Source organism: Choloepus didactylus, chromosome 2 (genome assembly GCF_015220235.1).
Source record: "Choloepus didactylus isolate mChoDid1 chromosome 2, mChoDid1.pri, whole genome shotgun sequence".
Classification (NCBI taxonomy): Eukaryota; Metazoa; Chordata; class Mammalia; order Pilosa; family Megalonychidae; genus Choloepus; species Choloepus didactylus.
Window position 1 is genome coordinate 117,451,087 of NC_051308.1, and position 119,548 is coordinate 117,570,634.

A 119,548-nucleotide genomic window follows, 5' to 3' on the forward strand; every position below is an offset into this window, starting at 1 on the left:
TGTGACCTTGAACTCTGCCGCAGGGATTATCTCCTTGCTTGCTAGTTGATGGAATTGCTGATATTCCTGCTACTTGGGCTGAAGCAGGTTCTCAGAAACAACTGGCTGGATGCCTGAGGTATCTTTAGCCTGCCTGGGCTGACAATAAGGTGGGGAAATCCAGCGGATGGAATGAGTTCAGCAAAACTGGACACGCTCTGACCTTGGTTCTCAGAACCATTTGAACACTGTCAGGTGGATCAATTTCAGCCCCACTGTGTGAGAGTTAGAAGGGTTCTAGTGGACATCTAATCCAAATTTGCATTTCACCCATGAGGAAATTGAGGTTTGGACACAACACGCTTTTCTCAAGGGCACAAAACTATAGAATGGCGAAACTAGGACCATAAATGAGTGCTTTGCCCAGTTGAGGCAGCAGCCCTTCCCCTTGGCTTGCTTCTTAACAAGCTTACCTACAAAACACCTTTCCTTCCTTTCAAAGTTTAACAGCAATAAAAATGAATTGAGGCGGGGCAAGATGGCAGACTGGTGAGCTGTATGTTTTAGTTACTCCTCCAGGAAAGTAGGTAAAAAGCCAGGAACTGCGTGGACTGGACACCACAGAGCAATCTGTCTTTGGGCATACTTCATACAACACTCATGAAAACGTGGAACTGCTGAGATCAGCGAAATCTGTAAGTTTTTGCGGCCAGGGGACCCGCGCCCCTCCCTGCCAGGCTCAGTCCCGGGGGAGGAGGGGCTGTCAGCTCCAGGAAGGAGAAGGGAGAATTGCAGTGGCTGCTCTCATCGGAAACTCATTCTACTGATTCAAACTCCAACCATAGATAGACTGAGGCCAGACACCAGAGACTCTGAGAGCAGCCAGCCCAGCAGAGAGGAGACAGGCATAGAAGGAAAACAACACGAGAAGCTCCAAAGTAAAAGCAGAGGATTTTTGGAGTTCTGGTGAACACAGAAAGGGGAAGGGCGGAGATCAGGCCTTGAGGCGCATATGCAAATCCCGAAGCAAGGCTGATCTCTCTGCCCAGGGCACCTTTCCTTAATGGCCCTGGTTGCTTTGTCTATTAGCATTTCAATAACCCATTAGATCTCTGAGGAGGGCCGTTTTTTTTTTTGTTTTTTTTTTTGTTTTTTTTTTTAAATCCTTTTTGCTTTTTCTAAAACAATTACTCTAAGAAGCTCAATACAGAAAGCTTCAAAGAATTGAAATTTGGGCACGTCAAGTCAAGAGTCAAGAGCAGAAATAAGAGAGCTCTGAGACAAAAGGCAATAATCCAGTGGCTGAGAAAATTCACTAAACAACACAACTTCCCAAGAAAAGGGGGGTGTCCGCTCACAGCCACCATCCTGGTGGACAGGAAACACTCCTGCCCATCGCCAGCCCCATAGCCCAGAGCTGCCCCAGACAACCCAGTGTGACGGAAGTGCTTCAAATAACAGGCACACACCACAAAACTGGGCGTGGACATTAGCCTTCCCTGCAACCTCAGCTGAATGTCCCAGAGCTGGGAAGGGGGAGCAGTGTGAATTAACAGAGCCCCATTCAGCCATCATTTGAGCAGACTGGGAGCCTCCCAACACAGCCCAGCAGCCCAGAACTGCCCTGGGGGGACGGCACTCACCTGTGACATAGCACAGTCATCCCTCAACAGAGGACCCGGGGTGCACAGCCTGGAAGAGGGGCCCACTTGCAAGTCTCAGGAGCCATACGCCAATACCAAAGACTTGTGGGTCAGTGGCAGAGACAAACTGTGGCAGGACTGAACTGAAGGATTAGACTATTGCAGTAGCTTTAAAACTCTAGGATCATCAGGGAGATTTGATTGTTAGGGCCACCCCCCCTCCCCGACTGCCCAGAAACACGCCCCACATACAGGGCAGGCAACACCAACTACACACGCAAGCTTGGGACACCAATTGGGCCCCACAAGACTCACTCCCCCACTCACCAAAAAGGCTAAGCAGGGGAGATCTGGCTTGTGGAGAACAGGTGGCTCGTGGACGCCACCTGCTGGTTAGTTAGAGAAAGTGTACTCCACGAAGCTGTAGATCTGATAAATTAGAGATAAGGACTTCAACTGGTCTACAAACCCTAAAAGAACCCTATCAAGGACAGCAAATGCCACGAGGCCAAAAACAACAGAAAATTATAAAGCATATGAAAAAACCAGACGATATGGATAACCCAAGCCCAAGCACCCAAATCAAAAGACCAGAAGAGACACACCTAGAGCAGCTACTCAAAGAACTAAAGATGAACAATGAGACCCTAGTACGGGATATGAAGGAAATCAAGAAGACCCTAGAAGAGCATAAAGAAGACATTGCAAGACTAAATAAAAAAATGGATGATCTTATGGAAATTAAAGAAACTGTTGACCAAATTAAAAAGATTCTGGACACTCATAGTACAAGACTAGAGGAAGTTGAACAACGAATCAGTGACCTGGAAGATGACAGAATGGAAAATGAAAGCATAAAAGAAAGAATGGGGAAAAAAATTGAAAAACTCGAAATGGACCTCAGGGATATGATAGATAATATGAAGCGTCCGAATATAAGACTCATTGGTGTCCCAGAAGGGGAAGAAAAGGGTAAAGGTCTAGGAAGAGTATTCAAAGAAATTGTTGGGGAAAACTTCCCAAATCTTCTAAACAACATAAATACACAAATCATAAATGCTCAGCGAACTCCAAATAGAATAAATCCAAAAAAACCCACTCCGAGACATATACTGATCACACTGTCAAACATAGAAGAGAAGGAGCAAGTTCTGAAAGCAGCAAGAGAAAAGCAATTCACCACATACAAAGGAAACAGCATAAGACTAAGTAGTGACTACTCAGCAGCCACCATGGAGGCGAGAAGGCAATGGCACGATATATTTAAAATTCTGAGAGAGAGGAATTTCCAGCCAAGAATACTTTATCCAGCAAAGCTCTCCTTCAAATTTGAGGGAGACCTTAAATTTTTCACAGACAAACAAATGCTGAGAGAATTTGCTAACAAGAGACCTGCCCTACTGGAGATACTAAAGGGAGCCCTACAGACAGAGAAACAAAGACAGGACAGAGAGACTTGGAGAAAGGTTCAGTACTAAAGAGATTCGGTATGGGTACAATAAAGGATATTAATAGAGAGAGGGAAAAATATGGCAAACATAATCCAAAGGATAAGATGGCCGATTCAAGAAATGCCTTCACGGTTTTAACGTTGAATGTAAATGGATTAAACTCCCCAATTAAAAGATATAGATTCGCAGAATGGATCAAAAAAAATGAACCATCAATATGTTGCATACAAGAGACTCATCTTAGACACAGGGACACAAAGAAATTGAAAGTGAAAGGATGGAAAAAAATATTTCATGCAAGCTACAGCCAAAAGAAAGCAGGTGTAGCAATATTAATCTCAGATAAAATAGACTTCAAATGCAGGGATGTTTTGAGAGACAAAGAAGGCCACTACATACTAATAAAAGGGGCAATTCAGCAAGAAGAAATAACAATCGTAAATGTCTATGCACCCAATCAAGGTGCCACAAAATACATGAGAGAAACATTGGCAAAACTAAAGGAAGCAATTGATGTTTCCACAATAATTGTGGGAGACTTCAACACATCACTCTCTCCTATAGATAGATCAACCAGACAGAAGACCAATAAGGAAATTGAAAACCTAAACAATCTGATAAATGAATTAGATTTAACAGACATCTACAGGACATTACATCCCAAATCACCAGGATACACATACTTTTCTAGTGCTCACGGAACTTTCTCCAGAATAGATCATATGCTGGGACATAAAACAAGCCTCAATAAATTTAAAAAGATTGAAATTATTCAAAGCACATTCTCTGACCACAATGGAATACAATTAGAAGTCAATAACCATCAGAGACTTAGAAAATTCACAAATACCTGGAGGTTAAACAACACACTCCTAAACAATCAGTGGGTTAAAGAAGAAATAGCAAGAGAAATTGCTAAATATATAGAGACGAATGAAAATGAGAACACAACATACCAAAACCTATGGGATGCAGCAAAAGCAGTGCTAAGGGGGAAATTTATAGCACTAAACGCATATATTAAAAAGGAAGAAAGAGCCAAAATCAAAGAACTAATGGATCAACTGAAGAAGCTAGAAAATGAACAGCAAACCAATCCTAAACCAAGTAGAAGAAAAGAAATAACAAGGATTAAAGCAGAAATAAATGACATAGAGAACAAAAAAACAATAGAAAGGATAAATATCACCAAAAGTTGGTTCTTTGAGAAGATCAACAAGATTGACAAGCCCCTAGCTAGACTGACAAAATCAAAAAGAGAGAAGACCCATATAAACAAAATAATGAATGAAAAAGGTGACATAACTGCAGATCCTGAAGAAATTAAAAAAATTATAAGAGGATATTATGAACAACTGTATGGCAACAAACTGGATAATGTAGAAGAAATGGACAATTTCCTGGAAACATATGAACAACCTAGACTGACCAGAGAAGAAATAGAAGACCTCAACCAACCCATCACAAGCAAAGAGATCCAATCAGTCATCAAAAATCTTCCCACAAATAAATGCCCAGGGCCAGATGGCTTCACAGGGGAATTCTACCAAACTTTCCAGAAAGAACTGACACCAATCTTACTCAAACTCTTTCAAAACATTGAAAAAAATGGAACACTACCTAACTCATTTTATGAAGCTAACATCAATCTAATACCAAAACCAGGCAAAGATGCTACAAAAAAGGAAAACTACCGGCCAATCTCCCTAATGAATATAGATGCAAAAATCCTCAACAAAATACTTGCAAATCGAATCCAAAGACACATTAAAAAAATCATACACCATGACCAAGTGGGGTTCATTCCAGGCATGCAAGGATGGTTCAACATCAGAAAAACAATCAATGTATTACAACACATTAAAAACTCGAAAGGGAAAAATCAATTGATCATCTCAATAGATGCTGAAAAAGCATTTGACAAAATCCAACATCCCTTTTTGATAAAAACACTTCAAAAGGTAGGAATTGAAGGAAACTTCCTCAACATGATAAAGAGCATATATGAAAAACCCACAGCCAGCATAGTACTCAATGGTGAGAGACTGAAAGCCTTCCCTCTAAGATCAGGAACAAGACAAGGATGCCCGCTGTCACCACTGTTATTCAACATTGTGCTGGAAGTGCTAGCCAGGGCAATCCGGCAAGACAAAGAAATAAAAGGCATCCAAATTGGAAAAGAAGAAGTAAAACTGTCATTGTTTGCAGATGATATGATCTTATATCTAGAAAACCCTGAGAAATCAACGATACACCTACTAGAGCTAATAAACAAATTTAGCAAAGTAGCGGGATACAAGATTAATGCACATAAGTCAGTAATGTTTCTATATGCTAGAAATGAACAAACTGAAGAGACACTCAAGAAAAAGATACCATTTTCAATAGCAACTAAAAAAATCAAGTACCTAGGAATCAACTTAACCAAAGATGTAAAAGACCTATACAAAGAAAACTACATAACTCTACTAAAAGAAATAGAAGGGGACCTTAAAAGATGGAAAAATATTCCATGTTCATGGATAGGAAGGCTAAATGTCATTAAGATGTCAATTCTACCCAAACTCATCTACAGATTCAATGCAATCCCAATCAAAATTCCAACAACCTACTTTGCAGACTTGGAAAAGCTAGTTATCAAATTTATTTGGAAAGGGAAGATGCCTCGAATTGCTAAAGACACTCTAAAAAAGAAAAACGAAGTGGGAGGACTTACACTCCCTGACTTTGAAGCTTATTATAAAGCCACAGTTGCCAAGACAGCATGGTACTGGCACAAAGATAGACATATAGATCAATGGAATCGAATTGAGAATTCAGAGATAGACCCTCAGATCTATGGCCGACTGATCTTTGATAAGGCCCCCAAAGTCACCGAACTGAGCCATAATGGTCTTTTCAACAAATGGGGCTGGGAGAGTTGGATATCCATATCCAAAAGAATGAAAGAGGACCCCTACCTCACCCCCTACACAAAAATTAACTCAAAATGGACCAAAGATCTCAATATAAAAGAAAGTACCATAAAACTCCTAGAAGATAATGTAGGAAAACATCTTCAAGACCTTGTATTAGGCGGCCACTTCCTAGACTTTACACCCAAAGCACAAGCAACAAAAGAGAAAATAGATAAATGGGAACTCCTCAAGCTTAGAAGTTTCTGCACCTCAAAGGAATTTCTCAAAAAGGTAAAGAGGCAGCCAACTCAATGGGAAAAAATTTTTGGAAACCATGTATCTGACAAAAGACTGATATCTTGCATATACAAAGAAATCCTACAACTCAATGACAATAGTACAGACAGCCCAATTATAAAATGGGCAAAAGATATGAAAAGACAGTTCTCTGAAGAGGAAATACAAATGGCCAAGAAACACATGAAAAAATGTTCAGCTTCACTAGCTATTAGAGAGATGCAAATTAAGACCACAATGAGATACCATCTAACACCGGTTAGAATGGCTGCCATTAAACAAACAGGAAACTACAAATGCTGGAGGGGATGTGGAGAAATTGGAACTCTTATTCATTGTTGGTGGGACTGTATAATGGTTCAGCCACTCTGGAAGTCAGTCTGGCAGTTCCTTAGAAAACTAGATATAGAGCTACCATTCGATCCAGCGATTGCACTCCTCGGTATATACCCGGAAGATCGGAAAGCAGTGACACGAACAGATATCTGCACGCCAATGTTCATAGCAGCATTATTCACAATTGCCAAGAGATGGAAACAACCCAAATGTCCTTCAACAGATGAGTGGATAAATAAAATGTGGTATATACACACGATGGAATACTACGCGGCAGTAAGAAGGAACGATCTGGTGAAACATATGACAACATGGATGAACCTTGAAGACATAATGCTGAGCGAAATAAGCCAGGCACAAAAAGAGAAATATTATATGCTACCACTAATGTGAACTTTGAAAAATGTAAAACAAATGGTTTATAATGTAGAATGTAGGGGAACTAGCAGTAGAGAGCAATTAAGGAAGGGGGAACAATAATCCAGGAAGAACAGATAAGCTATTTAACGTTCTGGGGATGCCCAGAAATGACTATGGTCTGTTAATTTCTGATGGTTGTAGTAGGAACAAGTTCACTGAAATGTTGCTATATTATGTAACTTTCTTGGGGTAAAGTAGGAACATGTTGGAAGTTAAGCAGTTATCTTAGGTTAGTTGTCTTTTTCTTACTCCCTTGCTATGGTCTCTTTGAAATGCTCTTTTATTGTATGTTTGTTTTCTTTTTAACTTTTTTTTTCATACAGGTGATTTGAAAAAAGAAGGGAAAGTTAAAAAAAAAAAAAAAAAAAAAAAAAAAAAAAAGACAAAAAAGGGAAAAAAAAAAAAAAAAAAAAAAGATGTAGTGCCCCCTTGAGGAGCCTGTGGAGAATGCAGGGGTATTCGCCTACCCCACCTCCATGGTTGCTAACATGACCACAGACATAGGGGACTGGTGGTTTGATGGGTTGAGCCCTCTGCCATAAGTTTTACCCTTGGGAAGACGGTTGCTGCAAAGGAGAGGCTAGGCCTCCCTGTATTTGTGCCTAAGAGTCTCCTCCTGAATGCCTCTTTGTTGCTCAGATGTGGCCCTCTCTCTCTGGCTAAGCCAACTTGAAAGGTGAAATCACTGCCCTCCCCCCTACGTGGGATCAGACACCCAGGGAAGTGAATCTCCCTGGCAACGTGGAATATGACTCCCAGGGAGGAATGTAGACCTGGCACCGTGGGACGGAGAACATCTTCTTGACCAAAAGGGGGATGTGAAAGGAAATGAAATAAGCTTCAGTGGCAGAGAGATTCCAAAAGGAGCCGAGAGGTCACTCTGGTGGGCACTCTTATGCACACTTTAGACAACCCTTTTTAGGTTCTAAAGAATTGGGGTAGCTGGTGGTGGATACCTGAAACTATCAAACTACAACCCAGAACCCATGAATCTCGAAGACAGTTGTATAAAAATGTAGCTTATGAGGGGTGACAATGGGATTGGGAAAGCCATAAGGACCAAACACCACTTTGTCTAGTTTATGGATGGATGTGTAGAAAAGTAGGGGAAGGAAACAAACAGACAAAGGTACCCAGTGTTCTTTTTTACTTCAATTGCTCTTTTTCACTCTAATTATTATTCTTGTTATTTTTGTGTGTGTGCTAATGAAGGTGTCAGGGATTGATTTAGGTGATGAATGTACAACTATGTAATGGTACTGTAAACAATCGAAAGTACAATTTGTTTTGTATGACTGCGTGGTATGTGAATATATCTCAATAAAATGATGATTAAAAAAAAAAAAAAAAACTAAAGGACAAATGGGGTGGGATGGGGGGATGATTTGGGAGTTTTTTTTCACTTTTATTTTTTATTCTTGTTCTGGTTCTTTCTGATGTAAGGAAAATGTTCAGAGATAAGATTGTGGTGATGAACGCATAACTATGTTATCATACTGTGGACAGTGGATTGTATATAATGGATGATCGTATGGTGTGTGAATGTATTTCAATAAAACTGAATTTAATTAAAAAAAAAAAAAAAAAAAAAAAAAAAAAATGAATTGAGGCATAAATAAAAATTGTCTTTTCCTCCCTAGCTGCCCAATCACAGTATCCACCTGAATTCTGACCTTCCTATTTTCTTTGGATTCCACTCCCAACTGCATGTTGCAACCCAGTCTCCCATACATTTCTCCTTCAATCTACTTGATTCCCTGTACCTCAGTTCATAGACCCCACTCTTCCCAAATTTCCTGGCCAAGGTGGGAGGGGACCAGGAGACTAGGAATGGAACACAGGTAGAGAAGGATAGGATTATTGGGAGAGAACCTACCCTGCCTGGGGTTGGTACAGTCCAGGCTGTGGACATGGGAGTGATCTTTTTCACATAAGCAGGCCCTTGCAGGCACGTAGCACAGCCGTTTGCATTCAGGGCCTCAACCTCTAACCTCTCAAGTGGTCTTTCAGAGGTTTACTGCACCTTGGATCTCAGCCTCAACCTGCCCAGTAAAATCTATGGAAAGTGGGGGAGAGGTCAACGGAAACAGTTGAGCTTATGCCTGGAGCTGCTCAGGAATGTAGGGAAGCTGCTGGGTCCTGTTGCTCTGGCTTTGTTCAGCAAGGTCACCTGCCAGGAGAGGCAGGGGGCCAAACCTTGCAGAGTCCAAAAATAGCCTGATCTTTCTAATACTTTGTCTTTGAAGCAGGACAACAGATTCTAAGTGGTCACTCCAACCTTTGTCCTCCTTTTCCCAGTTTCTTGGGAAATGGATATGTACATATGGAGGGAGAGGCCAATGGTTCTACCTCTCCTCTACTGTCTCTTAACCAAGATCTTTGTTTCCACTCTTTTAAATTCTCAGATCTGTAGTAGGTGGGACTTAGAGGGTGGCTGTGCCCCCATCATAGACACAGATATAGTTGACAGGGTTAGGACTGGTATGTGTGTATGTTGTGGGGAAGGAGGGCAAAGGGAGACTTTTCAGTGTCTTTACTTTTTGTTTCTTGCTGGTTTCTTTCTGGCTACAGTCACAGGCTGAAGCATGATACGGGAAACCCCAGTGACATGTCCCCTGGTCCCTCCCCCTACTCCACTCACACAACACCTTAGAGAGCTAGAAAAGGAAACACATCAGTCATCACTAATTGCTCAATAATTCTGGAATGTTCTGTTTCTATTCCTGTTTCCTTCTCTGTTCTCTTGGCTGCTTCTATCTTAACATCTACTACCACGCTCCAACCAGGCTTTCAGGATATTTTTCATCAATGGAGTCGCGGCCTCTCTTCATTTCTTACAAGGGAGTCAAAAATATCTAACCTTAGATTGCTAGTCTCTGTCACTTGATGCCGGAGGGAATTCAGTCTTCCTGCCGGAATGAGGTTGGGAAATTTCTTGAAAGGTTCTCTCTCTGCATTCCATCTTAGGGCTTTCAAGTGCTCAGTAGGGTCACTATGACAGCATCCCAGATATCTGTGCCTGCCTTCTCCTTCAGTCCCTATTCTGGACACGCAGCTTGCCCGTGACAGTCGCGTGTCAAGTGGCTGGAACCAATCAGCTCATTTGGGGCTTCCTCAAAAGCCAATCAGAGTTTAGGGAAGTGACTTCACCCAAGGGAGAGCTGTGTGGGAGAGAAAGCATCTCTCAGAGCTGTGAGTGTCCCTAAGTCACTCCCCTCCTCCCCACCCTCTTACTTCCTGTAGAGCAACACCACCCACCCCGCTCCCCACTCCCCACCCCCCAAGAAGAGAGTGAGAAAGGCTAACTAAATTCCACACAGGGCAAAACCAAAAGAGAAACTGCAAATTAGCCACACACTGGCTCTGCTCGTGTAAGGGGTTGCCTCTGCCCAGACATACCTGTCAAAGTGGGGTCTCCAGAACCTGGAAGAGGAGAGACTGTCAGCACCTCCTCCATACTCCTTCCCCACACCTGACTTCCCAGACTCTCTCCACAAAAATAGCTGTAATTATTCCTTGTAAACAAGGACAAGTTCAAGGTCAAGTGTGGGAAAGAGAGGGACTGTGTCCTTGTGAATGTGTGTAAACAGAGACAATCGGCCAGCCTGGGGGACCAGGGGCTCAGAAGCCAGCAGGATATGGGCTATTCTCCTTTTCTACTACTCACTCTTCACAGCCCTGCAGGTTAGTTCCTGCATATTCCGTAGCAAGGCCAGATTGGGAGTATGCGTCCCCACAAGGGGCGTGTGTAAGTAAAGGATGGGAAGAATGTAAGCCCCCAGTGTGTCTTACTGGACTCTGACAGGTAAGGGAAGAAGAATGGTTCAGCGAGGCAGCCCCTTCATTCCTCCAGCCCTCTCCCACCAGGCCCTCATCCTGGACAGAGAGTCGGATAAAAACATTTTATTAAAAAATATAAAACTGGCCTTATTCCTCTTAACTGCTCCTACTCAAAATTATCCTCATTAAAAGCGGTAAAAATGGGTAGGGGTGTGTATACAGCTCTCCCAGCTAACAACCCAGGTCTTTCTTCTTTCAACTCTCAATTAAGACACTGGTCCTTGGCCATTTCCCCAAGATATCGGAGGTGGAGGGAGTGGAATGGTAGAAAAGAGAGCTGTCTGTCACTGTTCTCCACTCCCACCTCCAGGGACCAAAAAGGTTATCTGAACTCTGAGTAAAGTCAGAGGAATAATTTGCTTGCCCACAAACCAAATAATGGGGATTATAACTCTCTATATCCCAAATCAAGGAAAATAGGAGGGTCCAGTATACTGTTCAGGGCCCTTTTTCAGTATATAGCTTCATCCATGTTGTCGTCACTGTCACCCCCAAAGTCCTCTCCATTGTCAAAATATGACATGATGTAATCAGTTTCCTAAAGTTGGGGGAAAAAAAGGTAAAAGTCAGGCATCCTTTTGGCATTCTCTTTCCTCCCTACATACCAGCCCCCTTCCTACCTCCCATCACACCAATTAAAGCCCTGGGACTCCCCTTCCCACAGCAGCTAGCCTTGGAGAAGAGCCTGGGGACATCTGACCTTCTGAAGAGAACATCCCTGGTGGAAAGAGAGTTGAGATCCCCAGAGCTTATAAGGGGAAGGAAAGGGGGTTCAGGGTGCAGGAAGTCCCCTTCACCTCTTCATGTTCTTCTTCATCATACTCCTCTTCTTCTTCCTCTTCTTTCTCCTCTTCTTCTTTCTCCTCGTCTTCCTCTGAAGTCACTTCTTCCTCCTTCTTCTCCAGGGTCTTACATGACGATAAATAATAACAGAAAATCAGACCCGGCTCCCAGAAGAGCAAAACTGAGGCAAATATTTTTAGGCCAAGTGGTAGGGAACGTATCTAGAGTCTAGGAGGCCTCTATGCACACTTCCTCTCACCTCTAGTTTCTGAATTGTTTCCTCCTTATCTTCTGGGGTCTTAGGGGGCCTCTTGGGGAGTAGGATGGTGGTCCCTGGGGAGGGAGAGGTCAAAAGGTGAACTTATCACTGGGCAAACTTCCTTGCCAGCCTTCTATACCACCCTCCTGCAGAGGCCACGTCACTCTGCTGCCCTCATGTGGTCACCAAGGCATCCAGCAACAACACGGGCTGGGTAGGAATGGGGGGCAGGCAATACCACCAGCAGCCTCCACCCTCCAGCTGATGAAGGAAACCTCTCTTCTCCCTCCTTTTTCCAGCTTCACTCACGCTCCTTCTGCAGTTTCCGCACCCGGATCTTTAGCTCCCGTGGTAGACGTCGCCAATCTGGGAATAGGGGGAATATAGGTGTCTGTAGGACCTTGCCTGGGGTCTCCTATAAATGATGGCTGGTTTTAAAGGGGAGGGGAGGATGGGGGTAAGGGTGGGAAAGGAAGGGGTTGGGTCAAAGTTGCTCTGAACAAAACTGTGGTTTGGATGCCTCCAGCGGAGTGGAGGCTATAGAATAGGTTTTTCAGGGAGAGTTTGGGAACACATCTAAGGCTTTGGTTGCAGACACTGTGTGCAGAGGGAGAGGAGGGTTGAGTGGGAGCGACTTGTGGCTTGAGGTGTCCTCAAGCATTTGTAAGAAGGCTAGTCAATGAAAAGGCCCATCACCAGGATTCCAGTCGATGGCATTGTCAATCGGTCCTGACATCTGATATTTGTCCGAGTACCGCTCGACATCTGGGGGGTCAGAGGCCAAAGGTCAAAGTTTCGTACCTTCAAAGCCCTAGACAAGGTTGTTCCTGAGCGCCCTGCCCTCTCAATTTTCAGGAATTATCTGTCCCGTCAACCCAAGCCCGGAGCCCAGGGGGTCAGCTACAATGAGAACTTTCTACACTCTTTTAATCTGCCCCTTTGCCAACCAAAATAACAATTTCTTTTTCTTCCTTAGCCCAAAGACATGGCTATATTGAGAGGTGGTGTGGCGCAGTGGAAAGTATACTAGAGAGCAAAAAAACAGGGTTTCAGTCTTCCCTTTACTCCTTTTTAACAGAGCAAACTTAGGAAGTCTTTCATCTCTCTCAGCCCCACCTTCCAGTGCTTCAGTGGGAAAGTAATGGTTGTTAAAATTCTGAAAATTCTAAAATTCTGAAATAGTCCCTTCTAGTTCTCCTCCACTTCCCTACAATCCACTAACCAAAGAGTTAATACTGTATGTAGCAGGAGTTCTCAAAGATTCAGCACCAGCCTCCATTCTGATTGGTCAGTGACCCTGGTATATGGGTTGTTAATATGTGAAATGGGCAATATAATTTGTAACTTCTCACTCTTCCAAGACTGTTGTTAGACTTAAACCATGAATAATGTAATGCATTTCAAATGCAGGTGTAATTATCATGATTTTCCTGTGCTGCTTCTGGCCTCTCTGGTCCTCAGTAGCGCTAAGTACAGGACACTGCCCATAGAAAGCTTTTAGAACATGGTACCAGCATTCCAACCGACCTCTCTTGGGGACAGCTGGCCGGATGAAGTAGGGGAGCTGCCTCATGGCCCCTCGTAGCTCCTGCTTCAGTGCCAGGACATATTCTCCTTCCTCTCCTGAGGGTAGAGGGACTGGGCGGAATTCCAAGGGCTAAGGAGGCATGGGGTAGTGGTCAGTTCAGGGAAAAATGCCAAATGCCAGTCCGGGAGGGTCTCTCACCACTGAACACAAGGTCAAAAGAGAACTAGAGGATGGACAGAACATTCTCGAAGCTAGGGAGCTGGAAATGTGAGAAGTAATGGTGGACACCTTCTCATCCCATGTGAATTGGGAGTACGGAAACAGGGAGGGGTTAGATGAGGATGGTATTATGATGGCCCAGGAGGAAGCCAGGATCACATAGTCAGCCAGGGGCACATGGGAATCTTGGGAAGAGAGAAAAAACACTCACAGGGAAGAGTGGAGAAGGTTGCAGGGTGGGTGGGGGCAAAGCATCTCCCTTCCCAATGCCCACGGCCTCCATGTTGAAGGTCAACTGGCCTCGGCCACGACCCCGGCCCCCACCCCGGCTGGCCATGGTGGAGGGGGCCTGGGTATTCAGAGGTGCAATGAGAGAAACCTGATAAAGATAAAAACAAAGACAAAAAGAAGTACAATTGAATGCATAGGAAGCCAAGGAGGTACAAAACACTTAGTCTTCTCTCCTTGGGACATGAAAAACCAGGATCATTCGACAGATTTTGACTGAGAAGGCACAGTGCCAGGCAGGGCATTAGTTGCTAGCAATATAAACATGGATGAGACATGGTACCAAAGGATAGGTAACTGCAAGACAATATAACTGCGGCACATGGAAGACAGTGATTAGCCCCTTGGATAAAAATTTCCCTACATCTCTAAGATAATATGATGTTTATCACCATCTGCATTTCCACATACGACCTTTGATTTGTTTCTCTCCTTGGCCTTCCAAACCCAATCAGGGTCCAATTCAATCCAATGCAACACATTTCAGCAAAACATTTATTAAGCATCTGCCATGAAAAATGTAGATGCTAGGCACTGTGGGGCCACAGGGATGAGTCTCACTGTCAACCAGTGGGGGAAAGTGACATTATTACAGCCAAAGTGATCTTTTCAAACACCACTTAGAAGCACAGAATCTTAGAATTGGAAGGACCTTAGAATGTTAGAGGTCATCTAGTCCCAACCTCCTCCTAATGCAAGACTCCACTCCACAGTTGTTAGTCCTTCAGCTTCTGTTGGCATTTTCCTAAAGACAGGGTACCCATTCTCCCCTAAGACAGCCCATTCCACTGGGGTCAACCCTGAAGACTGGAAAGCCTCCTTGTACTGAACTGAATTCTGCCTCTTGTCACCAATCCTGATGGGCCAATCAGAGGTAGTTAGAATGGCACTAAAGTCACCAAAGGGAAATGAAATTTGAAAGAAACACCCCAGTATCAATGAGCACACTAGTGTCCAAATCTTGGTTTTTAATATCATTCTCTAATAAAAGGAACCAAGGCTCCTTGGAGAAATGGCTGACTTTAGGACTGAGATAAGAATTATACAAAATGAGCTGGCCTAACTTCTAGTGCCAGAAAGTAAGGAAGTGCTAAAAAAAATAAAATAAAAATCCACCTAACATTGATAGGGGTCTGTGGTATGTCAAAGGAGCACACGAGCCAGCTGAAAGAGCTCTCAAGTCTGAGAAGCTCAGCCAAGAGGTACCTAAGGAAACATTACAAGTAAATGTAATACGGGATCCTGGATGGGATCGTGGAACAGGAAAAGGGCATTAGATAAAAACTAAGGAAAACTGAACCAAGTACATAGGGTACTTAATAATGTATCAATATTGGTTCCTTAACTATAACAAATGTAACATTCTAATATAAAATGTTAATAATAGGGGAAACTTTGTGCTACGTGTATATGGGAACTCTGTACTATCTGCTCAATTTTTCTGTACATCTAAAACTGTTCTAAGAGATAGTCTATTAATTTTTTTAAAATGAAACTTTAATAGCAACTTGATGTGGGCAGCCAATTCAGCACCCAGCAGTCAGCCTAGTGGCACGGTCCCTGGGCCTTCAGTACATGTCGCGGTGACCGTTCCGCAAGGCGGAGCGTCGAGTGGTGCTTATGACTCCTGCCTAAAAGGAATTTGTTTCTTATGCTGTTTCTTATATTCTTACTGCCTCTTTTTCTCATTTGGTGTCTTTTGGGCTCTGTGGTGGTGGAATGCTCCCACACCTAGCTACATTAATGAGCCAGCGGCTTACCCTGCATTAGCGTCAGCGTAGTGAAAATGCCTGCTCCTTTCTTAGAAGACAGTAGGTCACCCTTTCTGCTCAAAACCCCCCTTCCCAAGCTTTGAAAGAGTTAGCTAGAAGAAATAAAAAGGTAATTATTAACAGACTCTAAAACATGAACACAAAAAATAGTTACAGGTTGCTTGGTACTAAATAATAGGAACTGTCATGCCTGTGCCCGAACACTGTGTCTTGCTACGCTTCAAGGAATCTGTCCCTGCAAACCCATTGATCACTGTGTAAGAATAAACAATGTCTGAAATTTAGCCAAACTATTCTAGTATTGTATGCCTAAATGCTAGTGCGTATGTTACAGGAAATTATAAAAATAAAGCTCTGATGCTCTGCTTGGTCGGAGATTCCATCTTCGTACCCGGACACGACAAGGTGTCTGTCTCGTTTTTTCGCCGACTCCAGCACCCCTATCAGGACCCTGACCGTTGCTGGGGGTTAGGCCAGCCCTCGGCAACTTGAAGTTCACAAAACATTAGTTTGTGAAAAAAAGATTAAAAATCAATATAAGGCAATCTATTTTGTCAAACAACACACACACAAACACACACATATATGCTTAAATATGAATAAAAGTGTTTTCTTGAAGGATATACACCAAAAATTAACATTGGTTAATTTGAGACAGAATTTTTATTTTACTTTTGTTGTTTGCTTATGTGTATTTTAAGGTGGTTCTTTTTCCAACACTGAATGGATACTGCTCTTGTAGTAAGAAAAAAACAGTAATTTTAATTTTAAAAATACAGGAATGGAATAGTGGATGAGATAGTAATAATCTGTAGCAGGAAGGAGAGGGTAGAAAAATGTCTCTCTGAGGAATTTGAAAAGCTTGAAATTCAGCCGCAATGAAAAATGTGAGGAAAAAATGACTATTAGTTAACAGATTAAATTGTGATCTGTTTGAAAAGGACATATTAGAAAAGGAAGGCTGTCTCACTGAGACTAGCGAAAGAGTAAGAATTTGTCACCATGCCTTCAGCCCCTTTCAAGATAAAGAACACTCTAGCCAGCTGGCTTACGTGTTTTTCTACTTGACACAGTTCTAGCTGTGGAAATTGGGAGTTTTGTTTTTTTTCCTATTTTTAAAATTATTTATTTATTTAAACAGCTTTATTCACACACCATACAATTCATTCCTAGTGTACAATCAATGGCTCTTGGTATAATCACATTGTTATTCATTCATCACCACAATCAATTTGAGAACATTCTCATTGCTATTATGTCTCTTTTTATACTTACAAATTCTTCCTTGTGATCACACATGTCTTCTTAATGTCCTTTATCTCTTTATGCATGGGGGAGTTGTTTTGATTGTATAGCAGTGAGGAGTCAAGAAAAGGCCATGAGTTTTGAGAGGATACAAATCTAATTTCATCTCCACTTACTAACCAAGTGACCCCCAAGGAGGCAGAGCCAAAAAAAAAGACAAAAATTTATTTTATCAGTCAGTGGTTGAGAACTATAAATGACTTCTACTCCAAACAGGTAAGGAACCTACAATGAGTCTCTGCTATTTAAGATTGTGACTGGGTCTAAATTATTGAGGATATTTAAGGTCTCCCATAATCTGGTCCCAATTTCCTGCTCCTTCACACCAGCTGCCCCCGGTGTGCAACCCTGCACTAGCTCTTTCCCCCCCAAATAACACCACCATCTTATACACGTTATACTCATTCCCAATTACGCATACCTGTGTATCGTGATGTAATTTGAAAAGTTATCTCAAATTTAAGGAAGGTAGTACAGTCTAGTGGTTAAGAACATGGATTTGAATCCCAGTTCCATCATTCCCTTTCTATGTGACCTTTGGCAAGTTTTTAAATATCTCTAAACCGATTGCCTCACCTGTAAAATGGGAATAATAATAATAATACCACCTTAATTCATTCGACAAATGTGTATTAAATGTGTTAAATGTGTACCAGGCACTGTTCTAGGTGCTAGAGATACCAATGAGCAAAACAGGTTAAAAAACAAAAAAAAACAAAAACAAAAAAAAACTACTGCACCCATGTAGTTTAAAAGGAGTTTAGAGTCTAGTGGAGTCATCAGTACACAAATGAGATTTCAAGCCATGAGACTAGATGAGCTCCCCAAAGGAGTGAATGTGGACAAGAAAAGAAGAGATCTAAGAACTGAGCCTTGGGGCACTCTGATGTTTAGAGTTTGCATATTTGTAATAAATAAGGCACAAGAGTTAACACTGATAATATTAGGAACTCTTGGAGATCCAAATGAAAAAAAAACACCACAATAGAAAAAAAAAATGGGCAAGACATGAACAGGCAGTTAACAAGGGAATGGCCAATAAAACCATTCTTGACCTATTAAATTGACAAAGATTTAAATAATAATCATGCTATCATGAGTTTTTTGAGATGAGCACTCTCATACCTCACTAGAAAGACTACAATCAGATATAATCTTGCAGGGGAGTAATTTGACAACTTGACTCAATAACCTTTTAAATGTTTATATTTTTAATCCAGTGATGCTACCTTAAAAATCTAAAGAAACCATCAGATATATAGTCAGAGTTATAGGTACAAGGATGTTCATCAAAGAGTTATTGATGGTAACAAAAATTCTGAAACCTAAATGGTCCAATGATGAAAGAATGATTAAAAAAATCAAATATCCATTGTAGACTATTATGTAGCCATAAAATCATGACTTCAAAAAAGGGGAGAAAATGGTGTAAAATTGTATTACAGAATGACCCCACATCTAATGTATTATTCATCTACACATACAGAGAAAAGAAACTGAAACGAAATACATTAAAATATTAGTCACAGTTATCACTACACACAGTCATGGAATTACAGGTATTTTTCTTTACGCCTTTATGCATTTCCAAATTTTCTACATAAATGTATATTACATCTATAATCAGAAAACAAAAAGCATTGTTTTTAAGAATGCCATCATTAGGACATATCTCCTTCTTTTCCAGTGGAAATGTGTAATGCATTTCATTGAGTGATATTTTTCTTGTTCAGAATATTTGTTGGATATTGACTGAAGAACAAATACCCAAAAATGTTATCACCTACAAAATTAGGGAATTTTCTTACTAAGGATGTTTAAATAGAGGCTAGATAATTTACAAAATATGATGTATTGGAGAAAGGATTCATGCTTAGAATAGAGGATTCACTATGATGGCCACTGTCTACCAGCATATCTGACATATACTGGGTGCTCAATAAATATTTGGTTGGGTGAAAGAATGAATATACATGATTTCTTAGGGTCCTTCTAAACTTGAGATCTTGTGATTCATAAGGCATGCTCTCACTATTCCAGACCTCTTTGGTCTCTCCCATCTCTTGATTATGGGAGCAATTATATCATGAACCACTAATTTAAGGGCACTTGATTATATTCTATATGGTCTTTTATTGTTCCCTAATTACATTATTACTTTAAAACCTCCTCCCTAACAAGAGTGCTAGTTCCAGGAATTCAATTCCATTCAGTAACCCTTATTGGGCACTAGGTATTACAGACTAGTACACGCCCTCCAAAACTTTATAGTCCAGGGATAGAAATACTAAGAGAGAGAGTGCGCGCACTGTCTCCTAACAGAGATATGCATGTTGTGCTATCAGAAGTCACACGGGGAGGGGAACAATTAATTCTGCAAGAAGGGGAGTCTAAAAAAGCTATAGGCAGGGGGTAGTACTTCAGCTGAGCCTGGCTAGATAAACAGGAGTTTGTGAGACTCTGAGAAAGGGATATAACATTAATAGTTCGGGAGAAGGTTAACGCCATGGCAGAATAGCCAGAGGTGCAAGAGTGAACCTTTAGCACTTTCTCGTTTAATATCTCTTCCCTTGCGGGAAAGAAAGTACGGTCCACTGGCATATAATCAATATGGCAGTGGGAGCCTAGGGGACGAAGGGAAGGGAGCCGAAGGGGACGGATCCAACAGGCTGCCGGAAAGGTTCCCTGTTTCGCAGCCCAGCCGGGGTCGGAGAAGTGTGGGACGCGGTCAGAGCCTTACCTGCCGCCCCCCCCCCCCCCCCCACACACACACACACACACGGAGCCCACGCCGAGGCCAACCTGAAATTCGCTTGTCGTCCTCGGGCCCACGCAGGTCTAGGCCCGCCTCCCAGTTCTCCCCATTGGTGGGTTCTCCCGGCCAATCTCAGAGAAGTCGAAGAGGGATGCCCGCCCACTTGAAGCCTGGGAGGGGAAGCAGCGAGGGAGCAACTACCCGGAACCCAGCTAGCCCGAACCGAAACGCAGGAAGAGAGAGATGGGGTCGCAGAATCAACCAGGGGTCAGTTGTTTCCGATCTCACCCCAGATGAAGGAGCCCTGGCTAACGAGAATTCACAGAGGGACTCCTAGACGAGGTCGCACAGAGAGGTCAAACGATGAGAGCCCCTACAGAGAAATGAACTTCTATGAAGCCTGCTCCTTCGGGATCAGTCTTTTTGTGACTATCCTCACAGCTTGGCCTCTCCTGCATTACTCCAACCTTCCCTTCAAATCCTACACTGCCCCCTCTAGCACCACCAATGGCTACTTCTTTCCTAAAAATATTCTTCTGTGGTTTGCTGCCTGTGTGTTAGAACAAGGATTGGGGAGGAAGGACAGGACCCCGGTATTTTCCGCATTTTGCCCTGCTTTCCTGCTCCTCTCAGTCCTAGATGAAGGTGGGCAGCATAGGACGGGGAGCCCTACTTTCACAGAGCACAGAACCAGAGGGAAGTAGTTCACAAGGAAGATAAAATCTAGGAAGATAAAATCTGTTTAGTCAAGAAGAATTTCCCAGATGTCAGAGGAAACAGCCCTGGGAGTGAAGTCTCTGGACTAGCAAGATGTAGGTTCAGTGCTAAGTGCCAGTCTTTGGAAAGGAATAGAAACATAGCTATAAGGCTTTGGAGAACTTGTGTCACCTTACTAAGTCTTAGTTTCCTCATCTGTAACAAGAAACTAATAATTCCTACCTTAAAGAATAGTTGTGAGAATTGGAGATAATATATGTAAAGCACTTGGCACATAGTTTGTGTTCAGTAAATGATAACTAGTAAATGGGTAGTTTTTCTGCAAATATTTCTCTCTCTCCCCCTTCCCCAGGCACATTATTTTAGTATCTTGTGTCCAGTGGCCTCCAGCCTCTGAAATATCTCCGTATCTCAGATGAGCTTTCCAAATCCTTAGGATTTTTTCCCTCATCCCTGAATTCTCCTGGTGCCTCAAGCTGGACACAAACTCATTCCTAAAATGTGCAGATGGAAGCTATGGTAACCATGGAGATAGGGCAGGTGGCAAGGAGAGGCAGAGACAGACAGTGAGAGATACTGATAAAGACATAGGAAGAGAGAAGACAGAGAAGGAGTGATTCAGACTGAGACCTTCTAGCAAGACGGGAAAAATGAGTCTAAGCTAACAAGGTTAGCTCTTCTCTCAGCCCCTTTTCTATATCCACCCCTCATCTCCCACCACCACCATCCCCCCCCCCACCAGGATACGAAATCAGACATCTGGGAATGACCCTTGTTCTATCTAAAAATTACTCCAGATATTCGCCCTTCCCATACTAAGAGTTGTTCTCAAGGGAACTGGGGCCCAAGATTATCTGTGATGTGTGTTCCGTTGGGGGTGGGGGGCGGGTGTTGGAAATGTACTACTGTGTCTTGCACCTGGCTGGACCGTGCTCTCCCTGACATTTAAGTTAGAAGAAGGCAGCCAGATGTTTTGCTCCTCTCTGCACAGTATGGACGCCGGCTATGGACCCCAGTCGGCTCTTTCCAAACCTCTGCGCTGTATGCTATGTGCAGTGTACGGCAGGTCAGGTCTGGCGCACAGGCGCGCATAAACACACCAACGCGGAGAATGGAGATCTGCTGAAGCTCAGCGAGGAATCGGGATGGTGGGTCCGGGTCTGGGTTCGCAGAGGAGTCCTTTAAGGAACACCTAGGTTTGTTGGGGCTGAGAGGAGGGCGACTGGAAAAGGGAAGTCAGGATTAGAGCCTCTAGGTTTTGAGGGTTTATGGGTGCACCGGTAAGGGAACGGCTTGGTGCCGGACGCCCCCACCCGCAGAGACGATGCTATAAATAGCAAGGCAGAGCTCCGCCCCCCTCCCCCCAGCTTCTCTTCTCCCGAGCCGGCGCTGTGCCCGGGGCGCACAGGGAGGAGGGACCAGGAGCCGGCGCCGGGGCAGATACTGACACCAAGGGAATCCGGGTACCCCCCTCCACGCCATGTGGGCCCCCGAGAACCCGGCTCCCCCACCCCTGCTGCCCTGTGGCCCCGGCCTCAGTCCTAGCCTGGCGGAGATTCTGCGGACATTCAGGTATCTATTTGGGCGCACAGCCTGGGAGGGAAATGAGCAAGGAGTGATGGGGAACATACCAGCAGGGGCAAAAGAAACCCCCTATTCTCCCCCACCCGTTTTAGGTCCCAAACGCAAGCTGTTTCCTTCCCCCCACTCAATATCTGGGGCTGTGGCCACCTAAAAGAGGTTAGGAATGTGTGAATGTATGGGTGCATGTGTGTGGGTGGGTGGCGTTCAGCATCCTAGAAAGGGGGATTCCAAGTGCGGATAAGAAAAGGGGGATGCTGGAAAGGTCTGATAAGCCTTGGGGTGAGGGTGGGGGTGCGGATATCCCCGCGCGTGCACGTACGCAATTACACGCGTGCTCGTCCTTCAGTGCGGGTGCACCCTTCCCACCTCCTCAGGCATGCGCTAGCGGGGAAGGGGCGGCTCAGAGGCATGAGTTAGAGGAAGGACAGTATGGCTGTGGAGATCTCCCCCGCCCCACGCCCGGGTCCTTGCATCTGTACCTCAGTTTCCCTGCCTGAATCCATCAATAAGGTCTCTCTTTCTCGCAGGGATCGGCTTCACCGCTGAACCCTCGGGCCTCTGCCAGCCATCACCCTCTTGTCCCTACCCATCCTCGGCAGATCCCAGTCCCGGCTCCATCGGTACCCTCGCCTCAGCCGCAGCTATGCTGCATACCGAGGGCCACGCTCTTCTTCGGGCCGTGGGTCAGGGTAAGCTACGCTTAGCCCGTTTGCTTCTGGAGGGGGGCGCCTATGTGAATGAGGGTGATGCCCAGGGAGAGACTGCGCTAATGGCTGCCTGTCGGGCCCGCTACGACGACCCCCAGAACAAGGCGCGTATGGTACGCTACCTCTTGGAGCAAGGCGCGGACCCCAACATTGCAGACCGCCTGGGGCGCACCGCGCTCATGCACGCTTGCGCCGGGGGTGGGGGCGCCGCCGTTGCCTCGCTGCTCCTGGCCCATGGCGCAGACCCCTCCGTCCGAGATCACGCTGGCGCCTCGGCACTTGTCCACGCCCTGGACCGCGGGGACCGCGAGACCCTTGCCACGCTGCTGGACGCCTGTAAGGCCAAGGGTACGGAGGTCATCATTATCACCACCGACACCTCGCCCTCGGGTACCAAGAAGACCCGGCAATATCTGAATTCCCCACCGTCTCCAGGGGTGGAGGACCCCGCCCCCGCTCCCCCAAGCCCAGGGGTCTGCACATCGCCTTCGGAAATCCAACTGCAGACTGCAGCAGGAGGGCGGGGGGTGTTATCCCCTCGTACCCAGGAGGAGGAGGAGAAGCGGGACGTATTTGAATTCCCTCTTCCCAAGCCCCCCGATGACCCCTCCCCTTCTGAGCCACTCCCCAAACCACCCCGTCACCCCCCAAAACCACTCAAAAGGCTCAACTCCGAGCCTTGGGGCCTAGTGGCCCCTCCTCAACCGGTCCCTCCAGCCGAGGGGCGGCCGGGGACCGAGCGCCTGACAGCAGAATTCAACGGCCTGACCCTGACTGGTCGACCCCGTCTTTCCCGACGTCACAGCACAGAAGGCCCAGAGGACCCGCCTCCGTGGGCGGAGAAAGTGACGGGCGTAGGGCCCCTCTCTCGTCGAAACACTGCTCCCGAGGCTCAGGAATCTGGCCCCCCTTCAGGGCTGAGGCAAAAACTGAGCCGCATGGAGCCGGTGGAGCTCGACAGCCCCGGACATCTTTGCCCTGACTCGCCAGAGTCCAGCCGCCTGTCCCTGGAGCGTCGCAGATACAGCGCCTCCCCGCTGACCCTCCCTCCAGCCGGCTCCGCTCCCTCCCCGCGCCAGTCCCAGGAGAGTCTGCCTGGAGCTGTATCTCCCCTGAGTGGACGGAGGCGAAATCCTGGGCTGCTGGAGCGGAGGGGCTCGGGGACGTTGCTTTTGGACCACATTGCGCAAACTCGGCCTGGCTTCCTACCCCCGCTCAACGTTAGCCCCCACCCTCCCATTCCCGACATTCGTCCCCAAGCCGGCGGTCGGGCGCCTTCGCTGCCCGCTCCACCCCAAGCAGGGGTGCCAGGCTCTCCCAGGACCAAACGCAAATTGGTGAGGCGCCACTCTATGCAAACTGAGCAGATCCGCCTGCTAGGGGGCTTCCAGAGTCTAGGTGGGCCAGGGGAGCCAGGGCGCTGAGAGAAGTGAGAGGAGCCAGGAGGGTGGGGATCAGCGCCTTGATGAGGCAGATGGGGGAACCAGCTTACAAACATATCATAGACATAGGGGTCACTTGCATGTGCTCATGGGCACGGTGCACGCACACATGGGTAAACATGTGTCCAAAAGCACAGTACTCTTATTTGTAGGGAAGAGTAAGTACTCTATTTACTGGTCATATAGATCCATGCATTCATGCCCTGGTCACTTCACACACATATGGGATTACTTGTGTGCCCAGAGGCATGGCACACCAATAAACACACAGGGCCACTTGTGCTAGGGCTCCAAAGGGGCCCCAAACTCACTTGCATTTGTCAGAAACAGTAGGGAACCCCCGCTAATGGGTAGTCCCTGATCTCTTTGCCCTCCTACTGAAAATTTCCCCTAAATGGCAATCCCTTGCTTTCCACATGTGCCCTGTAACACAGACTCCATCATGATTTTGCACATGCTATCTTCTTCTTGATTGTCCCACCCTGTTCTGCAGGCCTTGCTTTTCCAGGCTGGGCTCTGTGTTCATACACTGCTTCCAGCCCATCGACTTTTCAGGATATCTTCTTCACTCTTCTTGGGGGTTTCCTGCATTAACTCCCAGCTTCAGTTCTGCTGCAGCTCTTCCTGCTCTCAGCTTCCTTTCTCAACTTCACGCTTTTTATTCCCACCCTGTTCCCCCAACTAATACATTACAGCAGGTTGTCTCATTTTCCCAAAGGGCAGGTCATGGGCCCTAAGCTGCTCTTCTATTTTGTCTGAGCTTATGAACACCCCTACAGGTAGAAGTGGGGAGTAATCCTAAATCAATCCTCTCTCCACTTGACATATCAAATAAAAGTGTTCAGAAGTCTCTGTTTTGTCACTCTTCTGCCTGGGGTTGGGAGTATGGGGAAAGAGAAATGGTGGGGAGGGAGGGTGATGCTGAGAAAAGCTGTAATGATCCAGGAGATACTTAGAGATTCCAGGCACCTTCTTTCCAGGAGACCAATCAAACAACTGTGGTTGTAGAAGAAAAGGTAAGTGTTCTGAAGGTTTTAAGGCATTTGACTTTCCCCCCAGTCTCCCCTATGTCCATCCTCAAACTCTTAGATTCCTACATATCTGCCCTCAATAGATTTTTCCCAATAGATTAAATGTTCCTCTTCCAAGTTTCCTATTTCTTGATCATTCAGTGTTTTTCCTTGGGGTATATCTCATTCATTTTCTTCTACTTCTGGCCTCTATTTCTCCATCTTTGTAGGGCACAGAGAGAAAGAGAATGGGGCGGGGGACAAGGAGAGTAGTAGTTAGCATAATCTCACCTATGTAATCATGGCATGGTCAATTGACAAGGGGTGTGTAGTGTGTGTATAAGAGTAATCAGAAGGAACCCAGCCTGCCGGGTTCTCTGAACAGTGACTTTCCTAATCTACCCCCTGGACCTCTCAGTTTGCTGGGTTTTCACATAAATTCTAATTCTTCTTCACTCTAATGGGAGGTAAAGGGAGTTGCCCATTCTACTCTTTCTTACTCCCTCCTCCAATTTAGAATAGGTTATATGAGAAAGTTACCCAACAGTGCGATATAGTGAAAAGATCAAAATACTGGGGGTCAGAAGACCTATGTTTGAACCCCCCTTTGCCATTTCCTAGCTATTTAATTTTGGGTAATATATCTAGCCTCTCTGAACCTCAGTTTCCTTATCCATAAATTAAAATTTCGTGATCGTGATTATTAAATAAAACAATGCAGTAAAGCACATTGCATAATGCCTGACATAGAATAAGTATATGCTCATTAAGTGTCAGTATCTTTCCTTGCTTTGACTCTACCATAAATTGCATGGGATACTAGACATCATTTATCTGAGCCACAGTTCTTCATCTACATCTACAAAATGAAGTGGTCGGACAAATAATCTTTAAGAATCCTCTCACTCTGTCTACAATTCTCCCCAGCCTTACTGTATCGAGTCCTATTTTTTCTCTAAGCTCCGCCCCAGGGATCTGGCCCGTTTTCTTGTACTCACCACAGGATTCCCGAAGACGCGCCCAAGCTATGCTTCTCCCTTATAGAGGATACTGCTTTTTCTCTTTGCAATTGGTTGCGCAGAACCTCCGCCTTCCTCAATAATTTGCCTATGGCGGAGCTCGAGCCCGCCAGCTCCCGCCCCCTCTCTGATGATTGGCATAGGACCTGACTTGTCCCTGCTTCCGCTTGACTGACTGCTGGGCCCGGCACCGCCCTCAGTTCCCGGGCGCTAGCTAGCGGGGGTGGCTGGGACCGTTAGATCGCCAGGCTGGCAGACTCCGGGCCGCTACTCCATCGGTGGCCGGGATGGAGACGATGCGAGCCCAACGCCTGCAGCCTGGAGTGGGCGCGGGAGGGAGGGGCACTCTGCGAGCTCTGCGGCCTGGAGTGACGGGGGCCGCGGCTGCCGCCGCCACACCCCCAGCAGGCCCCCCACCGGCCCCACCGCCCCCCGCCCCGCCCCCTCCGCCGCTGCTTCTGTCGGGGGCCTCCGGGCTGCCCCTGCCCCCCGGCGCCGCCGGCAGCCCGGTGGTGCTGCGGGAGGCTGTAGAGGCCGTGGTGAGGAGCTTCGCCAAGCACACTCAGGGCTATGGCCGAGGTGAGTCTGCGGGTCTGGCCTCTTGCGGGACGCCCTCTGTAAAAGAGCCTCGCTCCCCCAGTCCGTCAGTTCGCTTTTCCTGGCGCGGAGCCCTCACTTGCATTTCCTTTGAGGGAGTTTCTTTCTGGGCTACAAGCACAGATTCATACACACGTTAAGCCTTCCACCACCACCACTTTACTGAGTTACTACTATATTTTCCAGAGACCCCTGTATTCAGACACAACCATCTTTTCTTCCCTACCTTTTCTCCATCAGAAGTGGAATTTCTTCTGTAAGTTAATGTCTTAACATCTCTCTACCTTTGAGAACCGGTTCGCATTGTTGTGGGTCCTTAACCTTTATTTTAGATCCAAGACCTTTCTCAGTCTGCCGTCTCAATCAGTCGTCTGTAAGCTCAGCAATTCCCCGGGGTTCCCCTGTTCATTTAACCTTGTCTCCTTAACCTTGACTTTTTGATTCTTTTCTTACTTCACTCTGAAATTTCCAATACAACTTCAGTTTTGCTGGAGAATTAGATAACCGTTGCGTCTCCACAAATCACAATAATTGCACCTTTAAATCTGCCATTGAGCCCACACTAGCTTCCTGCGACTTGGTACCTCACTTCAGTGTCTTTTGTAGTATGGAGACTCACGACCCTGGTCTGGCTGGCTGGCTCTGTGTTCCTGGCTCTTGCCCAGGAACTGAGGATAAATCCCAAGCCTTGGTTCTCTGAATGTTAAATTCTGTGGAAATGAGCCAGGCAGAAACCCTTTTTCCATTAGAAATCTTCGTCTTAAAGATGCCTAATTTCTAGGGTTTCTGGGAAGGGGGGTGTGAGGATATTCTTTGTTGTTTTTGTTTAGCCAGTGTAGAATTTCCTTCTGAGTTCAAGTTCCAGATTTAGTTTAACAAGGAATATATAGTGAGGGGTGTTGAAGGCAGAATGTAGGTCTGGAATTTTGAAACATCACTTCTGTCTACTTGGCCAGGAAATGACAATATCTTTAACTTTCTAGTTTAACAATAATACAGAGAGAGATTGCAGGGCTTTCCTTAGATGGTAATCACTTGTTTTGTTTGAGAAAGTGCAGTGAAAAGAGCACACACAGGTTTTGGAGTCAGACAGGTCTGGATTAAATCCCAGATGAAATCATTGTCACTTGCTATATTCCTGGTGAAGTGACTTAATTTTACTGAGCTACATTTTCTTTAACGGTTATGATTTAGATTAAATGACACATAATGGGTACTTACTAAATGATAACTGTTATTAGTATCTCAAAAGTATTGGTTTATATATTCTTGGGAAGAACATATCTCATTTTCTCCCACTCTAAATCCTGACAGTGGTAAACTCAAAAATTTCTATGAAAACAGATTTTTTAGATCCATTTTGCTATTTGTGTATCCAATGGTTCATTTATGATCAGTTTCCCTTCATTCTTCATGTATTCTGAATTCCTACGATGAGGCAGACACACAGCTAGGTTCTGGGGATGCAAATGAATGTGATTTCAAAACTCATTATGAGGGGATATAGTTATTTTTCCATTTTAATTCCTAGGTTTAACAGGGCTATGTGATGGAACTGCCATCCACTATTGTCCTTTAGCTCTAGAGTTAGAGACCATAGGAAGGTCTTTGCCTCTGGGCACTGGCATGGCCAGGACTGGCAATCCTTAAATCTGACAACCTCCTCTGGGAAAGTTACAGGAGTTGATTAAAATTCCAGAATGTATCTTTTCTTGTTTGTGTTACCTGGAAAGCTTCTAATCTGGACTCCTGTGAAAACTTTTTTCATTTCCCTAGAAAGGATAGGGAACAAGGGAAGTGTGCTGACAAAGAGCAATCAGACAGACTTTAGACCCTGTGGTGATTCTCTCGTCCAACCTCCCCACCTCCCACCACAGGCCTTCTCATAATTCTTGAGTTTCTCATTTCCAGTCTGGATATCCAGCCAGTACTTTGGGAGAGTTTGGCAGATAGTTCAATTTCAGGCAAGCAGAATCTATGCTGATTTGGCTCAGAAGTCCTTCACCACATGGAATCACTTATTCTGCTTCGATTAATAGGCAAAGCTGCCTTTGGCATGTACCCACATACCCATGTGACTGATGGCATATGGCATTTGGCATTTGGGGGCTGGCTCTGTTCTGAATACAACTTACTTTGGCCATTGCCCAGACCATTTCCTGGACCAGCAATGCTTTCCGTCACCATCTTCAATGCATATCCTTCATCTTCTCCACAGCTGCTTCAAATTCACCCTTTCTAGTTATGGTCTTTAGATTTACTGTCATTTGTCTAGGATCTCAGCATTTATACAGAAACTCTTCTGGTATTTCAACTGTTTGCCCTTTTATTACCTACCCACCTTCCAAGACACACACACAGCTCAGTGTGCTATAGGATCTTGATCAACAATGGCTGTGTGATCTTGCTTAATCTCTTAAGATCCCATTGTTTCATTCATCTATTCATTTAACAAATATTTATTGATCATCAGATGCAGTGGTGAACAAGACAGATAATCAGTCTCTATTCTCATGTAGCTCATGGTCCACTTTGCAAAGCAAGTGTGAGGATTAATGGTGCAGTGAAGCAGGAGAGTGCAATAGAAAGAGGGTTAACTTTGAAGCCAGACAAACACTGATTTAAACCCTTGTTCTGCCACTGTGGCCTTATTCTTGTTTACTTTTCTATAAAATGGGCATTGTAATACCTGCCTTGATAGTTTTGTGTGGATTAAATGAGATAGTGAATATAAAGGACACAGTTCATAGTCGGTACTCAATGAATGGTTGTTATTATGCATCTGGAAGTGCTTTAAAGATTGTGCATATGATAGGTATTGTTAACATTATATTTCCTTTGCCTCCCTTTTCCACATGACATAAACCCCCTTCTTCTAATGTTTGACAGCTAGCAATCCCTTAACTAGCATAATTGACTGAATGGCCAAGCCACTTTCCTTGCTCTGTAACTGCTGCATTTCTCTCTTCAAACTTGTTTTTTTTTTATTGCTCTCCCTTTGCATTATAGTATGGCTTTATGATTGGAGATTGTGCCCAGCTACTTCTCTAGGTTGAACAAATGGCACTTGAATAGTATTTTCTGTTTCGTTGTTCTTTTTCCTCAGAATTACAGGCAGCTTTTCCTATAAGTGACTGTGGAGTTAAAGTGATTGGTCTGAATATTTCCAATTTTGGGAAATGTGTTATTTCCTGTAATAGTTTCCCATAGCAAATTGTCACAAACGGTGGCTTAAAACAACAGAAATTTATTCTCTCATAGTTTGGGAGGTCAGAAGTTTGAAATCAGTATTCAAGGGCTGAAATCAAGGTATCGGCAGGACCGTGCTTTCACCAGAGGCTCTAGAGGAGAATTTGTTCCTTTTCTCTTCCAGCTCCTTGTGGCTGCTGGTATTCCTTGGCTTGCAATTGCATCATTCCAATCTCTGTCTGTGGTCACAATGCCTTTTCCTCTATGTGTTTTTGCCCCCCCTCTTTAAGGACACTTCTGATTGCATTTAGAGCCCACCTGGATAATCGAGGATAATCTCATTTCAAGATCCTTAATTTAATCATATCTGGATAATCGAGGATAATCTCATTTCAAGATCCTTAATTTAATCATATAAGATTACATTCACAGGTTCAAAGGATTAGGACATGGACATTGGGAGCATCCCAAGGTCACAGTGCCACACAGTTCCTCTTCCAAAGAATCTATTCACTGTGAGTCTCCACTCTCCCTCCTTGTTGAATGAGTTACAATCTCTTGCTCCTCATGGATAGCTCTGAATTTGTGTAGTTATTTGAAGAGAGGGTCTGCATATTTATATTTATACTCTGGCATAGTGGTATTTGCTCTATCCAGGAGTTGCATATAGTTTGTAGATCTCTTTTTAAAATCTGCTCAGTGGTATCCATGAGCAAACAAAATAAAACATCATCAAGTACGGTGGCTTTTCTGTTATTTGTATTCAACAGGTCCCTAGCATGTAGCCAACCTTCTATATGGGATGGGTCTAGAAGAGAATCTTTGGGGAAAAAAAAGCATTTATTTTAAGTAGTATCAGGTAAATGTGGGTAGAAGTGCTGTGGAAGACTGATTTTTTGCTGCTTGGAAATACACTGAAAACCATATTGTAATTTTATGTTAATGGATATGCCTTCCCATTGAGCAAGAAATTGCTAGACTGGAGGAAACTTTTCTCAATGACTTGCACAGTTCTGTGCACTTAGTGAGTACTTAAATATTTATTGAAATAAATTTGAAACAAATACACAAGATGATAGAAGGCATGTAGCATAATTGGGTGATTCAGAGATACCTTCTAAAATTTGAAGTGTCAGATGAAATATTGTTAACCAGCTTCCCTATCTTGCATAATAATGTGAATTAAGACGGGCCAGCCTATTCTCACCCTCCTGGTATAAGCAGGAAGAACCTTCTCACTCGCCTCTCAATTTCATTATCTATTTATTATCTGTGTGTCTATGCTCCCCCACCACAAAATAGTATTTACTATGATGATGTAAAAATTTTGCTATAGTTCTATGTGTCCTTTTAATGTTTTTACTCTGGTAGATATATGATCTGTACACTTGTTTGAACCACTTAGACATTCATCTATTATTTTATCTCCTAAGGGCAAAACCTAAATTATTCTATTTTGTTGTAGTTCAACATCATGATTCAGGCAGTTAAATATTTCTCACTATCTTGGTCTTGTTTGTCCTTTTCAGCCAGCACCTGTCAGTGAGTTTCCAAAAGCAATTATAGTTATCAGATGTGTGTTTCAGTCATTCCCACCCTTCCACCTCACTGTTCTTTAACAAATCCTTAAGTAAATCATTATACCCGTGGTTCCTCAGTGAAAATCTGATAAAAAAAACTGTGCCGCCTCCAACACACACCACAAGTAGTCATATGCACACATACTCAAAATTTTACTTATGGTTTTAGGGGATTTTGTAGTCCTGCATGAAGCTCGATTATGGACTGGACATGGATTCTGGGTTAAGATTCCCAAATTGGGAATAACATGGGCATCGAGACATCTAGATTCATACACCAGCTCTGCGACTTGGAGCTAGTCCTTTCCTTAGTGTGAGTTGAACTAGTTGATCTTTAAATTCCCTTTCAGCTCTAAAAATGAATGAGCCTATAAGCATTTTCAAACACAGGTCACAATTTTTTTTTTCCTGACCACTTTCTCAAGTTTCCTTTTCCACCCTCCCATTTCTGAAATAAGACTTCAGATTTCTTTTAGCTTTGAGTAATCATTAAAAAATGACCCCTACACTCTGTACCAAGAGAAATATAACTGGATATAGAATGGACATATGCTTTTTAATAGAACCTTCCCCATTATAGTTGTCTCTTCCCCTTCCTCTTTATTCCAACATTCTCCCTGGGGTTTGCCTGTCAGGAGAGCTGTCACCCAGTACATTGTGTGAAATTGCCTCAAAGAAGGAACTGAGGCTGAAAAGACCTCAATGCAAAGAACAAAGATAACTCAGTTTTCCAGGCAGCAGTGATCTTTGAAAAGCCCCTGCCAAAACTAAGGGTGGGAAAGAGAAAGTTTCCTTTTTATGCTGTCTTTTGGTGGAAGAATGAACATTCTAACAAGTCAGTTAAATGTAGTTTATGCTGCTTTTCAAACCCTGGCTTGTACGTAGGATGCTTACTTCAGTTGCAGAGCCAGTGAGATAAATTTTATTATTGATCACTAGATTTTTGAACACTTTGCTAGCAGGGAAAGCTTATTATTCATCTTTGTATTCCTAATGTATAGCATATAGCCATGTACCTATTAAGTGCTCAAAGTTTTGCCTAATATGTATGCAGCAGCCATAAAAATGTACTGCTCAGATCTCCTGCTGCAGAAAGCATAACTACCTGCTAGCCTTAGATGCGGTCCTCTCTGGGTCCATCACCACTTTGCACTGAGTCCATACTTTCTGAAGGCTGCTCCCAGCAGTGACGAACACAGCAGGAGTACTAAGGCAGGCATAATCTGGTGAGATGTGGAACTCCTTTGGCTAGAGGACTTCCTGCTGGCCTGGCCAAGCCATTCTTGGAATGATGCTGCAGTTTGAGACTCCTGCCCCCAATGTCCCCCCTTCCACAGGTGCCCGACCTTCACTGTGGTCTGAAGTCTCTGCTTGCCTTCTCCTACTCCCTCCCCAGTAAATACCTTGCATATCTATCCCTTCTTGGTGTCTTCCTTCTTGGCAGACCTGAACTAAGGCAACATGAAAGAATGAATAAATGAGTCCTTGCTAGGATTAAGGAGAGTATCATGTTGCAAGATATTGGAGAGTATGTGTAATGATTTATTATTATAAAAACTATTTAAAATGTTTGGAACACTAGAGTCAGTGATCCTTTCCAAAGGCAAACCAACCTCATCCCTCTTTCCATTTAAAACCCTTCAATGAGATGATTGTATAAAAAGGTAGCTTATGAGGGGTGACAATGTGATTGGGAAAACCATATGGACCACACTCCCCTTTGTTCAGTGTATGGATGGATGAGTAGAAAAATGGGGAAAAAAAAACCAAACCAAACCAAAACAAAACACCCAGTGTTCTTTTTTACTTTAATTGTTCTTTTTCACTTTAATTTTTATTCTTATTATTTTTGTGTGTGTAGTAATGAAAATGTTCAAAAATTAATTTTGGTGATGAATGCACAACTATATAACGGTACTGTGAACAACTGAATGTACGCTTTGTATGACTGCATGGTATGTGAATATATCGCAATAAAAATGAATTTAAAAAAATAAAAAATAAATCAAACCCTTCAATGGCTTTCCATTACTCTTAGGATAAAGCCAATACTCCTTAACATGGTCTATAAGACCCTATATGATCTGATCCCTGCCTCCATTTAAAAAAAAAATTGTTGTGCAAACATGTATACAACATAATTCCGTTCCCTGCCTCCTTTTGTATCTTCATCTTACATTACATACCCCCTAATTCTCTCTATTCTAGCTATACTGGCCTTCTTTTAGTCCTTTTACTGACCATGTTCGCTGCTGCCAAAGAGCCTTTACACAAACTGTTCCCTCTGCTCAGAGTACTATTCCGTTACCTCTTTGCCTAGTGAATTCCTAGTTATTCTTCACATCTGTGCTTAAATATCACCTCCTCAGGGTAGCTTTCATTGCCCTTCCTAACTAAGTCAGATGCTCTCACAACATTTCACACCATCTACCACGCCTTTATAAAACTTGTCACAATTGCAATTTTATATTTGTTTGAGATTATTTGATTGGCATTTCTCTTCCGTTCTTGACTGAAGCTACATAAAGAAAGGAACCATGTGTGGTTTTGCTCACTATTGTAGCCTAACATCCAGCACAGAGTCTAGCACAGAGTAGGTGTTCAGTGCCTATTTGTGGAATGATTGAGTCCTAGTATTGGGGGATAGGGAAGAAGTGTTCCTGAGTACAGTGTTGGTTCTAGAGTTTGATTTTGTCCTACTTAAAACTAAAAAGTTAGCCAGTTACATTGATGCTGGCAGAAGTCACAATACTTCTGGGTCAGAGAAAAAGGACATTATTCTCACAGAACAGCAAATGTGCATCATGTTTGCTTACATCAGTTCCTTTGGCCTCCCAAGTCCAGTGGATGGCTCAGATGAATGCCTTCAAAAAACCATGGGTTACATTACAGGAGAGGAACATTGAGATTGGGGAACCCGCCAGTTTATAGTAAGCAAAGGGAGACATTATTTCATCCCTCAATTTTTTTTTCTGCAAATACAAGAAATGGTCTGGGTAAAGAGCAGCCAGAACCTTGCGTTCTTGGCATATCCATGAAGATGTGAAGGAATACAAGAGATCCGTGGAGTATTTCCCAATGTACAGTTGCTCCAAAAATTATTTATACCCAGTAAAGCCTCAGAGGAGAAGCTCTCTCTCATAATATACACTGGTGGTGACCAGGATAAAAAAGGAATCTGGTCCATGATTTGCTCACTAGAAACACAGGCTGGAGAATGGCTAATAGGGCCATATTTTCCTTGAGAGGCAGTATTGCATAATGGTTAAGAACATTGACTCTGGAACCAAGACTGCCTGGGTTTGAATTCTAGCTCTGCTACTTTCTAGCCGTTATAACCTTGGGCAAGGTATTTAACCTCTCTGTCTCAGTTGCCTCATCTGTAAATAACCTCATAAGGTTGTTACGAATAAACTGGTAAAGCACTTAGAGAAAGGCATGACATATAATAAGCGCTCAATAAAGGTTAGTACTTATTATTGTGGTGGTTATTATTATTCTAGGCCAGCTGACTAATTGTAGACTAATCTAATTGGACATCATCAGGCAGTGATAATGGTCTGCTGACCTTGGAAACTCTACCTCCAGTATTCAAGTTATTCTCCTTTTGTGTCTAGGGCTAATTAAAATGAGAACTAGGGAGGTGGAGGAATAGGGCAGGCATATTCTGGTTTTCCTATGCAATAGAATTAATCATGGTCTAGGTTTATTAACTTAACTGCTTTTAAACAAGGATAGGTGGGGAGCTAAGGTCCTAATGTAGGTACAGGTGCTGTATTGAAGAACAGCACCACCTGGAGGTATTCTCATTGTTGAACTTTACTTTCTTTTTGTAGTGAATGTGGTGGAGGCACTTCAGGAATTCTGGCAGATGAAGCAATCCCGTGGAGCTGACTTGAAGAATGGGGCTTTAGTGGTTTATGAAATGGTGCCCTCCAACAGCCCTCCCTATGTCTGCTATGTCACCCTGCCTGGGGGAAGTTGCTTTGGGAGTTTCCAGGTAAGAGTTGTCAGCCGGCAGTAACAACTATAAATGCTTAGGTGGTAGTAAGGACTTTCTCCATCACTTTAGCCATTAAATCCTTGTCCAAGATCACATATTTGAGAAATTGAACTAATTCTGGACAAATCATTCTGGTAAGCATCTGAGGCTCATTTGACCACAAAATAGCCTAGTAGCATGCTTTTCTTTGAGCCTCCAAAAACTCAAATCCTTTTTTTAAAAAGCAGATTTATTGAGATATATTCACACTTTATACAATCCATCCAAAGAATACAGTCATTGGCTCACAATATAATCACAGACTTGGGCATTCATCACTACAATCAATTTTAGAACATTTTCATTACTCCAAAAAGAAAAACCCCATACCCCTCCCCACCCCATTATTGTCCCTTAGCATTGATGTGGTATATTTGTTACAGTTGATGAAAGAATATTAAAATATTACTGTTAACTATAGTCCATGGTTTGCATTAGGTATTTTTTTCCCCTTATACCACTCTATTATTAACTCCTTGTAATAGTGACATACATTTGTACTGGTTCATGAAAGAACATTCTTATATGTATACTATTAACTGCAATCATTATCTACAACAGGTCAACCTTTTTTAAATCTGAGCAGTTATGAATATGCCCTCACTCAGTTTACAGACCACCAGGACCTAACCCATGTTTTGCTCTAGCTTCCGTTATTGCATTCCAAATCCTGCCGTATCTTTTTGAAGACTTAGAATAATATTCCTTACCCCTAGTCTTTTGTCATAGGCAATTACTAAAAAAAGCAACATTTGAGTTCTCTAACAGATCAAAAGTATGTATGGTGGAAATAGTACTCATCTTAGAGTTAGGAGATCCAGATTCTCATTCCCCTGCCAGTTGGGCTACTCAGGTAACTTCTCTGGGCCTCAGTTTCTCCATTCATAACGTGAAGGAGATAGGTGAGATTATTTCTAAAGTCTTTTCTAGTGCTAATGGTCTACAATTATATAAAAGATTTATATGTTGATGAAAATAGTGGTTGGTATTATAGATAATTTGACTAGTGTGAATATTTTCATCAAAGATGCATTTTGTACATTGCAGAAAGGAAGGCAGCTTTCTGCATTGTCAGCTTAGGGTCTGAATAGAAATTTAAAGAAAATAGACACCTTTGACCTCTGTTCTGCTCTTCATATGGTTTGTGTAACCCTTAGATGTTGTATAACCCTCTTGTATGTGCTTCCATAACATCTTGAACTTCCCCTATCATATCACTTATCACAACATATTGTAATTGATTGCCTCTCTTAGTGAACTGTGCTCCATAGGGGCAGAGATTGTGTCTGTCTTCTTTCTTGCTCAGTCTCTAACACCCAACTCGGTGCCCAAAACACAGTATACACTTAATACATCTCGTGTAAGTGATCCCCATTGTATATCAGTTCCTGCCTCAAACGGAAACAGTCCTAAGGAAATTTCATTTCAAATCAGGTGATAATTTTTCTCTTTAAAATCCCAGCCATTTCAGAGAAATAAATATATGCCTAGAATGACTAATGTTTATGCTTTCTCTTCTTAGGGAATAAGATCTTTCCTTCTTCCTCTTGTCTCTTCACATTGTTGAATAAGGATTTGATAATTTTATGGCGATGCCCGTAACTGGACCATTATAGTAATTCGATTTCTGTTATTTTCTAAAAGAGTGGAATTATCTATCTTGTCCCCTTTTAGCTTATACCATTTATATCTGCTTTGGCAGGTGAAAGTTCTCCCAGTGTTCTTCTTCACAGCAACTTTAAAAAAAATAGCACTATATAGTAGAGTAAGCAGCAGGCTAGTAAATAGAGAGAAGTAGATACAGAGAAATTGAAGAAGCAAGAAGACATAGGGTACCAAGAAGGAAATTGGGCATTGGGGATTATTAACATATTAAGGATGGTTAATTAAGGAACATACCAGTCTATCTTTTAAAACTGTAATATCACTTTCTTCTAATCCTAATCATGATGTCAAAGGGCACGGAGGCCTTTGAGGCAGCAAGTGAAGATGAACTATGAAGGAATAATATTATGCCTAGAGATCTGAAGTTGAATGATTTAAGACCTCTGAAAAATCAGACTTGCTATATGGTCCTTATATTGGATACAAGGTATAAATATGAACTAGTTTTTCATTTTTTCTTTGCTTTCCCTGGGCCAGCTTTCCTTTCCCTAGCCATCTCTCTCTTCCTTGCTACCAATGGGAAAAGAAAAAGACTATAAATTCCTTCTTCAGACCTTAGACTCTGTTCAAGGAAAGCTTGAATAGACTACATTATTGGGGAAATGCTGCTCACAGTTAAAAGCGAAGTCCAAGAATTGCAAATGATAAAGACAAGAGGCCTCCTCTGCAGAAGCAGCCTAGGCATGGCTTTGTTCTAATCTTGGGTTCTTTAGAGGGAGCCAAAAACCTTGCTTGTCCACAGAATAAGAGAACAAGATACAGATTTCTAACAGGCTGGCCAGAATCTAGCTTTTGAGTAATTAATTCTGTTGACAGTTTAAAAAGAGGTATTTTTCATGTCCAGTGATTATATGCTGACTTCAGCAGCCTTCCTTATTCTGCACTCAATTTGTTATGGGCTACAGCTGACTCCAGCTCCTTAATGACTTCAGGATGTTGAATCAAAATTTAGTTTCCAAATGCTGTAACTATTTTACAATAAAAACTTTGGAGAGTATGTTGAACACAACTGATTTATCCAAAGACAGTCCAAATATCTTTTATCCCAAGCATTTCCCTCCTACTGTTCCTTCCTCTCAGATGCATATATACACACACACATATCTGTCTCTCTCCCCTGCCTAGTTTTGCCCCACAAAAGCTGAGGCCCGGCGGAGTGCTGCAAAGATTGCACTAATGAACTCAGTATTTAATGAACATCCTTCCCGGAGAATCACTGATGAGTTCATTGAGAAGAGTGTCTCTGAGGCCCTGGCATCTTTCAATGTAAGTTATTTGGAGTTAGAAGGAAGTGGGGGGGAGGATGGGAGAACTAGCTGATTAGGAAGTCTTGTAAATTGCTGGGGAACAGAGCATGAATTCCTGGTTTTTTTTTTCCTGTCTACATCTCTGTTCTTTTTGTTTATTATTGTCAATCCTATTGTATTACATGCTGCATATGTCTCAGTCTCTAATTATGTATGTGTATTTATGTGTTTTTTGATGTTTTGTCTCTTTCATCATGTGTCTTTGGTATCTAGAAACCTTTAATTAAGGATTTATGGAATTTTAGAGATACTCCAAAAATTTTTTTTAGCTTGAATATTGCTTTTCCCAATTTTGGTTTAAGACTTTAGTCCCTTCTTTTTTATATATGCCTTTTTTTTATTGTCACTTGTCTCTTGCCGTCATTATGTCATCTTATTGATAAAGAATCTGTTTATGATACAGTGTCCTGTCTTTTCCTTTCTAGGAATGGGGAGAATAATTTATTTACTCTGTTTAAAAACAACATCTGTTCTTTCAAATGATGATGATAATAATAACCATAGTTAATCCTAATTGAGTATTTACCTTGTGCCAGACACTTTCAGGTGATTTTAAAATATTTTATCTCATTTTATCATCACAACAATCCTATAAGGTGTAAGTACTATTTTTATCTCTGTTTTATAGATGAGGATACTGAAAACGTAGAAGTGAAGTAATTTGCCTAAAGTGGCATAGCTACTAAGTGGTAGAGCCAAGATTGGAACCCAAGCAGATTTCTAGACATTTTCTGGTTTGGAAGTATATCTTAGAAATTAATACTGCTTTCCACCCTCCCAACATATTCACTGATAAGGTGACAGACCAATTTTCTCTTTATGTTTGTTTTGCTTTTGGTTACAATGTAACTATATTAAATTGCCTCGGTTATCTGTTTTGTGGATTATCTGTTGAACATTTAAAATCTTAGATTAGCTTCCCTCTGTTATCTAGGACTCATCTGTTTTTCCACCTTTATTCTTTGCTCCAGTCAGCAGCATCTGCAGGGAATGAAAATATTTTTATATTAATCAAAGCCAATTAAAATTATGAAAGTACATTTGCCAATCTTAAATCACCTAATGTATTGTAAAATGAAACATTAGTTTGGATTATAGAAAGCAGGATATGTAGTGGTTATAAGCATGGGCTCTGAATACATTGTTTTGAAATTATGGTTCTACTAGCTATGTGACACTGAGCAAGTTACCTAATGTAAGTCTCAGTCTCCTCATTTGGAAAATAGGACAACAATTAAACCTATTGTTTGGTTTGCTAAAGCTGCCAAAATGCAATATACCAGAAATGGATTGGCTTTTACAATGGAGATTTATTAATTTACAATTTATAGTTCTTCAGCCATGAAAATGTCCCATTTAAGGCATCAACAGGATGATACCTGGACTCTAAAGACAGGCTGTTGCCATCCAGAACACTTCTGTCACATGGGAAGGCACATGGTCGATGTCTCCTGGTCCTGTGCTTCCGGGTTTCATTGCTTTCAGCTTCTGGTTCCTGTGGCTTCCTCTTTGGGTCCTCTCTTAGCTTCTTTAGGGCTGTTCTTTATATGCTCTCTCAGCTTTTTCTGTTTTCTATATGCTCCTCTCTTATAAAGGACTCCAGTAAAAGAGATGTGGTGGGTCACATCTCAAATTGAAGTAACCTAAACAAAAGGTCCCATCCACAACAGGAATGGATTAAAAGAACATGGTCTTTTCTGGGGTACATAACAGCTTCAAACCAGCACACCTATCATAAAAGGTTACAATGAGGATAAAAGAGAGCAGGTGTTAAGTGCTTAGCACCTGTGTTCTGCTTAAATATCTTTGGATATAAGTAACAGAAAATCTCACTTCAAATTGACTTAAGAAAATAAATAAAGGAAATGCATTATCTAACCTGACAGGAAGTCTAGAAATAGGGCAGATTTCAGTGCTGGTTGATTTCATGGATCAAGGATGTCATCAACCATCATCCCAGATTCTCTTCATCTTTCCACTCAGCTATCCTTTATATGTTGGCTTTACTCTTGGGCTGGCTCCCTTCAAGGATCAAGATGGCTGCAGAATTCCAGGTATTAAATAGAGACACAACTACATACAGAGACAGAAAATGACTACCTTTTTAGTGTCTCTAATTAATAGTAAAGAATCCTTTCCTAAAAGACCCCCAGCAGACCTCTCCTCAACCTCCCAATGGCCAGAATTACTACCTTAAAACCAATTACTGGCACAGAGGTTAGGATTTACCCTCTTGAGTTGTGATAAAATCACCGTTTCTTGAGGCACCTGGGAGATGGGTGAACACTAGAACAAGGTTAAGGTTCTATATAGTAAGGAGGAAGAAGGAAATAGAGTCTATTACAAAATGTTTAAGACATGTGAACTATCACTATTCCCATGCCACTATTCTTCTTTAATTAACCTAAACAATTGAGAATTTAATGTATTTATCATTAATTTCCCAGTGGAATCCCCGTTCTCCAGAAAAATAACTTTCCTGTGGTCTTAGCCATGTGTAAAGAGTGATGCCCACATTCTTTGCTTTCAACTTTTATTCTTTAAATTTCCTGAATCTGACACTACATTGTACTATGTCTTTTGACAAATTACCTAGTCTCTTTAGGTGTAAATTTTCTCATTTGTAAAATAAGTTGGTTGAATTGGATTTGATTTAACCATAGTAGAGAGCTTCCCAACTGCTAGGTCATGATACTCTGATGTACTCCAAATAGGTTACAGGTGTGCCAAAAATTGATCCCTGAGCTGGTGTGCGTGTGTGGGAGGGGTTCGGGGGAAGGTTTGGGCAAGGCCTGAAGCAGATGGAACCCTCTGCCCTACAGTCAGTCTGGTTGCCAGTAGCCTCCTCTGTGTACCCTAGTTGGCTTCCCCCCTCCCCTCATCCCCCAGTAACCTGTAATAGACTTTCTACCTCTGCAGTTTGCTATTTCTAGTCATCTCTTACAAATGACATCTACAGTATTTGCCCTTACGTGCTTTGCTTATTACACTGAACATAATGTTTTCAACATTCTTCCATGTTGCGGCATGTCTCATAACTTCATTCCATTATGAATGTGTACCATATTTTGTTTATCCATTCATTTATTAATGAACACTTGGGTTGTTTCCATCTTTTGACTATTGTGAATAATGCTGCTGTAAACATTGGTGAAGACAACTTTTCTTAGTTCTATCCCTGAAGGAAGGGTCAGATAAACAATAGTAAGATAAACTAGGAAAATGTCCAGGAGGCCAAACTGCTACCAGGAATTTCCCGTGCTTCTATCTCCTACTGTTTCCATTTAAAATGCATTTGCCCAATTGTCTTCTCAGCTAGTGTAATCCTATATGCTTAACTCACTCACTCTTATTTTGGCTAAATCAGGGCTCTTCTCTATGCCAAGTGTTTCCCCTTTGTATAATACGGAAAATCAGATTGACTTTTCACTATCAACCCTGTTAAAATGTGTAATGACCTTGGATCCCTCAGATCTATGATAACCAATAGGGTAGCCACTAGCCACATACACCTCCTGAGCACTTGCAATGTGGCTAGTTTGAATTGAGATATGCTATGTAAAATAGACACCAGATATTGAAGACTTAAAAGAGGAAAAAATGTAAATTTTTCATTAATAATTTTCATATTGATTACAGTGGAAATAATATTTTTATTACATTGGATTAAACAAAATTTACTTGATTGAAAACCTATCTTTCTTTTCCTTTCCTCTGTTACCAGGGCAACAGAGAGGAGGCTGACAACCCAAATACAGGGATTGGTGCCTTCCGATTCATGTTGGAATCCAACAAGGGCAAGTCAATGTTGGAGTTCCAGGTACTGTTCTACCTACCTCTCTGGCTCTAATGACATGGGTTAGCCTGCTTCCATGGCCCTCAGCTCTTTTCCCCTAATTAATCCATTCTTCCCTATTCCCCTTAGATAGTTACCTTATAGGCCGTAACATTATCCAGAATATTTGAATAAAAGTACTTTATAATCAATAAAGCACTAAATAAATGCATTTTTAAAGCTTTGTGCATTGGTCTTCCCTGGGAATGGGTCTGATGGGAATGATAAACCATTTGTAACTCTTGCTTAAGTTTCTCTGGTCTAGAAAGCTTTTCATTAAATCTCATTTTAACTACCTGATACTTTTCAAATGTAAAGAGCATTCCGTCACAGCAAGTTGTCTTTGCCCAACAATAGGTGGTTTCTGTTTTAATGAATTTTAAAGTACATGTTGACTCCATAGTTCCTCTAATTTTAAGTAAGATCCGGTATTCTCTATCAGAAGTGGTTAATGCCTCCTACTAATCCCTAATTCATTGTTACTCAATTGCGAAGGAAAGGAGAGATGGTTGTATTAGAGTATTTTTCAAAATATAAATACCTTCCTTCCCTCAAGGGTATATCAGAGTTGGTGATGAGAGATTTTTTCCATACATTTTGTAGATGTCTCCCCTTATAAATCAGATGCAACCTCTCATTTAAAAATCACTGTCTTGGCACTTCATATCTTCTTCCTCCAGGAATTAATGACAGTTTTCCAACTGTTACACTGGAATGGCAGTCTTAAGGCCATGAGGGAAAGACAGTGCTCTCGGCAGGTAAGGAGATTTTGTGAGTGAGGGGAGTATGGCAGAAAGACAATTTTGAGGTGCCTGCTGTGTTAGAAATGAGCAGGCCTGTGATTACCAGGTTATGGATACTGAAAGCTTAAGTGTCTTGTTCTTGCCTATTTAAATCTTAACTGTGATTCTTTTGCCTGCCTTGCTTCTCCTACTGGGAAGTTTCCCTTAAGAATCTCTTTGGAGATTTTAGGTGCTGACTTCGGTTAGGACTCCAAGGCCAAGTGTTGGGTCAATTTAGTATCAACCTTTACCTTGTCTGTGATGTTCACATTCCTCTCCCCCCACCAGGAGGTGTTGGCTCATTATTCACACCGAGCCCTGGATGATGATATTCGCCACCAAATGGCATTGGACTGGGTGAGCCGGGAGCAGACTGTGCCGGGGGCACTGTCTAGAGAGCTGGCCTCCACTGAGCGGGAGCTGGATGAAGCCCGGCTGGCAGGCAAAGAGCTGCGCTTCCACAAGGAGAAGAAAGATATTCTCATGCTGGCTGCTGGGCAGTTGGGCAGTATGCATTCTTCCAACTGCTAGGCATCCACCCACATATTCCCCATCCTCTCCAGACCATTTCTTGTACGTCTCCTTTTTAACATTTAGGATGATTTCTGTAAATAATTTCTCAATTTTATACTTGTGTGTGTGTGTGTGTAAATTCTACTCTTGGATTCCTATTTGCTAAGAAATCTCTTTTTTTTTTTTACTTTCAATTGTTGGATGTAATTTCATTTGAAACATCCCCACTCCACTTTATAAGAAGAGAAGGCAATCTTTGGAGCTTTGCTAGCTTTCACACCACAGATTAATTCTGTATGGTCACTTCAATAGCACAAAATGATTAAGTGTTCATGTCTCCTCCTTCTTTTACAAGAAAAGTTAGCCTGAATAAGGACCATGTGCCCTACTCTCACTCTCCTTCTTGCTTTCTCTTGAACTCAAACAGGGTATGAAGCCTTTGGCTTTGGTATATCTTGAGCTGGACCTGTTGGTACAAGAACCACACTACTTTCCTGACTCCAAATGCTATTCTGTTTTATTTCAAGGCTTCCTTACCTTTTTATTTTGGAAGGAAGTGGAGATCTGGTTTCTTATTTTTAAATCACTCCTGATAAACTTCCCAGGAACAAGAGAGGAATTATAAGCACAATTCACGGGGCTTTACCACTTAAGTTGCTTCTGAGGAATATTTGTACCATAGTAGTACTCCAGATTTCCAGATGCTGTCCATACTACAGAAGGGGATCAGGGTTGAAGTTGCTTATCTTGAATATTCCCTTTTCATTCCTCTTCCTCTGCTCACCCAACTTAGTCATATATTCAGACCTTCCTGCTTGGAGAGATGGGTAGAAGGTAAAACATCTCCCTCTTCAAACCCCTCCCATTATTTTGTTCTTTGGAAACATTTGTCCTATTTGGTGAAGGCCATGTTCTCACTCCAAGTTGCTGCTGTTTACTACCTTAGATGTGCGTACCTTAGATTTTCATTGTTTTCTCTTTTCTTTTCTATTCCTCTACTTTATTAAAGCATGATTTGATCAAGAAAGTTAGATGAGATTTTGATATTACAGCATTTCCTAACTGGAATCTTGGGAGACTGCAGGAGGGGAAAGAAAAATCAATGATCAACTATTTGTGTTTTTAACATTGTTCTCTTCCCCTACCTCTCTCCTGGATGAAGTAGGAGAGAAATGATGTGAAGTACAGATAAAGCATTCTCCTTTTGGAGGTTTCTCTATGATTCATTTTTCCTTGTTTCTGTGATCTCTTTTATATTACGTTGCTTAATGCACCTTCTTAACTGAGTTTAAGAAGTTTTAATGCTCCTGTAATTGGACTTTCCATTTAACAATTATGCAGACTTTGCTTTTAAAAACAGGTGAGGAAACAGGTCACAGCTTGCTCTTTGGGATCAGATAGGGGCAAGATGAAAGGCAACTTTCTTGCTTTTGAAATCATCTTGGTGACCAGTAAATATGAGATCCAAAATGAGGAATCCAGCTATGGTTGTGTTAATGCTTGAAAAGGGCTTCCTTGCATTCTCCAAGCACCATCTCTATATTCCATTAAACATATGTAAGGTTGGAATAGAGGCTTGTACTTTGCATTGAATAATAAGTGTGTCTGTTCTGTTTTTATTATTTATAACCCAGAAATCATAAACCCTCCAGTTTCTCCTATTCTCTTTTTTTCTGGGAAGAAGTGATAAGGGGTATGAATTGTGGGAGGAACTTGTCCTGGGACCTCCTGGACTTACTTGTTTTCTTAAATACCAACCAATAAGATCCTGAAGAGCTTGAGAAAAATTGTTCCCTGATCTGTCCACTTTTATGTTAAAGATTTTACTTATCTTTTCAGTACTTTCTATGTGTTTTATATGTATAATTTTATACAATTAAAAAGATTTTTGAGTAGTGAGCCAGATTGACTCTTTCTTGAAACCTATGAATAGAGGAGCTCCAAAATGACCCTTTCTCTCACATATATACTAAAAAATAATTTTTTTGGTGGTAGAAATAAGATTGGGAGATGGGAGGCTACCCTCCTCTTCTTCAGATATTTGGGGAGCCTGGATTCTGTCCTTGGTCTTCTGTTCTAGCTCTATCCACTCCTGCTGGCAATTTCATCCACTATGGTGGCTTCAACTCAACCATCCACATGATTCTGAAATCTGTTTTTTCCACCCCAACCTGTTTTGAGTTTTACATCTGTATTTCCACTTACTGAACATCATCACCTGACTATACCACAAGCAATTTAAACTCACATATCCAAAATAAAACCCTTCTTCTCCACACTTGCTCTTCTTTGACTCCCCAGATCTGTGACTAGAATCATTATCTACCAACTTATTTAAGTTAGAAACCTCAGCTTCATCCTCAGCTCTTCCCTCCCATTGTCTAATCAGTCACTTATTGTTGTCAAGTCTACCTTCTATATATACTCCCTAATCTGTCTTTCCATACTTACTGCCTTAGTTCATGTCCTTATCATCTCTGGGCTGGACCACTGCAATAGCTTCTTAGCTGGTTTCTGCCTCCATTCTAACTCCTTCCACACTATGATCAGGTTTCTTTCTTAAACACTTAGGACTGTGCCAGTTCCTTGCTTAAACCATCATTGACTATCTTCACCTTCAGCAGTATTTCCCAAAATTTTATATGTCAACCCTTGCTGTTACCTGCAGTGATTTTAGGTGGCAGATGGACAAACATCTTAAATTTTAAATATTTATGCTTTTAATTTAATTTGTAGTAGAAAGATAATGGTTTTCCATTTACAGTAGCAATATTAAAATTTCCTTTTAATGTAAATTTGTTTCAAAAAGCCCAATTTAAGGAAAAATACTAAGTAAATATAGTATGGGACTATTTGCACATGCCAAAAATCATGAGTACTCAGATATTTGAAATACAGAATTTCTTGCCTACAGGATTAATTTCAAAATTGTTGCATGGCATACAATTTAATCGTAAACTGTATTTTCAGGTTTATTTCCCAGTCACACAGCATCAGACGTACAGAATTTGCTATTCTGATATTCATTCACTCAACAAATATCTACCAAATATCTACTATGAGCCAGGCACTGGGCTAAACTTTGGGGATATGGTTGTAAATAAGAATCTCTCCCATAAACCTTACATGCAAATTGGGAAAACAGACAATAAACAAATTAGAAAGTTAAAAAGTTATTAGAAATTCTGATTCAAGTTCTGTGAAAGAAATAAATAGGGTGAAAGGAGGGTAGAGAAGTCCCCTTTGGGTGATAGCAGTATTGAGACCTAAAGGATAAGGATGAACCAGCAATATGAAGAACTGTAAGAACATCAACTACAGAAAATGCAAAAGCCCTGAGATGGAAAAGAGCATGCTGTGGTTGAGGGAAACTGTACCAAGAGCTTCGCTTAACTGGCAAGGGGAAGAATGTGGTAGGGGAAGAGGTTGGAGGCACAGACAGAGCAAGCTATATGATCTTGAATTTTATTCTAAGTACAACCAAAAGTCAAGGAAAGGTTTTTAATAAAGATGTGACCAACTGATTTTTTTAAAGATCACTCTACTTACTGTGGAGAATGGATTAATGTCTCCTAGATGCAATACAACTGCTTAGCCTCAAAAATTAGGCTTAAAGGCTCAGTTCAAATGCAAAGCTTTCCCTCATATGGACCCTCCTTAACCCCAGTCCTATAAGAAACTTGCTTTGCACTGCCAGAGCACTTTGTGATAGCAATTATCACTTTAAAAATATATAAAGTGATTGTTGATGATGCAATTATTTGTCCCTCTATTGCCAGCACTTCGTCTAGTATTAGACAAACATACACAGGCATTCAAAATTGTTTGATTAATAAATTAACAAATAAGTGAACCTATTGTTGAAGGCCTACAATGGGATTCCAGAATTTGGGGCCCATACGGGTTTTGCCTCAACTCCTGGAAGTTAAATACCTGTACCATCCTCAAAAAAAGCTAAAAGCTCACTTTGTTTAAGGCCATGTTTTTGATTGTTTTTAATTCCCAGAGGTGGTAGGGAGAGTTTGGGAGTAATATTTAAATCACGTGGATACCTGTGTCTCGCCAAGTATTTCAATGGTAACTAAGTTTGTTAGTTTCCCTTAAAAGAGAAATTTTGTGTGGCAGTACGTTCCAGAAGCAGCTTTTTGAGCTTTTTAAACTATTTTTTTTTAAACTGCTTCTATCACAGATAGGGTTGCTTAGCGGAATACGGTACAGCCCCAGAAGTTTTGAGGGGAAAAAAACTTTCTTCAACCTCCATTTCCTAGTTTGGGCTGAAAAGCGACAGAAAGCAACCCTCTCATAGATCAGGCCGGGCCTCATGGACAGCGGTATTTCTCATCGCTGCAGTGGTTAAGGGAAAGCCACTAACTCCGCCTAACCCCCTTATCTTCCCCGCCTAGTTTGACCCATACAACTCGGCCGCTGTCAGCATGCGACCTGCTCAAGATGGCTACAGAAACACTTCCGGAATCTTGCCGAACTAGGTCCGCCTCCATTTATGCATTTTCACTGCGCCAAGGGCGGGACTTAAGAGTTAGTCTTTGATTGGTCATCTTGACTGGCGACGTTTCCCCTCCGCGACAGTTTCCCGAGGTGCCTAGTCCCTGGGCGGCACAGACGAGTTAGAGCGAAGGCAAGATGGCGGATGTGCTGGATCTTCATGAGGCTGGGGGCGAGGATTTCGCCATGGATGAGGATGGGGACGGTGAGGACAATGGAGGCGGCTGCGGGAAGCGGGGAAAGTGCGAGTTCAAGTTGTAACAGGAAAACAATATCCTTTCTTCTCAGCAGGGAGGATGGGAGCCAGGGAATCGGGTCTCGGTTGGATTAGAGGCTCCGCCCCCCTTGGATGGACTCGGGGCGGGGCGGGACGGGACCGGGAAGGGACTGGGACTGACGGCAGTGGGGCCCGCGTTTCAGAGTGTTTTGAAAAGGGGCAGTTGTTACAAATGGCTATTGTCTTTGTTACTCATTCCTTTTTCTTCTGGGGTCCCAGAGAGCATCCACAAATTGAAAGAAAAAGCGAAGAAACGGAAGGGTCGCGGCTTTGGTTCTGGTGAGTGTTTGTGCTGAAAATATAGTGGGGGCTCCGAGTTTTGGAGGCTCCATCCAGACACAGGCGGAACAGCGGACGAAGAGGGGAAATTCCAGTGATCTCGTTTATGTGCCTTATAGAAGAGGGGTCCCGAGCGCGAATGCGTGAAGATTACGACAGCGTGGAGCAGGATGGCGATGAGCCTGGACCACAACGCTGTAAGTGAAACGGAGCCTATGTGGATCTTTGTGTGAAGGCAGTTAGGAAGGAATAAAATAAAATCCAGTAGGAATGGGGTCAGAGATAGCTTATCCAAGCTCTGCAGTCACTTTTCTCTCCTGATACTTTCTGTCATGTGCTCAATCTCCCATCCCTCACAGCTGTTGAAGGCTGGATTCTCTTTGTCACTGGAGTCCATGAGGAAGCCACGGAAGAAGACATCCACGATAAATTTGCAGAGTATGGGGAAATAAAGAACATCCATCTCAACCTGGACAGGCGTACAGGGTATTTGAAGGTATCCTAAGTGACATTTCATTGCCTCTTTTCCTCTGTAACCCACAGACAGCATTAGTAGTTAATCCTCCCATGTTTGCTGTGCTTGACCAAGAGCAAAACTGAAATAAAATGATACCTGAAATTGATTTTGTTCTACACAGCAAAGAGACTGAGAGACAGAAACAGACATGTTGTATATACAAAATGGTTAAGTTTTTTTTTTTTAAGTTTATAGGTTTCCCTATTTAAATATGAGTTTAGATTTGTGAAAGAGGCTATCCAATGACACTTAGTGAAATAGGATTTTGATACCTGTTTTTTTCACTTCCTCAAGGGGTATACTTTAGTTGAGTATGAAACATACAAGGAGGCCCAGGCTGCCATGGAAGGACTCAATGGTCAGGATTTGATGGGACAGCCGATCAGTGTGGACTGGTGTTTCGTCCGTGGTCCACCCAAGGGCAAGAGGAGGTAAAATGGAGAGGGCAAGGGCTATCTTGGTGAAGGGAATGTAAGTGAAACAGAATAAGACCACTGTACAAAGTCATTCTGAAGGCTTCCCCCCTTACCCACCCTCTTTGTTTTCTCTAGAGGTGGCCGAAGACGCAGCAGGAGTCCAGACCGGAGACGTCGCTGACAGGTCCTCTGTTGTCAAGGTGTTCTTTCCAGAGATTCCATTTGATCATGCAGCCTTGGGGAGACAGGGCTGGGGTGGAACTTGGTGTGTTTATATTTAATCTCTTATCCTACCTGTTTAGTGTTTCCTTTGAATTATGAATAAATATCCCATTTTTGTTTTCTACATTTAAAATTACTCTCTTGCTCTAACATTGGAAGCTCTGAAGCACTATTTACAGTATGGCAGTGTGGGTCATTGTGAAGATACTTCTCCCAGGAACTGAATTCTGTATGCATTTCTATATTAAATAATGCTCTCAAGTCTCAGCTAGAGTCAAAGTAGAGGTACTGCTCTGTATTTTTTTTTCTTGGAAGCTGAGAGTGCACAGATAGAGATGGGATGTGCTTATGGTATTAGAGAGTAATTATTCCGTTTCTATGTCCTGAGCAGATGGATGTTATAGTAATGTCTCTTTCATTTCCCCTGCCTTTCTTGCCACTACATTTGTTTGTACTTCCAGCTGTCTAAGGGCTTGAATCTCCTGTCCAGGTATTCTCCCAGACCCTCCTTCCCTTGAGGAGTCCGAACTAAGTTCTTGGCGCCTTCTTCGGCAGCCAAGGGTGAAGGCCCCATAGAGGAGAGGATCCAGAGGAGCATTGAGGAGGCCAAAGAGGAAAAGGATGTGGCTGAGGCTTGAAGGGACTTCAGTTAGCATGGTAGGGGAGAACCAGTACCACAGACCCAGCAGGTAATAAGGTGTCCAGCAGAGGACGAAGGTCAGCAAGACAAGCAGGGCCAGACGCAGGGCCCGAAGACGGACACGGGGGCGGTTGTCTAAGGAGCGGCGGAGGGCAAATTCACCGGCAGGGGCTGGGAATTTAGAAAATATGCTTAGTTCAGAACCATTCAGTTTCTGAACTGAGTATAGGGTGAACTGATGGAGGGGTAGAGAAAGTGAAATGAGGCTCTCCCCCTACCATTGGAGATAAATGCTGCTAGCTCCCTTCCACTTTCCCAGTCTGGGACTATATGATCCCTTCCCCCAGGAATTATGACAGACATGCTAAGGAAATGGTTTTGATTGAGGTGCTCTGCTCTGTGAAGCCACCTAGTATATACACCTTAAGACTTGATGGTATCAAAGAGTAAAAGAGAATACTGAACACCTTTCTCCCTAATCATTGCCTTGCTAACTCAACTTCAAAGGATGGCTAGAGGCTGGTTAAAACTGAAGGCATTCAGTAAAATTATCTCCAGCATATGATAGAGATAAGGCTAGGATCTCACTTGAAGTGACTGACTGACAGTAATCAGATAGATAGGTAAATAAATGAGGCTAGAGGGGTAGGATTAGGGCCTGGGGATTGGAATCTCACCATGGTTCCTCTTCCTTGTCTGGGGACTTGACACACTGAGAACAATGCATATATAACAGATGGCCATGGCAGTCAGTGGCAGCAGAAAAAGGCAGCAGAAGGTGAAGAGGTTGTAGGTGGTCTCTTGCCATCGATCCTTGAAGCTGCCTTTTGTGACACACTGAGTGAAGGGGACTGGGCCAGCTCGGCGGACGGTATAGAACAGAAACAGCTGGAGTAGAGTTGAGAAATATTAGAAATGGTCAGATACACATCCCTGCCCCCAACCTACCCACCTATGTCACAGTAGTTCCTCCCAGTTCATTTGTAATCCCATTTGGGCAGTGCAGTGCTCAGTAATAGTTCATTCATGGTGCCATTTAAAAAAGGTTACAAATGTATCTTGAAAATCTTCCCTTTAGGCTTGAATTTGGAGCTGACCATAATATTAAGTTTGCTAAATCCTGGATCTTACCAAGAATCCTGCTTTCTCAAGTACTATGCTAACATTGAATTTTATAAAAGGACGATATCTCTATCACTTCACCAACATTTTAGCTGAAATGATTTTTCTGGTGTGTCTGTGATGAATTCTGTGGGGAAAAATCTTGTATAAAATGGGTGCTGCTAAAATTTCAGGCCATTTTGCAGTTACTTTGTGAAGTGACCTTTAGGAACAGTCTTATGTACAGCAACTATAAGGGTAAAACAATGTTAAATAATAAAACTTAATATTTTCCAAATCATGTTGGCTTCCCCTTCCCCTTTTTGGTAAGTTGCTGGGGTTTTTGTTTCAATCGGTAAGGAATACCTTTCAGTTCATAGTCCGGGGTTAGTACCTTGGTTCCTGTAATGTAGACTGAGTCACTGTTAGGTTGATAAAGGCAAGCTTAGTAGGTATCAGATTCCTAGATACAAGACATTTGGAGAAGTGATTTCAATAGGTATGGGGGATGTTTAGGAAAGGTAAACAATATCAGCCTTATACATAAAATATTATGAGCTGCTTGCAGATATTTATGATCAGTTTGCTCCATTCTAGCTACTTGAGGAGTGGTGTCTGATAAGGGCCCTTCCTCTGCTCCTATCATGAATCCATATATTTTTCTTCTTTTAATGCTATATCTAGAAGTACATTTTGAGAACAGATTTAAAAACAGTCAAGGCTCTTGGACTTAAGAGTTTGGTCCATAGCCTGCTTCTACCTCTCCTTTCCCCTATTTTATATGCAACTTACCATCTACAGTAGAAGCTTTCCTTTCAACTACTCCTGATGCTTAGAAACTTGAGCCTACAAAAATAAGTAATTTTTAACTACATCCAATACTCCCTCACCATGCTAACACCACACTTAAAAAGATCAATTTTATATTGACTCATTTTAAATAGTTACAGCATATGAGCAATGCAGAATTTATGCAAGAGGACAATATTGTGGAACCAGAAGTAGCACCTTTTGCACATGTATCATACATGTCACTACCAGTTTGCCTTTGGAGCAAATAGAGATTGCAATCAGTTTGTCAGGTTGTAAGGAAGGATGAAATTCATCTATTCCATTATCTTGTGGCCATGGATTTCAAGTAATTTAGCCAGTCATTTAGCTAGTGGTAGAGCTAGACTAAGAAAAACAAACAAAAAACAATAAAGCAAAGTAAAAATAAGCAAAAAAATGCAAGAAAAATGCTTCTAATTCCCAATCCACATCTAAAATTTGCTTTAGGTAAACCCAACTTTTTAATTCCTATTGCACTGTGGCAACAGGCCTCTTTTTAAAGCTTGGGTTGTCTTAGAACTATAGTCGAACTAACATTTAGTAGTATTTTTAATATTTGGGGATTTAAGGATCAAATCTTAAATCGAATTTATTATGCATAATCATTCTAGAGATTGAAATCATATACCCTTCTTAATGTGCTTCAGAGATGCTCTATCTTTCCTCTTATAATGTGGTTTTTGCTTTTATTTTATTTTGAAGGAATTGCCCTATATTTAGCTTTCCTCTAGATTTCTAGGTCCTCGTCAATGTTGAGATTTGACTACCTGGTACTCAAATTCAGATGTTCCCCTTGTTTCTAGTTTTGACATCAATTTTACAATAACGTGGTTCTCCACTTTCCTTAGGATATAGTACAAACTTAATATTTGTGACCTGGCCCTAATTTCCCCTCCAGGCTTATTACCATTTTCTAGTCCCCAGTGTTAACAGCAACCACTTTGAGATCCTCTATCTTCCATGCTCCCCAGCATTCCTCTCACTTTACTTTGCTTACATCTATCAAGTATCATTTTAACATCTCTGTAAACCTTAATCTGACTGTAAGACTGGGTTGGTCAGACACCCCTCCGTTGTTCTTCAGCCCCTTATGCTTATCTTTAGCATAACACTTTTGACCGCACACTGTAATTGCCTACTGATTTGTTTGTCTCCTACACTAGGCTGTAAATTTCTTGAAGGCTGGACTTTGTTGCTCTGTCCTTGGCACTTGAATGTACCTGGAGATGACGAATATTATGTTTTGAATCAGTGAATAATTGTACCACAAAGTTACCCAGAGAGACATCACTGTCTCTTTTTAATAGACCCCATAAATGTTTCACCTTAGTTTTCGTGCACCAGTCTCCTAAAGGAGGTGGAAGCAAAGTGTAGTAAAGCATAAGCTGAAGGAAGAGGGTACTGCTTTAAAAAGTAGGCTCTTAGAGATGCAAGTTAACATGCACAGGATCTTAACTCATTTGGCTAGCCCTGAGGACCAATGGCTGATGGAGGCAGTGCAACACCTGTGACTACGAAGGCTCATGCTGTACACCCAAATCCCCATCCAGTCCTTCTCAGAGTTGGGGAAAGTCACTCACCTGGGGCAAGGCAAGCAGGAAACTAAGTCCCCAGGCTGCCCCCAGAAGCTTCCTTCCACCTGGGCGAGGTCCAAGTGGGTGGAGTACTGCTGCCTGGCGATCAAGCCCAATGACCACCGGCAGGAAAGCTGCGGCATACATGGCCATTAGTTTCAGAAACATGAGCATCCGACATGCTATGTCCCCAGCCAGCCACTGAACAGTGATATTCCATGTAGCATCTAGGGGCATAACCACAAAAGTGACCAGTAAGTCGGCAGCTGCTAAGTGGGCAAAGAGTCGCCGGACCGGAGAGGGGCGAAGCTGGCTGGGTTGCGGACGCGTCACACACCACAATACAGCCAGGTTCCCTCCAGCCGAAGAAATAAACAGCACAATGGTCACTCCCACTCGGACCTTGGCTGCAACTGAGAAGGTGGGCAACTCTGAGCCCTCCACTTCCACTCCTGATCCCGCCCAGACCTCGTCGGCCGCTGCTGACCCCCAAGGCGTGCCGTTGCCTACAGACATGGTGGCCTAGCAGGGAACCGGGCGGAGGTTGGGGGAGGGAGGATGAAGTGTGGGTATGAAGCGGTTAGCTTCGGCCACTGATTCTTCGCCCTCCCTTTTAGGATCCGGAGTTGGTTTTTGCGAATTTCGTCCACTAAGGCCTCTGTATTCTGGAGCAGGTCACCTGTCCGATTGTCAGGGTCCTGCAGAGAATGGGGATCTGGTGCTGATCATGCTCCCTTCCTCTTGCACAAACTAGTCACTGGGCTTCGGTCTTCTGCTGCCATAGATATCCTTAGCCCCCAGAACCCTGGATTCGGCCGGGCGAATTGTACTGGGGGTGGCCGCAGCAAGATCACTGCGGCACTTTCTCACCCCGCCCTCACCCCTGCAGGCCCCGCCCTAGGCCCGGAATCTTTAAAGGAAAATAAGCCGCTGGAGGCGGGCTGAGGGAAAAGATACCGCGGGATAAAAGTAGCGCTCTGATGCAGACATGCGCACAAGAGCACACAAGTGTAGGCTTGGAGACAAGCGCTTTTCGTCTTGAAGTTCCGCCTCAGGGGCCGGCTGCAGTTGCTTTTTTTTCTGACACTGTTTGTCCCTCGCGAGGCACTGTCTAAGTCGCCCAGAAGGCGTGACTAGGAGCGGAGAGCGGGGCGGGAACGGGGCGGTGGAGTCGGGCTGCAGCTGTCATGGACGCCTGGGTCCGCTTCAGTGCTCAGAGCCAGGCCCGGGAACGGCTGTGTAGGTGCGGCCCAAACTGGAATGTGGGGAGAGCAGGCAGAGGAAGACCCTCCTGAGGCGAAGTCGCTTAACACTACGGAGGTCAAAAAGGGTCAACTCCGGCTACGGGGGCCCGGACGGGCCGCGGGGCGCAGATTTGAGCCGGCCATGAGGAGATGATTTATTTCTGCTCATGAGAAATATGGGGAAACTGAGGCACGAGTGGGCCAGTGGGGAGGCAGCTCAGGGTTGCCTTGTCCAGATAGGACCAACATTTTCCTCCCTGGGCGATGGCGTTCGCCCCGCAGAGGATAGTGAATGGACTCTGTCCCTGGAGCTGAGACGGCGCTCCAAGTTTCCCTGTCCGCCTCCCCTGCCGTTACCCGGACACTCTGCCTCCATTCTATCTTCTGATCACAGTTTATCTGGAGGGCCTTGATGTCTCTTTCAAGAGACTGAAATCTCTTTCAAGAGATGTGCATCTATCAACTTTTCTGAGGAATAATCTCTTCCACTCTCCCCCGCTCACAGACACGCTCACACTGATGTGCCTTTGATGGATCCCCCAACAGTTTTACTTTCCTCTTTATGCCTCATTGTCCAATATTTTGTTTTCTCAAAAATCCTACTTTTAGGATTCTTTTTATCCTTAGGCCCTTCTCTTTCCCAGGCTGGAGGAGAAAGGGTAAGATATGAGCATGAAAAGGAGAAGAGTAGTTTCAAAATAGGAAAATGCCTTTTGGAGGGCATTTTAGAGGTGGAGATTAAGGAGGTCGTCACCTTACTTTGCTTGTCCTCTCCTCCAGGGCTGCCCAGTATGCTTGCTCCCTTCTTGGCCATGCACTGCAGAGACATGGGGCCAGTCCTGAATTACAGAAACAGATTCAACAACTGGAGGGGCATCTGAGCCTTGGAAGAAAGCGTAAGTAACTGTGCCTTTCCTTTGATCAACCCAACGTTTCCTCCATCCTCAGCTATTCTGTTAGTCCCCTTTCCTGTTTTTTTATTTTCTCTGCCAGTTCTTCTTCATTTGGCTCTGCACTTATCCTCTGCATGCCTTCTGATTAAGATAAGAAAATGGTAGGGTGGGGAGTGTAAAGGAATAATGGAGGTTTGGTGAGAAAAAAAAACTAAACTGGGACAAAAATGAATTAAAATTTGAAGTGAAAAAGAATGAACTGTTTTTGCTCTTTTTTTTCTGTTTGTTTTTGATGTTTCTGTCACTTGCTTGACTTTCACCCTCTTGCTTTCCCTTTCTATGTGTTTTGCCCTCTGTCACTCTGTTTCTAAATCCTTGCTTTTCCTTGCTAATCCCCACAAGTTCTACGCCTGGGTAACTCAGCAGATGCCCTTGAGTCAGCCAAACGAGCTGTGCATCTATCAGATGTTGTCCTGAGATTCTGCATCACTGTTAGTCACCTCAATCGAGCCTTGTACTTCGCCTGTGACAATGTCTTATGGGCTGGAAAGTCTGGACTGGCTCCCCATGTGGATCAGGAGAAGTGGGCCCAGCGTTCATTCAGGTTTGATATCCTTTCACTTCACAAGATTCTTTGTATTCTGCATACTGAATAGCTTGCTTCTTATGAAAGAAAGATCCTCTCTCAGAGTCTTCCCAGAATATACATACCTTAATCAATCAGTTGTTTTCTGTCTTCATTTAGATCTTAAACTATCAGAGACTAATGAATTGGGGCAGATGGAAGACAGACAGTCTTCCATGATCAATAACTAAGATTAGACAACATTAGATATTACATTACTTTAAGTATGCTTTCATCTATATGACAGATTATACCATCTCACTGCTCATTCATTCATTCCAAAAGTATATTTATTAAGTGCTACTATAGCCCAAGGAATAAAGTGAAGAGCCAACCAGATATGGTTCCTACTCTCATGAAGCTTTGTGGAAAGTTAGATATTAAAACACATAACCACTCAGATACATTTGTGGGAGAGTACAGGTTGTGATGAGACACTATAACAAAGGAGCTAATTTAGATTGAAAGGTCAGGGGAGAGCTCTTTGAGAAAATAATATTTCGGTTCACTCCTGAAGCTTGAGTAGGATTTAGATGAAGCAAAGAGTAGCAGAGAAGACTTTTCTAAACAGAAAATAGCATTTTCTAAGGCTTGAAGTAAGAAAGATTTTGAGGAAATAGAGAAATAGAAAGAAAGGCCGTTTGAAGGTAAGTATTGAGAAAAGGACATAAGTTGAAACTGATCCAGATCTTGTAAGGCCTTTTAGGCAATGGGAAGATTTTTTTTGTTTGTTGGTTTTGTTTTGTTTGAATTTTATTCTGAGGAATAATGAGAAGTTATCAAAGGGTTCTGAGCAGGAGCATGATTAATTCAAATTGTAATTGGAGAAGATCTTCCTTGCTGTGATGTGGAAAATGGATTGCAGTGTGTGTGTGTGGGGGGGAGATGCCCTAATATGGACAAAAGATGATGTTGACTTGGACTAAGGAGGTGGCTAGCAATGAAGGTGGAGAGAAATATAATTTGGGAATAAAGTTTTCTCTATACCTATCACCTGTATTTATTTTTTTACTTCCCTATGATCCTCTTTGTTATTTTTCATGATATTAGCGTCTTATTTCCTTTCCATCTCCTTTTCTGTCTTGCTTTTTTCTTAAGCTTTCTCAGTCATGTACAGCTGTAACATGACTTATACTGTGTGAAGGATGGGAGTGGGGGCGGGGTGGCTGGAGTGCTATGGAAAAGCAACACCCTAGAAGAATCTATATGCCATGTTCATTCATTTCATTCAACATATATTTGTTGAGCTGTTAGTATGTCGCAGGCTCTGGTCTAGACAGGGATGCAGTGGTAAAGACAAGCAAGGTCCCTGCTCCCCTGGAGCTTACATTGTAATGGGAGGAGACAGATTTATTTAAATAAACAATAAATAAGAAATATTAGTGGTGAGTGCTATGCAAGAAATTAAAATAGAGCCATGTACTTAGATTGGGGGGTCAATGAAGGCCTTTCCAAAGAAATAACATTTAATCTGAGACCTGAAGAACAAGAAAGAACCAGCCATGGAAGATTTGGGAGGGTGGGTGGTGAGCATTGCAGATAGAGGGACTAGATAGTGCAAAGGTTCTAAGGCAGGAACAAGCTTAGTGGGATCAAAATACAGAAGGAAACCAATGTGGTTGGAGCGTAGTGATTGAAGGAAAGAAGGGTACAAGATGAAGTTAGAGAGTCAGGGGCAAGCTCTGTAAGTCTGTTGAAGGTGTGTAGATGTTATTCTAAATGCGATAGTAAAGAAGCCATGAAGAGTTCTAAGAAGGGGAGTAATGATGTAATTTACGTTTATATCAGCTACTATATGAGATTAGATTGGTGGGGGTGGGGGTGGGGCAGGAGAGGCCACGGAGAGACCAGTGAAAAAGCTAAAGCAGTAGTCCAGGTGAGAGATGATGGTGGCTTAGACTGTGGTGGTGGAGTGTGATAGGTGGTTGGATTCAGGATATATATATATATATATTTTTTTTTTTAAATCATCATTTTATTGAGATATATTCACATACCACGCAGTCATACAAAACAAATTGTACTTTCGATTGTTTACAGTACCATTACATAGTTGTACATTCATCACCTAAATCAATCCCTGACACCTTCATTAGCACACACACAAAAATAACAAGAATAATAATTAGAGTGAAAAAGAGCAATTGATGTAAAAAGAACACTGGGTACCTTTGTCTGTTTGTTTCCTTCCCCTACTTTTCTACACATCCATCCATAAACTAGACAAAGTGGAGTTTGGTCCTTATGGCTTTCCCAATCCCATTGTCACCCCTCATAAGCTACATTTTTATACAACTGTCTTCGAGATTCATGGGTTCTGGGTTGTAGTTTGATAGTTTCAGGTATCCACCACCAGCTACCCCAATTCTTTAGAACCTAAAAAGGGTTGTCTAAAGTGTGCGTAAGAGTGCCCACCAGAGTGATCTCTCGGCTCCTTTTGGAATCTCTCTGCCACTGAACCTTATTTCATTTCCTTTCACATCCCCCTTTTGGTCAAGAAGATGTTCTCCATCCCACGATACCGGGTCTACATTCCTCCCCGGGAGTCATATTCCATGTTGCCAGGGAGATTCACTCCCCTGGGTGTCTGATCCCACGTAGTGGGGAAGGCAGTGATTTCACCTTTCAAGTTGGCTTAGCCAGAGAGAGAGGGCCACATCTGAGCAACAAAGAGGCATTCAGGAGGAGACTCTTAGACACAAATATAGGGAGGCCTAGCCTCTCCTTTGCAGCAACCGTCTTCCCAAGGGTAAAACTTATGGTAGAGGGCTCAACCCATCAAACCACCAGTCCCCTATGTCTGTGGTCATGTTAGCAACCATGGAGGTGGGGTAGGCGAATACCCCTGCATTCTCCACAGGCTCCTCAAGGGGGCACTACATCTTTTTTTTTTTTTACTTGTTTGTCTTTTTCTTTTTTTTTTTTTTAACTTTCCCTTCTTTTTTAAATCAACTGTATGAAAAAAAAGTTAAAAAGAAAACAAACATACAATAAAAGAACATTTCAAAGAGACCATAACAAGGGAGTAAGAAAAAGACAACTAACTTAAGATAACTCCTTAACTTCCAACATGTTCCTACTTTACCCCAAGAAAGTTACATAATATAGCAACATTTCTGTGAACTTGTTCCTACTATATCCATCAGAAATTAACAGACCATAGTCATTTCTGGGCATCCCCAGAACGTTAATAGCTTATCTGTTCTTCTTGGATTATTGTTCCCCCTTCCTTAATTGCTCTCTACTGCTAGTTCCCCTACATTCTACATTATAAACCATTTGTTTTACATTTTTCAAAGTTCACATTAGTGGTAGCATATAATATTTCTCTTTTTGTGCCTGGCTTATTTCGCTCAGCATTATGTCTTCAAGGTTCATCCATGTTGTCATATGTTTCACCAGATCGTTCCTTCTTACTGCCGCGTAGTATTCCATCGTGTGTATATACCACATTTTATTTATCCACTCATCTGTTGAAGGACATTTGGGTTGTTTCCATCTCCTTGGCAATTGTGAATAATGCTGCTATGAACATTGGCGTGCAGATATCTGTTCGTGTCACTGCTTTCCGATCTTCCGGGTATATACCGAGAAGTGCAATCACTGGATCGAATGGTAGCTCTATATCTAGTTTTCTAAGGAACTGCCAGACTGACTTCCAGAGTGGCTGAACCATTATACAGTCCCACCAACAATGAATAAGAGTTCCAATTTCTCCACATCCCCTCCAGCATTTGTAGTTTCCTGTTTGTTTAATGGCAGCCATTCTAACCGGTGTTAGATGGTATCTCATTGTGGTCTTAATTTGCATCTCTCTAATAGCTAGTGAAGCTGAACATTTTTTCATGTGTTTCTTGGCCATTTGTATTTCCTCTTCAGAGAACTGTCTTTTCATATCTTTTGCCCAATTATAAATGGGCTGTCTGTACTATTGTCATCGAGTTGTAGGATGTCTTTATATATGCAAGATATCAGTCTTTTGTCAGATACATGGTTTCCAAAAATTTTTTCCCATTGAGTTGGCTGCCTCTTTACCTTTTTGAGAAATTCCTTTGAGGTGCAGAAACTTCTAAGCTTGAGGAGTTCCCATTTATCTATTTTCTCTTTTGTTGCTTGTGCTTTGGGTGTAAAGTCTAGGAAGTGGCCGCCTAATACAAGGTCTTTACGATGTTTTCCTACATTATCTTCTAGGAGTTTTATGGTACTTTCTTTTATATTGAGATCTTTGGTCCATTTTGAGTTAATTTTTGTGTAGGGGGTGAGGTAGGGGGTCCTCTTCATTCTTTTGGATATGGATATCCAACTCTCCCAGCCCCATTTGTTGAAAAGACCATTATGGCTGAGTTCAGTGACTTTGGGGGCCTTATCAAAGATCAGTCGGCCATAGATCTGAGGGTCTATCTCTGAATTCTCAATTCGATTCCATTGATCTATATGTCTATCTTTGTGCCAGTACCATGCTGTTTTGGCAACTGTGGCTTTATAATAAGCTTCAAAGTCAGGGAGTGTAAGTCCTCCCACTTCGTTTTTCTTTTTTAGAGTGTCTTTAGCAATTCGAGGCATCTTCCCTTTCCAAATAAATTTGATAACTAGCTTTTCCAAGTCTGCAAAGTAGGTTGTTGGAATTTTGATTGGGATTGCATTGAATCTGTAGATGAGTTTGGGTAGAATTGACATCTTAATGACATTTAGCCTTCCTATCCATGAACATGGAATATTTTTCCATCTTTTAAGGTCCCCTTCTATTTCTTTTAGTAGAGTTATGTAGTTTTCTTTGTATAGGTCTTTTACATCTTTGGTTAAGTTTATTCCTAGGTACTTGATTTTTTTAGTTGCTATTGAAAATGGTGTCTTTTTCTTGAGTGTCTCTTCAGTTTGTTCATTTCTAGCATACAGAAACATTACTGACTTATGTGCATTAATCTTGTATCCCACTACTTTGCTAAATTTGTTTATTAGCTCTAGTAGGTGTATCGTTGATTTCTCAGGGGTTTTCTAGATATAAGATCATATCATCTGCAAACAATGACAGTTTTACTTCTTCTTTCCAATTTGGATGCCTTTTATTTCTTTGTCTTGCCGGATTGGCCCTGGCTAGCACTTCCAGCACAATGTTGAATAACAGTGGTGACAGCGGGCATCCTTGTCTTGTTCCTGATCTTAGAGGGAAGGCTTTCAGTCTCTCACCATTGAGTACTATGCTGGCTGTGGGGTTTTTCATATATGCTCTTTATCATGTTGAGAAGTTTCCTTCAATTCCTACCTTTTGAAGTGTTTTTATCAAAAAGGGATGTTGGATTTTGTCAATGCTTTTTCAGCATCTATTGAGATGATCAATTGATTTTTCCCTTTCGAGTTTTTAATGTGTTGTAATACATTGATTGTTTTTCTTATGTTGAACCATCCTTGCATGCCTGGAATGAACCCCACTTGGTCATGGTGTATGATTTTTTTAATGTGTCTTTGGATTCGATTTGCAAGTATTTTGTTGAGGATTTTGCATCTATATTCATTAGGGAGATTGGCCGGTAGTTTTCCTTTTTTGTAGCATCTTTGCCTGGTTTTGGTATTAGGTTGATGTTAGCTTCATAAAATGAGTTAGGTAGTGTTCCATTTTTTTCAATGTTTTGAAAGAGTTTGAGTAAGATTGGTGTCAGTTCTTTCTGGAAAGTTTGGTAGAATTCCCCTGTGAAGCCATCTGGCCCTGGGCATTTATTTGTGGGAAGATTTTTGATGACTGATTGGATCTCTTTGCTTGTGATGGGTTGGTTGAGGTCTTCTATTTCTTCTCTGGTCAGTCTAGGTTGTTCATATGTTTCCAGGAAATTGTCCATTTCCTCTACATTATCAGGATATATTTTGGAGGTAGAACAATTTATTGAGTGTGAACAACTGTTGTCAATGCTCTGAATGGATTAAAAATTAAAAATATAGACTTGATTCTTAAGGAATTTGTAATCAAACATATTTGGCGAGCTGTTTAATACCCCTGGGCTTAATTTTTTAAGAAATTTTTATACAAAAGGATTGGATTTAGATGACCCATACTGTCTTTGAGTCTCTGAAACAACCGAAGCTTGTTCTTTCAAAACAAGTTTGCATTATTATAGTTCAAGTTGAATGGTATATGCTAATGGGTTGCCAAGTGGAACCATGAAACCTGAGGTTTTTCTTGGGAGACTTTGTGATGCTCATGAATTTTAAGCCAGCATCTTAAGTTATACCTAGATTCATATTAGTTATAGGAAGATCAGAAGACATTTCTAAGGAAGGAAGAGGATAAGAGCATTCAGCTCTGGTGTTCTAAAGCATAATCCCTTTGCACCTGGGGAAAAGAAAGGGTTAAAGTGGGAATATTTTAAGTATATTTACATACCCTCACTGTTCCTTCTGCCCTTTGTATACCAGGTACTATCTGTTTTCCCTCATCATGAATTTGAGCCGTGATGCCTATGAGATTCGCCTACTGATGGAACAAGAGTCTTCAGCTTGTAGCCGGCGACTGAAGGGTTCTGGGGGAGGAATCCCAGGAGGAATTGAAACTGGGGGAAGTGGAGGGTCAGAGACTACAGGAGGAGGCCTGCCCCAACTGGTTCTGAAGCTTCGGCTCCGAGTCCTGCTGCTGGCTCGAGTCCTTCGAGGTCATCCCCCGCTTCTGCTGGATGTGGTCAGAAATGCCTGTGATCTCTTCATTCCACTGGACAAACTAGGCCTCTGGCGCTGTGGCCCTGGGATTGTGGGGTTTTGTGGTCTTGTGTCCTCCATCCTATCTATTCTCACACTAATCTGTCCCTGGCTACGACTCAAGCCTTGATATTCTGGTGCAGAATAAGGAGGGGACTGGAATTAGTGATATGGAATCTTAGATCATCCCTGACGTACCAGGTAGAGAGAGGAGCTTTGGGGAGGATGAGGTAAGGAAAAGGGATTCCTGAACTAAATAGTGTGATTTTCTGATATCCAGGTCTGCCTGAGCTTTTTTTCTTTTCTTCCTTTATTGCCTTGTGTGTCTGTCTTGACTCTTTTTACTTTGTCCCTCTTAAGTCTATTTAAGAGTCTGTTTCTATACATCTCTCTGTTTTACCTTCTCAGTCCCCTATCCTAGGAATGTAACCAGAAGTGGCATTACCTTTTGGGGAACTAAAGGGAAGGTATAAAGTTTTGTCTTAAGGTTCTAACTGCCTTCTTTGTCTCACAATGGTGGCTTGTGACACATTTTTTCCCCCTTCAGACTCTAAATCATAATTTTTAAGACTTTATGTTCCAGTGAACTCTCCTCCGTAACTCGGCTCTGGAGGTTATTTGATGCTTCCTCTTCTGCCCTTATGTCTACCTCACCAATCTCTTTCATGAGTTGGCCCTTACCCTTCACTCTACTCACTTCTGCACATTTCTCCTTACATTTTGATTTCAAAACTTTATTCCCTAGCCTGTTCTTACTTCTTAGTCTATCCAGAATGATGCTGTGTCCAGTATCTTACTGTAAATACTGTACAATGATTCTGTGTAAATAGCTGTGGCTCATGCCCAAGTTGTAGAGCAAGCTTTCCAGATTAGCAGATTAAAAATCAGTTTGCTCATCAACATATGGTCTGGTTCCTCATGGTCTGGTCATCTGAGATCCCTATTCCTGTAACTGTGGTCTGTACTTTCCATGGGATTGGCCACTAGCATCAACAGCCACAGATTTTTATTGAGCACCTACAGAGTGCAGGGCACAATATTAAATGGTAGAGAGACAAAGAGCTAAGGAGCTTCATGGTCCCAACTTCAAGGAGTTAACATCTTAGTTGAGGAGATGGGGTCTAATGCTAAAACATACTCCATACCAGTTCATAGTTTATAGTCCCTCCAAAAACTATGGCCACAAGGCAGCATAGGCTAAAAGCCACAAAGAGAACAAGAGAGGGGCTGGTAAGGCTTGGTTTGTGGGCTTTGTTTTCACATGTTGGAACCCACCAGGATGTGTGGGAAAATAATATCACTACTCTCAGGTTGGGATAAAGGTTAGAAAGTAACAAGAACCTATCTCTCACTCCACCTTCTATTCCAAACCTGAGGAAAACAACAAAGGGATGAAAAAAAGGAAGAAAGTAACAGCAGAAATGGTCAAGAATTGTGTTCTGCTTGAAGTTTGAGACGAAGCCTCCAGGGGGCAGCAGCAAGGCAGAGAAATAGACTAAAATCGCTCAAGTCCTCCTTTCCTTGGTCTGGGGCTCCCCACAGTTCCCCACCATCACTCCTCCCATTCCTTCCAATTTTATTTTTAGCTGCCAGTGGGAGGGGGCAGGATGGGAGGGAAAGTAAAGAAAACAGAAAAGGAGGACAGAGGCACTGAGGACTTCTCATTCGGACAGAAGAACGACCAGGCATGGAGCTACCCCTCATCCTTCACCTGTTCTTGCCCCTGATGTTCCTGACAGGTGAGAGAGGTTAACTTCTTGGTTTCTGGTGGGAGTGAATAGTATACGGATTGTTTGGCATTGGGATCTCTAGGGTTAAAATTCTTTGGAAGTTAGGGTGGGAGGTTAATGCTCATTCTACATTTCTAGTTGTGTGTGTGTGTGTGTGTGTGTGTGTGTGCGCGCATGCATTTGTGTTATACCCACAAATAAGACTGCTTTGATATTGAGAACAGCAGGAACTGAAGCTGCCCAGGACCTTGCATAAGATTTGTGTCCAATTATCTAAAACCTTTGTCCTAAGCCCTTGGAGGAGTGAGGAGACAGAAAAAAAACATGCTGTGGCCTTCCACGTGGCTAGCCTGAGTCCTATTATCTCCCTCCCTACTTCCTCCCACACTTGGTGGTCCCTGGGGCCTGAGGCATAACTGACTAACCCATGTGGTCAGAATTCTGGGTTTATCTAACGAATAGGCTACAGTCTGGTCATACAGTTCTTACCAATATCCTGGATGCAAAAAGGATTCAGGTACAAAATACCCTTCTGAAAATGGGCCTGGCCTCGGATAGAGATATAGCCATTGGTGGCAGAGGTGATTGGGTGTCCTGAGAGGGGTTTGCTTGAAGGGAAGGAGAAAGACACCAGGGGTGGGGGACAGGTAAAGGGGGTGGGGAGAAGAACTCTGAGAGGGACCAGAGGCTTGGGATTTTTCTCAACAGTGCCCTGTAATCTTTAGTTCCTAAAATACCAGCTCTGAGTTTAAAAAGGTTAGGGTGGGGAGGGAAGAATCAACCAGGACATGATGGGGCCTTCAGAAGGGCTGAGGGCTGAGGAAGCCATGGAGGTGGGCAGGGGGACAGTTGGAGGGGTGAGTGATTTAGGAAGAGAGTTGTGGGAAACTTTTGGGTGATGGGACTCTTGGCAAGGATGGATGGCAAACCATATGTGTGGGCAGGCGGGTGGCCCCACCCAGTTAATTACCACTGAGGTTTCCAGGGCTGGAATCAACCCTAGAAATCTCCCTAGACGTTGGAGAAAGAGAATGAGAGTGTGACATTGGCAATGGGAGTCAAGAAGAGATGGAAAGGGGAGATGCTCAGCTGCATAGTGCTCTCTAGTCTCCTCTTGTTCTTCTGTGGTCCTGGAGTTTGGGAGAATTTGGAAGGGATGGCTGTACTGGGACTGCAGAAAGGCCCTCTCCCATTTTTGACTTTCACAGTTTGGTGGGGAGGATGTGTAGGAGGAATGATGTGGAAAAGAATAACTTGTCCTTTCCAGATATGTCTGTGAAAGAGATTTCAGGGGCAGGAATGAAAAACACAGCTGTGCATAGCATGGCAGAGGGCCACAGGTTAGACATCTGGAACCAAACACAGGAAGGGGATCATCCATGTTTGGGGCCCTGAGTGCATGACATTGACAGAGAACAGGATGGCATGTGAGTAAGAAAGAGACGGATAGACTGAGGTCAACATATTCCCTCATGACTTTTCTCTGACTGTGCCTCTCTGGGGTCTCATTGACCTCTCCATCCACTTCGTGCTAACCATACGTTCCTGTCCTTCCAGGTCTCTGCTCTCCCTTTAACCTGGATGTGCATCACCCACGCCTATTCCCAGGGCCACCTGAGGCTGAATTCGGATACAGTGTCTTACAACATGTTGGGGGTGGACAACGATGGTAAGAGGGAAACCAGAGGCCATGGGATTGGGATGTGATGGTGCTGGTAAAGAGGAGGAAAGATAGATTGGAATCTAAGCTGATCTGATCTTTTGGAGGTAACAAGGGCTCTATATTTGCCACTCCCATTCATTTTCCCATTGGCCTATCTCAGGAGTCATGCTCACACTGTGCTTACATTCATTCCCTCCTCCCAGGATGCTCGTGGGTGCCCCCTGGGATGGGCCTTCAGGTGACCGGAGGGGGGATGTCTATCGCTGCCCTGTGGGAGGACCTCCCAATGTCCCATGTGTCAAGAGCCACTTGGGTAAGAAGATGCTTGACTCTTTCACTCCTAATCCCTTACCTTGATACCCTGGTAGCTTTGACCCCCACTATGCCTCAGCTTTTTCACTCCCATAATCTATATATTCTCCCCGCCCAACTTGATCCTCTCTGACACGTTCTCATTTCTTGCATAATCACCCTGAATTCAAGCACCTCCAACTGTGGCTCTCTGATCTTGCTCCTTGAACCAGGTGACCATCCACTGGGAAATTCATCTCGACCTGCTGTGAATATGCACCTGGGGATGTCGCTACTAGAGACAGATGATGATGGTGGATTCATGGTGAGCTAAGGAAAGGGTGGTGGCAGGTCTCTGAAGTTTCATGGAAGAGAAAAGAGCAGTTGTGGTAAGGGAAACTGGTCTTTGTGGAGGGCATCAAGATGTTAAAAACCCTAGAAAGCAAGGAAGGGAATCTTGGGGAGTAGTCTCAATGCCTCCTTCAGTTGGGAGAATGCTCTGAGAGTCCCCTTCCAAGCCTGGGAGTAACTTTTTCCCACCCATCCCCAGGCCTGTGCCCCTCTCTGGTCTCGTGCTTGCGGCTCCTCTGTCTTCAGTTCTGGGATCTGTGCCCGGGTAGACGCTTCGTTCCAGCCCCAGGGAAGCCTGGCACCCACAGCCCAACGTGAGCTAGAGGAAGGGCCTGAGGACTGAGTCCCCAGGAGGGAATGCAGGGTGGGAAAAGATGGGGCAAAAGAGTATAGTGCCTGGCAAGGGGCCTACGAGACTATCCTCATTGCTACTTAATGTGCCCTGCAAAAGCTCCATTGGCATCAACACTCCATGATCTAATCTAATCAACTTTAAAAACTCAGCATTCACTATATCCTTCCACATACCCTGTGCCTTGGTCATAACATTCACCTCATCATTCTCCTATGTGTCATCTGTTTTCATACCTTCATCTCCCTTTGTTTAGAGTGTTCTCTTCTTAAATGCCTTTCCTTATATTCTCCTCCTTTCAAACATCTTCAGCTTTTGATTTCTTCTCTGTTGCTGCCTCCTTTGATTTCCCACCATCAGAACTGACCCACAGAGTGGTGCTGTGTTTATAGCATTTAATTCCTTGTGTTCTGGTTTCAGAAGCTATAAGGCGTATTTTCTCCCAGGGTTGGTATCTTTTGTTGGCTGGCCAGCAATCTTTGGGGTGCCTTGGCTTTTCTGTCACATGGGAATGCACTTGGTGTTGTCTTCTCCTTTCTCTTCTGTATTCTGTTGACCCCAGCTTCTGGTTGCTCCTCTTTGACTTCTCTTTCTGTGTCCCAATTTCCTTTGCTTATAAGGACTTCTGCCATATTGGATGAGGCCCACCCTTATTTCTTTTGGGTGTGTCTTAAGTAATAACATCTTCAAAAGTCCTGTTTACAAATGGTTTCCCACCCACAGGACCAGGGTTTGGGACCTGAACATTCCTTTTGTGGAGGACATGACTTAATCCCCAATAACATGTCTCTTTTATTCATCCCTGCACTTATCTAGGGCCTGTCACAGTACCCTCCTAGCATGTAAGAAGTGCTTAATGAATGTTCGAGTTGAATATCCCTTCCTGTTACTTCTTGCCTTGCTGCCCCTAGGCCCAATACCCTTCAATCCCTCTGTTTTCCATCACTGTACCCCTCTTCCTAGGTTGCCCCACCTACATGGATGTCGTCATTGTCTTGGATGGCTCCAATAGCATCTACCCCTGGTCTGAGGTACAGACTTTCCTACGAAGACTGGTAGGGAGACTGTTTATTGACCCGGAGCAGATACAGGTAAGAGAAGGCAGTATGGATGGCCTTGAAGGGAGAGTGACAGAGAGAGAGGAGATAAATGTAGGTGGTGTCTTCAGTAGTATCTAGGTGTTCATCTCCTCTCCCTTGCGTACTTTTCTTTCTCACCCCCAACACCCAAATACACATTCCATTTGAGTACACACTTTATTCTCAGGTGGGACTGGTACAGTATGGGGAGAGCCCTGTACACGAGTGGTCCTTGGGAGATTTCAGAACCAAGGAAGAAGTGGTGAGAGCAGCAAGAAACCTGAGTCGGCGGGAGGGACGAGAAACAAAGACTGCCCAAGCAATAATGGTGGCCTGGTGAGGCACGGTGAATGGGAGTGTGGGAAGCCTGTGTGATACGGGCCTAGGTGGGTTAGGGGAGGCTTTGGAGTGCAGTGTATATGTCCCAAGATGACTTGCATGCTTACACTTGCGTGCTCGTTAGTGATAGGTAGGGGAAGGCTAAGTTGGCTGTCATTGCATGTCTTTTCATGTCTCTGCCTTGTTTATCTTCTCAGACAGAATTATCTCTCTCTCTCCATCCTTTCTGTCTCACCTTGATCCTGGCCCTCGGGTTCTCTACCAACTCATGTGCAAGAGATGATTCAAAACTATCTCTGGGAAGACTTCCCTGACCTGACCATTCTCCTTTATTCTATACTCCCTTAATATTTGTACTCTTAAATGCAATATTTTTGATTGAATCTTGGAATGGATTAATTTTGTTGTTATTTGCATTGATGATATGCTGCTGTATATATTATATGACATTCAAGCTTTCACACTCTTATTGGGTGCCATTCTCTTTGCTAGACACTGTTGGGGAGATGGACAAAAAGGCAAGATGCCTGACCTCAGTGAATTGCTGACAGATATTCTTAAGTCCTGTGTGTTTGTGTGTGTGTGTGTGTGTGTGTGTGTCTGCATACATCTGGTCACGTCTCACTCCTTTCTTTATCTTCTCAGCACAGAAGGGTTCAGTCAGTCCCGTGGGGGCCGACCAGAGGCTGCCAGGCTACTGGTAGTTGTCACCGATGGAGAATCACATGATGGGGAGGAGCTTCCTGCAGCACTAAAGGCCTGTGAGGCTGGAAGAGTGACACGCTATGGGATTGCCGTGAGAATCAACTCTAGATCTGGGAGGATTGGAGGGGGTGGGTAACATTTATGAGCAGAGTGGATGGGGGTGGGGTGGGGATGGTGACATTTAAGAGTGGGAACTTGAGGCAAACAGGAGTAGTGACTACTTTCCAGACTTCAGCTGTGTTTCCTTTCTTTCACTTTAGTTGGCTGTTTTCTGTACCAGCTGACACCTCACTCCACACAGCCAACAGACCCCACTTTTGATCTCCTGACCCCAGGTCCTTGGTCACTATCTCCGGCGGCAGAGAGACCCTACCTCTTTCCTGCGGGAAATCCAAACTATTGCCAGTGATCCAGATGAGCGGTTCTTCTTTAATGTCACAGATGAGGCTGCACTGACTGACATTGTAGATGCACTAGGAGACCGGATTTTTGGCCTTGAGGGTAATTATTGTCCTGGAGGAATGGAGAACAGGGTAGGGGAGTCTGGAGTGTAGATTGGGTTCTGGAGTGAGTTCAGTATGTCAAAAGGGAAAGTGTCTTCCCCTGATATTGCCTTGATATTTTCTCATGCTCAAGGGTCCCATGGAGAGAATGAAAGCTCCTTTGGGCTGGAAATGTCTCAGATTGGTTTCTCCATTCATCGGCTGAAGGTTGGATTGACTCTGATACCTTCATGACCCCTTCCAACCTCTGTCCCCTTCTTCACTCCTTCCAACCTCTGACCCAAACAACTTCATCCCCAGGGCCCATCCAGAGTCTTCCTTTAACCAACCTATGCTCTCCTTCCCATGCCTTTCCAACTGACTCCAGCATACCCTCAGTGACTCTGGAGAGTTTTTTCTCCTTATTCCCCGCTGTCTTTTCAGTGACCTCATATGGTTCTGTCCCACAGGATGGGATTCTCTTTGGGATGGTGGGGGCCTATGACTGGGGGGGCTCAGTGCTCTGGCTTGCAGAAGGTCACCGCCTTTTCCCCCCACGAATGGCCCTGGAAGATGAGTTCCCTGCTGCGTTACAGAACCATGCACCCTACCTGGGTGAGTAGCAGAGAGTTGCAGAAAATTGGTCGGAGTAGGGGTGGAGCATTTTCCCAGTTAGGGGTATGAGATACTCCCTCTTAACTCTTATAGTTCCTGTTTCTCACTGACCTCCTCCTACTTCCCCTGGGACTTCCTCCTGTGCCTTTAGGGAATCCTCCCACTCTGACCCTTCTTCTTTAAACCCTGATTCCTTCCCCACTTCTAGGTTACTCTGTTTCTTCCATGCTTTTGCGGGGTGGTCGCCGCCTATTTCTCTCAGGGGCTCCTCGGTTTAGACATCGAGGAAAGGTCATCGCCTTCCAGCTTAAGAAAGATGGGGCTGTGAGAGTTGCCCAGAGCCTCCAGGGGGAGCAGGTAGGGCATTCAAGGGAGGGTGGGACTCTTGAATCCCTGAGGCACCCCTGGGCTGTGGGGGAAAAGAGTAAAGGGACAAGAGAGAGGCCTGAGAAATCTGTGCTGAATTCTGGTTGGCAGAGCCTGTCAGGGGTGTGAGGACCAGATTGGCAGGCTGGTGAGTGCTTCCCACCAAGTCCACTTGTCTACAATCACCTTCCCTTTTCTCTGGGGTCACCATCACCTACCACTCCCCAGATTGGCTCATACTTTGGCAGTGTGCTCTGCCCATTGGATACGGATGGGGATGGAACAACTGATGTCTTACTTGTGGCTGCTCCCATGTTCCTGGGACCCCAGAACAAGGAGACAGGATGTGTCTATGTGTATACGGTGGGCCAGGTAAGAGTTGCTGGGACCCCCTAGGACTAGTGTGTGTGTGTGGGGGAGACGGTTGAGGGGAAGGAATGCACAGATATTAAAAGGGCTGGCTGAGAGGTTAGCACTGTCAAACCAGCATCTTCTTTCTTCTTCTTACCTCCATCAGCAGCCCTTGCTGACACTTCAGAGAACACTTCAGCCAGAACGCCCACAGGATGCTCGGTTTGGCTTTGCCATGGGTGCCCTTCCTGACCTGAATCAAGATGGCTTTGCTGATGTGGCTGTGGGGGCACCCCTTGAAGATGGGCACCAGGGAGCACTGTACCTGTATCATGGGACCCAGAGTGGAGTCAGGCCCCATCCTGCACAGGTCAGGAGTGCCCAGATGAAGCAGGAGAATGGTGATAGGAAGGCGGGGAGAGGAGTTCTCTTTGCCTGTCAGCAGTCCCTTTGAGACCCAAACTGAGCAAGTGCTTTAATCAGTAGGCAAAAAAAGGTAAGGAAAAAGGATAGGATGCAGGTTGCTGAACTAGGGACCACTGAACACAGGTAAATTTCTTTTATTCCCATGCCTCCTGGGAAGATTAGGGAACGCCAGGTGGGAGGCCTGGGAAACCAGGTGTGTGAGTCTCTGCCTCAGTCTCCCCTTTCTTCCTCTTAGCGGATTGCTGCTGTCTCCATGCCACAGGCCCTCAGCTACTTTGGCCGAAGTGTAGATGGCCGACTAGATCTTGATGGAGATGATTTGGTAGATGTGGCTGTGGGTGCCCAAGGGGCAGCCATCCTGCTCAGGTGAGGGGTTCCAGCTAAGCCAGAACTGGACAGGATAGCACAGCCATTAAAAGCAAGGGCTTTGGAGTCAGAAACTTAGATTTGAATTGTCTTGGTCAATAACCTCCTAGTTTTTAAAATGGGAATAATAATAGTACCTACTTGATAGACTTGTTTTGAGGATTAAATGAGATAACCTATGTAAAAATCTTAACACAGTGCCTTACACATGCTTATTAAATATCAGCTGTTATCTTAATTCTGTCAGAGGGTTCAGGGAAAGATGATACATGTGCATCTAGTCCCTATGGGTAGAGGCTGAAGTAGGGACAGCATCATTCTTCCCTTTGACCATGGGGAAGCAAATGCTTCTCAAAGGGCTTACCTCCTACTGCTAAAATTTCTTACCCATCCAGTTCCCGGCCCATTGTCCGCCTGTCCCCCTCGCTGGAGGTGACCCCACCAGCCATCAGTGTGGTTCAGCGGGACTGCAGGCGGCGAGGCCAGGAAGCAGCCTGCCTGACTGCAGCCCTTTGTTTCCGAGTGACCTCTCGCACTCTGGGCCGCTGGGATCACCAATTCTGTAAGTGACTACAGTCCCTCCTAGTCGACCCTCAACCCCTTGTCTGCCTTGGTCTCCACCCTCATTCTTGCCTTCCCTATTCAGACATGCGGTTCACAGCTTCACTGGATGAGTGGATGGCTGGGGCGCGCACAGCGTTTGATGGCTCTGGCCAGAGGTTGTCCCCTCGGCGACTCCGGCTCAGTGTGGGGAGTGTCACTTGTGAAAAGTTGCACTTCCATGTGCTGGTGAGGAGGGGACAGAAACTGCTTTGCAGCACGGCCTGGGAGTCGGGAAGGCTGAATAAGAGGAGAAATTTCAGCTGGATCAGCATGAAAGCCAAAGCTGGGAAAGTGAGGGAGAGAATTTAGACTTGGAGTCAGCCTTATCTGGGTTTAAATCTTAGCTCTGCCATGTACCAGCTTTGAGCCTGGCACATCACTCAATCTTCAAACCTCAGTTTCTTTGCCTAAAGGGGGAATAATACTAATAACTAGATTTGTATTAGAATTAAATTTAATCATACCAGTAAAACCTTAAGACAGTGTCTAGCACACAGAACGTCCTCAATAAATGAACCACTACAATTGTCACACCTTCCCAGGGGCCTGGGGCATAGCCCTGACTTTGGCTCCCCATGACAGTTGACTGGTTTCCCTTAGGATGCATCGGATTACCTCCGACCAGTGGCTTTGACTGTGACCTTTGCCTTGGATAACACCACAAAGCCAGGGCCTGTGCTGGATGAGGGCTCACCTACCTCCATACGAAGGCTGGTCAGCAGTGTTAAGCCCTGCTCTGCCCCCGGGTCTCAACACTGTCCTTCTCAGTGAACTCACAAGAAAGAGGAGGGTGGAGACATGACATCACAGTGATATCTGACCTGGGACCCCTCTAGCCAAAGTATACCCACTATTCTCTCTTTACTTTTATATCATTCTTTTCTCCTAGCCTTCTTCACCCCCTTCTCTCTCCTTTAGGTCCCTTTCTCCAGGGATTGTGGCCCTGACAATGAATGTGTCACAGACTTGGTGCTTCGAGCTAATATGGACATCAGAGGCTCTAGGTGGGATAGATATGAACTGGCTAAACTAGAGTGACCTGGGACAGATTGGAAGGGACTAGAATGGTGCTGGGGGTTTGTTGCTCACCCAGGATAACAGGAGTGAGTGTTTTGGCTCCCACCATTCCTAGGAAGGCCCCATTCGTGGTTCGAGGTGGTCGGCGAAAAGTGCTGGTGTCAGCAACTCTGGAGAACAGGAAGGAAAATGCCTATAACACTAGCCTGAGTCTCAGCTTCTCTAGAAACCTCCACCTGGCCAGCCTTACTCCTCAGGTGCCCTTGGGGGAGGGAGTTTGGGAAGAGGGGAGAAAGGAGGAGAAAGAAGATTAAGGTCTTGGCCTGGGCCCTGAGCCTCTGGGGGAAGGCATAATTTGGAAGCTGGGAGCAGGAGAACTGACTTATACCTGCAGCCCCAGATCCAGCCTTTACCCCATCTCCTCTACCCTCAGAAGGACAGCCCAGTGAAGGTGGAATGTTCAGCCCCTTCTCCTCATGCCCAGCTCTGCAGTGTGGGGCATCCTGTCTTCCAGACTGGGACCAAGGTAAGTTAGGGCCCAGGATGAGAAAGGAGCTATGAGAGAGTAGGGGCTGGGATCTTTGGGGCCTGGGAGTTCAGGGAAGGAGGCATTCAAGGGCTCCTGTTCCTCTGGAGTTGTCTCTTGAGGAGGAATCTACCATCACCCCCATGTCCCCTGCCCCCAGGTGTCCTTTCTGCTAGAGTTTGAGTTTAGCTGCTCCTCTCTCCTGAGCCAGGTCCTTGTGAGGCTAACCACCACCAGGTGAGAACAAGGAAAATTCCTTCCAGATTTCTTCTATTGGGTCTTGACTGGAAGAGGTGGGGAGATACTATCAGAGGGGTGTCTAAGGAGGGACTGAGATGTGAGCCTCTCCCCCTGACCCTACAGCAATAGCCTGGAAACAAATGGGACCATTCAAGATAACACGGCCCAGGCCTCCTCCTACATCCAGTATGCGCCTCACCTCCTGTTCTCTAGGTATGGCCCAGTTCCCAGCTGGGACTCAGTTCTGACCCCAGACTCATACTATTTATGTTTCCTCCTCTTCCCTCCAATGTACTTCAGTGTTCATAGAACCCCAAACCTTGGGGCTGCTCCATCTTTTGCCCTCAATGCCACTCATGCAGAACCTTCTCTTTTAAATGTCTTACTTTCCTAGGAATAGAGCACTAGCACCTAGGGAATGGAGCTGGGGGAAGGAGGGATGGGATGGGGCCATGAAATTTGCGCTAAGTCCATGTCATATCCACTTCTATTTTTCCCATGTGCCCTCATCTCTTTATTCATGTACTGGCTCTGTCTTCTCTGAATCCATGTCTGTGTGCTGATCATATATGCCCCTGTGTCTGTGACCATATACTTCCTGACCTGGTGTCTACGCAGTGAATCTACCCTGCATCGCTATGAGGTTCACCCATACGGGGTCCTCCCAGTGGGTCCAGGCCCGGAATTCAAAACCACTCTTAGGGTGAGAAGCTGGAGGGGATCTTGGCATGAGCAGGGGGAGGGGGAGGAGCAACAGCTGTGTCGGAAAAGAATGGGAAGAGTCTTTCTTGGATCTTGATGGTATCTGGGGTGAAGGGGAACATATAAGGAGGGGTCTTCTGTCTCCTACCTCTTCCAATTTCCAATCCTTCTTTCAGGTTCAGAATCTCGGCTGTTATGTGGTCAGTGGCCTCATCCTCTCAGCCCTCCTTCCAGCTGTGGCCCACGGAGGCAATTACTTCCTATCATTGTCTCAAGTCATCACTAACAATGTGAGTCTGGGTTAGGAGTGTGTGGAGATTTGCTGCCTTGAATTGGTGGACGACCCCCCCCCAACACACACACACTAAATACCTATCTTCTGGATCCCCTGGGGGACCCTCCTTTTACTAATGTGGATCTTTGAGAAGAAAGAAAGGGATTATATAGGGAAGAATTGCAAGAGTGTGGGTGATATGTTCCTGCTCAGCCTAGGGTGGCTGGCTTCTCACCATCAGGAGGATCCCTCAAGTTGGATCTTCCTTTAGGCAAGCTGCATAGTTCAGAACCTGACTGAGCCCCCAGGATCCCCTGTGCATCCAGAGGAGCTTCAGCACACAAGCAGACTGGTAAGAGTTACAAGAAGGAGGGCATCCAAAGTGGGAATGCAGCAGGGAACAGTGGAGTCAAGAGAGCCATGGGACAGGGGAGTGGAGCCTGGAAAGGGGAGGGGTGGATCTTTCCATCCCACAGTCCTGATTTGTCTCTCTCTCCTGGTAGAATGGGAGCAATACCCAGTGTCAGGTCGTGAGGTGCCACCTTGGGCAGCTGGCAAAGGCGACTGAGATGTCTGTTGGGCTACTGAGGCTGGTTCATAATGAATTTTTCCAGAGGGTAAGCCTTTCCTTTTGACTACTCTCCCCTTCTGCTCCTATCTGGAACTTTAACATAGGCTTTGGAGGTAGACAGACCTGTGTTCAAGTTCCTTCTTCCCTCTTACTAGCCTGTTGACCTTGGTTTTTTCATTTCTAAAATGCAATGGTAATCCCTATTTCATGGGGTTGCTGCAAAGAATAAATGAAATAATGAGCTAGAGATATGGTGAATTTTATTGAGTAATGAAAACTAGCTATTATCCTTGTATTTTTTCTCCATTTACCATCCCTTATTGCTACATTAATAATGACTCTCAACACTTATAGATTACCTAAATCCAATCAATTAATAATCCATCAAATGCTAATTAACTTTATATAAGTCACTGTGTTCAGTAGATAGAGAGAAATATCTCCAATCTTCAACACTGTGCCTTAATCATTGTAGGTGTTTAATACATTTTTGTTAAATGAATTAATAAATATTTTTTTCACATTTTAATAACTGTACTATTAGCTATAGTCCATGGTTTAACTTAGAGTTCACTGTGTTGTGCAGTTCCATGGATTTTTAAAAAACTTTTATGCTAATAACATATATACAACCTAAAATTTCCCCTTTTAACCACATTCAAATATATAATTCAGTCTGTTAATTACATTCACAATGTTGTGCTGCCATCACCACCATCTATTTCCAAAACTTTTCTATCTTCCCAAATAGAAACTCTGTACATTTTAAGCCTTAACTCCCTATTCCCTATGCCCACCCCATCCCCTAGTAATCTATTTTCTAGATTCTAATTCTATGAGTTTCTTTATTCTAATTACTTCATATCAGTAAGATCATACAATATTTGTCTTTTTGTGTCTGGCTTGTTTCACTCAAAATGTCTTGAAGGTTCATTCATATTGTCACATGTATCAGAACTTTTTTTCCTTTTTATGGCTGAATAATATTCCATTGGGTGTATATACCACATTTTGTTTATCCATTCACTGGTTGATGGACACTTGAGTTGCTTCCATCTTTTGGCAATTGTGAATAATGCTGCTATGAGCATCAGTGTGCAAATGTCTATATGAGTCCCTGCTTTCAATTCTTTTGGGTGTATACCTAGTAGTAGAGGTGTTCTAGTTTGCTAATGCTGCTGGAATGCAAAACACCAGAAATGGATTGGCTTTTATAAAAAGGGTTTATTTGGTTACACAGTTACAGTCTTAAGGCCATAAAGTGTCCAAGGCAAGTCATCAACAATCTGGTAGCTTCACTGGAGATGGCCAATGGTGTCCAGAAAACCTCTGTTAGCTGGGAAGGCACATGGCTGGCGTCTGCTCCAGAGTTCTGGTTTCAAAATGGCTTTCTCCCAGGACATTCCTCTCTAGGCTGCAGTTCCTCAAAAATGTCACTCTTAGTTGCTCTTGGGGTATTTTTCCTCTCTTAGCTTCTGCGGAGCAAAAGTCTGCTTTCAGTGGCCATCTACAAGCTGTCCCTCATCTGCAGCTCCTCTTCTCAGCTTCTGTACATTCTTCAAAGTGTCCTTCTTGGCTGTAGCAAGCTTGCTCTTTCTGTCTGAGCTTATATAGTGCTCCAGTAATTTAATTCAGACCCACCCTGAATGGGTGGGGCAACACCTCTATGGAAATTATCCAACCAAAGGTCTTGTCCACAGTTGACTGAATCATGTCTCCATGGAAACACCCAAAGGACTCCATAATCTAATCAACAGTAATATGTCTGCCCACACAAGATTGCATCAAAGTTAATGGCATTTTGGGAGACATAATACATCGAACTGGCATAAGAGGATAGCCGGATTGTGTGGTACTTCTATATTTTACTTTCTGAGGAACTTCCAAATTGTCATTCACAATGGTTGCACCATTTTACATCCCCACTAGCAGTATATGAGTATTCCTGTTACTCCACATTCTCTCCAACATTTGTAACTTTCTATTTTTTAAATAGTAGTCATTCTAGCAAGTGTGAAATTGTATCACATTGTGGTTTTGATTTGCATTTCCCTAATGGCTAATGATGTTGAGCATCTTTTCGTGTGCTTTTTGGCCATATGTGAATCTTCTTTGGAGAAATGTCTATTCAGTCTTTTGCCCATTTTTAATTGGGTTATTTGACTTTTTGTTGTTGAGTTGAAGGATTTCTTTATATATTCTGGATATTAAATCCTTATTGGAATGTGGATTCCAAATATTTTCTCCCATCATGTAGGTTATTTTACTTTCATGATAAAGTCCTTTGAGGTACAAAAGTTTTAAATTCGGATGAGGTCCCATTTTTTCTTTTCTTGCTCATTCTTTAGGTATAAAGTCTAAGAAACCATTGCCTAACGTGAGGTCCTGAAGATGCTTCCCTACTTTTTCATTTAGGGGTTTTATAATTCTGGCTCTTACATTTAGGTCTTTGATCCCTTTTAAGTTGGTTTTTGTATATGGTGTGATGTAGAGGTCCATCTTCATTCTTTTGTAAATGGAGATCCAATTTTCTCAGCACTATTTGTTGCAGAGACTATTCTTTCCCAACTGAATGGTCAAAAATCAGTTGGCCTTACAAGTCCTCAGAAAGGTAAGTACAGAATTACCATATGACCTGGCAATCCCACTTCTAGGTAGGGAAGAGGGAGTTAAGCCTTGAAATGTTTCTATTTGGGACAATAGAAAAGTTTTAGAAATGGATAGTGAAGATAGTAGCACAACATTATGAATGTAATTAACAGCACTAAATTACGTATGTGAATGTGGTTAAAAAGGGAAATTTTAGGCTATATAAATGTTACTAGAATAAAACTTTAAAAAAAACACATAGGACTGAACAACACAGTGAGCTATTTTGTAAATGATGGACTATAGTTAACAGTACAATTATAAAAATGTTCTTTCATGATATATAACAAATGTACCACACTAATGCAAGGTGTTAAGAATAGGGTGGTATATGGGAATTCTGTATTTTATGTATTTTATACATGATTTTTCTGTAAATCTATAACTCCTTTAATAAAATTTTTTTTTTTAAATCAGTTGGCCATGAATGTGAGGGTTAATTTCTGCGCTCTTAATAAGTGCTTGATATTACATGCAGGATTTGTATTGGCAAGTAATGGGAGGTAAAATAGTATAGTTCTGAATTATAAAAGGTCTGTAAAGCTAGGGAGATGAAATTCAACTTAATATGATAGGTGGTCAGGAATTAGTGTGAGTTCCTGAGTAGAGAAATGACATCATAATTGTAATAGCCTACATTTTTTTTAGCACTAGGAATTTATATTGTGCTTTCTTCATATACCATCTACTTTGAACATCACAAGATCCTTGTGATAAAGGCACATATATTAGGGAAGTTAAGTCTGGCAGATCACTCCTCTCCAAATCTGGTTCTCTGTTTCCTCTTTGGTATCTTTTTTGTTTTCCCACTCATTTTTTAATCCTTTTGTCAAAGATTTGTTTAGAAACCTCTATGTATTTGGCACTGTGCTAGGCACTAGGGACACAAAAGTTAGTAAGACATAGCCCTTGCTCTTAAGGAGCTTATAGTTCAGTGATGAAAGGCAGAGAAGTAAACAGAATTTTATAACCTGATACAGGGTGGTGTATTAGGAGGAAACACTTCCCTAAATCCCCAGAGTGGATGACATCTAAATTTCTCAGCATAAAGAAGGGGAATGCATTTCAGGTAGAGTGAGAAGGAAATATGAAGGGCCAGAGGCATTTACATTGATTACCCTTCCTCTCTTTCCTCATTGGTTTCCAACCGTTTTCTTTTGGTCTTGAGCATCCTAGAAATTGTACCTCTCAGCTTCACCTTTGCCTCTGGGGTTCCAAAGAAATACAACACCTTATGATGGCTTTCTTCAAGTGCCTTCCTGTTTACTTGTTCCACAGGCCAAGTTCAAGTCACTGACAGTGGTCAGCACCTTTGAGCTGGGAACTGAGGAGGGCAGTGTCCTACGACTGACTGAAGCCTCCCGTTGGAGTGAGGTAGGGCTGGGGACTGAATTTAAAAGCTGTGAAAATAGTGAGGATGAGGATGGGGTAAGAGCACTCCTGGGCCTTTTCAGAACAGAAGCATCACCATTAGATAGCAGTTGGTGAGTCACAAATGATAAATCAGTATGCTGACACTGGGCTCCATTCCAGCTTCAGTTTCTTCCTTTGAGTGGAAAGAAGTGATTATTTCTTCTATTTGGGGTCTGGTTTTGCCATAATGTAGAGTGAGGCTAGCTGGGCTAAAGGGTACATATAAAAAACAACTCTTCTTCCCAAACAGAGCCTCCTGGAAGTAATTCAGACTCGCCCTGTCCTCATCTCCCTCTGGATTCTCATTGGCAGTGTCCTGGGAGGGCTACTTCTGCTTGCCCTTGTTGTCTTCTGTCTTTGGAAGGTAAGTACTGCTTTAGTGGTAAGTATGGGGCTTAGTGCACATGGGTTGAGGGATCCTTGATTATAGTGGGGTGAACAGGATTAGGGCAGCTGAGCAGGTGTGTGTATCATGCTTGGATCTCCTTCACTGTATTCCACAACTGTTGGTTGACTTAAACTAAATTGAATAAAATAATTGTTTTTGCATTTTTTATTTATTAGAGAAATTGTGGGTTTACAGAACAATCATGCATAATATACAGGATTCCTGTATACCCCCCCCCCACCAACAACACCTTGCATTGGTATGGAACATTTGTTACAATTGATAATAGCACATTTTTATAATTGTACTATTAAAGTCCATGGTTTAATTTAAAGTTCATTGTTTTTGTAGTATAGATCTATGGATTTTTAAAAAATATTCATTCTGTTACCATATATGCAATCTAACATTTCCCCTTTTAATCATATTCAGATATATATTTCATTGCTGTTAATTGCATTCACAATGTTGTGTTACCATCCCCACCATCCATTACCAAAACATTTCCATTGTTCCAAATAGGAACCCTGTACATTTTAAGCCTTAACTCCCCATTCCCTATCCCCACCCTGTCCCCTGGTAACCTATATTCTAGATTCTGACTCTGTGAGTTTGCTTATTCTAATTGTTGAATAAAACAAATTTTAATTCCATTTTTGGAAGCAGAACAAAAGTACAGACTTTAGATAAGTCTGAGAGCTGTTGGCAAGGTCCCCAGTCAAGGCATTTGGTGATGACTCCTATCCCTTCCTCTACAGCTTGGCTTCTTTGCCCGTAAGAAAATCCCTGAGGAAGAGAAAAGAGAAGAGAAGTTGGAGCAATGAATGTAGAGGAAGGCTCTAGAAAATCCTCTCTGGCACATTCTCCAAGAGACTTGCATAAGAGTGGAGGTTTGCGGGATCAGATGGGACAAGAAGAAGTCTCTGGACCCTCTCCCCAAACCTGCAGTCTGACTTGACTTTTGAATGATGGGGATGCTGTTGGCAAGAGAAGAGAATTTACCTCAGCCAAGAAGGTTGGCACCTAAAACACAAGTGCTCCCACCCTGTGCTTCCCTCCTCCTCATGATCCTAGTTCGACAGCCAACATTGGGGCCTTCTAGGACCTGTTTTTTCCTATCCCCAGGAATCAAGAATTTTTTTTATACCTAGGTCTCTGGCACCTTTGATTTTCCCTCTATATCTACCCTCACAGTTTCCGAAAGGATGAGGGTTACCGTTCTTCAATCCCCACCTTCTCACCTTCTTGCCTGCCCCCTACTCCACAGGAGGGAGCTGACTTTGGCTTGAAAGAAGTAAAGTCAACATCTGCTGCTTTCCTGTGGAGACTGGTGATTCAGAGAGCCGGATGGGGAGAGTCAACAGGAAAAAAGGAGGGAGGGAAAAAAGCCACAAGAGACATTCTGTACAATTCCAAGGAACAGAGGAGCCTTTAGACAGGCAACTGGCATCCCCTGAAACCCGAGACTTAGTGCACTCACCCGCCCTCAGGTGCTGTTGAAACAGAGCTGCCCCCAGGCTGGTTGGGCACAGGCTTCCCAATAGGCGGGCAGCCTTCCCTGGGAGTAAAGCCAGGGCTTGGTGCCTGATTTTCTGGAGCGAGGGGCCCCCAGATGGCTAGAGCTGGAATAGCAGAGAAGACGGGATACCCCAGAGTTTTTTCCACCTCTCTCAGGCCTTCCCCACCCTTAGGCTATTTTCTTGGTGCCTCTTTATTCTCCAGAGATAAGGTAGAGGGTTGCTGCTTGATGGTGGGAAATCCTTTCACCTTACCAGCTTTGGGAAGCAGCAGCCTTGTGGGATTTGGACAAGTGGTGTCTGCATTAAGGGAGAAGCCAAAGTGGGTGGTGTGAGGTCTCCGGTGAACAATCTTTTACTTGCTTAGCCCTGGTTTGTAGCACAAATAGCTCCTTAGAAAATGTTTCCAGGCAACCCCAGTCACAACTATACCTTGTGGGGCTTCTCTGGTGGTGGAATCAGCTTACCAGCCCTTGCCTGATGTTTACTGGAAACTTCAAAGTTACCTTATCTCTGGACTCTCCCCAACCCATTTCACTCCCATTGTTTGGTCATGGCCAGTAAAGGGAATTGCATGCTCATCAATGATGGGGATAACATATTTACTTGTAATAAAGACTGGGATACCACCTAAGTCAGTTATTGGTCTCCATAGTACAGCTCCAGCAGCCATTTGAAGAAGCAGCACCCATCTAGAGCTAAGAAGAGAGGAGACCTGATTGGACAGTTCACTAGCAGCCACAGAAACTGTCCTCCAGGACTGTTCTTAAAACCTGGCCACAGTGTTTATTTTGGCATGTTTCTTTGGCATGCAGAGAACTACCCTCATGGACACTGTCTTATCTCCTTGTGGGGTATACAGTATATCAGATGGTCAGAACAAATACAGTTCAGTGTCAAATGACTTCTGGCTCTATTTGGGTTCCTTAGGATATGGATTGCTCAGGAATGGTGAGAGGTGGATTCTTGGTTCCCCTAGATCCTTATACAGTGGAGTCCCTGGAAGGCAAAGTTATGAAGTATTTGAAATGTTTTCTGTGACTTTCCCACTGGAGATGTGCTGCATTTCCTGCAGTTCCCACCTATTTAAGTGACCACAGAAAATAAAGTGTAAGGGCTTGTACAAATAACTGCAATAAGATTGTACACTTCTGATACCAACTGTAAATGACTGCAATAACTTCTGGTCTTCAACTACAATAAAATTCAATTCTGACTCTTACTGACCAAAGTTAGGCCAAACTCCACAGGTTAAGAGTACAGTCCTCATAAAACTGCTCTCACATCAGATACCAGTCACAAGTTTGGTGGTGAGTATATAGTAAGTGCCCAATAAATAGTAGCTATTCTTGTAAAATCATCCACTCTACCTTGTGGGGATTGAAGCATCAGATGGTGCTTCTAATCTGGTGATCCACCTCCCCTTCATATATCCCAAAGATTTGTTCTTCTATACCCCTCCTGCTAAATTTTACACTGTGACTCATCCCTTTTGGAATAAGACATCAGTGCCCCCTCTAAAGTGATAACTGGGTAATTTAATGTTCTAATGGCAGAAATCAAATCTACAACAGACCCTCCTTAGATACCCAGGGTCCTAGTATGCCCAAGGAATATGTGCACTTAAACCATGGTCTTTGCCTAACCCTGAAAATGGTGGCCTATCTAGCCTGATTAGGCAGGGACAAGCATTCTATGGAAAGCTGCTGAGTTATTTTGTGACAGGAAAGGTCCATGGTAGGCCTCAGAGCCCTTCATATTAGGCTATAACTTGATAACTTTTTGGAGTATCCTGTTTCTGGGGTTGGCATTGAGGTCAGGGATATAGATAGACCTCCATTCTTTGGCCCCGGTCAGCCCCCCAAGAGAGTTGGATTTCCTTAAGAACTGGTTCATCTAATTGTTTTTCTGTATGATTAAAAATGCACTTTTACTGAAGGCAGCAGCAAAAAGACTGCTTTGGACTCAAAACCCTCTGTGTCCACTGCTTCAGAAGGTGGCCCTGAGCTGGAGTTACAAATCCCTGAACTACTTCTTGACAACAATGAATTTTGGGTCTATGAGGGCTGTATTCTTTGGGCCGATGGAATCTACCTGGTCTATCGCAGGCTCTATGGCCTGCAGGAAGTACTGGAAATAGTCAGAGAGAGGAAATGTTCCCACTGCCAGAAGTCAGGCACCACCTTGGGCTGCTACAACAAAGGCTGCTCCTTCCAATACCATTACCCATGTGCCATTGATGTAGATTGTTTGCTACATGAGCAGTCAGTGAGGTGCCCCAAGCAAAAGGTGACTGTGGAGATGAGAAGGTGGTGGACACTCATGACGACATGGAAATCATCCTACTGCACAGCCACAACTCCTGCCCCATGCAGGCACTTCTTTCCTAAGTTCTTATGTCACAGTCTGGTGACATCACAGGAAAGACTCAAGAAGTTGAGATTGCTGTTGCCATTGACAGACTGTCCATTGTGACAGTGTTGGGGGTGAGGAAGGGGAGGGTTAATGGGGAAAGGGTGGGGAAAATTAAAGGGAGGGATTATATATATATATATATAGATATAGATATAGATACATATAGATATATATAGTGTGTGTGTGTGCATATATATATGTGTATATATATAGTTGTTTAAATGAAAGGTGTGCTATTCGTTTGATTCTATTTAAAAATTATCTAGTTAACTTCAAATTTGTTACAATGATAGTGAAATTTAAATGTGAAATTGAACTGAACAAACTCATCTCAAAAGACCAGAGTGTGTGTGGCTTTGATCTTTAGCCTATTTCACACTAATTTAGAGAACACCAGACCCAGGATTGAAAGCAGATAAAACACAACAAAACCATCCTTTTTTTCATTAATTTGTCTCAAAGTGGGAAGGTTTTTGGGGGGAGGGAAGTGGGAAAGGTCCATGTTTTCAAAAGTGGAGGAATGATGTTTAAACACACAATTTCTAGAAAAATAAAGCTCTTCTAATATTTTTTTCCATCTCGAAATCCCTCTCCTCTCCACTCCTCAGCTCCAGTGAGGCTTTCTCTAACTCTGACCCATACTTCAATAAGCCTGTTACTCCTTCCTTTGAAGAAGAGCGAGTTTGAGAAGCAACTGTAGCAACAACAGGCTCTCCCCAGGCAACTGAGTGTCCTTTCCTTTCTTCTCACTTTTTCCTTGGTTCCCTCCTTCACTCTTTCAATCATACACTCATGAGACATTAAGCACCTAATATGTGCCAGGCAACAGGAATAATATAAAAATACAACTCTTAACCTCAAAATGCCCACTTTAGGGAAAACAAACACATGAACAAATAATGGCAAATAGAGATAGTTGCTATATAACCTTACAAGAAGTATTAGGAGTATGAAACACCCAAGAGGCACACTTTGTTGGGCAGGGGTGGCAGGGTTGTAAGGAAAAGCTTTACAGAAAAAATATTTGGCTTGGGGGCTCACCAAGTGTGAAAGGAGGCATTTTAGGAAGGATAAATCACCAACTGCAAAGGGAACTGAAGTAAGACTAAAAAACAGATTAAGCGTTTGGGCTCCTGTGAAAGCAGTGAGAGATGAGACTGGAGAGGAAGGCAGGGTCCAGCCCCTGTAATCTTTGAAGAGCCTTGTAAACCATATTAAGAAAGTTGGACTTTATCCTGTAGACTTTCATATGTATTTTATGGAGTCAGCACTGACTTCAGGGAAGAGAATAGCGTTGGAAAGACCAGTCTGCTGCGACTGTTCAAGCAAGAAATTGCTAAGAATCAAAATCTAAGGAGCAGGGGTAATACTGAACAACATTTTGTTTTGTTTTGTTTTGTTTTAGGGGATGGGGGCTAAAATAAAAATTCTCTCCCCTTCCTCCCTCTGCCCTTTTCTAACCCAGAGGTGCTTAAGAAGCTGAGCCCGATCCCCTTTCATTCAGGCTTTGTCCTCCGGGTTGTGCGCGGTCCATGTATTATCCGCACTCATTCTCTGCTCCGCACCACAATCTTCTCTCATTTCCAAACCTCACTCTTCAAATCTTCTTTTGTGCCCGGGTTTTTGGCCGGGGCATGGGGGTTGGAAGCAGAGGTTAACTAAGTTGGGTAAAGGTCTCTGGATATAGTAAAAGCGTCCCACCAGTGGCTAAACGCGACAGTTGGTAAAACAGGAGCACACCCAGAAGACGAGGTTGACCCCGCCTCCCGCGGCGGCGTTCAAAGGGATCCGGCTGCGGCGGTGTTTGAGGAGGACCCGCAGCCTGGAACTGCGAGGCGAGGCGGGGCGGGGCCGGGGGAGGAGTTTCAGCCGCAGCCCCCGATTATTCTGGGACTGAGCAGGTAGGAGATGAGTGGGGTGGGTTCACAAGGCGAGGGCGAGGTTTGAGACTTAGCCCCTGCAGCCGCCGCGGACTGCGGGCTTTTTGCCTCTGCAGGGGCGGGGTGGGGCGGAGCCAGGGGCGGAGCTTTAGGCCCAGCCCTCGGATTCTCGCCTCTGATTGGGCTGGGCGGGGATTGGGGCGGGGCTTTGGGCGGGGCCCTCTCTGCTTTTGACATCTGTTTCTTGCATAGCCGCAGCGGAGTCCGGTGGGTTCGGAAACCTGTGGCCCTGCTCTCCGCGCGTCCCCGTCCCCCCGTGGCCCTAGCCCGGGCCATGAAGCGCATCTTCTCCTGCTCCAGCTCACAGGTTGCGGTAGGTGCCAGAATGTTTGGGAGGATGGGGCTGGGACCGGGGTCCAACCCCTGTTGTGACCAAAGTCCTGAGCCCATCTCTGCACGGTCGCTTTTTCTTTTAACTGGTATTTCCAGCCCTTCCGCTCCTTCAATGCAGCCCTCCAGCCCTGCCTTCTCCCACTTTCCGGCTTGCTTTCCTAACCCCTGCCCTCCCCAAGGTCCATTCTTGTCCTCCCCGTCCCTACATGCCCAACTTACGTTTCCTACTACCCCTGCCCTCTCCTCAAGGCCCTGTCTTCTAGTTAAGTTCTGTCTTCGAATATGGAACCATCCTCCAGCGTCTGTCCCAACTCTAGCCCCTGCCACCCCCAAGCTCCATTCTGTCCCAATCTTGCCCTGCCTTACATCCCCATCTTACAGCTCTGCCCTGTCCCCAGAAACTTGCCCTTCCATAGGGACTTATCCTTGCTCTTCCTTGTCAGCCCAACAAGTAATCCCAGTCCTGTGCCTTCCCCTAGTCCTTCTTCTCAGTCTCCTCTATCCTTGCCCCAATCTACCCATGCCATCTCCACTCCCATTCTCTCCCTGGCACCACTGGCCCTCAAACATCACTTTAATCCTCTTTCCAATTGGCACTCCCACAACAGCAGGACTCTCTTGTTCTCTCCTCCAAAATTTTTCCCTCTCTGCCCAATGGTCACCCAATTCCAGTTTTCCCCCCTTTTGCCTGGCCCTTTCCTGTCTACTCTCTCTGGGTTAATCTTGCAGTCTAGCCAGCCTAACAGGCACTGCCAGAAGACACAAAGTTGCCAAGGAACTGGGTGAGTTGCCTGCAGAATCTACCCCAGCCAGTTCACTGCAGCGTCTGGTCACCAGGCTGCTTCTTGGGCCAGTTAAGGCCTTCTGCCTGATTCCCCACAGAACCCTCCTTCACCTTAAACCCTCACCTAGTTGTTTAGGGCCTTGTACCCTCTGCTTCCTTTGACTGAGTTGGGGAAAGGTGATGGTGAGAGGAGAAGAGAATAGGGTGGACTCACTTTGAGGGTTCCCAGCAGAAGTTACTCTACTTTTCCATGCTCTTCCAGAAACACACACACACACACACACACACACACACACACACAGACACGGGAAAAGATTACAGAAGGTTGTAACTAAGGAACAGTGTAGTTTCTTTTCTGAAGACTCTTACAGAGAGACACCCTATATGGGGATGGAATTTTGGGTGGAAGCTGGAATTATAGCTCATTTAGAAGTAAGTTAACTAGTTATCTGTAGTAATATTACTTACTATAACCTGCTTAGTGGTGTCATTCATAAGCAAACATGAGGAATGCTCAGTTACCTCACTCTGCATGGGCAGGCCACAGAAGCCTAGAAGTGAGCTATGAGGCAAGAGGAAGAACTCTGTTGAGGCTTGTCCTTGTTCCGTTTACATTTGCTTCACCACTTAGTTTCCACACATTGATCAACCAGTTAAAACACACTCACTGAATGACCATGACAAGTACCAGAAACTGAGGTACCCAGACCCTGTCTTACATCATAATAATTACCTTACTCATATGGACTCTTCCCTAGTTACTGAGAATTTTCAACAATGTCCTTCCTTTTCAGGAACCGTGTGAAGTCTACATGCTCCTTAGGAATGGGGATACTATTCCGTTCTCTCTGATTCTCCAATCCTTGGATAGTAGGATTTCCTCAGTTAGTCTGGGGTCACAGAAAGGTTGAAAATAGGCCAATTTCAGCTGTAAATTGTTTCCCCATGAAACTTCCACATACTTCTCATCCTAAATTCCTCCACTCCCTGGGTGGCCAACCACTCAGGACCCATTCGTCAAACAAACAGCGTGACAACCTTCCCTGGCTACTCCCAAAGCCTGAATGATTGCCTCTCCCAATCTCCACTCCCACCCCTGGGTCCAAGGTCAGAAATCGATACTCTCAGTCTGAGGTAAGAACTGAAAGAACAATGATTATTTTTAAATGAATCTAAGTCATCCAGAATATAGGAAGTTCAACAAACAAACAAAAACTGCTCCTATAATCTCATTTTATTTTAGTTAGTAGAGGTTGTCATTGAGGGTATTCCACATATTAACTTACTCTGTCTATGTAGGGAGTAGATCAGAAAATCACTTGGAGGATGAGCTTAGAGAAATACCTATTGCATTAAAAAAACTGAGTCAGGTCCTCTCCTTCAGGGCAGCCTTTCCATTTCCATTCACCTGTCCTACAGTGGTAGCCACCCTTTCTCTACCTGTAGGTATGCTTCCATCGTGGTAGGATGCTTTTAGGCACACAGCCAAAGATAAGGGGAGGCTGCAATTACTTCTACAAAGGCCCCCTAATCTTGGCTTTAGAAATACAAAGCTTCTCCTTGTTATTGCGTCTGCCGATTAATTTGGTGATGGCAGTTCCCCTGAGGCTGTGATGGTAATCCAGTGCCTCCTTCATAAGGTGCCAGGTGAGCAATGGCTGGATCTTGGAATTTGGTATCCTCCTTATGTCCTTCACCCTAGCTTTTCAGAGATTTGGCTATGAAGAATTTATACCCATTGTAAACTCTTCTTACTATAGTAAAATTATAGGAAATTAGTTGGGTGGATTTAGAACTATCTAGCTGGAAAGAAAAGTGTCTACACCACAAAGAAGCACCTTTACATCCCTACAGCCTGACTGCTGTTATTCATTGGCTGATAGGAGCAACATCCTTTTCTTCCATTCCATTGGCTGGAGAATTCTGAGTCCAGGAACATCTAAAACATACCCAGCAAGACCAGGAAGGAAGAGGATTGGAGCTAACATTTATTGTGACCTACTATGTGACAGACACAGTGCTAGAGCTTGGTATGTTGTTACATTGTTAGGAAACTGAGGTTCAGAGAAATTGTTACTTGCTTAAAAAGGTATGGAAAATATTAAAGTCAAGGTTTTAAACAAAACAGATTGAGGTCAGCTGATAGTGCAGTATGATGAAGGCATGGTTCTAGCTCTCTGCATTTCCTGGGGGTGACCTGGCCTGCAAGGGGCATTGCATAATTCAGATTCTGTTGGTATGTGGAAGAGTCGTTTCTTATTTTGTCCTTTGAGATTTAACCTATTTGGAGACTCTTCTCCAGGCAGGGAGTAGTGTCTGAGCATGGGTGGCTTGGCCCTGGAGGCAGACTTAGACTGTTTTTCTGGAAATTAGTAACCCTTTTTCCATAGCTCTATAGTAGTGTGGTACAGAGGCGAGAACAAGGATTGGGCCTCAGATAGCTTGGGTTCTAATCCCAATTTTGCCACTATTTTGGTGGTAACACCCTGGACAGTTATCTACCCTCAGTGTGCCTCAGCTTCTTCTTCTGTCAAGTAGGTGTAATAATATGAGCCCTAATTACTTTCTAGGGATGTTGAGAAGCTAACTGAAATAGCACTTGAAAGGGCTATGAGGAATTACAAGTGCTGTCTAGGAGTTTTACCTGAGATTCTATCTATCCTAGATAATTTTATGGTTTGGTCATTTAAAATCTTTCCTTGTTGATGAATAGTTCATCCTGGCTATGTAAATAGTATTTGAAGATGAGTTATTGGGCTTCCATAGACTCTATTTTTCTCCATCTCCTCTCCTCTCCTGGCCTCGTTCTTGTTGAGCTTACACTTTATAAGATGCAATGTGCCACTACAAATCCCCCACTACTTCCTGTTTTTTTTTTTTTTTTTTTTTTTTTAATGAGGATGCCATACATTTGTATGGCTCTTTACAGTTTACAAAGAGATTTTATATACATTACCTCATTTAAAACTCACAACAGGATGAGGTAGTTATTATTGCCCACATTTTACAGATGGGGAAACAGGCTAGTGGTATTTAATGACTTACTCTAGATCGCACAGGTGAGAAAGCAGCTGAACCAGGCCCCAAACCCAGGCTAGCTGATGAAATATTCATCTAGGGCCCTTTTCACCATACCACAGATCTTTGCAACCCTTCTTCCTCTTCTTTCCCCTCTCTGGGCCAAACCAGGCTTCCCTGTGCTTTCAGTCTGGGGTGTTTTGACACAGCTCTCTCTTTCACGCCCTGTGATATTTCAATTATTGTAATTACTACCCTACCCCCACTCCCCTCCAAACTCAAACTGAAATGACAGAACAGAGAATGCCCAGGTGTGCCTGTAGTCTGGGACAGCTGCTCTCTGCCCCGGAGGGAAGAAAGAGTGGAGGAGGGGAGCTACTTCTGTGCTGCCTCCCTAAGCACTGCTAGAGACCTGTCTTTGCCTTCCGGTTGTTGTTGCCATGGAAAAGAAGGGAGACTCACTAAAGGGCATAGACAGGAGAAGGGAAAACAGAAATTTTGTGCTCCCCTCACAGTGCTTGGGCCTAAAGCCACTGGGTATAGATGGAATGGCTAATATTTGGACTCCTGGCTGTGAGCTGAATCTTGGTGCCTTGCTTTTCTTCTCACATAACTGGGAACAAAAAGCATGGCAGCAGGGGTAGACGAGAGGCCAATTGGGAGTGGATAGGTTGGTTCTCTTTGCTCCAGCAAGATCTAGAGAACAAAAGGGAAATGAGTGTTGGCTAGGACTGCTCTGAGGTTGGGTACCTAAAAAACAATAATAATAATGAAATAAAAAGATATTTTAAACACTATAATACTAGGGATGACTTTGTTTAACTTTTTAAAAAATCAGTTATTTTTTATTGCCTCTTTGAACATAGATGGCACTTGACGGTTTTCAATATAAACATTTTAGAAGTATGTTTTAGAAATGATGCTGCCTATAAACAAGAAACTGATAAAATGGTTATCTAAGGAGAGGTGGAGAGAACAGTTTTCAGTGTATGCTTTTTATTTCATTCTGATTTTTAAACAACATAGACATTTTACCTTTTCAAAATAAAGTTTAAAAAAGTGACGTCTACTCATTCACATCAGGACAAATTCTGAGTTAAAGGATACTTTGCATTTTTACAGTTATTAAATGGAGAGCATACTTGCCAACTGCCATCATGTATTTAGACCTTAACTACCTAAGTAGAAGAAGTCAAGCCAATACTAGGGATGATTTTTAAATCAGTAGGCTAGGCACCTCTGGCTGAGGGCTGACGACAGTTGGCAATAGTTCTCAGTGACATGTGAGTTGGTGACTATTTAACTGACCCACCTAAGTAAGACTAAATGATCTATGTGAGTGATTTGTGGAATACTGGAAGGACCTCAGTGATATCCCTTTCCCCTTCCTTGGTGCTCCAGTTTGCTAATTCTGCCATTATGCAAAATACCAGAAATGGATTGGCTTTTATAAAGGGGGTTTATTTGGTTACTAAGTTACAGTCTTAATGCCATAAAAATGTCCAAGGTAAGGCATCAACAGTAGGGAACCTTCACTGAAGGATGGCCATTGGCATCTGGAAAACCTCTGTTAGCTGGGAAGGCATGTGGCTGGCATCCGCTTGCTGCCAGGTTGCGTTTCAAAATGGTGTTCTTCAGAATGTTGCTCTTGGGGCGTTTCATCCTCTCTTAGCTGCAGCTCCACTTCAAAATGTCGCTCTCAGTTGCTCTGAGATCCTTTTGTCTGTGAACTCCTTTACAGACTCCAGTGATCCAATTAACACCCACTCTGAATGGGCGGGGTCACACCTCCATGGAAATTATCCAATCAAACCTTTCACTCACAGTTGATTGAGTCACATCTCCATGGAAACAACCAAAGGATTCTAATCTAATCAACACTAATACATCTTACCCCTCAAGATTGCATCACAGATAATGGCATTTTGGGGGACATAATACATCCAAACTGGCACACTCGGCATCCTAACCATCTCCCTCTTGTCTTTCTCTGCACCACCTTCATCCCCCATATTCATACAATTTGTGGCCTGAACCAGGTGGAGAGATGGAACCGCCGTGATCAGAAGCTGCTGGAGGCAGTGCAGCGGGGGGATGTGGGGCGCGTGGCTGCCCTGGCCTCCCGGAAGTCTGCCCGACCCACCAAACTAGACTCCAACGGCCAGTCCCCGTAAGTCCTCCTGACTGCATCCCCAGTATGTGGTTCCCTTTGAAAGCCCCAAACTCCAATATGATGTAGGACCAGGGAATGCCTGCAGCTTGAGAGAAATTTGGTTGTTTCTTGTTTTAATTAGCAAGCATATCAATAAATCTTTGCTATGTATCAAGCATTATATAAAGTGAGGGAAGAAGATATTGTCCTTTCACCTCACAACCCAGATGGACGGATGACAGTGACATAAAAAGGACACAGAACCCACTAAACACATAGCAAACTAACACATACATTAAATAGAGTATTTCTTCATTGTGCAAGTAGGATAGGAGGGGTGTGTGTGTTTGGGAAATTAGGAATGGTGTGGTAGCAATGGAGTCACAGCCAGGAGTGATTTGGACAAGGGGGATATTATCCTTTGTCTCTGCCCACATCAACCTTTAAATGTCTAGCCTTCTACTCTGCTCTAGTTGGCTCTTCCCTTGACACTTCCAGTTCCACTGATGGTCCTGTGCTCAGAATTCCCTAGACACTCCTGCTATTGTCTGCAATTCCTTGAGAACTGTAGCTTGTCTTTCTATCTTTGCCTCCAGCTTCCTCTTATTTTATGACTATAGGCCATACAGCCTTCTCTTTCTCAGGAAGACAGACTGTGGGAGGTTCCCCCTCTGCTTTGGGGATTGGCTTTTGGGGAGGGGAAGCATAGATAGAAGGTGGTACTTATTAAGTTTCTCCCACTCCTCGTCCCCTGGTCCCTTCATCCTTCTGCCTCTTGGCCCTGATTCTGACAGGTTTCATCTGGCGGCCTCCAAAGGCCTGACTGAATGTTTGACTATTCTGCTTGCAAATGGGGCTGACATCAACAGCAAGAATGAGGATGGTGAGTTAGACTGAGCATGGAGCCACTCTGCTTGCTTCTCCCTTTATAGCAGCAGTAGGGGCCACTGCTGGGCTCTGCTGGAGGTTCCAACTGTGGTCCTCTGCTTCTCTCCTCAGTAAGTCCTGGCCAAAATTCCTCTAGAGGTTCCCCTCCCTGCAAGCTGGTCACACCTCACCCCCACTCCCATCTCCAACACAGGTACCAGGGGAACAGGAATTTCTGGCCCCATGTGGCTGAGAGCTTCTCTCCCTAATCTCCCTCTGATTATCTGTGCGTCTCTTACCTTCCCTCCCTGTGAGTCATCAGCATGCATGGGGCCACCCACCCTCCCTTGCTCTCTCTTTCTCTTTCCAGGAAGCACCGCCCTGCACTTGGCCACCATTTCCTGCCAGCCACAGTGTGTCAAAGTCCTGCTGCAGGTAATAGCAACCCCTCAATACTACTCCTGTGAAGGGAAGAAGGGGGCCCAGAGAGTCTCCTAACTGTCTTGTAATCACAAGCTATATTTGGCCAAATGTACCCCTCTCGTCCCTAGGAAGAGGGCTGGTTATCATTTATTCATTTATTTGCAAACAGTTATTTTGCATCTACTATATGACAAAGCAGTTGCCAGGGACTGTCCACCTGTCAGTTAATTATGCATATATTGAGCTCTGCCATTTGCAGAGTCATTGCAGAGACTAACTGCTGTGTTGATTGGCAGGGGGATGTTGGGGAGAGGTGTTGAAATCAAACCAAAGCCCTACTGTCTGCTTTTGAGGAGTTTATAATCTAGTAGAACAGATGAGAAGTATACATGTGACATGACGTGGATAATTTATAAATAAATCCCCCAAAGTGCATAACAAATGGCTGTTATGCATGTGTTCTTCCAGGTCCTTTCCAAACTTCCCAATTATGACCCTAAAATACCAGCCATGGGCTCAGGCCATTTTCCCTAATATGTTTATTTACCTATAATCTGATTTTTCTTAAGCCCTATGTTTAGGAACCAGGGCTGAAATTTAAGACTGTCTGTAATCTGCATGGAGCGCACAGGCTTACCTTACAGGTGGCTTCCCCCAGAGTCATGGTCCTCCTACCCATCCCCACATTACCATGGAAGTTGGTCACCTGACAGGTTGTATGAAAGGGGGATGTTAATGCCAAGCTCCATGCTGCTTCTCTTTGTGGCTGTTTGCAGCATGGTGCCAATGAAGATGCTGTGGATGGAGAAAACCGCAGTCCATTGCACTGGGCAGGTGTGTGTCAGGAGACTGGTGGGGACAGGGGCAGGGGCTGTAGAGTGGGTCGGGGAAGGGAGGATAACATTTGGTGGGAAGGGCAGGCCAGGTTTGACTGCTGAAATGGTCAGAGGGGATGCTGGGTCATGGTCTGAGCAGGAATTCTTCCTACTTCCATCTTAACCCAACAATCCCTCAACCCTCCCCAGCCTCCTCTGGCTGTGCCTCAAGTGTGCTCCTGCTATGTGACCACGAAGCCTTCTTGGATGTTCTGGATAATGTGAGTGTCAGAGGAAACTGGGCAGTGCCTTACGCAGGAATGTTGCTGTGTTCTCTGAGCGTGGCCAGGAGTTGTACAGCATCACCCTTCTCTTCCTTCTTCCCTCCTCCTCCTCCTCTTCCTCACATAGAGGTTAGGCCTTGTCTTCAAGAGAACTTTTAACCCTGTTAAAGGGAGTATTGAGTCTCAGAAACTGGGCTTCTTTCTGGGGAGGTGTGGGGAGAGGGGAGTGGGTAGGACAGAGTCAAGCCTCTGGCTCTCCCTGTCTCCTCATGAACCCCCATCCCACATTCTGTGCAGGATGGACGTACACCCCTGATGATCGCATCGCTGGGTGGTCACGCAGCTATCTGCTCCCAGCTGCTGCAGAGAGGTGCCCGAGTTAATGTTACAGACAAGAATGACAAGTGAGCCCTTCCCGTCTTCCCACCCCAATTTCCAGACCCCACCTAATCTAAACAGGAGCACTGGGCAAAATGTGTGTATATTGGGGAAGAAGAAGGGTTGGTCTCTGTTCTTGGGAGCCTTCTTTCTTCCTAGTTATGGTTCAAAGAGCTCTGTCTGCTGCTTTGCTCTTTTCTTGGGGAGTTGAGGAAATTTTCCTTGTACTTTGCTAGTCAGTGGTTGCCACCACCATCCTGCTTAGTGCAGACGATCCTGGAAGTAGAATCAACACCTCTGGACCCATGGACTCATGTTGGTCTGTTGTTCTCCTGAGCCCACTGACTGAGAGCTGACCCTGTGAGTGGAATTTCTGGAACCAGGACTCCTGGATTCCACAGCAAAAGCCTATCCTCAGATTTGTTCCAACCCACAGATCGGCTCTGATCCTGGCCTGTGAGAAAGGCAGCGCTGAGGTGGCTGAGCTGCTCCTGAGTCATGGAGCAGATGCAGGGGCAGTGGACAGTACAGGACATGATGCCCTGCACTGCGCTCTCCACTCACAGGACAGGGCACTGCGGAGGCTGCTGCGGCAGGCCCTGAACCGGCGACGCAGGGGAGGTAAAGCCACTTCCCTCTGTAGCTCCAAGTTTTTTGTGTGATAGCCTTAGATTCAAAGAAGCTTCTTAGAATCCCATTTGCCCCAGTGGAAATAACCCATCTGACAAATAATTGCCACCTTTGTTGAGAGTTAACTTATGTATGGCTGTTGGTTTGAGATGACTCCAAATTCCCAAAGGACTGGTCACAAAATTCCTTCTCTCTCACTGAGGGCAACTCTGGCTAGTGCTATAGCTATTATCTTTAGGTTGTAATTTTATATCTTTTTGTGTTATTTGCTGGTCAGTCTCTCTCTCTTCCCTACCAGACTGTGAACCTCTCAGATCACAGGCCATTTCTGTTTTGCTCGCCAGTAAGGTCCCACTGCCTACATCAGGGCCTGGCACATGAGTGCCTAAGAAATAAATGAGTGAAAAAAAATGAATGACCTGTCCCATCTCTGGAATTGGAAACCAAGGCTGCTGGATAGTTAGGGACCCACAGAATGGGGGTGGCTCCTGCTACTAGGAGGCATGTGTAGCAAGGGTTATTACGTGGTGGGGCACTTCTCTCAGAGAAATTCTGAAGACAGAATGTGGCCTAGAAGCACATGGAGCCCGTCTCCTCTCTCATTTTCTCCATGTCTTTTCTTTCAGGTCAGAGGCTAGTTCAACATTCAGATCTTGCTTCCCAGGTAAGACCCTAAGTGCCCCCACCCCCAGCCTTTTGTTTCTGACTCACCCCAGGCCATACCACTGGGAGATCCCTTGGGGCAGCTTTTGGGGCTAGATTCACTGCATGGCTTCATCTCCTGTTCTGTTCTCTACATAGGTCTCCCCATCTGAGCCCCAGGTGGGCTCTCCACCTAAGAGCCCATGGAGAGCAGAGCCTGAGGAGGAGCAAGAAGAAGAGGACGATGAAGATCCATACTCAGAGGAGTGGAGGTGGAAATATGAAGAGGAGCAGAGGAAAGTTTCTCAGTTGGAACAGGAGCTGGTACAAAAGACAGAAGAGTGTAAGGCTCAAGCTGCAGCCTACTTGGGCCTGGAGAACCAGATTCGAGAGCAGGTGCAGGAGCTGGAGCTCCTCCTATCCCAAGAGCCTGGAACTCCAGGAGGGCAAGGTTCTAGTGCCCGGCCTGGAGGGGATGGCATGGAGCAGGGATGTCCCCTGGACCTGCTGGCAGAACGCATACGTGAGCTAAAGAAGCAGCATCAGGCAGCCACAGCAAACCCAACATTAGAACCCAAGAAGGTCCAGGAATCAGTCCCAAGGGAGATCCAGTATGAAGCCCATGAAAAATCCCAACCAGAACAGGGGCCACCCCACAGCCCAAGGTCTGAGACCATTGGGAAGGCCACAGGCCAACAACTGACTACTAATGGGGGACAAGCCGTTGGCCCTGGTTGTATGGACCAACCGAATGCTGGCCAGAAGGAGAGGCCCCAGGCCCCAGGGGCTGAACCAGCAGGCACAGTGGCTGAACAAGTAGGCTCAGCAGCCATGAACCAGCTCCTGCTACAACTAAGGGAGGAATTGGCTGCAGTGTGGCGAGAAAAGGATGCTGCCCGGGGGGCTTTATCTAGACCAGTCCTGGAGGGGGCCCTGGGTACTTCCCGGGCTGAGGCTGCAGCAGCTGCATGGGAAAAGATGGAGGCCCGGTTGGAGCAGGTGCTGGTGAGGCTGGATCGGGCAAAGGCAGGACTACAGGTGAAATCTGAGGTTCCAGCCCAGGAGCCCAGAGAGAGAGCCCCAAAGGCAGCCACAGGGAGCATTACCAAAGAGAATGAAGAGAAGGAGAAAAGAGTTCCTAGGGCCTGGGGGGAGCCTCTAGGAGCTCCTGGAGGGGAACAGGCCCTGGGAGGGGGACTGGCCAAAGGACAACTGGAGAAGGAGGTGTCAGCACTGAGACTGAGCAACAGTAACTTGCTGGAGGAGTTAGGGGAGTTGGGACGAGAGCGGCAGCGATTGCAGGGGGAGTTGCAGTCTCTGAGCCAGCGGCTACAGCGGGAGTTTGTACCCAAGCCCGAGGCACAGGTTCAGCTACAGCAGTTGCGGCAGAATGTGGGGCTGTTGACGGATGAACTGACTATGGAGAAGGAGGCCACAGAGAAGCTGCGGAAGCGCCTGGCCTCCCAGAGCAGTGGCCTCCGAGAGCTGTGGGACTGCCTGCCCCCAGACCTAGTGGGGAAGGGGAGTGCATGGGGTACAGCGGCCATGCCCTTGGAGGAGCTGCAGACCTGCATCAGTACCCTGGTGGACAGGCACCGCCAGGCCCAGCAGGTACTGGCTCGGCTTGAGGAGGAAAACCAGCAGCTGCGAGGAACCCCAGCCCCATGTGGGGAGCCAGGCACTTCCTCAAAGGCCTTGGCATCTCCTCAAGTGGCGGCTCTGGAGCAAGACCTGGGGAAGCTGGAGGAAGAGCTGCGGGCTGTTCAGGCCACGATGAGTGGAAAGAGTCAGGAGATAGGAAAGCTGAAGCAGCTGCTCTACCAAGCCACAGAGGAAGTGGCTGAGCTGAGAGCTCGGGAGGCGGCCAATTTGCGGCAGCACGAGAAAACTCGGGCTTCACTGGTAGCCCAGGCCCAAGCTTGGGGCCAGGAGCTGAAGGCCTTGCTAGAAAAGTATAACACAGCCTGCCGGGAAATGGGTCGGCTTCGGGAGGCCGTAGCCGAGGAGCGCCGCAGGAGCGGAGACCTGGCTGCAAGCGCTGCTGAGCAGGAGCGACAGGCCAGCGAGATGCGTGGGCGCTCGGAGCAGTTTGAGAAGACAGCAGAGCTGCTGAAAGAGAAGACGGAGCATCTCATTGGAGCTTGCCGGGACAAGGAGGCCAAGGTGAGCAGGAGAGGCAGCTGTGGGGACCATTGGAGAAGGTTTCTTTGTATTTGGAGATTTGCTACCTGAATCCACTTTTAGTTAGTCAGATCAATACCCTAAAGTGAGCATCAGTCATTTGCAGGGACCACACTATGTTCACCTGAGTCTGAGGAGTTTGAGGTTGAGATTGGAGGTGAGGTAAAATTTGGGGCTCAGGGTCAGAAGTAGTGTGGTCAGGGCTACCATTTTGAGTTAAATAGTGTATCAGCCTGAAAAGAGGTCTAATACTATAATGGGTTACTGTGGTTTTGCTGCAGTTCTGAGAAGGTGACTCGAGGCTGATGGGTTAAGAAGAGTAAACAGAGCTTTATAGCCCCTCTACTCCCCTCCTACTTCAATCAGACTGCATTCTACAAAAAATTTGCATTAGTCAAGAGGGCTCCAATGCAAAGAAAAAATGTATGAAAACTACTGTGTTGGAGACAACCATTAATTTGTTTCCTAATGATTACTCTAATAAAAGTGAGTGTAAGTCTATAACACTGTTTCTATGAGACATATCTTATGAATTCCAAATAATCAATTTACAAATAAATTTAGTAATTCAAGAACTACCTGTGAAATGAATGAATTCAGACCTCTTACTAAAATCTGTGTACATGATCAAAGTAAGAATGTTTATAAAATATAAGGAGTATAAGTTTTACATGGTGTAGAGTGCATACAAATAGAAGGAATGTTATACAAAATAGAAATCAGTGTGGGGGTGGGGCTATTACCAAAAGGAGGGATTTTATGTTAGTGTCAAAGGAGGAGATAAAAGTAGACAAATGGACAAAGGGTAATATAGTGTAGTGGTTAAGAATGTGGTCTCTGGACTGAGACAATCTGGATTTAAATTTCCATGTCAAAAGTTACTTGTTGTCTGTTCTTGGGCAGGTTATTTAATATCTCTAAGTCTCAGATTTCTCACCTATAAAATGGAGATAATAACAGGTTTATTGTGAGAATTAGATTAAATATCACATCTAAAATACTCAGAGCGGTGTTTGGCGTATGGTAGGTACTCAATGAAAGTTAGCTGTTATTCCTATGACTGCTGTTCCTACAACTGCTGGTTGCCATTAACTGCATTCGTGCCTCAGCCTCACAGACTACATGGACTCATCTCCATTCCCCTCAGTGGTCAGCAGCCAGAAGGAGTCAGGATCCAGGACAGAGTTAGGAGCATGGGCCCTGGAGTCAGAGATCTTGGTTTAAATCATGAAGTCATCACTTATTAGCTGTTTAATTTTGACAAATTACTTAACCCAGGCTCCTATCTACAAAGTGTGGATAATACTACCTATTTCATAGAGCTGTTTTTTTAAAATACAATTTTATTGAGATATACTCACACACCATATAATCCACCCAAAGTATACAATCAATGGCTCACAGTATCATCATATAGTTGTGCATTCATCACCACAATTTTTGAACATTTCATTACTCCAAAATAAAGAAAAAATATATAAAAAAAGAAAAAAGGAAATAAAAAAGAACACCCAAATCATCCCATACCCTTATCCCCTTATTATTTATTTGTCATTATTTTATTACTAATCTGCCCATACACTGGTTAAAGGGAGTGTCACTCACCAGGTTTTCACTCACAGTCACATGATAAAAGCTATATAATTATACAATTATCATCAAGACTCAAGTCTACTGGATTACAGTTCAACAGATTCAGCTATTTTCTTCTAGCTATTTCATAGAGCTGTTTTGAGTATTAAATGATATAATGTGTGTAAAAGTATCTGGCATATATTAAATACCTAATAAAAGGAAGCTGACCTTTACCCTGGGTATAGGTGGGGTCCTGGTAGAAAATGGCTTGGGCCTTTTTGGTTCCCTTTCTTTCCTTTTGACCTCAGATCAAGGAATTGTTGAAGAAGCTGGAACAACTTTCAGAGGAGGTCCTCTCGGTTCGGGGAGAGAATGCTCACCTTGCCCTGCAGCTGCAGGTATGTCTTGCCCCACTGATTGAGAAAGAGGATGGACAATGGAGGCGATTTATATGTGGGAGAGATTCTGGAAATTGCAGAGGGCTGGCCATGCAGTGGGTCAGGCTGGGTCAGTGATGGACCAAGGGAGCCCACTTAGGACAGCTGACCACCTCATCCTACTGCTCCTCATGCTTAGGGGATCAGAGTGAGAGTGGGGAGGATGGGCACATGACCTCCCACTGATGCTCCCTCCCAGGATTCCCAGAAGAACCATGAAGAGATCATCTCCACCTATAGGAATCATCTCCTGAATGCTGCTCGGGTGAGCATGGTAGAGTATTGGAGGAGGTAGAGACAGAGACCTGACTTGGGGCTATTGAGTTTGAGGTCCCTTCTCTCCCCGTACTTGTCATTTCTCAGAGAGCTGGATTTTACAGGTTCTAGTGCCAGGTCTCTGGATCTCCTTAGGCAGATCGAGCAAGGTTACATGTGAATGTATGCGGAGAGAGGGGTTTACCCTTCCTTTTCAATTCCCTGATTCATTTTAAGGACTTTTTCAATCCCCCCCACCCACCTCAGCCCTTTCTAAGTTCTTTCTTAAGCCATCTTATCCATCACCAAGGAAGGAGAGGTGTGTGGCTTTCTCCTTTATTTAGTCTAAGAATAACTACAAAGAATCAAATACCTATTGTGTACCAGGTGCTTCATACATTTTATATCCTGTGTGTCTAGTCAGATGGCAGCAGTTTGTAACCCTCACAGCAACCCTGAAAAGTAGACAGCATTATCTTCCTTGTAAAGATAAGGAAGCAGTCATGGAGAATTAAATAAGTGAGGGCACATAGTAAATAGCATTCCACTCTGCCACAGAACCTCTCCCTCACCTGTCCTTCCCCATTTTCTTTTCTTCACCTCCTTTTGTTTCTTTCTGGCCGTCTGCAGGGCTATATGGAGCAGGATGTGTACAACATCTTGCTGCGAATCCTCAGCATGCAGGAGGAGTGAAGCCGCCTGGGCCTGGATACGGGATTTCTCTGTTGTGAGTTGAGGGTGATAAAGGAAGGAGTTTGGGAGAAAGGACTTGGGAAAGGAGACTCAGGAAGGGAATTGGTTCCTCCTTTAACTCTGTGTCCTGGGGCAAAGGGCATTTGCAGGGAGGTTAATTGAGAAGACACAATATAGGGAATCACTGGGTGGCATTAGGAGTGAAGTGAGCAGGTGGACTGAAGGGGCTGACTTATTGGATGGAGACTGAAAAGAGGGGTTGGGTGATTTTCCCAAGTGATAGGGAGATACCAGTGAAAGATGAGTGATGGTGGGATAGTGATGCAGAGCTGTTCCCTAGAGTGGGACTCTACGGATTCCAGAATCTCTCCTTCGCTACCAGAATTCATTCAGAAAACAGTCATCCTCCATTCTTCTTCCTGCCCCTGTGTGGTGGCTATCTCCTCCAACCAAGAATGATGAGGGTCCCTTTAGCTTCTTGGCGTGGGTGGGAGGATACTGAGGATATGGAAATGTGTGCATTTTATTCTTGAATTTCTTTCAGGAAACAAGAGCATCCCCAGTTGCCAGAGGCTCTATCAGGCTGGGGAGGGTGAGGGGGTGGGGGTGGTCACTAGGGGTGGTGTGGGTGGTGTGGGCAGGGCTTCACCTGAAATTACAGACCCTAGATCTGAGAACCTGGACACTGGAATCAGCACGGATGGGACCATAGGAGGTGGGGATGGAAGCCAGTTCTATGAAAAATAAAGCAGGAGGCAGGATGGTGCTGGGTGTCATTGTTTTTTTTTCTCTAGAGGGGAATAGTGGAAGGAATCCTTTTCATTCCCTTTTGATCACAAATGGTCTCATACAGCTTTCAAACTTTGATTATGATCCATAGTAAGAAATGCATTTTCCATATTGTTTGTACATATCTGAAATAATACTTACCTTGATAATTTCAAATTCTATTTCTATCCTATCCTATCCTATTCTTATTCTCTGCTATTATACTCCACCAAAAAAACACACACACACACACACACACACACACACACACAAAGTTGGTCACAATTCATCCATTAATGCATCAAGACCCACAGTTTGAAAAACAGACTTCTTAATAAAAATGGGGGTTGACACTTTTTCCTTCCTCGTTTTCAAATCTGTCCCTCATGGACACAGCTCTAACCTTTTTTCTCTAGCTTGGGACTCCTGAGTCTATGATCTTTTTTAAGGGATTGAGACACGTGGATTTTCTTCAAGATGTACAATCTAAAATACTCTATTATGTCAGGCCATGTGCCTAGATTTGAAAGTTTATTTTATATGGTCACTGTCTTTGCCCCAGGTGCAAAGCAGGATGAAAAGTCTGATTCCTGGGAAAGGGATGATGTGATACCAAAAACTGGCTTCTTCTCTCCAGTTCTGCACTCAGACTGAATGAATGAATGTCTCTTGGTCACTTCCCCAGGGTTTCCTCCCCTTCCTGCCCCTTTGCCGGCAAGACCACTAGATGACAGGAGGCAGTGAGTGCCTCCCAAATCTGGAATTGCAGTTCCGTGGCCTACACACTGATCTCTTACCCATTCCTTCTCTCAGCCCGCCCCCTGCTGGGTTATGTCAGGTCAGACAGCAGCGGTTTGGCAGTAAAGAGACTAAATCGTCTCTCTTTACCAATCAGCCTTCTAGAAGCACCAGCCTTAGGTGCGGATTGAGACAAGAAGGAAAGTAGGGTAAAGAGAGTAAATAGGAGGCCGGGACTATGTGAGCTGGTGGGGAAAAGAACCTATTTTTGAATAGTTTTATGCTTAGGCTTCAGCTTTGGACAGTTCTATACAGAAGATGCCTGACTGGGTGGATTGAAAAGAGTGGGAGGGGTGGCTGTAGATTATGGGGGGCCACGCAGGGGCTGCAGAGGCTGGCTCCAGGGTTTGGCCAGGGAAAGAACAGCTGAGATATGTGGGTCAGGTTCTAGAGAAGGTGCAAGTCAGCTTTGGAGTTTGTGTGGATGGGCACAGGTGGCTTTAAAGGCAGGGGAATGGAGAGAGGAGGATTGGTTGGTTGGTGAAGGGGAGAAAGGGTGCAGCTGCCAGAGGAAAAGCATCAAAAAGGTCTCAGTCGCTTCTTATAAGGGGAACAGAACCTCTCCTTTCCTGACTGCTTGAGTTACCAAAGGATAGAAAAGCACTGTTATATTCCTCACTATATGTGGGGTGTGGGGTGGGAAGCACGAAGAAACTGCAGAGAGAAGGGTCCAGAGAGGGGAAGACTATTTGGCTAAGCTGGAGTATGAGTCAAGAAACAGCTTTGGTAATGGAAGCCAGGCCTTTGGCTCCTTCCCGGGCTCCTGGAAGCTAATCCCAGGATGTCTGGTCTGTGGGAGCAGTAAGAGATGTTAATATTAACACTGGAGTAGAATTTTCCCCAGCTTCTGATCTTCCCAAATAATCTCCCTCTATATAATCCCATAAACTGTTATCATGATAACTCCAAGCCCTAGAATTTTCCTTGATTTCAGAAATCTTTCTCTCACAAAGTAATTCTAATCCTAATGTTTCCCCCTATTCCTCCTGGGCTGGTTGTTTAATGGAACTTCGGTAGGAAATTATTACTCCTGTTTCACTTATTCCCTAGGCTGGTCCCCTAGATGTAAGAGTGTGTAGCTAAGAATAGGAGATCTGAAGGTGAAGCTTGGTGGGCCATAACGGGATTCAGACCATGTCTCTGAATGTCCTCAATCTGGAACTTGAACTTGATTTGCAGTCTCCATCCTTTCTCTGGTAACATTAATTTGCCCAACAGATATTTAAAGAGTCTACCATGTGCTGGGTAGTGGGGATACAGCGTGAACAGCACAGGAAAGGTATCTGCCCCATGGAGCTTGCATGCAGGATCAGATTCAGGTGCACTGGTTCCCAGTTGTCTGTTAACCTGCAGGGATGCTAGAACTTACAATCTCAAATTAACCTTTAAAGGAGAGATCCTTCCATCATGAAATCACTGGAAATCAAGGTGAGGTTGACTTTCTAGCCTTCTTTTAAATTTTACAGCTTTATTGAGGTATAATTGACAATAAACTGTACATATTTAAAGTGTACAATCTGATGTTTCTGACATATGTGTTTACCTAGGAAACCATCACCACAGTCAAGATAATGAACATATCCATCACTCCCTCCTCCCCCATCACAACCACTGAAAATTCTAGAAAATACTGACCTGTAGATCTAGAGGACTGGACTGAACAAAAAATGGGCTCAGGACCTGATGAAGACTCAGGTGATGCAGAAGACAGTTGGGATTTAGAACCAAATACTTGGGCCTGTATTTAGCTTGAGGAGCCCACAAGGGCAGGTAGCAAAACAGCAAGAAAAGAACCTGAGTGTCAGGAGAGGGTGGACATCTTCCCCAAGGACACAAGCCACAGAGTGTGGTCCAGTTCAACAGGTCCCTGGAGATATTATAGGCTGGCACCTTCAGTCTTATAGTTTGGGTGGGGACTCATGAGAAGGATTATACCAAAGGCTTAAGCAAAATGAGGGGTTGTTCATATTCTTAGAGCACTTCTTTTTTGTTTGCTGATTATTGGTTTAACGTGTCTTGTCTCTACTGCTAAATCGTCAGCTCTTGGAAGGCTTTTGTGTCCTCAGCACCTAACAATCCCTGAACAGTACTCAAATATTTATTGAGCAAATGACAATATCACTTAGGTCCCAGTCAACTATAAAATGTTATGAGTTTTTCCTATCTAGTACCTAGTATGGCTACACTGCCCTAAAGTAAAACAGATTTACTCCGGGGCCTTCACATGAGTGATCAGCTTGGTTGAGGATGGGGCCTCTGGAAGGTCCAAGGCCTTAGAGGAAGGAAAGTAGATAGTTCAGAGAGAGTCAGAAAGATCCTTTTTGTGGTCAAGAAAACATCCCTTCTGCTCACCTTCAGCTACACTGAGGTGTAGGGTCTCTGGTGACCATGCGTATATTTTGGTAGGAAGGTGGGGAACCACACTTAGTAGAGTTAGGGCCAGGCACGCTTTGGATTCTGGCAGAGAGGGAAAGTATCCTTTCAAGCAGAAACCTTTTTATGAGGCCAGATACTTGGTCCACACTGTTTTATTTGCAGGGTGCCACCACCCCAAGCCCGTACAACAGGGCGAGGGGTCAAAGAGGTTGCGAGAAAGATGAGATCCAAGAATCTCCTCTCTCCCGGTCTACTCACACCAGGAGTTAAACGCTCCAGCGCCAAGCTTCGAACCCCGCCCCTCCCGTCTCAGGCTCCGCCCCTCCCCCGTCTCCGCGGGCCGGGCGGCCTTACCCTGGAGGGGGCGGCCCCAGCCCCAGCGCCCGGCAGGGCGGAGCTGCTAGCGGCGGCCGCAGCGCCTAGCTCCCTCACTGAGCTCCAGCCGTGCGGACGGCGGGAGCAGCGCCGAGCCCCCTCCCCCCTCACCTTCCCAGCCCACCCTCTGAGCCTCCCGGGCCCCCTCCCCGCTCCCGGAGACTGCTGGTAAGTCCCACTCTCGGCACCAACTTTTTTTGCTGCGGAGTTTCTGAGTCCTTCGGCCGTACCACTAGCTACATGGTAGTTGGGGCGCGGGGGAGAGGAAGGAGGGAATGGAAGATTGAGAACGGTCGTCTTGAACTGAACTGTTCACGATTCCATAGCTTCCCTAAAATGGATCGGAGCTCACCCATTTCCCGAGTAGGGAGAACTTTCGATTTTAGCCGGTGAAATTTGGAGAGAGGAAGGTATTCGCTCCAACTTTGCTACTCCCTCTCCCCCCATTTTCCTGAGATTTAGCAGTTCCCAATACTTTCTCTCCCAATTTCAAGGATCTGTGGCTCCCGAAAAGCTCATTCCCTCCCAACTCTGGCGTGGCAAATCCCCCCTCCCCCAGGCATTCGGGTCCGCCTCTTCCCCATTACCCTCCGGGACCCCGCGATCTTTCGGGCCGTACACTCCCTCCGGATCTACCCGTTTTGCACACCCGCCAAAGACGTGCGGGGGCTGGGCCCGCCAGTGGAGGGAGGGGCCGAGGCTGGGGCTTGTCCGGAGGCAGGCGGGCGGGGCCGGGAAGGGGAGGTGTAGGGGGCCGGACGGGGCGGAGCAGGCGGCATTTGCGGCCGGCGCTGGGGTGGAGAGTTGTGCGCCGGTCCCTGGGCCTGAGCTCGGGCTCGGGCTCGGGCGCCTGCGATGTCTCAAGATGGCGGAGCTGGGCGAATTAAAGGTACCGGCCCCTCCCCCATCCCCATCTGGACCGAGCCCGGCTGTAGGCTGAGTCGGGGAAGCGACAGAGACTGGGTGCTGAGGCTCGGGTGGGGGTAGGAGACGTGGCGGGGACTGGAGGTAGGGCTGCTGGGGATGGGAGAGAAGGGGCGGTGGGCGAGGTAGGCGCTGCGTCGGCGCTCCGGGGGCGGGGCCGTGGGGCAGATGTAGGGGTGGGGCCGAGGGGAATTGCAGCTGTTGGGGACCGAGGCGCAGGGGGCGGGGACGCGGGGTAGAAGTCGGATTTGGTAGTAGGGAAAGATGTAAGGGTAGAGCTAGGGGAAAAAGCTGCTGTAAAGGCATAGGGGGCGAGTCGAGCGAGGCTAAGAGATGCGACAGTAGGGGGCAGATGTAGAGATGGGCCTGGAGCGGGGGATAGATATAAGGGAGGGTCCTCAGGGATATGCAGCAGAGAGGATAGAGGCTTTGGGGCTGCTATTGGGATCCGAGCCTTGGGAAATAACCCAAGTAGGCGGTTGAGATTAGGCGGCGGGGCTGTGCAGGCAGATACTTCGAGGGGTGGGGCAGGAGCATCCCAGAGACTGAGAAGGTCCTGCCTTTGGGCAGAGGCAGGAGTGTGAAACTAAGGGGTGGAAAGGAGGGGAAGTTATAGGCACAGCTAATGGAAAGATAAAGACAGGAAAGAGGAGATGCGGCTGGGGAGAAAGGAGAGGAGCAAGTTTTTCATCACATTCCTCAAAACGGGCACAAACCATAAGGCTACCCCTCCTAGGAGGGGCAGAATTGTGGAGACGTCTCCTAGAGATTTAGAGAAGGGAGTCCTTTAAGGAGAGGGCTCTGTGTGCCCTTTCACCACCACACAGAGTCTGAGGAGGACATCTCATAGAACCATAAACTGTTGGGTTCATCTCCCTGCCTCCAGACTTTGTTCTTTATTTTTATTTTATTTTATTTTTTTATTTTTCATTTTTCTCCAGACTTTGTTTTACCCCCTTGGAATGATTTCCTGGGAAGTCCTGGGCAGGCCTGAGGTCTAACCACTAGGCCCCTGGGTGCTTGTGATTTTGTACTCTAGCTCAGGGGTCATGCACCCTCTTCTCCTTGTCCCAGGGCCTCTGTCTAAAGCTTTGCCCACCCTATGGGTGGAGAACAGGGAGAGAATCTCTTAATTTTCCTGTGTAGGGGAGAAGCAGGATATTAGTACCTGGCAGATGGAGTAAACAGCTAAATAGGCAGCATACCTGGATTCAGTGGTTCACTGTTACCCTCTCCCCAAGTTTTCATCCTGTTTCTCAGTGAAAATGACACTGAGATAGGATTTAGGGGAGTTAGGAGCATTCAACCTTGACCTGGAAACCCCGACTACAAAAGCTTCAGTGACTTGGGACAGGTTGCTGAGGTGGACTGAAGTGGTTGGGAGGAGTGGGTGGTAGGGCACAATCCTCTGGCCACCTGGCTCCTTTCTTCCCTGCTGGGCTATCTGGCCTGAATCTTCTCTTCTCTCCCTCCTTTTCCTTGTCTCTTATCCTCTTCCCAGGAGGCTGGGATGGATCTGAGAGTCTGAGAAAGATCAGGAAAGAAGACAAGCAGCTTAAAAGAGAGTCCAGACTAAAGGCAAGGATGGAGACAGGGAGCTGTAGTGGACTCAGATGTTGGGTCTAAGGATGGCTTGCTATCTGCCATCTCCTGTTCCCTCTCTGGTCAGTTTCTAGGCATGGGGTGATAGGGCTACTCAAATTGGGGAGAGGTAGTGAGGTTGATCTGAGGGTTGCTAAAGTGGGACTGAGCTATCCCTTTGGCCAGGTTGGCTGCTTGCCAGTAGTCCACTAGTTGCAAAGCATCTCTGATCAGCTAGAGGGAAAGAGGCACTGCCCACCTGGCAGCTCAGTCCCAGTGTCTTTGGTGGGACAGGCCCATGCAAGTTAGGATTCTTAAGTTTTTCTGTTCTCCGCAGCACATGGTGATGAGTTTCCGGGTGTCTGAGCTCCAGGTGCTCCTTGGTTTTGCTGGCCGGAACAAGAGTGGACGAAAGCACGAGCTCCTGGCCAAGGCCCTGCACCTTCTCAAGTCCAGCTGTGCCCCCAGCGTCCAAATGAAGATCAAAGAGCTCTACCGCCGACGCTTTCCCCGGAAGACTCTGGGGCCCTCTGATCTCTCCCTGCTCTCTCTGCCCCCTGGTACCCCTCCTGTAGGCTCCCCAGGTCCCCTATCCCCTATTCCCCCTGCCCTCTTGGCCCCTGGCACCCTGTTGGGCCCCAAGCGTGAGGTGGACATGCACCCGCCTCTGCCCCAGCCTGTGCACCCTGATGTCACCATGAAACCACTGCCCTTCTATGAAGTCTACGGGGAACTCATCCGGCCCACCACCCTTGGTATGGCTCCCTGTGCTCCCTCAGCCTTTCTGAACTCCATCCCTGCCTCTTCCCCAATCCTTTCTTAGGCTTTAGCCCTGTGGGATCAGCAATCTGGGATGGGGGCAAGTTCTGTGGCTGCCTGTGCACGGGCTTGGGAATAACTGCCCCTTTGTATCCTCAGCATCCACCTCCAGCCAGCGGTTTGAGGAAGCACATTTTACCTTTGCCCTCACACCCCAGCAAGTGCAGCAGATTCTCACATCCAGGTACATCTCCATCTTCCTCCTGCCTCATCTCTGGGCAGTTACCCCTTGACTCTGCTTTCTGACTTTCTTCTCTTCTCCCCTTCTTTCTTCCCTATCCTGCTTTGTCTCTCATTCTCTTGTATGTCTCTTCTCTGAACCCCGGACATCTAACTCTCTGTCTCCCCATCCATTCATTCCTGCCCTCTGGGGGCCACATACTGACATCTCTCCCTCTCTGTTACAGAGAGGTTTTGCCAGGAGCCAAATGTGATTATACCATACAGGTGCAGCTAAGGTGAGTTGGTCCTCCCTCCCTGCCCTGCTTGGCCCTCACAAGGGTCGAAGTGAAATAGGGGAATGAGATATACTCCTAGGAGATATCCCTGCTCTGCCATTGCCCTCCCCAGCCCTGGGACCTATTAGATGCTAAGGGCTACAGATATACATGACTGATTTTCTGGGGTTCCCTGGTTCTCTCCCAGATTCAATTCCAGATAACTGCTTCCCACCCTTTCATCCTTTCCCATCTCTCACCAGGTTCTGTCTCTGTGAGACCAGCTGCCCCCAAGAGGACTATTTCCCTCCCAACCTCTTTGTCAAGGTCAATGGGAAACTGTGCCCCCTGCCGGTAAATGTTCTTCCCTTCTTCTGGCAGTAATCCCTTTCCTCCTTCAGTTCAGTTCAGCAGATGTTAACTATAAACCTATTATGTGTCAAGCTCTGTGTTAGGTGTTGGGAGTACAAAGAAGAACAGTCATGGTCCTGTTCTCATGGAATCTGAGACAGAGGCAGACCTGTAAAGAGACATGCCTATGACAGTGCCCGGCACATTATAGGGGCTAGTTTACTGAATGAATCAATGTCATCTAGAGAGTGCTAAGATAAGGCTGAACAAGAGTTCTGTCAGAACTCAGAGGAGGGACATTTATTATCCAAAGGTTCAGAGAAGACTTCTTAGAAGTGATGACCCCAGAGCTGAGAGTGGGAGGAAGTGAAGCATCTTTAGGGACTCAGAGAGTGGGTTCCTGCTTCCTTGGTCAATAAATAAGTCTTCCTTTCTCCCTATGAGTGAACTCCTCACACAGCCCTAAACAGGGCTCCAGGTTTGTGAGTCCTTGAAGGGCCCCCATCCTTTTGGTCAGTAATGAGCTGGCCTTCTCCCCAGGGAATAAATAACCCAAGACAAGATGTCTTTTGTTATTAGAGCAGAGTCCTTTCCCAGAGAAACCACTCCTCTGACCAGTCCCTCCCTTCCCCAGGGTTACCTTCCTCCCACCAAGAATGGGGCTGAGCCCAAGAGGCCCAGCCGCCCCATCAACCTCACACCCCTGGCTCGACTCTCAGCCACTGTTCCCAATACCATCGTGGTCAACTGGTCATCTGAGTTTGGACGGGTGAGTATGGAGAAGCCTGGGAGTGTTAGGGGACAGGGAATAGGGCATGGGGGAAGTCATCCAGTATCCCAGTTTGGGGAAATAAGTTCCTCTTTCTGTGTCTCTCTGCCTTAACCAAACGTCTCTGGTCCTCATGGGGTCAGGGGGTGGTAGTGTGAAAAACAGAGGCTAATTGTCTCTCTCCTGCCATCTCCAAGTAGAACTACTCCTTGTCTGTGTACCTGGTGAGGCAGTTGACTGCAGGGACACTTCTACAAAAGCTCAGAGCAAAGGGCATCCGGAATCCAGACCACTCCCGGGCACTGAGTGAGTAACATGCTTCCCTTCTCTCCTCTGATCTGGATCCAAGTCTTCTTGGCCCTCCAGCCTTCACAGTCAAACCCACACCCCTCTTGGGACAACCTGTTTCCCCTCTCATGTGAACCCAAGCCCTCTCCTTCCCACTTACTAATCTTCATGGTTATGAGGTCAGGTCACTCCCAGGCATTGAGTGACACCCTTGCACTCCCAATCATACAACTGCTTTGCACCTCATAGACTGTAACATCAGCCTTGCTGGTATCTGGGTTCTTAGGACTGAGAAGGGCCTTAATGATCATCTCATCTAACCCTTATGTGATACTTCAATTACCTTTGGATCATTTCTGCCCAAGTGTCAGCTTTGTTTAAACCAGCTATGTTTAAGCACCATCAGGGATGGGGAAATCAAATCTCCTCCTTCCACCCAACTTTTCATGATCCAGGTTCTCCCATGTGACATACCCATTGGTCCCCAAAGACCCTCCACCCTGCTGCCTCTCAGCCAGAGCCATCTACTTCTGGCCTCACCAACTCCTGGGCTTACACTCTAACCTTGCTGACTCCAATGCTCTGACTTTATTCTTGTTTCAGTCAAGGAGAAATTGACTGCTGACCCTGACAGTGAGGTGGCCACTACGAGTCTCCGAGTGTCGCTTATGTGCCCGGTGGGTACAAGGGGAGAAGGGAAGGGGGAGGATGGTTGGGTTAAACTTCTGGACCCTAATGAGCATTCTTAGAGATATTAGAGTGAGGCTTTCTGGGATGTCGGGACTCTGACCAGAGAACTCATATCTTCTCAGCTGGGGAAGATGCGCCTGACTGTTCCCTGTCGTGCCCTCACCTGTGCCCACCTGCAGAGCTTCGATGCTGCCCTCTATCTACAGATGAATGAGAAGAAGCCAACGTGGACATGTCCCGTGTGCGACAAGAAGGCTCCCTATGAATCTCTGATCATTGATGGGTAGGGCTATTCTGCTTCTTCTTACCTAGGAATTCCACTAGGACCCCTTTCATATATATTTATAAACATTCATATGTATTACATATGTACAGCTTACTCTCCTCAAATGAACCCCAACTCTCACCCTATCTATCACTTTTACATGTGTGTGTGTGTATGTGTGTGTGTGTGGTGTGTATACATACATATCAACCTTGAGGACTCACTACATACTAGGCATCGTGCTAAGCACTTTACATGTCTTAGCGCATTAATCCTCATGATAACCCTATGGAATTGGTAGTATCACAGATGAGATAACTGAAGCCTAGAGAGATTGAATATCTTGCTTAAAGTTATATTGTTAGTAAGTGGCAAAGCCAGTGTGTTGAATTGTATTGCCTACAACAATTACCTGGCCTCCCACTGAGCATAGCTATATGGTTCTTTTGAGGGCTGGGTGTGCTGATTTAGCCAGTCGTAATCTCCTTCCAGAGCCTATATTATGGTTCTTGTTCTCAGTGCCCTTTTTGAGATGGTTTATGGAGTTCTGTGTCTCTGCCCCTTCTGTCTTGTTACTAGTATTGTACATAACAGGTACTCAGAAATTTATTTTAACACCTAGCAGTTTTGCAAAGCAAGTTTTTATTTTGTTCTGTTTTTTTCCAAAGCAAATTTGCACAGCTCTTTTACACACTTTATTTGATTCCAGCAACTCAGAGATGTTGGTAGGGTTGATAATATCCCTCTTTTACAGATGAGGAAACTGAGATTCAGGAAGGTATGTGGCATAATGCTGGCTACTGTTCCAGCCATCTCCCAGGTCCATGAACTCCCATCTCTTCCCCTCCCCAGTTTATTTATGGAGATTCTTAATTCCTGCTCGGATTGTGATGAAATCCAGTTCATGGAAGATGGATCCTGGTGCCCAATGAAACCTAAGAAGGAGGCGTCTGAGGTTTGCCCCCCGCCAGGGTATGGGCTGGATGGTGAGTGACCCCCTGTCTCCCAGTTGAGCTAAATCTTGAATGGCCTCTTCTCTGAGACGCAGTCTTCTTACCACTCATAGGCCTCCAGTATAGCCCAGTCCAAGAGGGAAATCCGTCGGAGAATAAGAAGAAGGTTGAAGTTATTGACTTGACAATAGAAAGCTCATCAGATGAGGAGGACCTGCCCCCAACCAAGAAGCACTGTCCTGTCACCTCAGCTGCCATTCCGGCCCTGCCTGGAAGCAAAGGGTATGAGGAAATAAAAGGCTAAGTCTGCAGCAGAAGGGAAAAGGGTGGAGGGTACAGAGATACTTAAGAGGCTGAGCTGTGACTTGCCAGTGGCCCCAGCTCCTTCTCTCCCTTCCCAGAGTCCTGACCTCTGGTCACCAGCCATCGTCGGTGCTACGGAGTCCTGCTATGGGCACGTTGGGTGGAGATTTCCTGTCCAGTCTCCCACTACATGAGTACCCACCTGCCTTCCCCCTGGGTGCCGATATCCAAGGTATGAAACTGATCACAGAGTAGGCCCTGCACTGCCATGCCCTCCCCAGAACCAGACCAGAATTCCTGCTTCTTTTCAGAGCCCCTTGGCTCTCCATAAGAGGTCCACAATCTCAGAAACTTCTTTGTCTCTTTTTTTGTTGAAGGGGTCAGACAGGAGGTTGATTTTGACTTCTCTTTTTTTCTACCAGGTTTAGATTTATTTTCTTTCCTTCAGACTGAGAGTCAGGTAAGTGGCCCTTCTCCTCTTATAGAAATCTCAGCTCCCTGAAGCTTCCTTTCTAAGCATTGATGGGCCCCCTCCCTGTTTTATCTCCCCTGGAAAATAAGTCCACTTTTCTGTGAGGGAAGGGCGATGTACAGGCAGCTCCTTTTCCTCCTAGGCCCCGGTTTTACTTCCTCAGATTCCCACACATGCCTTCCTGGCTCTGGTGTTACTTTTCTGCCCCCAAGTGTTTAGTGTAGTTCTGCCCCTCCCTGTTCACCCCCCACCCCTAAGTGCACTTGAACACCAGGCCTTCCCCCACCGGACATTCCACACATTTCAGACACCCACAAGGCCAAGAACCTAGCAAGCTGGAGGGGCTGTCTTAGGTCAAGAAAAACAAGGGGTGGGGATGTAGGGTAAAGAGCCAGAGAGAGAGACTCTGTTACTTCTGAGAGAATACCTTGGGATCCATAGGGATTGATTTACCCCATATGATATTTTTGAGATGAGTCACTGGGAGGCGGGTAAAGTCCAGATAAAATCTTAAACTATGCCGTTGGTTTCCTCCCAGCACTATGGTCCCTCCGTCATCACCTCGTTAGATGAACAGGATGCCCTTGGCCACTTCTTCCAGTACCGGGGGACCCCTTCCCACTTCCTGAACCCACTGGCTCCCACGTTGGGGAGCTCCCACCGCAGCTCCCCTCCAGCACCCCTTCCTGGCCGTGTCAGCAGCATTGTTGCCCCTGGGGGGGCCTTGAGGGAGGGGCATGGAGGACCCCTGCCCTCAGGTCCCTCCTTGACTGGCTGTCGGTCAGACATCATTTCCCTGGACTGAGTCCCCTGGATTGTGGAACTGTTATTGCCCCCCAACACTGAACATCTGTGATGTGGAGTCCAGACCCCTGGCTACTCTGACCCCTCAGGGGGGCTGTAGCCAAAGGCCAGACAGACCGCCTTGAACACTTGCTTTTGGCCTCATCTCTGTCTGACAAGGCCAGCACCCAAAGGGTTAATGTTTAACCTCTTTTTAAGGACATTTGGGGAATATTTTTGGAAATGTTCTTTAGATGGAGGCACATTCCTTTGGGTATGTTAACCTAGGCTGTGGGAGGCAAATGGTATGGGATGTGACTTGAGGGAAGGGCTGGATCCTCTCAGCCTTGACTATGTCTACAACCTCATGGGGAGAGAACCCTTCTCTTGTCACCCAGATGCCCCCCCCCCCAAAAAAAAAAAAACCCATGGCTCTGTTCCTTCCCCACATCCATTGTTTCTTCATGTTCATTCCGTTCCCTTTGGTCAAACAGACAGGTGGAGATAGGCAGACACATGGACAGAGAACTCTATTTTGGGTTGCATTTCTTTTGTACATAAACAAGGAAAACCAAAATACTCCAAAGATGACTTCCCCTGACTAACACTTCCCAGTCTGACTGAGGAGGAGATAAGGCCTTAGTCCTGATCCCCAGGGGTTTGGGAGCACGGTCTGGCCTATTGCTTGGGTCTCTCTCTATTTATATATTTAAAGTTCACAGTGTTTCTTATGCTAACCAGCCCAGGGTCTAAGCTTCCAGAGGTCGATGGCCCTGTGGTTAGGCCTGACTCATTCTGCACCTTTCCTGGGAAGTGGGAGGACCCTCATGCCCTCATTCCCAATCTTCTTTTTCAAGCTTTTCCAGAGCCTAGAACCTATGTTGTAATTTACTTTTCATTCCCAAAGTTGTAGGGAAGTTCTTACTCATAATAAAGGTTGTGAATGTTCTGTGAGTGTCATGGAGATGGGCTAGGGAGGGGATTATGCACTTCACTTTCCAGACCCCTGGTTTGGAGATAGGGGGTCTATGCTCAGTTTCTCCTTTGCCTGCCCTGTGTCCACCTGAGCTCCACTTTCACACAGTGAGGGTCTCACATCAAGGATTTCCAAGAGCAGTTCTCCCATGCCCATAAAGTATTAGACTATTCAGCCTACCACTGTGGAGCCCTTGTTATTCCTCACTCTTACCTTCCCCGATGTTGCAGCCAGAGCCTGAGGGCATACTTGGTCCCCGTGCTGACTCTCTCTGTGTCTTCTGGTGTGGTTGGGGTCGTCCGCAACAGTGTGGACATGGGCAAGGCCAGAGGTTGGGCTCCTCCATCCTCCTGCAGTTGCAGGGCGCTGTGTAATGACAGCTCTTGTCTGGGCTATATGCCTTGTGGTTTACAAAGCACTTCCATAACCTTCAGGACATCTAGTCTTCCCAACCATGACAGGAGGGGCGTGGGTGGGTTTTAACCTCAGCTTACAGAAAGGAAACGGGTTTAAGGGGGGAGAGTTGGGATTTGAACTTGGGTCTTCAGTGCTGGCTAGTCGGAGCAGGAACCCTTAGAGTTGGATGGGCAGTGTCTTGATATTGAGTGTTCACCATTATCAGCTGACTAACTCCCTAAACCTCCGCAACACAAAATTCCATCCTGAGCAGGGTGAAATTCAGATGGAAGCCGAATTTTCAGTATGTGTGATTGATATGTTGGAGGTCAGGGAGAAGCTCTTAACTTACAGTACAGAGGGTGTTAGGTCCTGGGGGAGAGGTCTGGCTGTCTCAGTCCCATCCTCTGTGGCAGCCACTGCCGCTGCTACATCTGGTCCCAGCCACACAAGAGCGCTCACTTCACTTGGGTTTGGTCGGATCCGTGCCTTGGGCCAGACATGTCGATCCCTCGGTCACAGCCTCTCCCTAAGAGGCCTGCTTTTGATCACCAGAGACTCACAGGAGGAATGGAGACAGCCATGGGCAGGGCTGGGGAAGAGTCTATTGTATGATCTTCATTATCACTGACCACCCTCCTCTACCAAATTATAGGCAGAACCAGATTGCCTGGGCTCCCCCTGATCTGTTTCCTTCCTCTACTGCGAGCCCTACCTGCAGCTGCTGCTGTGACTCCTGGGAAATCACATGTAGATAGAGAATGATGTGATGGTATTTGGGGAAACCCCAACTCAGCCTAGGTGGGTAGGCGGACTAAGAAGAAAATAGAGAAAAGTGAGAATTTCCTGTTTCTTGAGATATAATTAAAACAACAACAACAACAAAAACCAAAAAACCATAAACAAAAACAAAAACAAAAACAAAACCCTGTTTGGGGTGAAACAAAATCCAGCCAAAAGCAGAGGAACAGGAAGGTAGAGATGGTGCAGGAGGGACCTGGGCAAGAGCTGTGGGTTTGGGGGACCCATCCCAGGCTCCACCATTTCCACTGTGGCCAAGGCAGGTAGCCTACGTTTTATAGACTGCGGTGGGTAGGAGTTGTTGAGGGTTAAACAGAAGTTGTTGGTTAAAGAGGGAGAGACCGCTCCAAGGTCTCTGTCTCACCTCCCATAGTCCCAGAGGGGCCCAAGAGAACTGGTCCTGGGGTAGCTGTAGTCCACTCTCCTCCCAAAGCTCTCGAAGCCCTCCGTCCAGCAGCTGGGAGTCAGAGAGGACAGGTTAGAGTGGCAAACACCTGACTCCTCCAGGCCCTTCTGTTTGCCCCTCCCTCAGCCCACACCAAGGTGGTCCCAGACTTAGGTCTCTTGGCTCAGGGCAGGGTGCAATCTTGGTTACCTCTTCATCAAGTTTCACATGCCCACCTGCAACAACATTGGGGCCAACAGGTGAATGATGGTGGTCTGACCAATGACCTCACTCGCTGTTTGCTCTGTCCCCTCCAGTGGGCACACAAGCAGCTGCAGTCCCTTGTGATTGCAGACCTGCTACATTTCTGCTATAATCCTTCTGGGACCGAGAATAGTGTGTGTGTGTGTGTGGGGGGGGGCGGGTGTGGGTAAATTTCTTCACTGAACTTGGGGCCTTGTCCCTAGGGAGCTCACCTGGGGGTACCCAGAGATTGGGGGAAACGTTGAGAGTGTGTGTCCTCCGGGTCAACAAGACAGTCTGGTCGCAAGACTGCAGAATGACGGCCACACCCAGATCTACACCACGGTTTGTGGGCAACTCCGTCCCCAAGGATCTGGGCTGCTGGTCCAGGGCAGCAAACGGGCAGAAAGGGGGTCGCTGACAGGAGGGAGCCACCTGGGTTAAGGCTTCAGAAGCGGGAAGGGGTTGGGGTCGAGGGGGCAGGGATTAAAAAAATTGGGCGACACCAAGCGGTCGGAGCAGGCCTATCCCTGGCGGACTGGCCGGGACCCCAGGCCTCTCGGACTCGAGCTCCCCACCCCCCGATACCCGGTCCCCGCCTTCTGCCCTTCACTCCCCATCGCTCGTCCCGCCTTCTCCCGACCTGGAGCGGAAGCGTGGCCGAGGCGCCCGGGAATGGCCTGTCCGAGAGGACGAGCCGTCCTCGTCTCAAGTCGCAATGCGTGGGCCACGGCCCGAGCCCTGGTCCGGCGCCTAAGAGGCCACACACGCTCCGCGAGAAGCTCGCCGACTCCCGGCGCCCGGACAGAAGTAGCAGCACCCGTGCCGCGGCCATAACGTGGCTCCTGAGTCGCCGCGGACCGCGTGGCGCCATCTGGTGGCCCTGTGGCGCCTCCCTTCCGAGAGCTTTGCTGAGTCGGAAGGAAACCAGGCTTCTCAGAACTTCAGGCGGGACATTTAGCCATCACCCTTGGGGACGATCCATGAGTATACTGTTAATCGATGAGAAACACCTCTTGATCCTCAGCTCCACTTTTCTTTCTATCTTCTTTAGGACAATGATCCCCAATGACCGAATGATTTCTGGACTCCTGTATCACCTCCCACCATAGCACTCCACGGGTTAGGACAGGTATCACCTCAAAGTCATTATATCTGTCTCCAAGCCAGACAAAGAAGACATTCTCCATCTAGCCCCCTACCTTCTTCATCTTACCCAAGGAACAACCTTAAGTGCCGCAGATTCTATCTCTTTAATCTTTTACCAAATCCAGGTCTTTCCATCTCTCCAGCCCCCGTCGCCCTAGTTCAAATTTTCTTCATATTCTGCCTGAAATATTACTACAAGTCTCCCAATAGACCTGCCCCCATCAATTCATTCTCTACATTT

The 119,548-nt window shown here is 44.9% G+C and overlaps 10 protein-coding genes across 28 annotated transcripts; 7 read left to right on the top strand and 3 right to left on the bottom strand.

The window, feature by feature from the left end:
• Positions 1–10,911: 10,911 nt before the first annotated feature.
• Positions 10,912–23,128, bottom strand: POLR3GL (RNA polymerase III subunit GL). 2 transcript variants are annotated; one of them, XM_037826151.1, is made up of 8 exons: positions 22,903–23,128; positions 13,864–14,031; positions 13,433–13,562; positions 12,602–12,670; positions 12,215–12,271; positions 11,906–11,979; positions 11,661–11,771; positions 10,912–11,401 (listed from the first exon to the last, which is right to left on the bottom strand). In XM_037826151.1, exons 1-8 carry the CDS (start codon positions 23,014–23,016, stop codon positions 11,315–11,317), a joined length of 810 nt encoding a protein of 269 aa, XP_037682079.1. In that variant the 5' UTR covers positions 23,017–23,128; the 3' UTR covers positions 10,912–11,314. The 2 variants fall into 2 exon arrangements, with proteins under 2 accessions (XP_037682079.1, XP_037682080.1); XM_037826152.1 differs by lacking the exon at positions 22,903–23,128 and adding an exon at positions 19,820–19,875.
• Positions 23,015–24,204, top strand: ANKRD34A (ankyrin repeat domain 34A). The gene is made up of 2 exons (XM_037807993.1): positions 23,015–23,128; positions 23,287–24,204. The coding sequence occupies exons 1-2, from the start codon at positions 23,015–23,017 to the stop codon at positions 24,202–24,204; spliced, it is 1,032 nt and encodes a 343-aa protein (XP_037663921.1).
• Positions 24,205–26,269: 2,065 nt separating this feature from the next.
• On the top strand, positions 26,270–45,660 carry LIX1L (limb and CNS expressed 1 like). 3 transcript variants are annotated; one of them, XM_037826148.1, is made up of 6 exons: positions 26,279–26,830; positions 35,454–35,617; positions 38,450–38,590; positions 42,356–42,451; positions 43,147–43,224; positions 43,537–45,660. In XM_037826148.1, the coding sequence occupies exons 1-6, from the start codon at positions 26,539–26,541 to the stop codon at positions 43,777–43,779; spliced, it is 1,014 nt and encodes a 337-aa protein (XP_037682076.1). In that variant the 5' UTR covers positions 26,279–26,538; the 3' UTR covers positions 43,780–45,660. The 3 variants fall into 3 exon arrangements, with proteins under 3 accessions (XP_037682078.1, XP_037682077.1, XP_037682076.1); XM_037826150.1 differs by lacking the exon at positions 38,450–38,590 and having other exon boundaries at positions 26,270–26,830; XM_037826149.1 differs by lacking the exon at positions 43,147–43,224 and having other exon boundaries at positions 26,271–26,830.
• Positions 45,661–48,336: 2,676 nt separating this feature from the next.
• RBM8A (RNA binding motif protein 8A) lies at positions 48,337–50,254 on the top strand. Of its 2 annotated transcripts, none has more exons than XM_037826154.1 (6): positions 48,337–48,469; positions 48,761–48,820; positions 48,943–49,017; positions 49,180–49,316; positions 49,632–49,768; positions 49,889–50,254. In XM_037826154.1, exons 1-6 carry the CDS (start codon positions 48,403–48,405, stop codon positions 49,932–49,934), a joined length of 522 nt encoding a protein of 173 aa, XP_037682082.1. In that variant the 5' UTR covers positions 48,337–48,402; the 3' UTR covers positions 49,935–50,254. The 2 variants fall into 2 exon arrangements, with proteins under 2 accessions (XP_037682082.1, XP_037682081.1); XM_037826153.1 differs by having other exon boundaries at positions 48,340–48,469; positions 48,940–49,017.
• LOC119526764 (gonadotropin-releasing hormone II receptor) lies at positions 49,576–54,921 on the bottom strand. The gene is made up of 3 exons (XM_037826155.1): positions 54,128–54,921; positions 51,293–51,503; positions 49,576–50,786 (listed from the first exon to the last, which is right to left on the bottom strand). The coding sequence occupies exons 1-3, from the start codon at positions 54,635–54,637 to the stop codon at positions 50,374–50,376; spliced, it is 1,134 nt and encodes a 377-aa protein (XP_037682083.1). The 5' UTR covers positions 54,638–54,921; the 3' UTR covers positions 49,576–50,373.
• Positions 54,922–55,260: 339 nt separating this feature from the next.
• Positions 55,261–64,441, top strand: PEX11B (peroxisomal biogenesis factor 11 beta). Its single transcript, XM_037826161.1, has 4 exons — positions 55,261–55,364; positions 56,146–56,261; positions 56,661–56,862; positions 63,292–64,441. The coding sequence occupies exons 1-4, from the start codon at positions 55,309–55,311 to the stop codon at positions 63,695–63,697; spliced, it is 780 nt and encodes a 259-aa protein (XP_037682089.1). The 5' UTR covers positions 55,261–55,308; the 3' UTR covers positions 63,698–64,441.
• Positions 64,442–65,108: 667 nt separating this feature from the next.
• Positions 65,109–83,805, top strand: ITGA10 (integrin subunit alpha 10). 8 transcript variants are annotated; one of them, XR_005215250.1, is made up of 31 exons: positions 65,109–65,306; positions 66,855–66,966; positions 67,164–67,273; positions 67,485–67,576; positions 67,802–67,916; positions 68,918–69,045; positions 69,221–69,369; positions 70,018–70,168; positions 70,413–70,578; positions 70,714–70,787; positions 71,030–71,174; positions 71,383–71,531; positions 71,769–71,912; positions 72,058–72,261; positions 72,553–72,683; positions 73,079–73,245; positions 73,330–73,472; positions 73,887–74,000; positions 74,205–74,290; positions 74,419–74,560; positions 74,737–74,829; positions 74,990–75,066; positions 75,193–75,282; positions 75,688–75,772; positions 75,948–76,061; positions 76,317–76,397; positions 76,549–76,662; positions 80,544–80,639; positions 80,929–81,042; positions 81,825–82,081; positions 82,334–83,805. XR_005215250.1 is itself a non-coding variant. In XM_037826156.1 (30 exons), the coding sequence occupies exons 1-30, from the start codon at positions 65,255–65,257 to the stop codon at positions 81,888–81,890; spliced, it is 3,504 nt and encodes a 1,167-aa protein (XP_037682084.1). In that variant the 5' UTR covers positions 65,109–65,254; the 3' UTR covers positions 81,891–83,805. The 8 variants fall into 8 exon arrangements, 5 of the variants coding, with proteins under 5 accessions (XP_037682084.1, XP_037682085.1, XP_037682086.1 ...); XM_037826156.1 differs by having other exon boundaries at positions 81,825–83,805; XM_037826157.1 differs by having other exon boundaries at positions 74,740–74,829; positions 81,825–83,805.
• A 3,318-nt stretch (positions 83,806–87,123) lies between these two features.
• On the top strand, positions 87,124–103,003 carry ANKRD35 (ankyrin repeat domain 35). 2 transcript variants are annotated; one of them, XM_037826162.1, is made up of 14 exons: positions 87,124–87,251; positions 93,113–93,243; positions 94,020–94,108; positions 94,463–94,527; positions 95,292–95,349; positions 95,541–95,611; positions 95,912–96,018; positions 96,429–96,613; positions 97,249–97,286; positions 97,424–99,427; positions 101,329–101,418; positions 101,657–101,722; positions 102,343–102,439; positions 102,950–103,003. In XM_037826162.1, exons 1-13 carry the CDS (start codon positions 87,213–87,215, stop codon positions 102,403–102,405), a joined length of 3,006 nt encoding a protein of 1,001 aa, XP_037682090.1. In that variant the 5' UTR covers positions 87,124–87,212; the 3' UTR covers positions 102,406–102,439; positions 102,950–103,003. The 2 variants fall into 2 exon arrangements, with proteins under 2 accessions (XP_037682090.1, XP_037682091.1); XM_037826163.1 differs by lacking the exon at positions 102,950–103,003 and having other exon boundaries at positions 102,343–102,440.
• A 2,620-nt stretch (positions 103,004–105,623) lies between these two features.
• Positions 105,624–116,306, top strand: PIAS3 (protein inhibitor of activated STAT 3). 6 transcript variants are annotated; one of them, XM_037826165.1, is made up of 15 exons: positions 105,624–105,666; positions 109,148–109,224; positions 109,565–109,982; positions 110,146–110,230; positions 110,454–110,504; positions 110,747–110,837; positions 111,469–111,603; positions 111,804–111,909; positions 112,495–112,568; positions 112,704–112,864; positions 113,699–113,832; positions 113,913–114,081; positions 114,201–114,334; positions 114,525–114,562; positions 115,113–116,306. In XM_037826165.1, the coding sequence occupies exons 1-15, from the start codon at positions 105,639–105,641 to the stop codon at positions 115,377–115,379; spliced, it is 1,968 nt and encodes a 655-aa protein (XP_037682093.1). In that variant the 5' UTR covers positions 105,624–105,638; the 3' UTR covers positions 115,380–116,306. The 6 variants fall into 6 exon arrangements, with proteins under 6 accessions (XP_037682093.1, XP_037682097.1, XP_037682096.1 ...); XM_037826169.1 differs by lacking the exon at positions 105,624–105,666 and adding an exon at positions 106,731–106,890; XM_037826166.1 differs by lacking the exon at positions 105,624–105,666 and adding an exon at positions 107,535–107,611 and having other exon boundaries at positions 112,761–112,864.
• Positions 113,912–119,021, bottom strand: NUDT17 (nudix hydrolase 17). Of its 2 annotated transcripts, none has more exons than XM_037826170.1 (8): positions 118,802–119,021; positions 118,392–118,575; positions 118,126–118,151; positions 117,895–117,987; positions 117,445–117,543; positions 117,082–117,218; positions 116,547–116,699; positions 113,912–114,068 (listed from the first exon to the last, which is right to left on the bottom strand). In XM_037826170.1, exons 1-8 carry the CDS (start codon positions 118,991–118,993, stop codon positions 114,047–114,049), a joined length of 906 nt encoding a protein of 301 aa, XP_037682098.1. In that variant the 5' UTR covers positions 118,994–119,021; the 3' UTR covers positions 113,912–114,046. The 2 variants fall into 2 exon arrangements, with proteins under 2 accessions (XP_037682098.1, XP_037682099.1); XM_037826171.1 differs by lacking the exon at positions 113,912–114,068 and adding an exon at positions 115,907–116,448.
• Between the last annotated feature and the right edge of the window lie 527 nt (positions 119,022–119,548).

What these genes read in the sequence shown, in the direction of transcription:
- POLR3GL (XM_037826151.1), bottom strand. Translation starts at nt 23,016, where the DNA reads ATGGGCCAGGAGCAGCGAGGCAACGGCGGCGCCCCCACCCCCGGCGCA. An exon ending in GCCAGCTGTCCCCAAGAGAG is followed by an intron (nt 12,671 to 13,432) that starts GTCGGTTGGAAT and finishes CTGACCCCCCAG; the next exon opens with ATGTCGAGCGGTACTCGGAC. An exon ending in TGCCATCGACTGGAATCCTG is followed by an intron (nt 12,272 to 12,601) that starts GTGATGGGCCTT and finishes CCCTATTCCCAG; the next exon opens with ATTGGCGACGTCTACCACGG.
- ITGA10 (XM_037826156.1), top strand. Translation starts at nt 65,255, where the DNA reads ATGGAGCTACCCCTCATCCTTCACCTGTTCTTGCCCCTGATGTTCCTG. An exon ending in CCTCACCTCCTGTTCTCTAG is followed by an intron (nt 75,283 to 75,687) that starts GTATGGCCCAGT and finishes GTGTCTACGCAG; the next exon opens with TGAATCTACCCTGCATCGCT. An exon ending in ATAATGAATTTTTCCAGAGG is followed by an intron (nt 76,663 to 80,543) that starts GTAAGCCTTTCC and finishes CTTGTTCCACAG; the next exon opens with GCCAAGTTCAAGTCACTGAC.
- NUDT17 (XM_037826171.1), bottom strand. Translation starts at nt 118,993, where the DNA reads ATGGCCGCGGCACGGGTGCTGCTACTTCTGTCCGGGCGCCGGGAGTCG. An exon ending in GACCTAACACCCTCTGTACT is followed by an intron (nt 116,700 to 117,081) that starts GTAAGTTAAGAG and finishes GTCATTACACAG; the next exon opens with CGCCCTGCAACTGCAGGAGG. An exon ending in TGGCTGCAACATCGGGGAAG is followed by an intron (nt 116,449 to 116,546) that starts GTAAGAGTGAGG and finishes CCTTGATGTGAG; the next exon opens with ACCCTCACTGTGTGAAAGTG.
- RBM8A (XM_037826153.1), top strand. Translation starts at nt 48,403, where the DNA reads ATGGCGGATGTGCTGGATCTTCATGAGGCTGGGGGCGAGGATTTCGCC. An exon ending in CATGGATGAGGATGGGGACG is followed by an intron (nt 48,470 to 48,760) that starts GTGAGGACAATG and finishes CTGGGGTCCCAG; the next exon opens with AGAGCATCCACAAATTGAAA. An exon ending in GGGTCGCGGCTTTGGTTCTG is followed by an intron (nt 48,821 to 48,939) that starts GTGAGTGTTTGT and finishes TGTGCCTTATAG; the next exon opens with AAGAGGGGTCCCGAGCGCGA.
- ANKRD34A (XM_037807993.1), top strand. Translation starts at nt 23,015, where the DNA reads ATGGCGCAGACCCCTCCGTCCGAGATCACGCTGGCGCCTCGGCACTTG. An exon ending in GGACGCCTGTAAGGCCAAGG is followed by an intron (nt 23,129 to 23,286) that starts GTACGGAGGTCA and finishes ATCCAACTGCAG; the next exon opens with ACTGCAGCAGGAGGGCGGGG.
- LIX1L (XM_037826148.1), top strand. Translation starts at nt 26,539, where the DNA reads ATGGAGACGATGCGAGCCCAACGCCTGCAGCCTGGAGTGGGCGCGGGA. An exon ending in CACTCAGGGCTATGGCCGAG is followed by an intron (nt 26,831 to 35,453) that starts GTGAGTCTGCGG and finishes TTCTTTTTGTAG; the next exon opens with TGAATGTGGTGGAGGCACTT. An exon ending in AGGCCCTGGCATCTTTCAAT is followed by an intron (nt 38,591 to 42,355) that starts GTAAGTTATTTG and finishes CTCTGTTACCAG; the next exon opens with GGCAACAGAGAGGAGGCTGA.
- PEX11B (XM_037826161.1), top strand. Translation starts at nt 55,309, where the DNA reads ATGGACGCCTGGGTCCGCTTCAGTGCTCAGAGCCAGGCCCGGGAACGG. An exon ending in GCCCGGGAACGGCTGTGTAG is followed by an intron (nt 55,365 to 56,145) that starts GTGCGGCCCAAA and finishes CCTCTCCTCCAG; the next exon opens with GGCTGCCCAGTATGCTTGCT. An exon ending in TCTGAGCCTTGGAAGAAAGC is followed by an intron (nt 56,262 to 56,660) that starts GTAAGTAACTGT and finishes AATCCCCACAAG; the next exon opens with TTCTACGCCTGGGTAACTCA.
- PIAS3 (XM_037826164.1), top strand. Translation starts at nt 107,578, where the DNA reads ATGTCTCAAGATGGCGGAGCTGGGCGAATTAAAG. An exon ending in AAAGAGAGTCCAGACTAAAG is followed by an intron (nt 109,225 to 109,564) that starts GCAAGGATGGAG and finishes TGTTCTCCGCAG; the next exon opens with CACATGGTGATGAGTTTCCG. An exon ending in GAATCTCTGATCATTGATGG is followed by an intron (nt 112,865 to 113,698) that starts GTAGGGCTATTC and finishes TCCCCTCCCCAG; the next exon opens with TTTATTTATGGAGATTCTTA.
- LOC119526764 (XM_037826155.1), bottom strand. Translation starts at nt 54,637, where the DNA reads ATGTCTGTAGGCAACGGCACGCCTTGGGGGTCAGCAGCGGCCGACGAG. An exon ending in TCCTGCTTGCCTTGCCCCAG is followed by an intron (nt 51,504 to 54,127) that starts GTGAGTGACTTT and finishes ACTCTACTCCAG; the next exon opens with CTGTTTCTGTTCTATACCGT. An exon ending in GACAAGGAAGAGGAACCATG is followed by an intron (nt 50,787 to 51,292) that starts GTGAGATTCCAA and finishes CTAAATTCCCAG; the next exon opens with CCCCTGCCGGTGAATTTGCC.
- ANKRD35 (XM_037826162.1), top strand. Translation starts at nt 87,213, where the DNA reads ATGAAGCGCATCTTCTCCTGCTCCAGCTCACAGGTTGCG. An exon ending in GAACCGGCGACGCAGGGGAG is followed by an intron (nt 96,614 to 97,248) that starts GTAAAGCCACTT and finishes CTTTTCTTTCAG; the next exon opens with GTCAGAGGCTAGTTCAACAT. An exon ending in GCCGGGACAAGGAGGCCAAG is followed by an intron (nt 99,428 to 101,328) that starts GTGAGCAGGAGA and finishes TTTTGACCTCAG; the next exon opens with ATCAAGGAATTGTTGAAGAA.